The sequence below is a fragment of the Armigeres subalbatus genome, chromosome 2 (assembly GCF_024139115.2).
Source record: "Armigeres subalbatus isolate Guangzhou_Male chromosome 2, GZ_Asu_2, whole genome shotgun sequence".
In the NCBI taxonomy this organism is placed as follows: domain Eukaryota; kingdom Metazoa; phylum Arthropoda; class Insecta; order Diptera; family Culicidae; genus Armigeres; species Armigeres subalbatus.
Window position 1 is genome coordinate 176,458,464 of NC_085140.1, and position 144,179 is coordinate 176,602,642.

Consider the following 144,179-nt stretch of genomic DNA (forward strand, 5'->3'; position numbering starts at 1 on the left):
AGATAGTTAATTGGTATTCATTTTCTTGCAACCCATCCATAAATGACGAGCAATCCAAACTATCGATTTGACCTCATCAGAAAAGTATCAAAAAAGCTCTGTGGGTCATGCTCTGCAACATCGTTGATAAAATCTCTTTCAAAAATCAACCTCTCTTCAACGTATACGAATCAGTGACCATTCAGTTTATTTCTAAATCCAAATCGATAGAGGATTTGATTTGATGAAAACGTTGCGATGAGTTTCTTTCATTCCAAAACGTGCGCAATGGGAAACCATGATAAATTATAATTATAATCGACCACTGCTTACACGCTTGACGGTTTCGCTGGGTAATAGTTAAGTGCTTCATCGAGGAACAAACAAACATCACTCACTGGCTGGGGGTCCAAATAATGTTGTTCGAGGCATGCTGAACATTGCGGTGGCTTGTTCGTTTCAAGTTCCCTTTTGTTAATTACTCTTACATACGGGCTAGACCGTAAACCTTCGCAAACACTCATTTCAATGTTAACAATTCGTAATTAAAACACTTGATTTTACTACCAAATCCAACACATTTATGATTGTTTGACTCGGCTGTAAGTACTCCAATGTATGTATCATTAGCCATCCTCTCTTGTATGAAATGTAGACATACACTAAACGATTTAGAAACCGAAAGTTTGGCAATAACATTTTTATTGTTTCCACGGTGCAGTTATCTGTAGTCTCTGTAGCCTGTAAACATAGAATTGAATCTCATTCCCACTAGGCGAATCCACAAATTCGCGCAAAAGGTGGAAGGAAGAAACGAGGATAGCCGTAACAACCGTTCCATATTTGAGGGGTATTAAAAAAGGTAACTTTGGAAGTAAAATTGCTAAAGTGAACGACCCTTAGCCGAACACTGCATAAGTGTGATAAAGACATAATATTAAATGGCTCAAGATAGTTAAATGGAATTCATTTTCTTTCAACGCATCCATAAATGACCTCATCGGAAAAGTATCAAAAAAGCTCTGTGGGTCATGTGCTACAACTTCGTTGATAAAATCTCTTTCAAATATCAACTCCTGTTACTTCTTGCTGATTCAACTTCCAGGGATGGGACACATCCGCGAGACAAATAAATTGGATCTGTTAAAAATCGTATCCTTACCACCCTTACCATGCTTTATTATTCTTGGGCTTTTGGATTGCATTCTTAACTTCCTTCAAGGTGGTGGCTGGTTTCCATCGTTCGCTGAACTGATGCAGTCGTCTCCCACGGTGCCTTAATATTCACTGCATGTGCTCTCAGCACCATATAAAAATTCCTCAAAGTGCTGCCTCCACTTTTCGATTACCACACGTTCGTCAGTCAAGATGCTTCCATCCTTATCATTGTACATCTCGGCTCGCGGCTCGAAGCCTTTGCGAGATGCGTTAAGCTTCTGATAGAACTTGCGTGTTTCTTGTTAACGACGCAGCTGTTCCATCTGTTCACACTCCGCTTCTTCAAGGCGGCGTTGCTTCTCCTGAAACAGGTGGATCTGCTGTCTCCGTTTCCATATGTAGCGTTCCAAGGTCTGCCGGGTTCCATGCTGCCGCTCCACCGGTCGAAATTTAGGTATGGTAAAAGTCAAGTAATATCTGAGCACTGGTCAAACCTGTAAGAGGGGTCGTGGTGACCCTTCCAAAATTTCACAAGCTTCTGCGCCAGACGTCTTAAAGTCGTCGGTCAGGAATTACGGATCGAGGTGGCCAGCAAACTTAACCCTTTTGTTACCGAAAAAGAAACACCCTTACGTTACCGACAGGGTACACGGGTACCCACGGACTTTAAATGATCATAACATTGTCAGTTTTCCGTGGCTTTTCCGTTTGAAATATTTTTGTTCCCAGGAAAACGGTGGGAAATCTCCAAGCAACATTGCGAGTGAGAAGAAGTCGGAAATCTCGACACACAGGCCACCCTAATCCACTTGGTACTCGATATTGAGAACCGGTCTTTGAAGTGAAACCAAACGTACGGTGATCGCCCGAATGCTAGAATAATCCGCAGTGGTGAACGTACGGTTGATCCCTGATTTGGTAGCCGCACCCTTCGTTCCAACTATCCGTGCTAGGATTAAACAACCCGATTTCGCACGTGTCATCTCGTCCCGCCCAGTTGGCACGTGGGCGTTCACTTCGATTGCCGACAGCGATTCATCCGCACCAAGAACCCAGTATCAGCAAGGAGGAGAACGGCCGCAACGAAAAACCCAGCAAATCGGGTTTGATTCGTTGGCGCTAGAGAGAGAAATTGAGGTAGTGTTGAGAGTATTCGATTGGACATTCGAGTGATCCACCGAACCTGCCCTGAGCTTCATTCTCGGTAGTTAGTCGGGCGCAAAACACCAAACTGGCAATCTGGTAGTCTATCCAGATTGGCGCGTAAGCCGGTTTCGGTATAGGAAACTGGATTTGTTCTAAAACGCACCTTACACAGCCTTATTGTTTTTTAGCTCTTTAATAGCTTTTCTAACCTCATCTAGTGTAGGCGACTCCACAGCTTGTCCACCGTCGATAATATTTATTCTGTTCACCGATGCACTGCCACTTCCACTATTCAACAAAGTCTTGAAGTGTTGCTTTCACCTGGCAGCCACTTCGGTTTTATCTGTCAGCAAATTCCTTTGTTGGTCGTTGCACATGACGGGAGATGGCGCTGTTTTTCTCCGCACGCCATTGACCATAAAACCTCTGCATATCATTTTGCTCCATTTTTTTCTGCGCCTCGCAAATCACTTCTTCTTCATATTCTTACTTCTTCCTGGGGTGAATTCGTTTTTCAACCGCTCTTGCTTCCTTGTACCGATCTTTATTCGATCGGGTAATCGACACTAACATCCGGCTTCTGGCAACGTTCTTCTCGTCTGTCACTCTCTGACACTCCACATCGAACCAACCCGTCCTGGGTCGCCTCTGTGCAGTGCCTACCACTTCTCGTGCTATTGTGCTCACCGCTCAATGGATCGACTCCCATAGATCGTTGATGTTGTCGCTAACGTTGATTGCACTTATACGTTCGTCGAGCTTCTGGTGGTACTCAGCCGATACCCCTTCCGCCGACAATCGCTGGATATTGTAACGCATCGTTCGCTGTGATCTTTCGTTCGATGACAACCGTGATCGAATTTTACTGACAACGAGGTAGTGATCAGAGTCAATGTTCGAAACCTCCGAATGTCCGCACATCGATAACATCCGAGAAATGGCACCCATCCACCAGAATATGGTCTATCTGGTTGCAAGTTTTACCATTTGGGTGTCTCCAGATGTTCTTTCGTGCAAAGTAGGTGCTACTGATGGCCATCCCTCTGGCAGCAGCAAAATTTACTAGACGTAGGCCGTTGTCATTGGTAGCGGAGTGAAGGCTCTCCCTACCGATTATGGGACGGAAAAAGTACTCTCTACCAACCTGAGCGTTAGCGTCTCCGATAACAATTTTCACGTCATGCTTTGGGCACTCTCCATAGGCTTTATCAAGACATTCATAAAACGTGTCCTTCACGTCGTCGGATTTATCGTTTGTCGGTGCGTAAACGTTGATTAGGCTGTAATTGAAGAATTTGCCCCGTATCCTCAACACACAGATTCGTTCGCTAATGGGTTTCCACCGCATCACTCGCTTCATCTTCTTGCCCATCACTACGAAACTAACTCCATGCTCTGCTTTTTTGCCGCTGTGATAGATGTTATATTTGAATGCAGCATTGGTCGTGGGGTGCACGGCTCAGAATTCACGTTCTCCGGATCTGGGCCATCGGACTTCTTGCATACGGCCAACGCCACGTTCACTCCAACCTTCTGCAGTTCGCGAGTCAGAATGTTCACTCGTCCAGAGGTGGCATTGCGCATCTCGATTCGAACGTAATTCTATCGAGTCGAACATGTTTGCCATTACGGCTATAATAACGACTCATCGTTCGAGTATGCTCGAGGAGGTACTATAATAACGAGATGTTTTGACATTATGGTAAAACGATAGCACACTGAAAAACGACTCAAGTCGAATGAAAAACACTCGTCACCTTTATAGCTTTCGAATGTTGTTCGAGGGTCATTTCTTAATGAAAGTTTTTCATTATATTTGTTATCATTTCACTATGGGAAGAGAATGAATGTTTACTTATTGTATCTTGAAGGAAAGAATGTCATAAGTGGGAGCGGGCCATTTGGCATAAAGTCATTTGGCATAACGCCATTTGGCATAAGGTCATTTGGCATAAAGGCCATTTGGCATAACGGTCATTTGGCATAATGGACATTTGGCATAATTTTTCTTTGCGTTCGCTAAATGGTGAATAAGTGGTGCGGGAAACACCCGGAATAGTAAATATAACACCCGTCGATAACAATATTAAAAAGACATTATCATCTCGTGGGAAGAATGCTTTTGCAATGCAATGCGCATGCCCAGATTAGAGCAATGGTGGATGTAATCCCTTTTTAAAAGTAGGCGTGTGGCCGGATAATGGCAATGGAGGATATGATACCTTATTTAAAAGTAGGCGCTTTCCCGGATAATCACAATAGGGCACTGCACGGACTGCTTTGTCTCTTTCTCACTGCAAAGAAATTAGAAAACAACAAGGCCAGTAAACGTCAAAATTTATGAGGAACGAAAGAGAAAGAGATGTTTCCGTGCAGTGCCCTATAGTGGATGTGATTTCTTCTTTAAAAAAAGGCATTTGTCCGGATTGAGGCAATGACGGATCCCAACCCGAGCAGCACAAGTCAAACAAAAGTGGTTGCAGTAACTTGATTGTGACTAAATCTGGTCACATACGAGTTGCAGTAACCTATGTGCAATATGTGTGCTGCTAGGGAAGTAACCAAAAGTTCCTTTAAGAGTACGTTTTGCGCTTAATCAGCTTCACTGAGCTGCTTAAGCGACAAACGAACTCTTAAAAGAACTTTAGGTTACTTGGGATGTGATCCCTTCTTTAAAAGTAGGTGCTTGCCTGGATTATGACAATTGTGGATGTGATTCCTTCTTTAGAAAAGGCGCTTGCCCGGATTGAGGCAATGGTGGATGTGATCCCTTCTTTAAAAGTAGGCGCTTGCCCGGATTATGCCAATGATGGATGTAAAGAAGAAGGCGCTTGCCCGGATTGAGGCAATGGTGGATGCGATCCCTTCTTTAAAAATGGGCGCTCGCACGGATTATGACAATGAAGGATTTGATTCGTTCTTTAGAAGTAGGCGCTTGCCTGGATTGAAGCAATGGTGGATGTAATCCCTTCTTTAAAAGTAGGCGCTTGCCCGGATTATAACAATTGTGGATGTGATTCCTTCTTTAAAAGAAGGCGCTTGCCCGGATTGAGGCAATGGTGGATGCGATCCCTTCTTTAAAAATGGGCGCTCGCACGGATTATGACAATGAAGGATTTGATTCGTTCTTTAAAAGTAGGCGCTTGCCTGGATTGAAGCAATGTTGGATGTAATCTCTTCTTTAAAAGTAGGTGTGTGGCCCGAATTGTGGCAATGTGATACCTTCTTTAAAAGTAGGCCTTGCCCGGATTATGGCAATGGTGGATGTGACACCATCTTTATAAAAACGCGCTTGCCGAGAACAAATCAATGGTAGATGTGTTCTCTTCTCCGAGTAGCACAATTCAGATTGATTTGGTTGCAGTAACTCATATGTCAGTACCAAATTTTCAAAATGACTTATCCGCATTTGTAAAAAAAGATTGAAACGTCGATTTGACGAATATGATATCACTTCCACGCAAATCCGCACCATCAACACGTAGGTGAAGGCTTCGGCTACCTGTTCATGGTGTTGGTTTGCGTGGGAGTGCTATCAGATTCGTCAAATCGACGTTTGAATTTTTGTTTACAAAAGCAGATAAGTCGTTTTGAAAATTTGGTACTGATGTGACTTGATTGGTTCAAGTAACTCGTCTACGACAAGTGTATTGCTTGAGTTGTTAAAGTTATGCGCTTGCCCGGATTAAGGCAATGGTGGATTTGATCCGGTCCCAAGGCGCATGCCCGGATTGAAGCAATGGTGGATGTAGTCCCTACTTCAAAAGTAGGCATGTGCAGCAACCGAAAAGCAGTACAGCATAGTACGATTACGGCCGGAGAAGCCACCATCGCCTCAAAACGAGAAGTAAAGCACCTCGGGGTAATGATCGACGACCGGCTCAATTTCAATAGCCACGTTGATTATGCTTGCGAGAAGGCAACTAAAGCGATCACAGCTTTGACCAGAATCATGTCAAACAGTTCCGCGATTAGTAGCAGTAAGAGAAGACTCCTGGCCAGCGTATCTACGTCAATTCTCAGATACGGAGCTCCTGTCTGGGCGGCTGGTGAAATCACGAGAAGGAACCTTACTCGGCTCAAAAGCACCTATAGGCTGATGGCCATGAGAGTGGCAAGTGCATACCGTACCATATCGATGGATGCGGTCTGTGCCATAGTAGGAATGACCCCCATAAACATCCTATTGGAGGAGGACTGTGAGTGCTACAGACTGCGAGGAACGGTTGGTGCTCGCATGATTGCGAGAGCCGATTCGATGAGGAAGTGGCAGCTGGCTTGGGACAGTAGTTCGAAAGGAAGGTGGACATATCGGCTCATTCCGAACCTGTCGCTGTGGGTGGACAGAAAACACGGGGAAGTGAACTTCTTCCTGACACAATTCTTGTCGGGCCATGGATGTTTTCGGAAGTATCTGCACAGATTCGGACACGCAGAGTCCCCCCTTTGCCCGGCCTGCCCGAACTGCGAGGAGACACCGGAGCACGTGTTCTTCGACTGTCCTCGATTCAGGACAGAGCGAAGTGTGCTCTCAGTAGGCAGCGCTAGTAATATAAACCCCGAGAACATCGTGCAAGAAATGAGAATACGTGGAACGAAATAGGAAGAGTGGTAACGCAGATCATGAAATCGCTGCAGCGAAAATGGCGTGAAGACCAGAGGGTGTCTGGAAGCGATCATAATCGGTCGGTCGGTCACGGGGAAGCTTCCGTCGTCGGGGAACTTCCTGTCGGTGTAGGATAGATCCGCCGCCGGGGACTATCTGAGTAAATCGCGATCCAGTTGGGAGCTTAATGGCTCAAGAATACAGAAGATTAATATCGAAGAGTTTCCGCCGCCGGGGAGCCTCTAGTCGGAGTAGGCTAGATCCATCGTCGGGGACTAGGCCGAGTAGAACGTGACGCGTTGGTAGAACTGGTTTCGGGTCGTCGGAGCACCATTGAACCGGACGCTATGCTCCACCCGGAATCTCTGGATCGACTTCGGCACTCGGACCGGTCACTCGCTGAAGTAAGAAAGGCCCGTCCTGCGCTGATCTGGAAAACACCAGAAATGTTAAAAGTGGTAAAAACAAGTCTTAAACAGAAGCGAGTCGTCGGTTCCGAGGGAAATTCCAACGTCGGGGAACTCCTGTCGGAGTAGGATAGATCTGCCGCCGGGGATCATCCGAGTAGCCCGCGATTTAGCTGGGAGCTAAATGGCTCAACGAAAAAGTGCAGCAAAAAGTCAAGGAAACTATGCTGGGAGCCGAACGGCTCAATGTTAACAAAAGTTCCGTTCGGGAGAGTTTCCGCTACCGGGAAGCTTCTAGTCGGAGTAGGCTAGATCCACCGCCGGGGACTATGCTGAGCAGTTCGTGACGCGTCGAATAATCGGTTTTGGGTAGTCGAAGCGCCAGTGAACCGGACGTTATGCTCCACCCAGAATCTCTGGACCGACTTTGGCACCCAACCGGTTTCCCGTTGAAGTGAGAAAGTGCCTCGGACTATCTAGGTGAGACATTAGTGTTGGACACCCAATAAACTTCCACGGGTCGTCGGTTTTCGGGGAAGCTCTCGCCGCCGGGGGACTTCCCGTCGGAGTAGGATAGATTCGCCGCCGGGGACTATCTGAGTAGGATGCGAGCACGTCGAGAGCTAAATGGCTCAAAGATACAGTGGTGCTGAATGGCATGAGGAAGAGAGACAGTGAGCGTCAAAGATTAAGAGACGCGCAAACCGAATAAAAATGCTTCGATGAGAAAATGTAGCGAACTAGCTGTGCTAGCTAGAGGCTGAACACGTGAAGTGCATGAGCACAGCCCCCCTCCGAAGTATTGACATCCAGTAAGTCCCGTGGGGAACAGGGCATGTGAAGAGAGGGTAACTCAAGTAACCTTCTGTTACTTGGGTGGGTTTAGTGGGTTCGGCGGGCCGGCCTTCTGTCGACCGCGCCAACCCCACTCCCTGAGTGATAATTTCAGGTGTCTGTAAGCAGATTTGCCTTCATCCCTCTATAAAAAAAAAAAAAAAAAAAAAAAAAACACACACACACACACACACACACACACACACACACACACATACTTTTCGCAGGGACGGTCGAGAATCAGCCATTGACGTTACTTTTTGCAGCCCAGGGTTGACAGCCGGCATGAACTGGAGAATGTGTGAAGGGTTCCCCTATAGTGACCACTAAGCAGTCAGGTATACTATAGGCCCACACATCGTAAACCGGCAATGTGGAAGAGGCCCACAAGAGCGAAAGTGGCAGACAAAATTGTTCAGCAAAGAACTCTTTGTCGAAGCACTCCAAAGGGAAAATCCGGCCTTGATTCTTAGTCCACAGGATCTAACGGATATGATGGTACGCGCATGCGATACCACGATGCCACGGAAAGTGGAGCCGAAGCATAGAGGTAGACTAAACTATTGGTACTCCCCGTGCTAAATGCCTTAAGGCAAGGAGAAGAATGCAAAGAGCAAGAAACGTTGACGTTAGAGAAGAGCGTAAAATAATTTTCAGAGCCGCTAAAGCCGCTTTGAAGAAAGATATATACTTGCGCAAAAAGAGTGCTTCAAGGAGCTTTGCCAAGAAGCAAATGCAGATCCATGGGAGGTGCATATAAAGCCGCTATGGCAAGAGTTAGAGGTCCAGTACTGCCTTCCGAAATGTGTCCAAAAACTGGAAGCTATCGTCGAGGGTTATTCCCACAACACGACCCAACTGTCTGGCCTCCAACGCCAGACTACCAAGAAGATGAAGTAAGGATATCGATTACTAACGAGGAGCTTTTGGCGGTTGCCCAAACGTTGAAGACGAAGAAAGCATGTGGTCCAGATGGGATTCCCAATGTAGCGCTGAAAGCAGCAATAGCAGCGAACCCCACCATATTCAGGACGTCGTTACAGAAATGCTTGGATGATGGAATATTTCCACCGCAGTGGAAGAGACAAAAGCTTATATTGCTTCCAAAACCCTGGGAGATCCAAGTTCTTACAGGCCTATTTGCCTGCTGGACACCATCGGAAAGCTTTTGGAGCGAGTTATTCTCAACAGGCTGTCCACCTTCACGGAGTGCGAACAAGGGCTATCGAATATGCAATTTGGATTCAGAAAAGGCAGGTCGACGGTCGATGCCATTAAAGTCGTCGTTGACACAGCTGAAGAAGCAAGAACAACGAAGAGACGAGGAAAACGTTATTGCGCCATCGTCACAATCGACGTAAGAAACGCTTTCAATAGTGCAAGTTGGGTAGCAATTGCTAAATCGCTACACGAATTGAAGGTACCTGACTATCTGTGCAGAATGCTTAAAAGTTATTTCGAAAACCGGACACTTATCTACGATACCAGTGAAGGCCAAAAGTGGAAATCGGTTACATCAGGTGTTCCACAGGGGTCCATACTTGGTCCGACGCTCTGGAACGCTATGTATGATGGGGTTTTGAAGCTAGCTCTTCCCAGCGGAGTAAGGATCGTCGGGTTTGCTGACGACATTGAGCTGCTTGTAAAGGGCGAGTCACAGGATGAGATAGAAATCCTTGCAACAGCAGCCGTTGCAACAGTGGAAAGATGGATGCTTGAGAAGAAGCTGGCAATAGCCCATAGCAAAACCGAAATGGTGTTAATAAGCAACTGCAAAACAGTAAAGCAGGTTTGTATCACAGTCGGAGAGTGCACTATTGATTCGAAGCGATCGGTGAAACTCTTAGGTGTAATTATCGACGATAGGCTTAGTTTTAATAGTCATGTGGAATATGCTTGCGAGAAGGCATCAAATGTCATCAAGTTACTCTCAAGGATCATGCCGAACAATTCAGCTATAACCAGTAGTAAGAGACAGCTGCTTGCAAGTGTGTCCACGTCCATCCTGCGATACGCGAGCCCTGTCTGGATAACAGCGTTGAAGACGCAGAGGAACAGACTTCGATTAAGCAGTACGTACAGACTAATGGCCATGAGGGTCACGAGTGCTTATCGAACAATATCGTCGGAAGCTGCATGCGTGATAGCAGGTATGATTCCAATTGTTCTGTTACTAGAGGAGGATAGCGAATGCTTTGTAGATCGAGGCGTCAGAGGTGTTCGAAATAGAAAAGAACTGAAGCGCTACGTAGATGGCCACAGCAGTGGGATGATGTACAGAACGGTAGGTGGATCCATCGCCTCATTCCGAATCTATCAATATGGTTATATAGGACTCATGGTGAAGTCAACTTTCACATGACTCAGTTTCTATCTGGGCATGGGTGCTACAGAAAGTATCACCATAGGTTCGGCCATACAATGTCGTCGTTATGCCCAGAGTGTATAGGCAGTGAGGAAACACCCGAACATGTATTCTTTCAGTGTCCAAGGTTCGAGATAATTCGAAACGAAACGTTCGCCTTCAGTGGTCCGGACACAAATCCAGACAACATTGTCGAGAGAATGTGCGCAGATGCAAATGTGTGGAACGCCGTTCAACGTGCAATGACACAGATCATGTCAGCTCTGCAACGGAAATGGAGAGAAGATCAGCGATCGGAAAACGAATAATAATAAGAAAGTTTGGCAATACATCGGTAAGACATGACCAGAACAAAAGGCCAAAGTACGGAGCGGTGCTAGATGCACAACCAGCCTCCCCAATGAAGTAATATCGTACGGTGGTTCCAGGGGGAGATAATGCGGATGACGAAAGAAGGGTTTAGTGGGTAGTGGAATCGAGTATCACAAAACAACGTAAAGATTACAACGCAAAAGGCTATGGTGTACTCCCCAGAGTTTATTTCACGTTTTTTTCTCTGGTCCGACCCCCGCACTCCATCAAAACCGGTAATTGAGATCCACAGAGCCTAACTCCCAATTGGCGGATTACCGCAGGGATAGGTGAAAGTTTCCAGCGTTTTTGCTAGGAAGTGTCAAAACTCTATGAAAAAAATAAAACACACACACACACACCTTCTATAAAAAGTTTGTTTTTGGAGCGATCATATAGCCTTTACGTATACTTAGTATACGAGAAAGGCAAAACGCGCAAGAGATGACCCAAGTACATTTAACTAAAACACATTGAAACATCAAAGTAATTTATTATCGAATCCTTCTTCAGATTTAAATTATTTAACTCAACATTGGATCTTTGGCATAAACTCGAATAAACATAAAACTTATAATTTGTGTCGTAACAATACATCAATTTCCAAACCATTTTGCAACAGCTCAATAAATAATATTGCTTTTTATAGTCATTGAGCACAATTTGCTTGTTTATAAATTAACTGCCAATTCATGTCCTGAAGGGTGCCTTTTCAACAGGCAACATGCTACACGCAGATGAAATTATCTCTTATTCTCTCTGTTTACTCGCATTCGCCATGCGCTAAAGGATGTCTCTCGAGCGGGCGGCATACTGAACACGGAGACAGCTATCTCTTATTCTCTCTGTTTACATTTCATTTGACAGAACATACTCGATTAAGCTAGTACAGCACCATTCGAAATCTTGTACTGCGACTGAATGAAGTCGAACGAAATACATAATGCCGCACTTTTTTCGAAACGAATGCAAAAACGTACGAATCGACTGATTCGATTCGAGATGCGCAAAGTCACCCCAGGTTTATTTAGGGTCCTGACATTCCAGGTACCGATTTTCCAATCATAGTCCTTATTTCGTTGCCGGGTCGGTTGTCAAAAATAACGTTCTCTTTTTCTTCTATCTCCATTTTTCCTGGTATTTGAGAGGCTTTAGGAAGCTATTTTACCGGGGTCGCGTTACCTACATCGCGCATGGTGGGGCTGCCACCTTAGGTATAGCTGACGCGATACAGCATTTCGTTAATCAGCCGCTGGGTACCAGGCAGACGCTGTTTGAGCCGCACCTCCTGGTGAACAGACGCTCGAGACGTACCTTCTCACTCTAGCTTATGTCAGAAGGACAACAGTGCCCAGGCCTCACTACCAGCTAAGTATACAACCCTTAGCTGGCGGTCTTTTGTTATCGGATGACCCGTGGAAGCATGAGATAGGAACTTGATGCTAACCCACCATTTTGCAGCCCATTTATTATTATACACAAACGGAAAAGCAACGCGTGCCTTACGTATTTTCTCGAAAACTGATTCGTTATCTTAACTTCAGATCTTAACTACTTCGCGATGACTAAAACACGTACTGTACAACGCTTGCTCGATGGCTACTCTCTTACTGGAGAAACGCGACTGGACAAGAAACAAATTTTCACTTTCTCTAGAGTGTTAATTTTTTTTCATGTGATTTTCAGCCATTAAAAATGTCAATTGTAGCACATGTACCTATTTGATTCTTTTTGCAATTTGCTTGATTCTGATCAATCTCCAAGTAACAGTAAGCTAAGATATTCCGGACCCATAAAACCAAGTTAAATTTATCAAATATACAAGCAATAGACTCTATCTTTCTTCGGTGCACCTATATTACTCCTTTGTAGGAGTTTGCATCGAATTCAGGACGATATTAGCTAAATAGTGTGATATCTAAGAGCATCAATCTTCATTTCTAATAGAAAGCTAGGCAAGGGGCAACCAACTCTAAACTTTGCGATGGTTTTACTCTTTGTCACGCTTTGTCAGCAGGAACAACCAATTTAAAACATTACTTGGAATCACAAAAGACCATGTTGACGCCTTGGAAAAATCTGAAGTTTATAAAATATCATGCCCTCAGTGTGACAAAATGTACATAGGACAGACGAAACGTACATTAGACACGAGGTTCAAAGAACATTTGGCAGAAGTCACAAAAGCAATCAAAGACACAGCAGTGAATAACGAATTTGACCGCCCCTCTAGTGTCCATTGCCAAAATCATATTGATTTTATGAACTGAAATTGTCTTATATAATCCACCTAAAATTGTTTCGAAAATGTTTAATGTTCTTTACAAGAAACACGTTCACTCGTAAAATTACTCATAAAAACACATAAAAACAAGTATTCTGCATAAAACAGTCTAACTCACTGGCGAAGAAGATGAATAATTTCGCACATTAGCTATGCAGCAAAACCCAACACTTAACATATCATAACTTCCGATTCAATGACCTAGGTGTGAGCTGCAAAGGGAAAAGTAAGTAATTAAGGCATCACGCATGGGCAAGGTCCTTATCGCACTGCTCGTAAGAAAGTATAGTTCAATGCTCGGCTTAATCCTATTGCTGGCAGTCGATACTGCGGATTGTGGAACGCACTCCCATCGTCGCTGTGATGGTCATCGACCACAGAAAGTGCAGAAGATGATCGTGATCAATTTCTCCTTTCTGACGACCTCCTCTGCTGCCAAGCTGGTAAACGGCTTTGAACCGTTTTCCAGAGACCTCTAATCATCACTGCGTACACGAGTTCACACCGTTGGCGTGGTTGCGGTGCGGTAATCCCCCCGACGATAAACGGGGTGCAATTTTCGCGTTCGATTTTGTCATTTTACAGTTTCCAGCTGAACGGGTACAGGTTTTCCGCTCCCTGGAAATGCACAAACTGGTCCGGACCGTTGCGGACAGCTTTCTTTCCGATTTAACTGCAGTGACCAAAGCTGTTTACGCATTATGTGATAGAGCTTTAAAAAGAGTTACGTTTTCATAACACGTAACAGAGAATACTGGTTTTTACATGCGTTTAATTTCATGGAGTATCGAACATCTCAATTTGCGTCATCGATTATTCGAGCCCAACGACTAAACGAGGATGGAATGTCTGAATAATAATTAAAAGCGCCTATAAGGATCTGTTGAGAGCACGCAATATGATATTGAGTTGGTTCGAGAACCCTGGTACATCCGTAACATGTATGATTTTTTTTATATTTGTTAATATTATAAGAAAAATGACCGTTCAACAGCAGACAGTTTCTGTACAAGAACTTTCATCTACTCAGCGACAGCGATTGAGTGAAATTGTATTGCCTTCAATTTTTTCAAAGAAATTATACTCAATTTAAGATATTGTTGAGATGATGATAGGGACACGGCAGGTATTTTCGTCTGTTCGTCATAGTCTAGAAAACCAATAAAAAAGACGCTTTTTTGTAAAACTCATACGTATCAAATCGTAAGCTCAGGAGAAACGTTCTACTATAGTGGAGTTCTAGCAAATATACGTTGCTTTCGTTGGTTTTAGCCCCTACGACGAAGGACGGAAATACCTGCCGTGTCCCTATTATTCAAAATTTTGAGTTGTCCCACTTTATTATGAAAAATTAAAAAAATTCATAAGGAAAAAGTAGACGTAGTTGGAAGTACGACTTAAATGATTACTCTGTGATTGAACAGATCTGATTGGGATTTATATGTTCAAAAACGGCGTTAGCCACCTTCTTGCAACACAATTGGAAACAAGTTGGAAACACGGAAGGTAGGCGTATTCTGATGTTTATCAATCAGCTCACCTCTGCGTCTCCGCAAAAACCACTGGAAAGAATATATATTTGTCGATTGGCATCAACCCGGGAGCAACTTGACATCCATAGTACTATATTGTAATTGTTTCTCGAAAATACGGTCCGTGTGGTATTGTCGAACTTGTGATTAATGGAATACTTTAATCAAAGTGGAAATAGTAAAAGAACCGAAGAGTGAAGAATCTGTTTGGTGGAGAGTTTTGTTTGTGTCACCTAGCCGAAACTTTCTCTGCGTTTCTCACGAATTCTTCCGTACATTTTGAATTATTTTGAAACGTGTCAACAAACAGTTATTGTGACTAATTTTTGTTAAAATCAAGGTGGGTCCTAAGTTTGATTTGGTCGCACTGTGTGAAAATTATGCCACGATAATGTGTAAATTTTGGTTATTTCTGGCAACGCAACTTACGACAGCGACGTTGACACCGAACCAACAAATCCTCCTGACCAGACACCGTAATCATGAAAGCACCCAGTAGTCTAATAAGATAACTTTTCCGTATTCGTTAAGGTGAAATGAATAAATGATAGTGCCATTAAAGTCAATAGTTTACTAATTTGTAAATCGTATGTGGAATAAACCGTGCATCGTGACTGAACAAACAAATTAAAAAGCAGGGAAAACCTTTTGCAAGCTAAGAACCGCCTGTTTGGGTGGTAATACCCTGTTAGAGAAGCATAAGTAGCACCTTTGGAGGCATCCAAATTCCGTTAGGAAGTACTGAAAAAGAATCGCAACGTAAGGGTAAGCACCATCACAAGGTTTATTAACATTAATATTGCTGCTATTACTGGGTAATTTAGTTGAATTTGTTTGAGCATTTTTTTTCATAAAAGAACGAGTGGTTTTCTAATTCAAAATTTGCTTTATATTGTTTTGCATATTTTTCAAATTTTAAAAGTAGTTTCAGCAATTTTTTAAATTGTTTCTCGTTTTTTTTTAATAATAAAATGTTTACAATGAAGAAAAAACAGGATTAGAACAGGAGATATGTATCTAATGAGCCAAAAGTAATCTACAATGCGAGTAAACACTGTGAATAGACCGTCGTTTATCATTCTTTTGTCATTTCCCCCGGGGCACCCGAAACAGATTCCATACTACTGTATGGTGTAAGATGACCCTACTCGGTGCAAGTACTACCAATAGACATTTCATACCACTAATGAGGTTAGTCCATTGCACCCGGAATGCGCCGTTTACAAATCCAAAAGGTTGCGCACACACCAAACGCCGCTACTCACAAGACGATAGATCAATTGACGCTAATCTCCGTCCCGTTGAGGAGGCGTTTCAAATTTTCCGTACCATTAGAGCATGTCTCTAACTTTAAAGCTGTCCGGCATTTTTCTTCATCTCGTATGATTCTGTTTCACAAGATGTTCGGCGTACCTACCGCCATTCTGATGCAGCTTCCCCTGTATCGGTGCAATGTGCATATGCTCATTGGGTGCAATTATTTTTTCTTCAAAACGATCCATATTTTCTTTGTAGCTTTAGCATGGAACCGCTGAAACACTTGCGCGCATGCAAACAGAAAACGGAGCACCATTTGATCTATCCAGCCACCGACTGCTGACAGAGTAGAGAGCACATATAAATACGTGATCTAGAAAATAAAAGCATGGGATTATTATGGGTTATGGTAATCGATTATGTAACGCCGTAATTCTTGTGAGCACCTTCTTGGTCGGAAAGTTTGCTCAAGAGCCGATAGTTAGAGCGATGCTTATGACAAAGCTCTTGTTTCGATGGGCTTCTCCGGGGGCGCCAAATCAGTTAGCTCTGAGCGACTTCTTGCAAAATTGACGTTCGGACACGGCAGATTGGTATGCATAAGCTTGCAACTCACCACCGGATCATGCCGAAAGAACTTGCGGATCGTTGTGAACTAATGAAACAGATGGGTGATGAAAATGTTGTAAAAGAAAAAGATGAAACGAGTAACAGGTGGAAATCGGTTTTGGGCATCTGCGATCATCGGCATCCATTATCTCTTAGCTGATGTTCAGTCAATATCAAGAGCGATGATTGCAGTTCTTTCGGCCTGACCTTTAATGGAAGTAAGTGACGAAATACATGACTCAATGTGCTATTGGTGTAAGGAAAAGTAATTAAACAAATCTTATAGACGAAATCGGCATATTCAATTAAAAACTAAGAAGAATCATTTGATTGGATTGGATTTGGATTGGATTTGGATTGGATTTGGATTGGATTTGGATTGGATTTGGATTGGATTTGGATTGGATTTGGATTGGATTTGGATTGGATTTGGCTTGGATTTGGCTTGGATTTGGCTTGGATTTGGCTTGGATTTGGCTTGGATTTGGATTGGATTTGGATTGGATTTGGATTGGATTTGGATTGGATTTGGATTGGATTTGGATTGGATTTGGATTGGATTGGTTGGTTTGGATTGATTTGGTTGATTTGATTGGTTTGATTTGGATTGGATTGGTTTGATTGATTTGGATTGATTTGGATTGGTTTGGATTGGTTTGGATTGGTTTGATTGGTTTGGATTGGTTTGGATTGGTTTGGATTGATTGGATTGGTTTGGATTGATTTGATTGGATTTGGATTGATTTGATTGATTGGATTGGTTTGGATTGGATTTGATTGGATTGATTTGATTGGATTTGGACTGATTTGGATTGATTTGGATTGATTTGGATTGGATTTGACTTGATTTGGATTGGATTTGGACCTGACTGACTGGACTGGATTTGACTGGATCTGGACCGACCTGGACTGGATCTGGACTGATTGACCTGGATCGACCTGACCTGACTGGACTTGATTGATTTGACTGGATCTGGATCTGACTGATTGACTGGATCTGGACTGATCTGGACTGGATCTGGACTGGATCTGACTGATCTGGACTGACCTGATTGATTTGGACTGATCTTGGACTGGATTTGACTGATTTGACTGATTTGGATTGGATCTGGACTGACCTGATTGGATCTGATTGATCTTGATTGGATCTGGACTGGATCTGGACTGGATCTGGACTGGATTTGGACTGATTTGGATTGATTTGACTGGATCTGGACTGACCTGATTTGGATTGACTGGATCTGATCGATTGGATCTGGACTGACCTGGACTGGATTTGATTGATTTGGACTGATTTGACTGGATTTGGACTGATCTGGACTGACTTGACCGACCTGACTGGATCTGGACTGACCTGGACTGATTTGGATTGATCTGGACTGGATTTGAGACTGGATCTGGACTGATCTGGATTGATTTGGACTGGATCTGGACTGGATCTGACTGATTTGGATTGGATTTGGACTGGACTGGATCGACTGGATCTGGATTGGATTTGACTGACTTGATCGGATTGGACTGATCTGACTGGACTGGATCTGACCTGACTGACCGATTTGGACTGATCTGACCGATCTGGACTGATCTTGACTGACTGATCTGGACTGGATCTGGACTGGATCTGGACTGACTGACTGGATTTGGACTGACTTGACTGATCTGGATTGGATCTGGATCGACCTGGACTGATCTGGACTGGATCTGGACTGATTTGACCGATTTGGATTGATCTGGACTGACCTGACTGACCTGGACTGACCTGACCTGGACTGATCTGACCGATCTGGACTGGATCTGACTGATCTGGACTGACTTGGACTGACCTGGACTGGATTTGACCGACCTGACTGGATCGATTTGGACTGATTGGACTGACCTGGACTGGATCTGACTGATCTGGACTGGATTTGGACTGATTTGACTGGATCGGACTGGATCTGGACTGGATCTGGACTGGATTTGACTGACCTGGACTGGATTTGGACTGGATTTGGACTGGATTTGGACTGATTTGACTGGATCTGACTGATTTGGATTGATCTTGACTGGATTGACCTGACCGGATTGATTTGGACTGGATTTGACTGATTTGACTGGATTTGACTGATTTGGATTGGATTTGACTGGATTTGGATTGATTTGACTGATTTGGATTGATTTGACTGGATTGGATTGACTGATTTGGACTGGATTTGACTGACCTGACTGACTGGATTTGACCTGGACTGACCTGACTGGATCTGGATCGATTTGACTTGATCGATTGATTTGGATTGATTTGGATTGATCTGGACTGACCTGACTGGATCTGATTGGATCTGGATTGACCTGACTGATTTGGACTGGATTTGACTGATTTGGATTGGACTGGATCTGGACTGACCTGATCGATTTGGACTGGATTTGATTGATTTGACTGGATTTGACTGATTTGACTGACTCCTGACTGACCTGACCGATCTGGACTGACCTGACTGGATTGACCTGGACTGGATTGGACTGATCTGGATTTGGATCTGACTGGATCTGGACTGATCTGGATTGATTTGACTGGATCTGACTGGATTTGGACTGATCTGACCGATCGACTGGATCTGGACTGATCTGGACTGACTTGACTGATCTGGATTTGGATCTGGACTGACCTGGACTGATTTGGACCGATCTGACTGACTCTGGACTGGATTTGACTGGATCTGGACTGACTTGACTGGATCTGACTGATCTGACTGACCTGACTGGATCTGGACTGGACTTGATCGACTGACTTGACTGATCTGGACTGATCTGATCGATTTGACTGGATCTGGACTGACCTGACTGGATCTGGACTGGATCTGGACTGATCTGGACTGGATCTGATCGATCTGGATCGATCTGACCGATCTGACTGGATCTGACCGACTGGACTTGACCGGACTGACTGGATCGACTGACTGGATCGATCTGACTGGATTTGGATCGATTTGGACTGATTTGGACTGATTTGACTGATTTGACTGGATCTGACCGACTTGACTGATCTGGACTGGATCTGGATCGACCTGGACTGATCTGACTGGATTGACTGGATCTGGATTGACTGATCTGACCGACTGGATCGACTGGACTGATTTGGACCGACTTGACTGATCTGACTGACTGGATTGATTTGGATTGACTGGACTGGATTTGACTGACTTGACTGGATTTGACTGATTTGGACTGGATTTGACTGACTTGACTGATCTGGACTGATTTGACTGGATCTGGACTGACCTGACCGATTTGATTGGATTTGGATCTGATTTGACTGATTTGGATTGATTTGGATTGGATTTGGATTGGATTTGATTGATTTGGATTGATTTGGATTGGATTTGATTGATTTGGATTGATTTGATTGGATTTGATTGATTTGGATTGGATTTGATTGATTTGGATTGGATTTGATTGATTTGGATTTGGATTGATTTGATTGGTTGGATTGATTTGGTTGGATTGATTTGATTGGATTTGGATTGGTTTGACTGGATTTGGATTGGATTTGATTGATTTGGATTGATTTGATTGATCGATTGACTGGATTGGTTTGGATTGATTTGGATTGGTTTGGATTGATTTGGATTGGATTTGATTGATTTGGATTGGATTTGGATTGATTTGGATTGGATTTGGATTGGATTTGGATTGATTTGGATTGGATTTGATTGGATTTGATTGGATTGATTGGTTTGGTTGATTTGGATTGGTTTGGATTGGTTTGGAATTGGTTTGGATTGATTTGGATTGGATTTGATTGATTTGGATTGATTTGGATTGGTTTGGATTGGTTTGATTGGTTTGGATTGGATTTGGATTGATTTGGATTGGTTTGGATTGGTTTGGATTGGTTTGGATTGGTTTGATTGGTTTGGATTGGTTTGATTGGATTTGGTTGATTTGGATTGATTTGGATTGGATTTGATTGGTTTGGATTGGTTTGATTGGTTTGGATTGGTTTGGATTGGATTTGGATTGGATTTGGATTGGATTTGGATTGGATTTGGATTGGATTTGGATTGGATTTGGATTGGATTTGGATTGGATTTGGATTGGATTTGGATTGGATTTGGATTGGATATGGATTGGATTTGGATTGGATTTGGATTGGATTTGGATTGGATTTGGCTTGGATTGGGCTAGATTTGGCGTCAAAAAAGATGTTCATTGTCTCTTTCTTCAGTAGTAGTTTCGGTAGTAGTAGTTTCTTCAGTAGTAGTTTCAGTAGTTTCGGACAGACAGACGGTTTAGACAGACAGAAATTCATTTTTATGTACATAGATAACTTTCAAAAAGCGAAACGAGCGAAGTCTCGCTAATAAAGACAAAAAAAACTTTCAAAAGTTTTCAAGAGTGACCACAAAAGTAAATTTAAAAAAATGGCCGTTTTAAATAAAATTTTCAATAATTTTTGTTTTTTTTTTATTATATCAATGAAATCAAATCAAATTCTTCAATTACAGTTGGCTTGGGCTATCTTTCCATTTTTATACATTCCTAAGTCAGCAAAATATGAACTGGTCTCTACGTCAGGATGTTTGTCTCGCCCTTATACCCCTTTTTGTTTTTACAACCTGTTTTTACTCTTCAACCTAACAACCTCTCCACTATATGAGTAAAGTGGTTGTTAGTTGCATATATTGTAAAATAGAAATTCATATAATATCAACCAGAACAGAAAGCGGTTAATCAATTAACCAATGACTGAGGTATAGGGTTTTTATTAAAAACTAGACCAAACACTTTTATAAGTACACGCAATGTTATTGAGAGAGGATACACCAACAAGGTATGGTACAAATATCGAGGGTTTCAACTTACTGATCTTCTGTTCTAACACATATGGACCAAATATGAATATGATGCCATGATCTGCCGGAGATTGCACTGCATCTCGTTTTTGTTTTGTTTTTGCGCAACAAAACTGCAATCCCCCGAATCCAATTCACGAATCAAACCGTTACCGTGAGAAATGACATCCGTCCACTGCACTGGTGCACCACGCGGTGGACTTAAAAATCTGTTTTCCAAGGTGGAAAACAAAGTTTCGCTTTCTTCGACTTGGCGCAGCACTAGCCGGCCATCTGCCCGTCCGACTGTTGTGGCTGATGGTTGGGTCGGTTGACAGCGCGCTTGGCGGCCGGCAGCCCAGCGACGATGGTTCGTGTGCCGCAAAGACTCTCTTACTGGTGCGCGGGAGAGGCCAAGTCCCATCCGCGCGTGCACGCCACGGTTCCCAGCCAACGAAACCCCCAGAAAACACCTTTATAAAAGCGTGGAAATTTTATGGTTTATACATCATTCAGTGCTAGTCCTCGGTGCGGTGCAGATTTAGTTTGAACTAACGATTTTTGGTGCGAGTTTTCGTATTTACCGGGAACAGAAGCCGTGCGGTGTTTGGAATAAGTGCAATATGGCCTTCAAGGTAAACTTCTGCGGAATCGAACCGTGGCGGATTTGGTGGTTTTTGTGGAAGGATATAAAAAGGTGTTCTGAGAGTGGAAATTGAAAAACAAAAAATCAAAAGGACATTTTTTGGAAAGGATTACAACGATGGAAAATATGATAAACATTGCATTGGGACAGTGAGTTGCAGTGAAAATGGCATACAGTTAACAAATGAGTGTTGCTGTGTAGATAGTGGAACACTATTTAAGCACGACCGTTTATGATTCAATAAGGTGTCATTGAAACCCACGCAAATCAGAATGGTATTCTGTTGGAACATTCAAGAATCTTCTGATAATTTGTGAAACGCTACAGCTGCAGCAGTGAACAAATGAGCTCCAGTTAATCATACGAACAAACGCGTTAGTTACCATTTTGGAAACGCAAAGTTAATATCCAATCATGTCTAGGTTAAATGGAAATTGTAACTTGGAAGTAGAACTATTCTCTAAGTGTCTTTTCCAATGTTTTCAAATCAATTTCGTTTATACAATCCAATCAAGCTACTTAAAGTTCCGGTACAGCCAAGGCCAATATTTGCTATTGGTATGATCTCTGTCGCCAGGAAAGACGAAGCTTGTATCAGTTTCAACTTTTATAAGCTTTGGTCCTACTGGATCGTCTACCGTTCCAATAATCTACCTTGAGCCGTCCTTGTGTTATTGCTAAGTTTAAATCTGCTCCGTGTTAATTATAAATTAAAATAAGAATACAAACGGAAATGCCTGCCGTAGTCCAACGAAGAGCAGATGTTTCCACATTTGATGGAACATCACAATTTACTATAGTATATTGAAAGGAGTGGGTCTTACGGAATCATAAAATATTTGATGACCGAAATTCAGCGTTATAGCTTCCCAAAGGGTGAGGCTGTATTCAAACATAGAAAAACGTTCGTGTTTAAAATGCTGATAAACGTTATACATCCGTTTCATCTTACTGGGTAACATGTTAAAAAATTTCCCCTTGTAGATTTTTCATAATTCCAGCCACCTAGGTATTTAAAATGTCAATAAGAAATGATAGTGTTTGCAGTGATATCTGAGTACCACTGTGATAGAAAAATGACAATGTTACTAATACGGCCATCGATACAACAGAAATATCTGTAGTAATGGTAATACTAAGCAACTCTATTTAGTTAGCCCTCTTCTTGACAGCATTTGCTTAGATTTTGTATATATTTGAAAAAAGTAGAGAGTACACTCATGTCTAACTGAATGTTACTCACCCAAAACTATTCGAAAGTTCCAGTGAAAATGTCCGTTATTTGAAGATATTACTGCAATTGATTTCGCCCTCGTTACACAAAAATCATGAAGTTTGACATGTTGCAAATCGTGCTCCCGGCTTGATCAGGAAGTGGGAATTGTCTGAAACCATGGCAAATTTGAAAACGATTACCATTGTTCCAAAAACTTTATGAATTTTGTGATTGATTGTAGAAGACCGGACTAAATTCTGAAGCAAAACTGCTGTGAACCATCATTTTGAAAAATTGATTAAGCCTATACTCAATCACCATAGTAGAGCTGGCTATAACTCAATTAAAGATGATGATCGTCAGTGTCGCTTATAACACTTCTCCGGATGATGCGGAGCTTGTGGAGGGCCACTTAGAGGTCATTCGGGGTGAACAAACATTCAATACAACAGAATTTTCTCATCTATTGCTACTACTACAATTGGTGTAGAAGTAGTCACAGCTTTCTGGGAATAATCACAAAAATGGATCGCATCTCCTGAGGTTCGGAAGTGCCACAAAGTGCTCACAGCGGGTTTCTCAGTGGAGCTTGCATTAACTTTCCTGACACATTGAGGTTAGAAAATATGATGGAAATTTCGGCAGCGCTGTTTTCATTCAAAATGGTCGTGTTTAAGGATCAATTCCTAGATATCTACCTAAGTAACATTTTTAGTTTTATAACCCTCTAGAAAACCATTATTTGCTCTACCAGCATATTTGCATTATTTGCTATGAAGCCAGCATAAAACTCAATTATTATTGGGGTAGTGACTAGATAAAGGATGTATTAGGCATCCCAGCCTAAAATGACCTAAATTTTCAATTAATGATAGTGATTCATATGCATGTGTACCAAAAAGGTACGTTTCAAATGGAAATAATTATATAGCCACCACTTTTCTATAATGGGGCTCCAGTCCATACAAGTGGAGTGGCTTTATAATTCTTTCCAACTGAAACGTGATTTTTCGGTAGACATGCATGTAAATACAGTCCCCTCTCCATATCTCGATATTGAAGGGACCATAGAGATATGAAGAGATCGACGAATGGAAGGAATATTGAGAAGGGTTCTAGATAAAAAAAACCCAGATTAATCCACCTAGCAGTGATGATGCCTTTCTCGTGCATTATAAAATATATTGAAAAAATCACTTTAAAAAGGTCAAAAAAGCTCTTTGGGTGAATAGATCACATTTTTTCGATCATTTTTAATATTTTTGCCTTGCCACCATTCAAAAACAATTGTTTTTGATTTTTTCCAAGGGGGGCCTGTGGGAAAAAACAATGATTTTTCAATAATTCCGAAAAGCAATGATCGGGCCCATTTTCAATAGCAAACAATTCCCTGTCGAATGCAACTTGTTGCGAGTAAATCGGATAATTCTAAGTTCTAAAACGTGTGTCTACAAAATTTGTACACATACACATACATACAAAAAAAAACAGACGTCACCTCAGGTTGTCGAGCTGAGTAGATCGGTATATAACACTATGGGTCTCCGGGCCTTCTATCAAAAGTTTTTTTGGAGCAATCATATAGCCTTTCGGTACAACTTTGTTGTACGAGAAAGGAAAAAATGCATATGTTACAAATATGCGATCGTGGGTAAATAGTACAATAATTAGCGCAGCGGCACGTTTTAAAAAATACACAGCGCGTCTACAATTGTTTTAGGACCGATTCCCACGTAGTGTTTTTTCACCAATGTAATATTAAAGTTCAATAAAACTAGTTGTATGTCATACATTGATTTTGCATGCCTTTGTGTAATAATTGTACAAGTACATTTGTGAAAATTAACAACACAATTCACATAAATATCAATGGAAAAAAGCCGCATAATATGGAAATAATGAGGTGTATGAAAACGAACGTTATGTCACCCAAATGCCCAAACTACACCATCATTCCACCCAAACCACCCAACCCAATAAGCAGTTAGCCTCAATGACACGCCTCTTCTTTCCTTCCAAAGCAGGAAAAAAATGGCAGCAAACGTAACGAGCGCACGAGAAAGCATGTACGAATGCGTTTTTTATTTCCAACGATGAAATTTTTACAACTGTGTTGATGTGAGCGGATAAAGTCATCGGCTTCGGTCTCTATAGCGCGTGTGTTAGTTTTCGTGTTCCACATTTGAAGCTTTGGAAAGCTTTGCTTGAGAGGTTAGCATCATCAATAAAGCACGAAAGAAGCAACACAAACTTTAATGCTGTCAGTATACACGGTGCGAAATTTATTCATTGAATGTGGAAATGCTACACACTTAATTTGTTTTACTCAATATTGTGCGGTTACTTGCTGTGTTTTTTTTTACTTTATTAAACTGTTTTTAATCTACAAATTATATTCAACACCATACTTGCTAAATGGACACGGTCGGTTAAAGTGGCTGGTCCTTATTGCCTGATTTTCTCAAAATTGCACGCGGCGAACCTTTCATGAAAGGTACCGCCGCGCTTTCTGCACCGTTTACTTGATTCTTATGGATGAATAGCATTGCGGTGTATCGTTTGTCGCGGCCGTACCTTTCGACAGTCATTCGCCGCGTGAAGTTTTGTGCAAGTACCCATTTGGGAACATTACAAACGCCGCGCAGTGTATCATATCCAGAAAATCTGACAATAAAGTGTTCGTGAAAGTAGTCGTTAGATTATTCGCTGTTGGTTTGAGCGAGACAGAGTATATGACAAAAAATCAACCAGCAACTTGCGGTGTTTGGTTCGAAATGAACGTTTGTCAGCAATGGAATAATCCATCTAGATTTTCTACTAGATGGCTTTTGCTGTACTATAAATCTCGCATAACTTTTCAAAGGGCCTAAGTAACATTTTTTAATGAATTAATTTGAGTACTGCAATCAACAGAACAACATGAAAACTATTGATTGCAGTATTCAAATTAATTCATGAAAAAAATGTTACTTAGGTGCTTTTGAAAAGTTAAGCGAGAATTCATGAAAAAATGTTACTTAGGTCCTTTTGACAAGTTATGCGAGAAATGTAATAGAAATGCATGAAGCCAAATAGGACTTTTTGTGAACTTGCAAGTGTTCTTATTGTTAAGTTGACTTTTTGTCAATTTATTGGTCAATACTTAAAAGGTGCTGTAAAAAGAAAAGTGCATACTTAGGTTTTCCAAATCTGATGCAGACTATCTTTTGAAAAGGGTCAAACTTGTTTTTACTGATTTTTTCAAATGGATATAATCGATAAACGACGCTTCCTACAAAAAAGTGTTGTATGGGTGACTGTCGCAAAATTATTCAAACTTTCTAATAAAACTTTTTGAAAAACTCTAAATAGAACCCTACACTAAAAAAATCAATTTAGAAAAATAAAAGTCAATTTGCAAAAAAACGCTCTATTTGATTTGGAAGAAATTTTGTCTCAAGATAGGTGATTATATTCCCTACCAACCGTCCATACATCGCAAGCCGGGCACTTTTAAGGGAAAAAAGTTTTTCTAACAAAAACTTTTTCTTGACGGAATTGATTTTTTCAGTGTCTTTAAGGGGTGGATTTAACATATGTATACATATATACTCATATTAATTATTCCTGTACAGTCAGGCAGAGTACAATGTTTTGGTCGTAACTGGTCGCAACTAAAGAAGCTAATAATGGAATATAATATTTTTTTGAAGATATAAACCCCTTTTTAACATTACTCTTAATTTAAAAACAAACTATATTTAGTGACTAAATTAGACAATGTATCATAAAAATAGATTTCTCGCTTAACTTTTCAAAAGGTCCTAAGTAACATTTTTTTCATGAATTATTTTGAATACAGCAATCAATAGCTTTCATGTTGTTCTATTGATTGCGCTATTCAAATTAATTCATGAAAAAAATGTTACTTAGGTCCTTTTGAAAAGTTAAGCGAGATTTGCTTGGGGTTCTATAACGATGGCTTTCATTGGTTTAGTTTCAGATGAAAATACACTGAAAATAATTCCGACAAGAAAAAGTTTTTGTTAGAAAAACTTTTTTTCCTTAAGAGTGCCCAGCTTGCGATGTATGGACGGTTGGTAGGGAACATAATCACCTATCTTGAGACAAAATTTCATTTAAATAAAAAAGAGCATTTTTTCGCAAATCGACTTTAAAATTTTTAAACTGATTTTTTCAGTGTAGGGCTCAATTTGGATTGTTTCCGATATTTTCACTAGAAATTTTGACTGATTTTGCGATGGTCACCCATACAACACTTTTTTGTGGGATGCGTCGTTTTTCTATTATATCCATTTGAAAATATTAGCAAAAAAATTTCAGCTCTTTTCAAAGGATAGTCTAGATTAAATTTGGAAAAACATTTTTGTTTTCATTTCGGATCATCTGGTGATTTTTCATTTCTCATTTTTCATTTCTTACTTCTTACTTTTCACTCCTCACTTCGCACTTCTCACGTCTCACTTTTCACTTCTCACTGCTCACATCGGCCCATAGGGAAAAGAAATGGCAGAAATGACACTTCACTTTTAAAAAGAACATATGTCACCTTTTTTCATGAATTAATTTGTGTACCGCAATCAAAAGCTATCATATTGGTCTGTTGATCGCAATATTAAAATTCATTCATGAAAATATGTTTCTTAGGTCATTTTGAAAAAATAAACGAGAATTTTCAGTGTATACATGAAATCTTAAAATAGGTACTTTTAACTCATTAATGGGTTTCTATGTTTCTTTGTGAAGTTTTTCTTCCGTGTAAGCTGTGTATTCTATGCTGTCAGTGTGCCGGTTTCGAATAAATTGTGTCTTGGGAGAGCATAACCTAGAAAATCGATAGCTTATTTGTTACGAAATAATGATGTCTCATAACTCTTTGAATATTTACTATTTTTGAGAAGTGCCATCATTATGAAACTCAATAGTGAACAAGAAGAAAACATTCCCCATCGAATGCAACTTGTTGTAGCAAAATCGATTCAGGTTTAGTACTAGAAAAATTGGCTAATGTTTCAATGTGCACACACATACGCACACACACACACACGGACACACACACGGACAGACAGACATTTGCTCAGTTTGTCGAGCTGAATCGAATGGTATATAACACTATGGGTCTACAAGCGCTCTATAAAAAGTACGTTTTGGGAGTGAAATGAAAGCCTTTCTGGTACAACTTTGTTGTACGAGAAAGGCAAAAAAATCGTTGCTATGAAAAACGAGCCCTCCTTAGCCGTGCGGTATGACGCGCGGCCACAAAGCAAGACCATGCTGAGGGTGGCTGGGTTCGACTCCCGGTTCCGGTCTAGACAATTTTCGGATTGGAAATTGTCTCGACTTCCCTTGGCATTAAAGTATCTTCGTGTTAGCCTCATGATATATGAATGCAAAAATGGTAACTTGGCTTAGAAACCCCGCAGTGAATAACTGTGGAAGCGCTTAATGAACACTAAGCTGCGAGACGGTTCTGTCCCAGCGTGGGGATGTAATGCCAATTAAGAAGAAGAAGATGAAAAACGACAACAACTGTTATTGATGTGTTTGGTTTTGTCCTAAGATGGTTGAGGAGGCTAAATTGAATTTTTCGACATAAGGAGAGTGAATCCTTAATAAAATATGATCAGAACAGATAGAGATAGAGAGATATCGAGATAAGGTAAGCGTACCAGTTTTGTCCACCTTGGTGCCTTATTTGGTCAACCCTGAAAAGTTCATAATTTTCAAAAAATATGGATCAGTTTAAACAGCGAAGAAGCATGACGGATATATCTCCTGTTAGAGCAAATCAAACCCTCGAAAATTGCTTCATTTTACTGGTACAATTTTCCTAGGGTGGTTATCGAGATGGAGAAAGCCCAATGTATAAAGATTGAAGGGACTGAGGAAACCATCGCCATTGGAAGAGATATAGAGGTATAGAATATCGAGATGAAGAGATTCGACTGTAACAATCATGTACGGAAAAATTAGGTTATGCTAGGCAAATTTAATCGCTAGAAATCGAAATAATAATCCTCCCACATTACCATTTTGCACAAAAAACAGCACCGACGTTATAATTACTTACGGGGGTTTACGAGTTTTGGAGTGATGCTAAACATTTGGGGGTGGTGCAATATTCGAAGCAGGTATTGAAATCCTTTTTTAGCTTTGCCATACTTTTGATTTGGTGTAAAAGAAGCTGTTGGTGCACAATCTTGGCTATTTCGATATGGCGACCGAGATAGGCTGAATCAGCTAAGGCTGAACACCCAGACACGATATGCTCGATCGCCTTCCTACTGAATTGCACTTCCTTGTACATTACAATGTACAATTATACGTGTACAATTGTACACGATTCATATACTTGTTCTAGGAAGAGCCAACGAGATTCGTTTGGATGTATTGATCGAAACCAAATAAACCAACTTAATGCAATGAGCTGTATTAACAAGTATGACATTCTCTGATCGGTTTGAATGCGAGAATTGTTTTGGGTGTAGTGTCTGTATATCGGTGACGCCTCTTCCTCCTACTATACTTGGCGATGGACGATTTTGGATGGCGCATGCGATGCTTAGTGAACGCCACTCGTGCTGCTCGTTCTAACGCCTCCAAGTTAGTCTTGGTCCACTTCACCACCCCGAAACTGTAGGTCAACAAGGGCACGGCAAACGTGTTTATCGCCTTCACTTTGTTTCCGGCCGATAAGAAGCTTTTCAAAATACCGTTGACACGATGCGATGCAAGAACTTTTCCTGCAGCCCCTTCTTGACCATCGTGTGGCGAATTCATTTTAGTTGCAGGAAACCTAGGAACTTGTACGTTTCGCCTTCAACCATGTTTCGAATCTCTTCCTGTTCGTTGACGCGGAAACTGTCGGCATCCACCAGGTAACCCCGGCGTAGATGTATGGATCGACATTTATCGATTCCAAACTCCATCCGGATGTCGTTGCTGAATACAAGCTGCAGAATTTGGTGCTCCACAGATTCCGCAAACAGCTTCAAATCGTCCATAAAAACCCCTTTTAATTCAACGAGTAGTGATGCTGCCCTCCTCGCATTTAGTTAAGACACCAATCTTATGTGATAAAATATGCGTCACTCTTGAAGTGTCATTTTACTTACGAGCCTACCTTGTTGTCTGTATACCGTGCGCGCCAGATAGTCGCCTGAGAAAAACATACCTCCAGAAAAAAGCTACTTCGATACTTTTTTTAAAATTTGGCACCCACGAGGTGCATTCCGGCGGTGAATGCTTGGATAGCACGTGCTATTTGTACTGCGGAGAAATTTTTCACATCTATGAGAACCTTGGAAAATGATCAGGAAATTTGTCATTTTGTTGCAAGGCACAATACATATTTCCTTTAAAAAACTCTAATAAAGTTGTCAGTACCCAGTATGCATTTCATTAAAAAAAAAAACAGTTTAATACTGTTTCCATAGAAACATTTTCATTGGACGTTTCTTACAGTAAACAAAAACAACTCCCTCAGATAGATGCAGGATCAAGGAATGTAATTGTCGCTAAAAAATACAAAAAACAAGCGACAAAAGAGACTAGCGATAACTTTTTGTCCCCATCTGCAGAGGATAAAGACATTGTTGCGTTCCATTTTATTTGCAACAAACATGGAGAGGTAATTGTTGTGAACTTTTCAAACTGCGTTAACTTGTATATTTCAGAAGTAAAACGCAAATCATGTCAACAAATGGTGAAGTTTATGTCTAATCTATGATAACTGATACTAATTTAACCAAAAACATCATCGGAAACCGACTACTTCTCAAAATGCGTGGCAGGCGATCATTGTCCTATTCTGTTGCAGTTTGGGACAAACGCTTATTGCGAGTTGAGTTTGTCCCAACATTTACAAGAGAGGATAATGTTGTTGTCTTTGGCAATGTTGTTTTTTTACATTCCTTGTGCAGGATGCATTTCTTTTTTCAAAAAGAAATATTTACAATTCGATAGAAGTTTTTCTTTTTCTACTTCTTATTAGCATTACATCCCCCACTGTGACATTGCCACCTCGCTGCTAAGTGTTCATTCAGCACTTCCACAGTTATAAACCGCGAGGTTTCTAAACCAAGTTACCATTTTTGCATTCGTATTTCATGAGGTTAACACGATAACACTTTTATGCCCAGGGAAGTCGAGACAATTTCCAAACCGAAAATTGCCTAGACCGGCACCGGGAATCAAACCCAGCCACCCTCAGCATGGTCTTGCTTCATAGCCGCGCATCTTACCGCTAGGCTAAGGAGTAGGATTAAATTAAAAAAAAGCACATGAAATGTTTGTTCAAAGGAATGGAACATAAAAATGAACAGTCGGCGAAGAGCTTTGGTTCTATAGTTCAAGTTGCGCCCACAAGTTGATCCACAAATATGAAAATTCTCCCAAATGTTTTTATATGAATACGCCAAAAAGATTAAAAAAAACTGATTCTCCATCTATTTTGATGAACCCTGGAAAAAAAAAATCAAACGAAATTCTTGTAGGAATTTCCAGAGGAATTTAGAAATTTCTTCAGGAATTCATTTGGACATTCCTTTAGAAATTCTTTCAGGAATTTTACCTGTAAAACCATTTTCTGCGAATTTCTCCCGGATTATTTTGTGAAATTCCTCCAACGATTACTTTGAAATTCCTTCATGAATATCTTCAGGGAATCCTTCAAAAATCTACCTGCAATTATTTTGAAATTTCCTCCAGATATTATTTCGGAAGTTCCTCCTAAATTCATATGGAAATTTCAGGAAGGAATAAGAACATTTCTATGAAAGTCCCTCTACTGCCGTGAATCGCAAGTCATTCCCTTCTCTATACGGAGGCCATATACAGATTGGACTGACCTGCGATTCATGACAGCTTAGTATTTAACTCTTCCGAAAATTCCTTTATAAATTCCATTTGATTTCCCGGAAATTCCCGGGGCTCTGATATCTTAGCTGTAACGATTTCATTTTTACCTCACCCAACAATTAAACATTACAGCCGATGCCATCTCAAAATTTAGAAGAAATCTCAATCATATTGATTATATTTATATTTAAAAAAAGTGGTGATAAAAAACACCTTTTAGCTGGCAGCTCTTAGGGAACAACGGACCGCGCGTCGACGAATCAGCATTCTAGTATGAACCGTGCATGGAGTCGCGTAGTACATTGAAGGTTAGTCTCACAAAGACGTTTTGTCTCGCCGAAATGTTAGATGTTTCATCAAAATGTGGAAAATTTCAACTTTCCTATCTATTATTTTAACACTGTTTCCGTCTAGTTTGGTTACGGCCATCTCAAACACGGTAAATATGAGCACCCAAAAAGCGGATACCAGATTTTCTAACAATTTTGTATTAGAACTTGACAAAATCTGTGTAAGAACAGGCTATATGAGAAATTGCTAGATTCTATTACAAATATTGTATAAGACTAAAATTATGCAAGCTTTTCGTACAATATCTGTATAATAAGCATACATGTTTTTGTAAAAAAAAATCTAACAATTTTGCATATGTTTAGTTTTTACATAGATTTTGACAGATTCTTATGCAGAATTGTAAGAAAATTTTATATCCGCCTATCTTATTTCCATTTTTAAGGCAAAGCTGCTGAAAAACTGCATTTAGAAAAAAATGTGGTAGAATTAAATGGAAAGGTGGAGATTGATTCTCGGATTCTGATGGCTTTTCCGCAAGCTTGATCTTCAAGTGGTCTTGTTGTGTAGGGGTTATCACGCCTACCTAGAGAGTAGGAGGTTAAGAGTTTGAATTCCTCCAAGACACGTGGATTCTATTTCGCTAATTTTATGTCACATTTTAACACAGTTCTGAATATGAACCATATAGAAACTGTATAATATTTTGGCACATTCAATTTCGGAAGATTTTAATACAACCATTGCATTGATATTTTATAATTTTGTTTTTGTATTATAATACAGTATCTGTATTTTTTTGTATAAAAACCTTACAGAATTCTATATGCCAAAACATAAAAAAATTGTAGTTTGTGTAACTAGTTGCAAAAAGATGATTTTTGCATCACGAGTAGATAAATACTATGAGTGCTGAAAAAAAAAACATCTTTTTCCAACGAGTTGCACACGCTATTTTATGAAATGACGAAAAATGGGGTTGAATATAATAAATCTGTACCAAAATTTTAAAGTCTGATTTACTTAACATGATCATTCTTGCCAATAAATAATGTTGCTGCAGAGAACAAACAGATTCTATGTTATCATGCCACATTGCATAGCTCGACAAGCCTTGAAGCGATAGATGAACTTGTCTTCGGAAAATTCTGATGTTATGTCCATCAAACTACTTCATTTATTACACGCAGAGAATATACTATTTGAACACTATCCCAAGCTAATTCAGCAAAATGTACTCATGTAACTACTGTTTCGATATTGGTTTTTCATTATAGCACCCAAATGAGTGTTATAATGAATTTTTTGCAATTCCTTATCATAATATCTGATTTACAGTTCTTCTTTGAGTGATAAAACGGCCTACTTTTCCATACCAACGAAATGGATGCTTTAATGAACATTATGCAACTCAAATGGGTTGCATAATATTCATTATAACACTCATTTGGGTGCTATAATGAAAAACCAACATCAGAACAGTAGTTACATGACTATATATTGCTGAATTAGCTTGGGTAAGTGTTCAAAAAGTGTATTCTCTGCGTCGCGTAATAAATTAAATAGTTTGAGGGACATGACATCCAAAATTTCCAAAGTCAAGTACATCTATCGCTTTACGGCTTATCGAACTATGCTATGTGGCACGGAAACATGGAATCTGATTGTTCTCTGCAGCAACATAATTTATTGGCAGAAACGATTATTCGGAGTACATTAGACTATAATTTTGGTACAGATTTATCACATTAAAGTCCATTTTTCGTCATTGCAAAAAATAGCGTGTGTAACTCGTTGCAAAATTCGATTTTTTCAGCACTCGTAGTATTTATCCAACTCGGCAAGCCTCGTTGGATAAACGTACAACTCGTGCTGAAAAAATCATCTTTTTGCACCTTGTTGCACAAACTACTATTATGCAACCCATTTAAGTTGCATAAAATTCATTAAAGCACCCATTTCGTTGGTACAGTCAAACCTCCATGAGTCGATGTTCTATGACTCGATATCGGCTCATGGAAGTAAATTATGCCATATTAAAAAATATTTTCTGGGTTACTGTGATGGTCCCTTCAAACGGCTTTCCAAAGATTTGCTATTCCTCATCTCAATATTTCCATCAGTCGATGGTCCCTTCAATATCGACTCATGGAGGTTTGACTGTATGGAAAAGTAGGCCGTTTTATCACTCAGAGACGAACTGTAAACCAGGTATTATGATCAGGAAATGCAAAAAAATATTTTAAAATTTGTTTTGGCTGTTACTACTGCATGTCGAGTTCTTGCAAAAAATATTAACGGAGTTTGGCTATATCGGTAGGACACATCAAGAACAATAAACACCCTATTGAGCTTAGCTATTGCTGAACCTTCAAGTATCGTAGACTCCCGACCATTAGTTTAGGTTCACCGTATGAAAAAATATGTCAAAGTTTTTACACATATTTCTTTAGCCGTATGGCCGATTTTTGACCTTCATGGCTTATTCGAAAGATAATGAGTAGATCTAGAGCTTGAGATTCGAGACGAGCCAGCCTTGGGCTGAAAGTCTCGGCAATAAAGAATAAAAAAAAGCTTGAGATTGATCGAATAAATTTCTAATGGAGATCCACACAATCCACATAATTTTTTAAACATAAATTCTACTTTCAAAGAAGAGATCACTTGAATCATTACTTTATTCTGGGGAAGTGGTTTCTTCGGAAGAATACATCAAATCCACCATTATTGCGTTACTCCGGAAAAAGGCCTTATTCTAAAAAATGGATCACATCTATAGATGAATACCGATATACCTTGGATAGCTTAAATGTCTAGCTTCAAATATTTGTCAAAGACAGATCCATTACTTTTCTCGAAACCCCATGACATCTCAATATGCTGTTGGAAAATTTTCTAGCTATCTTGACCACTTCTATTAAAATTGTAACTGAATCATTTGTTTGAGAAACTTCATGTATCCATTTTATACAATTCCGAGAAAACAACAAAAAAAGTTTTTGGACAAATTAGAACCTAATATTTCGATTTCTTCGATACAGCTCAATATATTCTGGCAAAACTCAAAACCCTGAATAACTTCCAGTTTGAAAACTGCAAGCAACTTCATAATGCTCTTCAAAGAGCGTGTACATATGTAGTTTATCAAACAAACGAAACAAATTTCATACATCTACGAATAAAAAATCAGAAGGGTTATATACAAGATACGACCGCCCGACGTAAACTACATAAAACAGATCATAAGATAATTATTTTGGTTAGAGCCTAAGAGGGATTGAAATTTTGACTTTTGCGCTTATCTTTGCTTGAACGATAACATTTGCTGTTTTGATGAACCTCCTAAATTTTCAACTGAATTGGTTATAATTTAACTGAGTACGAGCAGTTTGAAGTTTGTATGGAAATTACTATAGAAATCGCCTCGTCTATTTTTTTTTTGAGACAATATAACTCACGAATAGGATGACCGATTTGCGAGATTTCCTTACTAATCGATTCGTATTGGGATCAGCTGTGTTTCTATATGTAAAAGGTTAGTAAATTTTAAAGGAAAAGTTGGGAAAATTGTCATAATACAATATTAGGGCGAGTTTGGAGAAAACCTAATGCGATCGCTCGAAAAATTATCTAGAGTACGGCGTCGCAATCAACGCAGAAAATGACATTAAACGTAAAAACCCGAGCAACGCAGGGTACGTTCTGCTGGTAAGGTATAAAAAGAAACATAATCCGGATAGTTAGAGTTTTTTGTTGTTAAATGGCTTATGTGTCCGGAACTTGAGGAGCGCCCCCTAAATATAATCAACCCGAAGACATCGCAGAATATTTCTAAATCTGTAAGACGGTTGTTGTTGCGAACCGATCGGATTTTCGTAAGCAAAGTTATAAAGAAAATAAAAATGCTCATGGCTACAAAGCAAGACCATGCTGAGGGTGGCTGGGTTCGATTCCCGGTGCCGGTCTAGGCAATTTTCGGATTGGAAATTGTCTCGACTTCCCTGGGCATAAAAGTATCATCGTGCTAGCCTCATGATATACGAATGCAAAAATGGTAACCTAGCTTAGAAACCTCGCAGTTAATAACTGCGGAAGGGCTTAATGAACACTAAACTGCGAGGTGGCTCTGTCCCAGTGTAGGGATGTAATGCCAATAAGAAGAAAAAGAAGAAAAATGCTCATTATTGATATGTGATTCTTTTACGTGCTCAATTAAATTTTCCACGATTTAGTATTTCCTTAATAATTTTTCTTGCAAGCAGCAAATTGTTTCGCAAAGACGATTCATTTACTTGCTAAATTTTCTATGTTGTCAACGTTCTCATATATTTTTAGATATTAATGAGCAACGTTGCAAAACGGTTTTCAAAAAAAAATACTGTTTGCATAGTAATTCTCATACAAATTTCAAACCGCGCGTGCGTGCTTAGTCAAATTACAACCAATGGGATGTTGGATATATGGGGTCGGAAGGTAGCGAGGTTCGTTTTGGTAAACGTTTTGCCGCGTGTAATGTGTAGTTTTTCCGTAAATCATGTTCGATCGCACACCAATCCATTTATGTTTCGATCAAAATTGACGTAACTCACTATATGAAAATGGTTGGATATGACAATTTAAAATTTTCATTTAAAAACCCCAAATTTATTATTCCGCAGTGGAGATGATGCCTTTCTCCGAATGTTATTCGACTTGGAGTGATTAATACATCTCATAGTCAATTGCCTATTAAATGGCGATTAAATGCTTTTGAAGTGTTATTTTAAGGGGTGCTGCCTAAATAGTAAGATAACCTTGTATAAAATTGATTATCAATTTTAATAATTACATGAACATGTCCAGCATCTGTAGCACTTTTTCATAAACATTACTTTTTTTGCTCCGACCGTGGTCATTGCTCTGGTTCTATTGTAGCCTACTTTTTGTGCGAATCACCGCACAAAAGTAGAGCGCAAGAACCAACCGCAGCCGGCGGTCGTAACGAAACTCTGAAATTTTACTGGGTTGGTAAAGAATTAGAATTTTCAATGTTTTTACTTTGATAATCAATAGATCCAATGGGCTTAAAAAATTGCTGGAGAGTTTCCGATTCGATTGATAATAAAATCTCGAAAATCCATTGAAAGATAAAGGAGCTATTAACGTTTGAAATCTTACATGATTTCGTGACGGTCTCGAATTTGAAAATTTTCATTTGTCACCCTGTATCCGAGTCTTCCCCTTAGACGTAGTTTACGTCAAAAAATCGTATTTTTTGTCATAATACGTATTTTTGGACGGAGAAAATTTTATTTTGGCCAAAAATGTTACAAACGGTCAAATTATTATCAACTCTTCTAAGAGCCTACGGCATTTTTGGGTGATCTTGGAGCCAAATTGAGTTATTATCATTTCTGAAAAAAAAAACTCTCGGCCATATCATTTTTGTGATAGTTTCACCTTATGAAGTAACGTATTATTTCTTTACAATCAGTATCATTGCGAGCTCTTCTTAGCTGCGTATACGCCAAGATACCCATATTTTAAAAGCAACCATGATGGAAATTATCAATGCAAAATGCACATCATGTGCATAATAATATGTTTACGTTTCAGCACGTGATCTCAAACGGTCAGCAACCTCAAATTACATGGCTCACCATCTCCCAATGAATTCGTTTATGAAATACATTATCATAATACCTGTGTGAACTTGCTTGAGCCACTCAACCATCGCATCTTATCGTCTATAACGATGAAAAGAAAGCGAATCAAACGACGCGACAATCAAAAATTTACGCCCATTCACTCCTCCAACATTAAATGCCGGGTTTTTCAATTGTCGGAAACATTAAACCCCGCAGCTCGCGGCATTGAACTGCGACGAACCGTGAACATCTCGTAATCCGCGCGAGCCATCGACCATCGCTCCGCTCCACCAAATCCGTTCACCACCCGTTTTATTGCACAATTTCGTCCGCTTTTTTTCAGATCTCCTCAGATCAGACCCACTAACACGGTTCATTTTGTGTTGTTTTGTTTTGGTTTCGTTTTTCTTGGGTTCGATCGATACGATCGGAACGTGCAGTATGTAGTGTTTGCCTCCTGTCTGGTGGCTTTCGCCGCTGCCTATCCGGGCGGTTATGAAGACTACTACGGTGGAGCAGAACAGGAAGTGGAACACGACCAGCATCAGTATGGACAGATCGCGCGAATTTCGCTGGGAGACGGCGGTCACGGACACCACGAGTATGCGCACCACGAGGATGAGCACGTTGATTATTATGTGAGTATTAATAGGAGTTTTGTGAAAATTGAATTAATTTTTCTAATCAGTTACGACGGGAAGGTAGGCATTTTTTACTCCCCATTCAATAACATTGCATGACAAATCTTACCATGAACGGAAAGGGGTAGAAAAACTATGAATACCCAAACATCGTGAATGCGATCATAATGGAGGCTACATTCCCAGCCAGTAATATTTTTGCCGTTGCAAAGGGATTTAAATCAATTGTTAAAGAATATTTTGGAAAATCATATGAATTTTACTCAAACAGTCATTTTTGTTTCTTGAGCAAAAATTTTTGTTTCTTGAGCGTTTCTGCATCTGTATTATGAATAATTTGAGCACATGTTTTCATATTTAATCCATTTTAACCAATAAACACTCAAGAGATGGTTAAAACATATAACGAAAAGATCGTTCTGCGCCTTTAAAACGCGTTCGATAGGGCACTAATTATTTTATTTCGACCGCATTTATAAGGCAGAACAAAAAACGCGGATGATTGTTCTACGCTTCTAAAACATGGTCGATCGCACACTCATTATGTTCTTTTAGTCAGAACAAAATATTGCGGATCTTCAGATCGTTCTGCACTTCCAAAACGCGTTTGATCGCACTTTAAATGGTGTTTTTAGGCGAAACGAGATTATTGCCTACATTCATCTATTATTAAAAATGAGTAAAATTCCTTAAATACGGGAACTATATAGAAAAGAGTTCAAAAAACCCACACTAATTCACCTAGTAGTGATGGTGCCTTTCTCGTGCGTTAAAATAGTATTTTGGATATAAATTCAGAGTCCATAGTCCAATCTGGCCAATTTTCAATGGACCGAATTTTGCGTCGAATGCAATCTGTTGCGTAGAAATCGGTTGAGCTTAACTGTGAGCTTAACTTATTACGCACTTTTTATGAGAAAAAGTATTTTGGCCATAACTTCTGATCCGGCCAATTTTCAATAAGAAATAATGGGGCAGCAATCTGTTTCGAAAAAATCGGTTGATGATTTCAAGCTTGTGAGTAACTTGCAGAAACCTCATGGGACATTATTACACCAATATGTGCAAAATGCAACATTCCCAGAACATCTCCAAACCATTCTTGAGTTCAGACCTCGGAAATCTACAAGACCAACAGAGTGATTCCTAGGCTGCTGACACATAACATATGTGTAACTCGGGTAGCAAAAGTTGTACCCTTATAACAGATTGAATGTGTTATACGGAACATCGAAACGTCAAAAGATATGGTATAACAGTATTGAATTAGCAAGGGGTCGCGTGATTTTTACTATTTATCTGATTATTATTCACACCAAAATTAGTCAAACATTTTTTTAGATTACAACGTCATGGTGGAATAAAATTGAATAGTACTAAACCCGTCTTATGACAGGTAAAGACATTCCACGAAAAAGGCTTATTGTTTTACTGTTTTGTAACCCAATTCTTCCATATTGATGGTTTAAATTGCTGATGTTAATGTAAATAATATCTCTAAATAATAAAAAATAATTCGTATCCGCATAACTCGAAAACGGCTGGATGGATTTCCTTCATTCCTTCAGCAGATTCGTTGTCGTTTCCGACGGGCTTGTATGATATATGCGAAAACAATAAGATTCATGTGAAAATTTCGCATGGGTAGTTCACAACGCGCACTTTCGCCTACTATGCAGTAGAACGTCTGCCGGGTCGACTAGTTGGTGATAAAATTGACCGATCTTGAGGAAAGACAGCTCGTTTTGTATTCGTTGATCTTGATGTCACCGTTAACCGGTCACCGTTAATCATCAAAGTAACCAGTAATGCAAGCCCACTAGACACTGAGGAAGAAGAGGAAGACGCACATAGTAAAGAAACTCTCTATTATTGAGATAAAATCTTTCTTTCTGTATAACCTTGCGAAAAATGTCAAATAAAAGAATCGAACTTCGTTGCCTCAAATAGAACATAGACCATTGGTTCATTGAATATAAAAATGATTACAGTGAAATCTCCATGAGTCAATGTTCTATGACTCGATGTCGGCTCATGTAAGAAAATTATGCCATATAAAAACAATATTTTCTGGGTTACTGTGATGGTCCCTCCAAAGAGCTTTCCAAGGATTTTCATTTCCACATCTCGATATTTCCATGAATCGACTGTTCCTTTCAATATCGACTCATGAAGGTCAGTCACAATCATTATAAAATTATATGATTATTATGAAATTGATTATGAACATAATTACACGATTAATCTTTTGAAGCTTTGTAATTAACTATGAAATATTTTGAACATGAAACTTCAATTTATCGTACTACAGTAACACCAATCTTTTGAATAAAGTATTACAATATTGGTTCACAATATCAGTGTTTTTCTGTTTGAACAATAAATGTAATCAATATATCCCCTTATCGAAACAAATTTGGAAACGTTATTACCAGAATATTATCAAGCAATTTGCCAAGTTATTCAAATTAACCTAATGTTTAGTTAAAGCGTATTAAGTAAATTAGTGTTGAAACATCCTCAAAATGGTCAGAAACATCGTTAATATAGTTCATTATTATTCCAAGCTAAAAACACCTCGCGACCCCGTCCTGGAGTTTGCATTCGTATACTTGGTTAATGATTTAGGTTAGAGGATATACATATATTCAACACTGCAGTCTTTACGGAATTAAAGTATTAACAAGAATGACATCTAGTCAATAATAAAACTTTAGTTTTGAAACTGTTCAGTTTTTTTTTTCAGTTCATTTCGCAACTCATTTTTGCAACTTGTAAACCAACATTGGTGTATCCCTCGCCATCCTTTTGAAAAAACCGAAAACTGCATATTCACAGATTAGTTTCTAATGTAGAACAGTTTTAAACGACATCTTAATTAACACTTTTTGAAAAAACTTTTTTTTTCTTCAATTCATACACAAACTTATTGAACCGGTTTTAGGATCATTTCATTTGCGATACTAGTAATCGGTAGAAAAAAGATATTGTTATAAAATCGCCTGAAAATAACTGTTTTAGATAAAGAAAATGTCGATATTGATTTTATATCTTGTCCATTGTTGTGAGAAGCGCAGGAGAGATTTGTTTTCGGATATTATCTCCAATTTCTGGATAATGTTTAAAATATATGCATGCTAAAATTGAATTTCTCCACATAGGGTAACGGCTGTATTTTGGACCAGGCTCATATTTTGGACCACCTAGCTGAATTTTGTATTTATTTCACACAAAACTAAATAAAACATGCAACTTTTAAATTTTATTGCAAAAGAAACTATCCATAAGGTATCTCCTACATTTGTTTCTTATAAAATATAGCCATTGTTAAGAATATTTTCACGTATTTACCCATTCCGGCTAGATTAGACCAAAACCAAGACGAAATTGTAAAATGGAATCCACCTTTAAAAAGCTGTAAGTTTATTTGTACATAGATTTAAAACATGTGAATGATGTTGTTGACCTATTAGAACCTAATTGAAGCAGTTTCCGATCTGGGGCAAAAATTCCAAGTTTAAAAACAGTATTCTGAGGCATGTCCAAAATAGGTCCATTTTTCATTGAACTGAACATATTTTCAACATATCTTCTTTTTAAGTTCTAGATCTCTTAAACTTTTGCTTTTTTGCTACCAGAGGTGAGCCAGCTAAGAGCTGAAAGCCTCCTAAATGAAAACAATAATAATAAAACTTTTGTTTTTACCAATCATTCATTTCTCTAGTATCAAACCATTCATAAATTACCGTTCATACCGAATTTATAAATTACCGTTCATTGATGTAAGTCCTTGAAAAATGACTATTAAACCAACATGTAACTGTTTTCATTATTTCCATACCAAAATAGTTAAGAAAGCTCCATGACAAAAACCAATCTTTGCTAGAGCTGAGCTGCTTGCCAATGGAACAGAGTTCCGTGTTCTACGATTATGTTTTGTTTGAAAAAAGAATGCGCAAGGAGCAAGGACGAACCCAGCAACCCACTACTATCAAGGGCGCAAATGGAACAGATCGGTAAACTAAATAAAAATATGGCAGGGTAAGAGTGACCAGGTGCATACATCACGACCATGGACCGCACGTTTGTTTTGCTTTGAAGATGCTGTACCGAATGGTATTGAAATTGATTAGTTTCTATACCCTTAGCTATTGGTATTGTTCTAAGCTTTTGAGTGCTTATAAAAATGTATTGCTTAAAAAAGACTTTAAGGATGAAACGTAAAAAATGCTGGGGATCACTAATTTAATCTAATAGTAACATAACTTTGCAAGCAATTCAAAATTATTCGAGTGGTCCAAAATATGTTAAATAGGTGGTCCAAAATAAAAACAGGTGGTCCAAAATTAAATCTTACATACTTTCAGAATTTATGATATTTTGGTTCTTTCGTAGGGATTTACAAACATTTTTACCTACAAATCCTGCCTAGCATTCACCACTTTTTAGTTGCGTAGGGAATTGATCAAGAATTATTACAAAATCTAACTTTTATTAGAAAAATTGTTCGTCCATCTCCTAAAGTGGTCCAAAATACCTCCCTTACCCTATCGCTTGTCTATCCTGACCTTTGTACTCTTTAATTGGGAAAGTTTTTTGATCACCGTACATGACTCAATCATTATTGATTTATTGGCATTTATCGGTGAGTACAACATCTAAACCTCAAAGTAAGAGGGAGCGCAACAATGCCTGTCTTGGTAAGAGTAGTCACCATGCTACTACCCAAGCCGTTCCTGGGTGGACGTTAGGCAGAATAACAGCGATTTCAACAATGCTGTTCTCACAACTGGCCCTCTACTAAAATTTCAATTTCTGTTCGCTTCATACTCGTCGCTCGCTTGTGACACCTATCCATACTGTTCTTCATTGTTGCGCTCCCTCTTACTTTGAGCTTTAGATGTTGTACTCACCGATAAATGCCAATAAATCAATAATGATTGACTTTGTACTCTTTGAAACAAAGTGTTCTAATTTTCTGATCATATGGTATTTGTTTACATTTGAGAATGACAGAACGATGTTCCCGACGCTCGTTATAACAGTTTTGGCTCACCGAAAGGGGGTCAACTTTTTGATGGGGATTTTCTTCTAAGATCCACTTATGTTATGTGCTGCTGAGCTTTTGTGTCAGCTGAAGAAACCCCATAGTACATCAGTACACCAGTATATAAAATTACAACATTCTTAGAATATCTATGGTATTCCAAACCATTCTCGAGCTCAGATTTCCGAGGTCTACAAGACCAACAGAGTGATTTAGAAGTTCCCGGGCTTGTGTGTTAGTTGGAGAAACACCATGGGACATCATCACACCACCATATCTACGGTATTCCAAACCATGCTTCAGTTCAGATATTGGAGGTCTACAACACCAACAGAATGATTGGTTTATTATATCATCATTATATAAAATTTTATAAAAATCACAGTATTGCCAGTACAATTACGGAGCTCTATAATTCTATAATAGAGTGATGCATTCCTTGTAAGTTAGAATTGCTCCAATGGACAGCATTAAACTGCACGTGCGTACGAAAAACGTGTTATTATGATTTAAAACATCGCATAAACATTTTTTTCGTTCCTTTTATCGTCTACAGGGTTATAGAATAATGCTTGGTCCATGGAACCACGGCGTCCCTTGGTGACTGGCTGTACATGTGAAATATCGCTACTCCATAATTGATCAGAACGTTGACACTCTCATACTTACTTGCTTTATACTTATTATACATATTATATATTTTATACATATTACAGCACTGCAATCAAGTTTTGAGCTTGAGGTCCTATATGATGTCGTACGATGTAGGATATGTCTATCATTTCTATAAATATGCATTGAGATCGACAATATAATTGGTTTCTGCACGAAAGTGTTTGTTACTACGACTAACATTCATACGCAAGAGTAAAGTAACTCACGTATGAATAATTTCCTTGAATTTCACTTCAAACGATTTTCACCATACTTATCCCAAAATGTAACATTTTGCTAAAATAAATCTATCTCTTCGTTCCTCTGCAACCATTTGGTGTGTTTCAGTGAGATTATCAACAAAAGGCGCTTCAGTAAAATTTTAAATATGCGATAAACATTTGGGATGGGCGCAAAGTTGAGAAAATGTAAATTTGTAAAAACAGAATCCAGTGTAATCAAATTCGAATAAATTGTTAAGTTTCTCAATAATAAGCTTCTTTATCGGAAAAAATATTTGGTAGACATAGGTATTAGAAACTGGTGTCTGTTTTTTTTAATGTTCCTATTTTTGATAAAATTTGTGTTATGCCATTCACAAAGTTCGTCACATCCTTACTGGAATGGGGGGGGGGGGTGTCTTAGCAGCGCGATGATTAATTCAAAAATACTTTATGGATCTTCTCTAAATGTACTTCGCCATGCAATGTTTTTGGCGGTAAAATCATGCTAGATCATCGTAGATTTTGTTGCTGATCGATTTTAATATTGAGATCCATACTCATGAATAGTTTGGTTTGTGGTAGATGTTCCAGGAATTCTGTTATTTGTCTATAATGATGTTACGGAGTCCCGTGGAGATATTCCATTTTATAAAAATAGTGGGAAATCGAAAATCTTCATGTTGATCAATTTGAATGTTGAGATCTTATGTCATGAAGAGTTTGGAGTGTCGTGAATGTTCAACGAATTCTGTAATGTGTTTATAATAGTTTGATGAAGTCCCGTGGTAGAGGTGAATCGGCCAAGGGCTGAAAGCCTCTTTAATAAAGAAGAGAAAAAAGTCCCGTGGAGCTATTTCTACTCATAAAAATAGTGAAGACATCGAAGATCTTCATGTTGATACATATATTTGAATATTAGGATCTGCGCTCAAAGACGAACGTCGAACAATTTCAGTAGTGTGACTATAATGACGTAACGAACGTGCCTATAATGACGTAATAATGACGTGGAGATATTTCAACTATCGACATCGGGACATCGAAGATCTCCATGTTGACAATTTTGAACATTTTGGGAAATTACTCATTCTAGAACTATGGGAAATTCTTCTCTCCACTTCAAATATTTTGGATACCGTAGTCCGGGGGAACAATGATCATTTTTTTAAATTGCTTTGTAAATATTTCCCCCGTAAGTGATATCATAGCTTTTTCATATTTTTAAAACGAGTAGCGCTACATGTAGAACGTATAAGGTTGTTGTTCTGGATAATTTTAAACTTGTTTTAAAAATGCTTTTTGTCGAGTTTTTTTTTATTTTTCAATTTGGGGTAACTTTGATCAATCATTTATCTATTGAGAAAGCATATGCAAACGCCTCACGGTAGGCATCTATAGTTGGAATATCTTACGCTGAAGCGATGTGCATCGATTGTTTCATGAAAGACATCATCAACGCTAGTGGAATTATCTGGTTTTTCAACAATATATATCAAAATTTCGAAACAAAAATTATGGAAGAAAATAGGATTGCTTAGCTCATAAATACAGGTACGAGCTTATTTTTTTTGTTACTTATACATGTTTTGAGTGTTTTTTTGGCAGCTTGCTGTGAGTTAAAAAAATAATGTTGATTTTATTGTTCAAATTTTGGCGAAAAATAAATGCAAATTCATCCGAAGATCATATCATTCAGCAGCAAATTTAGTCAAGATTAAGATAGCTAACTCACAATGAGTAATTGTGATAACAGGAAATAATATTTTACTCATTTCTTGAAGATTACGGTACTTCCTTTCTCCCGGATTATGGTACTTTTTTTTTCTTGAATTTTAAGGACTGCCGGGAATTCCTTTTTCAGGAACTCTGGGAAATTCATGAAGAATTTAGGGTTATTTCTTCTCCAGGAATTCTGAAGAATTCCTTTCCAAGTGGTTTGTGAATTTATTATTTCACGAATCATGAGCAATTTTCCTCCAAGAATGTTAGGGAATTACGGCCCTTTTTAGATATTCTATTATTTTTAATTCCGTTGAGTGATATTCTGAATCTGCAAAGAAAACTAATCCAAATCTTTTTTTTTTGTGTCTTTATTAAGGAGACTTTCAGCCCGAGGCTGGCTCGTCTTCGAAACCCAAATCTTAATATATCAGTATTGATTTGCTTCCAGAAAGACTAGAAAATTACACCAACTGCCATTCTATGAATGTTAGTGTAATTCTCAGATTTATTTTTTTATTGTTTAAAAAACTGTTACCAAATTCTGAGAAATTCTTGCTTCATGAATTCTGTGAAACTTATATTCTCAATTGTGCGCCGCCTTTGAGCTCCATTCATAAAATATCGCTCCACCAAAATATGTTCCCACCAGATTTTCACCCAAACGGCGGTGATTTTCTAGCAATTCTGTATAAGAATCTACCAAAACCTGTATAAGAACTGTATAAGTTCTTATACAGGTTTTGGTAGATTCTTATACAGGATTGTTGGAAAATCTAACAACCGCCGTTTGGTTGTACATACATACATTTATGTCGTCTCAACTGCAAGAAATTAATTCTAGAGATGTGAGAATGAGTGCAAGAACGATGTTTTGGATTGTGTTTTAGCTCATTTCCATGCAGTTGGACGTGTGAGCATTTGTTTAAGTACGTTGGAAAATCTGCACGGTAGTATATTCTTCTGGGACCTCCTTAGCCGTGCGGTACGACGCGCGGCTACGAAACAAAACCATGCTGAGGGTGGCTGGGTTCGATTCCCGGTGCCGGTCTAGGCAATTTTCGGATTGGAAAATTGTCTCGACTTCCCTGGGCATAAAAGTATCATCGTGCTAGCCTCATGATATACGAATGCAAAAATGGTAACCTGGCTTAGAAACCTCGCAGTTAATAACTGTGGAAGTGCTTAATTAACACTAAGCTGCGAGGCGGCTCTGTCCCAGTGTGGGGATGTAATGCCAATAAGAAGAAGAAGAAGAAGTATATTCTTCGATAAAATAGCAATACTCCAAAAGCTTTTGATTTTTCCATGTTCATGAATTCTGAAAAAAAAAATCTGAGGACTTACCCCTTCAGGAATTCTGGAGAATTCTTCCTCAAAAAATTCTAGAGATCCCCAGCGTCCTACCTTTCTGGTATCCCTTTTCTCTAATTATGCTTCCCCAGACATAAAAAAAAATCTCCAAAAATTCTGGATTATTCCTCCTTCAGGCTTCTTCAAGAATTTTACCGAAACTGTATAATTCCGCCTCAAAGAAATCCTCCTACATGAATTTTCGGGAATGCTCTTTCAAGAAATTTGGAGAATTGCTCCTCCAGGTGTTCAGAACAATTTCTCTGGCACGCATTTTGGGGAATCGCTCCCTCAGAAGTTCACAGGAATTCGTCCTTCAGGAATGTGTAGGAATTCCTAGGAAACCGTTCGCCTCAGGCTGGTTATTCTGAACAAATCCTCTATCGAAGAACTCTGGGAAATCCTTTCCTGAGTCATGGGAACATCTTCCCTACGAATTCTTGGAAATGTCCTGTCCATGTTTCTAGACAAACCTCTTCTACTGAATTTCTTAGGAGTTCCTTCTTCTGAAATTTAAATGAAATTCTTATTCAAGAGTTGTAGGGAGTTGCTTCTTTCATTTTTTAGATATTCACTTTCCAGGAATTCCTCATATAAGAATTTATTCATCCATGTGTTCTTAGGAATGAATGAGACATTTTCCAGATTTTTTTAATGAGAATTTTCGTAGAATTCTAAGCCTATTCACGAGTTTGCATTCATTTTTCATAAAACTAACTTGATGATGCTCAGATGCATAGGGAAGTCCAAAACATGTTACACCGTGCCATGTTGTTAAGAAAAATATTTTAAACTTTTTAGTGGAATGTCTTCACTTGTCATAAGACGAGTTTGTATAATTTCATTTAATTCCACCACTTAATTGTACCTTGACAGATACGTATTTCGACCTCAACAGTAAGGTCGTCCTCAGTGTCTCGTACTTGACTCGACTTCCGTGCCATGATTGAATCCAATCACTTACAGCAATACCTTGCTTCGTAACCACGCAGTATAAGGAAGGCGTAATGGAGGTTTTTTGACAAATCGTTGTAAGAATCTATCTAATGAGGAATTTCTGGAAAAATCTCTAAAGAAAACATAGTAAAGAAATTTTTGAATAAATTCACGAAAAAACGTTGCTGAATCTTCTCATGGAATTCCTGGATAAACTAATGGGGATTGTTTTTGAAGAAATTCCTGATGGAGTTCTGCAGAATGCCTGGAACAATTATACAGGATTTCAGGAAAACTTCTCCAAGGATTTCGCAGGAACGCAATAAACATTATGGAGGAATTTTCAGAATTTTCCAGAATTTACAGAAAATATGATCAGAATACCCAGAATAGTACTTCAAGCCCTGTAGAAATTTTACAAATTCACGTAGGATTCCTGAATAATTTAATGAGAATTTACTTTAATTAACCTAAAACCTAAATTTTCAAACGATCATTTGGAAAAAACTAAATATAGGACGTGTTAGCTTCAATCCAAACTGAGTCAACTTAAAAAAGAATTAATTAAAATAAAAGTTATTGTTGTTTATTGGAAATTTCTAAAGTGAACTCTTTCTTAGCACATTAAAGAGTGACTGCGTTCCCAATATTAATGGTTCCCAATTGAGTTCCCAATTAAACCGAGAGATCCGAATAAAGCCAAATATTATTTTTGTTCATGTATTCCGCGATAAGTACTCGAGAAATGCAAGCATTTTAAAACAAGTATGCTTTAGCAAAAGGTTTGAGTGATAATTTTGATCTGCACCGATCCAAGCCACCGCCGCCGTAAGAAAATAGCTTTGACGTAGGATTACGTCCTTCGGGGAGATAGGTCATTCTGTAGATTCAAATCTCATTCGGAGATGGCTTTTCAGTCTTGACAAAATCAAAACACTGTTATTAATTCTTGTCCTAACAGTGCTTTGATTTTGTCAAGACTGAAAAGCCATCTCCGAATCATTAAACTACAGTCGAAATTAATAGTGATCCAAATCTCAAACCGTCACGAAAAGTGGTCAGGAAGTATGGGCTAATAAATCAGCCGTCTTACAACCGATTTTTTTTATAGATTTGAGAAATTTGCTGAAGGGTTGGATCGAAAAAAAAAATATTGAGTGGATATAGAAAAAACCCAGATTAATCCACCTAGCAGTGATGATGCCTTTCTCGTGCATTATAAAATATATTGAAAAAATCACATTAGAAAGGTCAAAAAAGCTCTTTGGGGGAATAGATCACATTTTTTCGATCATTTTTAATATTTTTGCCTTGCCACCATTCAAAAAAAATTGTTCTTTGAATTTTCAAGGGGGACCTTTGGGGAAAAACAATGTTTTTCAATAATTCCGAAAAGCAATGATCGGGCCCATTTCCAATAGCAAACAATTCCCCGTCGAATGCAACTTGTTGCGAGTAAATCGGATAATTCTAAGTTCTAAAAAGTGTGCCTACAAAATTTGTACACATACCCACATATACACACACAAACAGAAATCACCTCAGTGTGTCGAGCTGAGTCGATCGGTATATAACACTATGGGTCTCCGGGCCTTCTATTAGAAGTTTTTTTTTGAGCAATCCTATACAGCCTTTCGGTGAAACTTTGTTGTACGAGAAAGACAAAAAATGCATATGTTACAAATATGCGATCGTGCGGTAGTACAATGATTAGCGATAGTAAATACAATGATTAGCGCAACGGCGCGTTTTGAAAAATACATATGGATTAAAATTCGATATTGTCAGATTTTTTGGATATAATACACTGCGCGGCGTTTGTAATGTTTCAAAATGGGTACTTGCACAAAACTTCACGCGGCGAATGACTGTCGAAAGGTACGGCCGCGCCAAACGATACACCGCAATGCTATTCACCCATAAGAATCAAGTAAACGGGGTGCAGAAAGCGCGGCGGTACCTTTCCTGGAGGGTACGCCGCGTGCAATTTTGAAAAAATCAGGCAATATGTTTCCAACTTTCCTGATTCCCACGTAGTGTTTTTTCACCAATGTAATATTAAAGTTCAATCATACTACATAGTTGTATGTCATACATTGATTTTGCATCCCTTTGTGTAATAATTGTACAAGTACATTTGTGAAAATGAAACCAACAATTCACATAAATATAAATGAAAAAAAAGCCGCATAATATGGAAATAAGGAGGTGTATGAAAACGAACGTTATATTCAAATCACCCATATGCCCAAACTACACCATCATTCCACCCAAACCAAAAAGCAGTTAGCCTTAATGACACGCCTCTTCTTTCCTTCCAAAGCATGAAACAAAATGGCAGCAAACGCAACGAGCGCACGAGAAAGCATGTACGTAGGTATGCGATTTTTATTTCCAACGACGAAACTTTTACAGCTGTGTTGAGGCGGATGAAGTCATCGGCTTCGGGTCTCTAGCGCGTGTGTGTTTTCGTCCATTAGTTTTCGTGTTCCACATTTGAAGCTTTGGAAAACTTTGCTTGAGAGGTTAGCATCATCAATAAAGCACGAAAGAAGCAACACAAACATTCATGCTGTCAGTTATATACACGGTGCGAAATTTATTCACCGCATGCAGAAATGCTACACCCTTAATTTGTTTTACTCAATATTGTGCGGTTACTTGCTAAGTTTTTTTTAAACTTTATTAAGTGTTATTTTAATCTCCAGATTATGTTCAACACCGTACTTGCTAAATGGACACAGTCGGTTAAAGTAGCTGTTCCTTAAATAGTTCGTTAAAGTAGTCGCTAGATTATTCGCTGTTGGTTTGAGCGAGACAGAGTATATGTCAAAAAAAATTAACCAGCAATCTGCGGTGTATTGTTCGAAATGAACGTTTATCAGCAATGGACTTTCTGCTGTACTATAGATCTCGCATAATTTATCAAAAGGACCTAAGTAACATTTTTTCATGAATTAATTTGAGTACTGCAATCAACAGAACAACATGAAAGCTATTGCGATTCTTTTCTAAAATTAGCATACTGGCTCACCAGTTACGCGCCGGGTCCCATGCGCCGAGTTGTGCGCCATGCAAAAAGTAAATAAACCAATGTCAAATAGATGTGAGCTTTCGGTAAGCTTTTCCACATTCGCTTGTAAGGTATGTAGCATATTGTCGTCCCTTTACGAAAAGATATTTTTAAGTGAAATTGTTCGAGGTTTAGTAGTTTTTTGCTTTTCTTTCGCCTGTGTTGCATTCGGGATATTGTTTAAGTGGATATACGTAGTGCAATTATGTTTAATTTGTGATGTAATATTCCACACTTAAATTGAGTAAAGTACCATAATATGACACAATACCTTAGCGGCGCACAACTAAGCGAGGCAGAGGTGAATGAGCAAAATGCTATAATATCTCGAGAATCACAATATTGATTGCAGTATTCAAATTAATTCATGAAAAAAATGTTACTTACGTCCTTTTGAAAAGTTAAGCGAGAATTCATGGAAAAATTTTACTTAGGTCCTTTTGAAAAGTTATGCGGGAAATGTAATAAAATGCGTAAAGCCAAAATAGAACTTTTTGGGAACTTGCAAGTGTTCTGATTGTTTAAGCTGACTTTTTGTAAATTTATTGGTCAATATTTAAGAAGTGCAGTTAAAAGAAAAGTGCATACTTAGTTTATTCAAATTTGATTCAGACTATATTTTGCAAAGGGTCAAACTTGTTTTTACTGATTTTTTCAAATGGATATAATCGAAAAACGACCCTTCCTACAAAAAAGTGTTGTATGGGTGACTATCGCAAAATCAGTCAAACTTTCTAATAAATCTTTTTGAAAAACTCAAAATTGAACCCTACACTAAAAAAAATCGATTTAAAAAATTAAAAGTCGATTTGCAAAAAAACGCCCTTTTCGATTTGGACGAAATTTTGTCTCAAGATAGGTGATTATGTTCCCTACCAACCGTCCATACATCGCAAGCTGGGCACTTTGAAGGGAAAAAAAATGTCTAACAAAAACTTTTTCTTGACGGAATTGATTTTTTCAGTGTCTTTAAGGGGTGGATTTAACATATGTATACATAATATACTCATATTAAGTATTCCTGTACAGTCAGGCAGAGTACAATGTTTTGGTCGTAACTGGTCGTAACTAAAGAAGCTAATAATGGAATATAATATTTTTTTTTGAAGATATAAACCCCTTCTTAATATTACTCTTAATTTAAAAACAAACTATATTTAGTGACTAAATTAGACAATGTATCATCAAAATAGATTTGCTTGGGGTTCTATAACGATGGCTTTCATTGGTTTAATTTCAGATGAAAATACACTGAAAATAATTCCGACAAGAAAAAGTTTTGTTAGAAAAACTTTTTTCCTTAAGAGTGCCCAGCTTGCGATGTATGGACGGTTGGTAGGGAACATAATCACCTATCTTGAGACAAAATTTCATTTAAATAAAAAAGGGCGTTTTTTCGCAAATCGACTTTAAAATTTTTAAACTGATTTTTTTCAGTGTAGTGCTCAATTTGGATTGTTTCCGATATTTTCACTAGAAAGTTTGACTGATTTTGCGATGGTCACCCATACAACACTTTTTTGTGGGATGCGTCGTTTTTCTATTATATCCATTTGAAAATATTAGCAAAAAACTTTCAGCTCATTTCTAGATTAAATTTGGAAAAACATTTTTGTTTTCATTTCGGATCATCTGGTGATTTTTCATTTCTCATTTTTCATTTCTTACTTCTTACTTTTCACTCCTCACTTCGCACTTCTCACGTCTCACTTTTCACTTCTCACTGCTCACATCGGCCCATAGGGGAAAGAAATGGCAGAAATGACACTTAACTTTTAAAAAGAACATATGTCACCTTTTATTCATGAATTAATTTGTGTACTGCAATCAAAAGCTATCATATTGGTCTGTTGATCGCAATATTAAAATTCATTCATGAAAATATGTTTCTTAGGTCATTTTGAAAAAATAAACGAGAATTTTCAGTGTATACATGAAATCTTAAAATAGGTACTTTATAACTCATTAATGGGTTTCTATGTTTCTTTGTGAAGTTTTTTCTTCCGTGTAAGCTGTGTATTCTATGCTGTCAGTGTGCCGGTTTCGAATAAATTGTGTCTTGGGAGAACATAACCTAGAAAATCGATAGCTTATTTGTTACGAAATAATGATGTCTCATAACTCTTTGAATATTTACTATTTTTTGAGAAGTGCCATCATTATGAAACTCAATAGTGAACAAGAAGAAAACATTCCCCATCGAATGCAACTTGTTGTAGCAAAATCGATTCAGGTTTAGTACTAGAAAAATTGGCTAATGTTTCAATGTGCACACACATACGCACACACACACACGGACACACACACGGACAGACAGACATTTGCTCAGTTTGTCGAGCTGAATCGAATGGTATATAATACTATGGGTCTACAAGCGCTCTATAAAAAGTACGTTTTGGAAGTGAAATGAAAGCCTTTCTGGTACAACTTTGTTGTACGAGAAAGGCAAAAATGTCTTAAAATTCACCACATGTTTTTCTACTGAAAATTCTAAAAGCCCAAATCTGATATTAAAAGATGTACAATGCTGAAATTCAAGTTGATTGGTCATCATACGTTAGCTAACCATCAACCATTCTTTCCCTCCTCATGCGCATTATTATTTTTTTTTTTTTTTTTTTTTAAACTAATTTTATTTGCTAATTATCTAATACATGCATTCATCTCTTAGACTAGGTGTTCCGTGTTTTCTTAACACTATCATCCTTATTTGCTATGTTACGCTTTTAGTTATTATTAATACATTTCAATTGCCTCTGGCAGTTAGAATTTTTTCCTCTGGTTGAATTGAACCATGTAGGAATTACAATGTTTTCTACTTAAACTAAACTTAACCTATTTTATACTAAGGGTACAAAGAGTTAATCGTTACAATAGAAGATTGCAACGATTTTTGTCTAAAATTGGAAATTATTTTGTTGGACATTTGTTGCAATGTCTCAATATTAGAAATTCTATGAAGTTCATTGGTACTATACCACGGAGGCAACTTCAGAATCATTTTCAAAATTTTATTTTGAATCCTCTGGAGTGCCTTCTTTCTGGTATTGCAGCAACTAGCCCATATTGGCACAGCATACAACATGGCAGGTCTAAAATTTGTTTGTAAATCAAAAGTTTGTTCTTAAGACAAAGTTTTGATTTTCTGTTTATAAGTGGATATAGGCACTTAATAAATTTGTTACATTTGGCTTGAAGGCCTTCAATGTGATTTTTAAAAGTTAATTTTGATCTAGCAGAAGTCCTAAATATTTAGCTTCGCTAGACCAATTAATTGGAACCCCATTCATAGTGACAATATGTCTGCTAGAAGGTTTCAAATAAGAAGCTCTCGGCTTATGTGGGAAAATTATAAGCTGAGTTTTGGAAGCATTCGGGGAAATTTTCCATTTTTGCAAGTAAGTGGAGAAAATATCCAAACTTTTTTGCAATCTACTACAAATGACACGAAGGCTTCGCTTTTTGGCTGAAAGGCCCGTGTCATCTGCAAACAAAGATTTTTGACACCCTGGTGGTAAATCAGGTAAGTCAGAAGTAAAAATGTTATACAATATGGGCCCCAGTATGCTGCCTTGGGGGACACCAGCCCTTACAGGTAATCTATCAGATTTAGTATTCTGATAGTTTACCTGCAGTGAGCGATCTGATAAATAATTTTGGATCAGTTTAATGATGTACAGAGGAAAATTAAAATTCATCAATTTTACAATCAAACCTTCATGCCAAACACTGTCAAATGCTTTCTCTATATCAAGAAGAGCAACTCCAGTCGAATATCCTTCAGATTTGTTGAGCCGAATTAAGTTCGTAACTTTTAATAACTGATGAGTGGTTGAATGCCCATGGCGAAAACCAAATTGCTCATCAGCAAAAATAGAATTGTCATTAATATGAACCATCATTCTATTTAAAATAATCTTTTCAAACAGTTTGCTTATTGAAGAAAGCAAACTGATTGGGCGATAACTAGAAGCCTCAGCTGGATTTTTGTCCGGCTTCAAAATTGGAACAACTTTGGCGTTTTTCCATTTATCTGGAAAGTATGCCAATTGAAAACATTTGTTAAATAAATTAACCAAAAAGGATAAAGAGCTCTCAGGAAGTTTTTTGATAAGTATGTAGAAAATACCATCACCACCCGGGGCTTTCATATTTTTAAATTTTCTAGTAATAGATCTCACTTCATCCAAATTGGTTCCCAACGAAGGGTCAAAAACATTCTCTTGATTAAGAATGTCTTCGAAGCTTCGTGTAACCTGATCCTCAATTGGACTAGTGAGACCTAGACTAAAATTATGGGCACTCTCGAACTGCTGAGCAAGTTTTTGAGCCTTTTCGCCATTTGTTAATAAAATTTTATTTCCCTCTTTAAGTGCTGGAATTGTCTTTTGAGGTTTTTTAAGAATTTTTGTTAATTTCCAAAAGGGTTTCGAACTGGGGTCCAACTTCGAGACATTATTCTCAAAGTTGGTATTTCTCAGAATAGCGAAACGTTTTTTAATTTCATTTTGCAAATCTCGCCAAATAACTTTCAACGCGGGATCGCGAGTTCTTTGGTATTGCCTTCGCCTCACATTTTTAAGACGGATCAGTAGCTGAAGATCGTCGTCAATAATAATGGAGTTGAATTTAACTTCACATTTCGGAATTGCAATGCCTTTGGCTTCGACAATTAAATTTGTCAAAGATACGAGAGCATTATCAATATCACTTTTGGTATCGAGAGGAATATCAACATCAAAATTCCTGTCGATATACGTTTTATATAAATCCCAATCAGCTCTATGATAATTAAAAGTAGAGCTGATTGGATTATAAATGGCTTCTTGTGAGATTTCAAATGTCACAGGAAGGTGATCAGAGTCAAAGTCAGCATGAGTTACCAATTGGCCACACAGCTGACTTGAATCCGTTAAAACTAAATCAATTGTAGAAGGATTTCGACTGGAAGAAAAACAAGTTGGTCCATTGGGATATTGAATAGTATAATATCCCGCAGAACAATCTTCAAATAAAATTTTACCATTGGAATTGCCTCATGCGCATTATAGTTTCCCTAACTCGTGCTCTTGAAACATACTGGGAAAAGCACGTAATTACCAAAATGACCGATTTGTGGCATTGTTGTATAATCACCTTAAGGCACATTTTTGTTGTTAGCCTTTCCTTCAGAAAAAAAAACAAGTCAAACTATAATGTCGTTTACCATGCAAGGGAATCATAGAAGTGTGGACTAGATCTAAAATAATTAAATTTTTAAATGTATGTTCGCTTATTAAGATTAATATAGGGACAGAAACCCTACCAGCATTAAAAAATTAAAATAATATGTTTTTCGTGTTGACAAAACCGATTAGAATTTTGTAGATAAAATATGATAAATAAAACAAGCTGAATTCTATCAAACTGGACGAACGGAAAAAAATTGTTACGTTTTTGAGTATGACAAATAAAATCAAATTTATATATCTATGTTAAAATTAAATATTTTTCTATTGAATATGTATGTTAAACCAATCATCGTTTTTCTACATATTTCCAGGCCCCACCAAAGTACGCCTTCAAGTACGGAGTGAACGACTTCCATACCGGTGACGTTAAGAGCCAGCACGAAACCCGCGACGGCGATGTCGTCAAGGGTCAGTACTCCCTGGTGGAACCGGACGGTTCGGTGCGCACCGTTGACTACACTGCCGACAAGCACAGCGGGTTCAACGCCGTCGTGCACAAGACTGCTCCGGTTGCCCACCACCACGGTGGCGATCACTACTAAGACAGGTCCTAACGTCGAACTGTGTAGGCTGTAGGCTGCGACTTTTTGCCTTTTCTTACCAAAAAATAGTCACCACGGGAAGTATTCCTCGGGCGCCATGATACGGATACTCTCTAACAATCTACCGTCGGATCAACCTTTAAAGCCCAGTCCGCCTTCAAAATTGCTCGATTCCGCCGGATCGTGTAACGCCTTTGACGATCTGCGTTCGTTGTTTTGAACTGTGATACCCCCTGTTGTTATTTGTTATTTTGTTAAACGTTATTTTGGCACATCGAGGTTTCCGCTCCATGCTTCATAGTGGCATTGCAACCGCCGATAGACGCATACGAATGGAAACGATAAAATTTGAATAAAGTAGCTACTTAACGAACGGAAAATTCAAAGGCGTAAAACGATCGGGGAAAGCCGATAACATTTTTTCCACGTATGGCGTTATGTAAATAAATAATTACCCGCTACCAGCCCAGTTCGGGAAACGCCAGTTGAAAACCAGTCCCAATAACGTAAACCAACATCGTTTTTCCTGGTAAGAGCGATAGTTTCTTAAAATGGACTCCATTACGAGAAACTCGCTTCCTCGATTGAGATATAACCGGGTGATAAACGATGCCTGCACTAAGAACTGGTCCCAACTCCATTAAACCAACGTGGACAAACAGGAAACATCAAAATGGAAATCTATCAACGTTACATCGCCAGCATTTCCCACCGCCAACAAGAGATGTTTCACAGGTGATGCAATGATTCTTCCTGACCAGCCGTCGCCGCAGCAGCAATTTTTTGCTGCCCTTGTTATCGTGCAGTTGGTGGAACGTGCAGAAATGCGGACTGACTTCTTTCTTTCCATTCCAACTATGTACTGTCTTCAAACTAAAGAGACTGATCATGCTTTTCCAACAACGTGATTACTTTCGCTTACTTAGCTCCATCCATCTCCGTTCCGTTTCAGTTTCATCGGTAGCAGAAAGCAAAAACTTGTTACTTTGTATTTATGTTGATATATATTTTTTACATTAGACGTCGGAACATATTTCTTTTTGTCTGTTAATTGATAGGCTAATATCGTTATGCTATAACTAGTTAAGTAAGAATAATAGAGGAGAGCAAACGTGTGAAGTAAATGTTGCGAGAAAATAAAGATGAAATAAAAAATACTAAAACAGATGAATAGCTGCGTTTTCATTTATGTTATTGAATTGGTTTAACTTAAGCAATAGGTTCACTGTTTCAACTGATTCACACTTTGATTATTGTGCAGTATTCATTAAATTAACCAAATAATTTCATGTCGAAACTTTTTGTTGAAAATTTTGCTTGTTTGAATAACGTCCCACATACGCAAACGAAGTTTGAAGGGGGGGACATTAGTCTTTTCAGTTTGTCCGATCTGTTGTGGTCCAGGCTTGCTACCAGGCTCGTAAACTGAGCACTTTCATGTGGTGATTCGTTAATAATAGTAAGTACCACGAATTAACGATCACTTTGGCACTCTTAGGGACCTAATAGGTCAAATTAGACTTTCCAATACGAATTTCACCTTGCTTTAACGTCTGTACTCTTCGGTGTTCTCGGTAGGAAAGAGATCAGATCCTCTCTAGTCTCCGTTTACCCTATAGCCTATCCATTCTTGCCCTGTAGTTTTTACCATCCCTTTTTGGCGATAATTGCTCAACTCGCGACAACTTTTCGGCTAATATCCATGCAGCAGTTTTATGTGGGTTTCTGTTTTACAAATTTTGTTTTTATTTTATTTTAGCTCTTCGTTTTTAAATATTTCTTTCATTTACTCGTATGTGCATGCTAATATTTTAATTCTTAGGCTTTAGATTACATAGGGAAAAAGACGGCTTTGGCAGGTTTTGTTCTATTATTGGCAGGGGGGTTTTCGTCGATCAAATTGTATGAAATTTGGCCACAACATTCTTTGATATGCAAAGAATGTTTAGGCGCCAAATTTGAGCATAATCAGTCATAAAAAACCCCTGACAATAATAGAACAAAAGCTGCCAAAGCCGTCATTCCCCCTACATATATATTTTACATTGCTATACATAATAAATAAGTTTCAAAACATAGTTAATGTTACTTTTTAATCGGCAGTCTACTTAGGGACATTTTGCGTGAACGGTAACACATTTTACTTCATATTAGGAAAGGATAATTAACATTTAATTTATGTTTATTGAACATATATAATGGAATGCTTGAAGATTACGTAACTCAGAAAGAGGAAGGAGGCCCTAGAAATGTGAACTTTCATACGGAAAAACATTGTTTTTATATACAAAAACTACAGAGGTAACAATACCAGGTTTCGCGTGACATAAACAAAATAATTTTCCTTAAAGAAAGACCAATAATAACGTAAAGCAAAATTTTGCCATTTCATCACTCTTTCCTCATATCTTACACTTATTGTATGAATCCCCTAAATGTATGGATCGCCATACGTCTCGCCAACCTCTCTTAGCTAAGTATTGCGTAATTTATGAATGTTTCTGTTGATCAAATGAAATAATCATTTGAAATGAAATTGTGTATTCGGACCATGTTTAGGTGTAAAACAATTTCTAACACCAAATGACTTCAGCTTATCCTTAAAAAAACAAATTGTGGTTATTTTCGACTTCTTTTTGTCTTTCTCGTACAACAACGTTGTACCGAAAGGCTATCATTTCACTCCGAAAACGTACTTTTTATAGAGGCCTCGGAGACCCATAGTGTTATATAGGAGAAATGTTCCGATCTCCATCTCACTGTACATATATTCACCTCATCGCTAAACAAAGAAATGCGGCACCAAATTCGTCGCTTCTTTTTGTCAACATGCGTGCTCACTGCTGAAAAAAATCACAAAAATAATAAACAAACCAAATTCCTTTCCATTGCTTTGTTTTTGATGGAATGGAAAAAGGAGCTATGAGATGAAGTGGCGAACCGTTCCCCTACCAATCGACTTAGTTTGATGAGCTGAGAAAATGTCTTTCTGTCCGTGTGTGTATGTGTGTGCACAAAAGCTAAGAAAAACATTAGACAACTTTTCATATAGTAATTCTAAGCCGATTTCTAGCAACAAGTTGCACTCGACAGGGGACAAAGCCTTGTTGAATTTGATAACGATGGACCATTGTGTTTAAAAGTTATTAAGAAAATTGTGCATCGAAGTATATAAGTGCCATATAAGGTTGGTGTCTGTGTTGGCTAAACACGAGAAAGGCAGTATCACTACTCGGTGAATTAAGTTGGGTTTTTTCTTTGTTGTGGAACTTTGCCCTTTGGAGGTGGTCTTATCAAAGTCTTATTACCTTATTTTTGGTCTTATTTCAGCCGGAGATACGAGTTTGGCATCAGATGACAATAGTTGGTCAGAATACCGGTCAAACTGATGCAGTGCTGCTAGTTTGTCTTTTTTTATAACTTCAAAAAATCGAAAACGTACTTTTACCCACGCGCACTCTTCTTCCACTCTACCCTACAAAATTGGAGACCGTCACGAAATCATGTAAGATTTCAAACGTTAATACCGCCTTTATATTTTAATCAATTTTTAGGATTTATATAGCAATCAATTCGCAAACTTTCCACCAATTTGCTAAATGTATTAAAACTATTGATACTCAACGTCAAACTATTGAAAGTTTAAATTATTTCAAGCACGTTAAACATTTCAGAAGCAAACAATTCAGTTCATGCATCCCCTACACGGACATCAGATTGGTGTAAAGTACGCACCCTTTGGCCCATCGCTTCATTTTCTCCGTGCATAAAAAGAGCCGTGTCCTGCAGTCAGAAAGCGGCCCGAGTAACATCGGCTCGGAGGCGGAAGAAAATTGTTCGCCTCGGTGTCTGTGGCATCATTTACGGTCTAGATTTTACGTAGCAACGAATTACCGGAAGGCGGTCGAATGGTACAATTAAAATTAATCGGATCTTTGTCAGGACCACCTATATACGCAGCAGAGAATTTATTTTACCGAAAATTTCAACAAAGTGAACGTGAAAATTCATCGCATAATGGCGCCCGTCGACGGTGGCTGCAGGACTCAGTAGAAACAGCACTCAAGAAAAATCGTTGCTCGCATTACTAACAGAATTGCAAAGGCACACAATTTAAAAAATCAGTCCTTTGTCAGGACCATCACTATACAAAGAAGAGGTTTTGATTTGCCGTATTTGAATTTGATGCTTGAAATATTATAATTTTTTACTGTTGAACGGCTACAGGCCATAGCGCGGCCATTTTTTTTGCGGCAACCACCGCTGATAAACAGCTACTGGGACCGCAACCGACGCCATAATTGCCACTTTCAATTTGAGAAAATTTATCTCCATTTCACTCTTTTTCGTTTCAAATAAGGGTTTTGATAAGAACCGATTTACGCTTCTTGTGAGAAACGTCCACGCGCTCAGTCAAAGCAGCCATTAACGACGCAGCGGAGAACAACGTCGGGTATGTGGGACGAAGTCGACGGAACGATTCGACGAAGAATGTAGACATATTCTGGTGGAGAAGGGTGCAGCGCGGGCGGTCGCGCTGCAGCAAGGTACCCGGCAGAACGTGGAACGTTATAGACGGAAGCGGATACAACAGACCTGCCTTTTTCAGGAGAAGAAACGCCGCCTGGAAGAAGCGGAGTGCGAGCAGATGGAACAGTTGTGCCGTCCTAAAGAAACACGCAAGTTCTATCAGAAGCTCAAAGGCTTCGTGCCGCGAGCCGAAATGTGCAGAGATAAGGATGGTAGCATCTTGATGGACGAACGTGTGGTGATCGAAAGGTGGAAGCAGCATTACAATGGCGCTGTGAGTACAGGCAGTGAAAGTCGAGACAGTGAAGGAGATGTCTACGTTATTTCACCTCGAGGGAAGTTAAGGATACCATCCAACAGCTAAAGACCAATAAAGCAACAGGTAAGGATGGTATCAGAACTGAGCTCATCAATATGGGTTCCGAAAAGCTGGCAACTTGCCTGCACAAACTGATAGTCAGAATCTGGGAAACTGAACAGCTACCGGAGGAGTGAAGGAAGGGGTTATATGTCACATCTGCAAGAAAGGCGACAAGTTGGAGTGTGAGAATTTTCGAACGATCACCATCCTTAATGCCGCCTACAAAGTGAAATCCCAGATTATCTTCCGACGTCTGCCACCATTAGTGAAAGAGGTCGTGGGAAGTTATCAAGCCGCGTATAGGCCGCGTAGAGCTATGGAAAATTATGGACGAGAACAACTTCCCTGGGAAGCTTACCAGACTGAACAAATCAACGGTGGATGGTGTGCAAAACTGTGTGAAGATTTCGGGCGAACACTCCAGTTCGTTTGAATCGCGCCGGGAACTAAGACATGGTGATGGACTTCCCGGATAAAAAATACAATAGAGTTGCAATAAAATATCATAAAAATACAATAGATTTTATTGATGAGCATTAAATTCTGTTGTTTTTATACAATACCAATTAAAGTGCCATTTTGTTATTCAAATAGACGTACAATAAATTCTGTTGTCAGTGAAATTTCGGCAATAGAATTACAATAAATTCAATTGTAATGGCAAAAATTTGTTCGAGAAAAAATCGATTTTTTTATTGTAAAGATACATAACAACCCCTATTTTCTATTGTAAAACTACCATTTACAATAGACTTTATGGTGGAAAACAAAATACGCTTCAATGTAATTCTATTGTGAGCCACAATAGTGTTTAATGTAATTACTATTAATTTCAGCGTACTGTCACAATAATTTCTATTGTAATTCTTTTAGAAATTTTTATTAGGGTTTCGTGCCTGTTGTCCAACATTGCGCTAGAAGGTGTCATGTGGAGAGCCGGGTGTAACAGCCGGGGTACGATTTTCAACATATCTAGTCAATTTATTTGATTCGCGGATGACATGGACATTCTTGGCCGAAAATTTGCATCAGAACTGTATACCCGAGCAAAGTCTGAAAACATAACGAGAGCATATAGAAAACACATTTTGAATTCGACATCAAATTGAAATCATAATTTGTTTTCAAATATGAATCATCATGATTGATTACATATTTTGATCTCATTTTGCTGTAGATTTCTAAATTGTATGATCTGACATCAAACTGTGTACTTATTTTGTTATCGGAACCAATATCAAATTTAGTTTTCGATTTGCTTTCATCGATAGCAGGAATAGTTTTCGATTTGATGTCACAGTAAGATTTTTCTGCTATACATTTTGTTATTTTAACCGTTAAAACGACCAAAAAGACATCAAATTGAGTAATCATATTCGGCGATTTCACAACATCAAAACGAGTTATCGTTTTGCTCTCAAGCTTTGCTCGGGTACCCGCCTGAAACGTAAAGCAACAAAAGTCTGGTGGTGAATGCGTTAAAGACAAAGTACATGATAGTGGGCGGAACCAAGCACGACAGGGCCCATCTTGGAAGAAGTGTTACGATAGATGGGGATACCTTCGAGGTGGTCAAGGAATTCGTTTACCTTGAAACCTTCCTAACGGCTAATAACAATGTTAGTCGTGAAATACGAAGGCGCATCAGCTGTGTAAGTAGGGTCTACTACGGGCTCCAGAAGAAACTGCGATCAAAAAAGATTCACCACGTCATGTACAAGACGCTGATAAGACCGGTAGTCCTCTACGGACATGAAACATGGACAATGCTCGAGGAGGACTTGCAAGCACTCGGAGTATTCGAGAGACGGGTGCTTAGGACCATCTTTGGCGGTGTGTGGCGGCGAAGAATGAACCACGAGCTTGCCCAGCTCTACGGCGAACCCAGTATCCAGAAGGTAGCTAAAGCCGGAAGGGTACGATGGGCAGGGCATGTTGCAAGAATGCCGGACAGCAACCCTGCAAAGATGGTGTTCGCTTCCGATCCGGCTGGTACGAGGCGACGTGGAGCGCAGAGAGCGAGGTGGGCAGAATGGAGGGATGGAGATATTCGGCCTCGAACCGTGTATTGTGGCGTCAAATTGTTGATTCAGTGTTATCTGTTTAGATGTAAACTAAATAAATAAAAATAAATGACTCGCGCTAGGGAAAGCAGCTTTCTTATATCCAATAAAGAAAATTCAGCGGAAAATGTTAGTTTTATGTGCAATTATGCATCTTTACAATTAGTAAAGCACTCGACTAGAAGGTCATACGTCATATCAAAATTATATCAACATATGTTATTATGTTATACTAAATTTCTACAACAAAATGTGTTATGTGAAACATGGTGCAAGAAGTTGTTAAAATATGTAAATTTCTATCAAATTTCTATAAACATAACATATTCTGTTAGAAATTTTTAACAGAATCAGATACAAAATATATTGTTTACTGTGCAGTTGGAAATTTTTACAAGTCGTGATAGGTCTCCAGATTGTGATCAACAATCAATTTTTGTTTTTGTCTGAACAAGACTATTTTTCAAGAACATGAAACTAACAGCATTACAAATTAGGCAACCTTTTCAAACTATATCAGCGTTGTGATATCTATTGGGAGACATTGTTATGAACTTATTGGTATTCCGCTGAAAATATCCTACACGCTAACAATATATTATTTTTCATGTGAATCGAACCTGTTTCATCAATTCGTATTTTCACTACCCATTCACGTGAAAGTCGCAAACAATAAATATAAATTGACACCACTACAAAATACTGTCCATTATTACGTGTTTTGAAGATTGTTCTATATGGCAACGATAGGTGAAGGAAATGACGCCAAGAGAAAATATCGATTGAATGTGAGCCGTGAAAGAAAATCGCGAAAGTCTTAGAATCAATAATTCAATTATTATTGACTTGGTCTCAATAGCGTAATGATACTAATTTTAAATCAAATAAACATAAAGGTAAGTTTACGTCTGAATTTTATACAAAATTGGTTGAAATTTTGCACTTTTTCAGATTAACATGAATTTCGAAATCAGAAATGAAGGCTTCCGCTGTGCACACCAAAAAATTATGAATATTACAGGTGACGTATTTCAATAAAATGATACAAAACCACATTACATAAATTGAATCGTATATTTTCCATTGTCAGATGATTTAAAATTGCATGTCACGGAACCTAGACACAGCACCCGCGACGCACCTAACAAACAAGGAGTCGATGACTTGATGCAGTGAAATACTTGTTCAGTGCAAATCGTGGAACCTGTTTTACTTCGATCACCCCTCTTTCAAGAAACGAAGATAGCTGAGTGGTAACATATTGGGCTCTCATTCGGCGGGGTTATGTTCGATTCTCGTTCTAATCTTTTTGTCAATAAAGTTGTGATTTAAAATTAAAGTATCACCTCGTCAAAAGTGACGCTCGTATATGTCAGCGTCACAGCCCCTAAATTACATGAATATTTTTAGGTGTGCAGATACATATTGTTGCCTCAACTGTGAGGCCTAAGCTCGTCTTAGACAGTTGTTATTCAAAATTTGTTTAAGGATGCCCATTTCTTATACAGGTTTTGGTAGGTTCCTATACAGAATGAATTATTGGCAGTGGCTGATTTTCTACCCGCCGCAGCCACATCCAGGCGCTATCGTAAATGCACAAAATAGCCAGCAAGAGTTAACCGCCAGAAATTTGTATGGCGAAAGACATCTAACGCTGGTTTTCTCAAAATTAGGAACTTTTCATGAAAAACTATTTGGTACCGGTTATGAGAGATGGTGTCCGCTACTACGCCTACCAAATATTTTTTCGATTAAAGTGCTTAATTTGGAGAAATCGAACCTTAGATGCCTTTCGCCATACTGATTTCAGAAAGTTAACTCCTAGTGTGCCGCTGTAAGCACGCTCAAAGCAGGCGATTCATTGTTAGAAAATCTAACTGTCGCTGGTTGGGTGTAAATAACTCACGAGCATTAGGTGGCCGCCAAAGTAAACGCGACGTGCGATGCGGCTCAAGTAAAAGAATAACAATGAATTATTGGCAGTGGCTGATTTTCTACTCGCCGCTGTTACATCCATGCGCTATCGTATATGCGCAAAATAACCAGCATGAGTTAACCGCAAGAAATATGTATGGCCAAAGACATCTAACGCGGGTTTTCTCGAAAAAGGGGAACTTTATTGGGAAAAATATTTGGTAGGGGGAATGACGGCTTTGGCAGGTTTTGTTCTTTTATTGTCAGGGGGGTTTTTATGACTGATTATGCTCAAATTTGGCCTAAACAGCCTTTGCATATCAAAGAATATTGGCACCAATTTTCATAAAATTTGGTCGACAAAAACCCCCCTGACAATAATAGAACAAAACCTGCCAAAGCCGTCTTTTTCCCTATCAGTTATGTGGAAAGATTTCCGCTACTACGCTTACCAAATACTTTCTCGATTAAGGTGTTTAATTTCGAGAAAATCGACTTTAGATGCATTTCGCCATACTGATTTCCGAAAGTTAACTCCTGGTGACTCAAAGTAGGCGATTCATTATTAGCAATGAACAACTGTCAAATTGCACTGTCGCGTTACGTCGCATCGCAGCGTCGCGTTTACTCTGGCTTCACTCTTACCCAAAATGTCCATTCCTAGCAGCACACATGTTCCACATTAGAATGGCCCTAGGATAGGATGTGACAACTCAATTGAGACTGCCTTGTTGTTTTTTAGTCGGTTGCTCTGACGAGGTCGTCAGTGCATCCAAAGTAATTTGGTAAATTTTTTTTTCTAAATTTCATGTATCGAAACTTGATGTTTTTCTTTCCGTTCCATCCATTATTTATGCAAGAGTAGCGAAAGACTAGAAGAGAGAAGTGAGATCGTAAATGACAGAAAGTTGAAACGTAATGCTTAAAATCAACAGTTTTAAACCTTTTCAACCCTTGAGAATAATTAATATGGCGTTTGCAGTTCAATATAAATTCATTTTTTACCAAAAAACTGAAACTCAAACATTTACGTATTTTGCTTAACATCAACTTTACAAACCCGCAACACGGCCAAACTAACAACATGCTTCCCTGGGTGATGCGGATAGAGCCGCTTTTCTGCTCTCAAGCGAGTAGCGGGATATTTTGAAATCAATCCCATAAGCAAAATTATTTTGCAGTTACTCGGCTGTCAAACATTTCCCGCTCTTCGAATTTCTCTTTCCATGCTGCACGAAGGCGCACAAATGCGGGAGACTCTACATGAACTTACGATGGTATGCATATATTCCTGCTCCAATCAGCTGCTGAATCTCGAGAAATTCCGTAACGAGTGCTTTTTAGTTGCGTTCCTACTAATTATCCACTCGAAATATAATGTGAATAGATTTGTTACAAAAAATGCAAAACTCAGACTAAGTTTATTTTTATATTTTTCCCCAAATAATAACAATACTTTTCAATATAAGATTTAAAACGAACATAACCACAATCTTCAATGTTTGGCTCCGGCACAATAGAAAATTTTGGCTTCAGTTTGACAACCAAATCGATTCTATCCGCACCACCCAGATGCTTCCCTACGAAAAACGCGCCGCCACCAATCGAAGGAATCGATTGTCATTTTCAACCAATCAGCAACCGGTACGATTGTGGCAGAAAATCGATACGATTTTTACTAACTACTTGGCACATCCTACCCTAGGAATGGCCCAGCCTTGTATGGGGAGAAAACAGTTGTCGAATACTACGGGGCACCCCCAGGATTGTGCCTTTGGATAGGAAAATCAATTTCTGAAAATTTCAGCTCAATCGCTTGTTGCATAAGCTGGCGCATTTGATTTGAAGTTAATATGGGGGTTTCAGCCAAAATGCATACAAAAATGCACCTGGGTCACTCTTGTTCAGGAAATTGCTTCGGTATGCCCATTGAGCTCAGAATTGCAACAAAGGCGGTTGACATGTTAAAGATAAATTCCACAACACCCAACCGGCGGTTGTTAGATTTTCTAACAATTCTGTATAAGAATCTAACAAAACCTGTATAAGAACTGGGCATATGCGAAATTGTTAGATTCTTGTGCGAAAAATGTAAGCTATCAAACAAATATTGTTAGAAAAGCTTACAAAATTGTTAGATTCTTATACAATACTTGTATAAGAATCTAACATTTTCGCATATGCCCAGTTCTTATACAGGTTTTGGTAGATTCTTATACAGAATTGTTAGAAAATCTAACATCCGCTGGTTGGGTGCAGATTATTATACGATGATCAAATGACTTTTTATAAGGTTTCGTATGATTTATTAGGAGTTGGGCTGTGCACTTTGGAATTCATTGATTGTCATGAAAAACGTGCTCATGTTATCAAAGGTGGCTTATATACATATGTGCTGTGGCGCGCGTTCCTCTGCATATGTTTGAGTGCGCGCGAAACCACACATCGCAGGCATCTTTGATGGCATGCGTATGTTTTTCATGGCAATCAATGAATTCCAAAGTGCACATCCTAACCCCTAACATATCGGCTGAAAACTATAGAAAAGTTCATTTAAAGCTATGTCCATTTAGAATCCGGAATAATAAAATTATCTGTATCTCGGTAACGGATTGACGTTCAAATAAGGTTAATACATCAAAACAAAGGTAATTTACTGTACTTCAAGAAAACAATTATGATACAAATCATTTCTTTTTGTTTCTAGTGAAAATTCGCACCTTCTTCTTTATTCCTCTCATCAAAAGTTGCACACCTCCGAACTCAACTTCCTTGGCACATTTGTTCCACATTTTGGTCATCCGAGTCGCGTCCCAAGCTGTTTTTCCACTTTTCTTAAGCTTTCGTTTCATTACTGCCCAAAATGTCTCGATGGGCCGGAGCTGTGGGCAGTTGCGTGGATATATTTTATCGATGAATTCTTCTTCATTATCGCGGTACCACTGGATGACTTCCCGACTGTAGTGGCAACTCGCCAAATCTGGCCAAAACTTCACGGGAACTTTATGGGCTTTATGAAAGGTAGACCGCGGTAAAGCCTAGCATATTATTAGCTTTGTGGATGATTGTGTTATAGTGATCAATAAGAGTTAGTTTCGAATCTAGAATCACTCCCAAATCCCTAATTCTTTTGTGTCTTTCTACAGTATTGTTCCCTAGTACAATTTGTGTATTTGGTGTTATTCTTTTTCTGCTGAATGATATTATGTTGCATTTCTTAACATTTAGTTGCAATAGGCTTTTTCTGCACCATGTATAGAGCATGTGTATTTCATTCTGGAATATAATTATGTCGTCTTCATTTTTGTCCATAAATAGCTTTATGTCATCGGCATAAATTAAAATCTTTATATTTTTGAGAATGAAGGTAATGTCATTTACATATAATATAAATAAAAGAGGGCCAAGATGGAGCATTGTGGAACTCCTGAAGTGACTTGAATGGAATTGGATTTCTTTCCGTTAAATTTTATTATTTGTTGCCGGTCTGTGAGATAAGATTCAAGCCATCTAAGGAGTCCTGGCTCAATTTTTTGCAATTTGAAGAGTAACATTGGAGTGTCAATGCGATCAGACGCCTTGCTAAAGTCAGTGTATAGAGCTTCCACGTAGTTACCATTATCCATTGCATTAAGAGAATAGTCAATGAATTCTATTAAATTTGTAGCGGTAGAGCGACCTTTGAAAAATCCATGCTGCTTATTCGTAATTCTGTTTTTAAGTTGTGAAAATAATTTTTCATTGATAATGGATTCAAAAAGTTTGGGAATGCAAGAGATAATGGCTATTCCACGGTAATTACGAATGTCAGATTTTTTGCCTGACTTGAAGATAGGCACAAAATAGGAGCTTTTCCATACCCTGGGAAAATTTCCGGATTCCAATGACAAACTGAAGAGCCAAAACAAAGGTGCAGTCAGCCTTTAGCCAGACTCTTCATAAATATCGGTGGAATACCGTCAAGACCAGGGCCTTTAGATGCATCTAAGTTTTTTAAAGCGTTTAGAATATCGTTCACCATGATCTGATTAACACCGATATTCCTAGCGAATTCTGGGATAGGCGCAAAAAAAATCTAGGTCGCGATCTTGTTCCGAAAAGGTGGTGTATATTTCCTGGAAGAAATCTCCAAAAAGATTACAGATATCTTCCGAGCAATTACCGGCGCGTTCATTTAAATACATGGTTGACGGAAAATTGTCTGATTTTAATTTTGATTTTACGTAATTGAAGAAGTTCTTTGGACATGACTTTATTTCGTTTTCTGTTGTCATGTTGTGTTCTTCAAATGCTACATCAATTGCTAATTTTAATTGAACGCAGATGTCTAAATATTTTTTCCAAATTTTCATTCGTCTTGTCTAGCTTGTAAGTTTTATGTTATTTTTGTTTGCGATTCTTAAATTTTTTTATTTGCCTATTGTACCAAATTGGATATTTCGAATTTTGAATTTCCGCTCCGTCGTTTTCTTCTTTTTGAGACATCGTCAATAATAATATCAAAAATATGTTATAAAAGACATCAACGGAAGATTCAATATAACCTTCATTCTCTAAAATTCGCTTAATTAGTTAAATCTAAAAAGTTAAATCTACTTAGCTTATGTCTTATGTTGTCATAGTTTGCTTTATTGTATTCAAGGACTTCTTGAAAGTCACAGTCGCTGGGTTTTTTATATTCATGAACGAACACAGAGTATTCGATTGCCGTGTGGAATGTTTCGTTTTTCCATAAGGGATTCAATGATTTAGTCACACAGAAATCTTCTTGAATATTGGTTAGTAGGAGATCAAGGTAACAGTTCTGTTGATTTTTAATGTGATTGATTTGGTTAAGTCCTAGGCTAGCAGTTCTGTCAAATATAAACATAAGTGTTTCATTTTCCCCAGCGGCTGGAAGTAGAATTTGTTCGTTCTCTGAATCCGGAATAAAATGCGTTGGTTAAAGTCTCCGTAAATATGTACTTTGACTTCAGTTGGAAGTCCCGATAAAATTTCTTCTGCAGTTTTTTAAAAGCTTTCATAAGATGTTGTTTGCACATGTTCCGGTGGGAAATACACAGAGGAGAAAACATGGGTTTCTCCTGCAATGTTAGATTTCACCCAAACATGCTCAAAGTTCTTATATTTTTTGGTAGTTATTTATTTATTTATTAGTACACCATCTTCGACCATGTCGCACAGATTGCTTCCTTAATAGCTAAATATTCTAATTCTCTAATCCTAGCACTAAACACATTTTTGGACAGAATAAAATCGAACTTGTTACAAACATCGTTAAAAGAACGCAAACACAAATCAAAACAATTATTGTAGCCAAAGTTTGTTCTGTGAAAATGGATCACAAATAAAGGCGAGTTTCGCAATCTGCGTGAGGGAACATTCCAACGTACGAGCTCCAATAGCTCGGGACAATCCAGATTCCCTGTCAGGAGGTCGAAGATAAACAATCTCTGCATTTTTAGGCGCCTAGCGGAAAGCGTTTCTAAGTCGATCAGCTTTCAACGACGTGGATAGCTCGGGAGGTTAAATGGGTCGTTCCAAGGTAGCTGTCTTAAAGCAAACCTTATGAAAGTTTTCTGAATTCTTTCGAGTGCCAGCGTATGGACAAGGTAACATGGAAACCAAACTGATGAAGCGTATTCTAAAATGCTCCGTACCAATGAGCAGAACAATGTTTTTATACAGTAAACATCGCTGATGTCGGCAGCATGACGACGGGTGAATCCCAGCACAGTGTATGCTTTAGATGTTATGATGCTGATGTGTTCGTTAAATCTCAACTTCGCATCAATGGTTACTCCTAGGTCACAAATAAAGCTGGCGCTGCAGGATAGCGTTGGCGGAACGTGTGAAAGTTATAACCTTGCATTTTTTACTGTTTACGCGCATGCCGTTGTCGCCACACCAAACAAGCAAACGATTAATGTCGTCCTGAATAACAGCACAATCAGCACGAGATGCAATTACGCGGAAAAACTCCAGGTCGTCAGCATATGAAATCTTGCTTGATGAAATCACTAAACCGAGGTCGTTAACGTAGATGACAAATATTAGAGAACCGAGGACGCTGCCTTGAGGTACTCCAGATGTCATTGAAAAGATATTGGAGCGCCTGCAGTTCACCGTCACAAAAGCCTTGCGACCAGATAGGTAAGAGTGCAGCCTTTCCGTGATCCACGTTGGAGTAGTATGTGATTCAGTTTGTCGATAATAATATCATGGGGTACAGTGTCGAAAGCTTTTGCAAAATCGACATATATGGAATCAACTTGTCGCTTGGCTTCAAGCTCTCGAGATATGGTTGACACGTAACACATCAAATTTGTTGTTGTTGAGCGGTTTTTCATAAATCCATGCTGGCAGCTCAAGATAATCGGTGCAGCGGCTCTATACAATCGTGCGTGGATCAGCTTTTCGAAAACCTTGCTTAAACAGCAGAGGATGGATATTCCCCGATAGTTAGTGACGCAATTTCGGTTTCCAGATTTATGAATCGGTATTATGGACGCGGTTTTCCTAGCAAATGGAAACACTCTGTCTTGGAGCGAGCGGTTGAACACTGCAGCAATTGGGGTTGCTAACGTAACGGCGCAATTCTTAAAAAAATGCAGGAGGAAGATGGTCTGTTCCTGGACCTTTAGATGAGTGAAGATTATTCAGAGCTGCTCGAATTTCATCAGGAGAAAACTGAAAGCATGGTAAGCTTATGTTGTAGGAAGGTATTTGACCAAAACAATTCTGGCGACGGACAGGAGGATTCTGAATCAAAATTGCTAGAGATTGCGATTAGAACTCCACCTCCATACTTTGTTTTAGATTCTAAGAAATCGCGATCGTCCCTGAATACATTAAAGCTGCTTCCAAAAAGTTCTTCACTATTCACGCTTTCATCCCAGCTGGTTTCAGTTGCCAAAATAACCGAGAAGGAATAGACATGCAATGCGTTCTAAATGCAATTTGTTGTGCTTACTGGGATTTTACCTGGATTTTTTCCTAGCCCATTTCCCACAGGCAGGGTTGCCACATATACAGACTATTCTGTATTTTACAGATTTTTGGGATAGAGCGGTAACCAAGAATCTGTATGTACAGATATACAGATTTTTAGCAACATTACAGATTTTACAGATTTATTGAAGAGAACAGTACTGAAAATTATAATACAAATTATGTAAATAATTTGCTATTAGTAAATAACTGTTTTCAATAAGATTTGAGGTTTATAAAATTAAATTCTTCGCCAAACTGATCTTTTTACGATCCATTAGCATATTAGCAAAATTTTAATTTGAAACTCTGTATTTTGGCTCTTTTGGCTCTGTAAATTGGCTCTGGTAGGTTTTACTTTTTATTAACAGTTTATGAAAATCAACGATATTGAAACCATATTATGCTCCATAAAATGTTCGGATTATATTTGAATAAAGTGATCTCAGAAAAAGCTCAAGCAATAATAAAAAAAATCAGATCTAGCATTTATTCACATATCCAGAAACGGTAGTTCTGCTTAGTAAATTTTGTGTGACTGAAAGGTTGGTCCACTAAAGTGGCAACAATAGTAAAGACGGACCTTCGACAGATTTCATTCACAAATTATCAAATTTACATAATTTTTAAAACAAAGTTTGCTCAAAAACCATTTTAATTGGGCTTAGATGGATACAGATGTTCAAAACAGATTTTTTGACTTGAGATACAGACACAGAGAAACAGACGTCTCACTCAACACATGTTATGTCGTTCACCGTTTTAACGGTTGATTCATTTTTTTGTAGGTGGTCAATCGGCCACCGATGGCGCTTCCATCGTTTTTGCTTGTGGTTGACGTTTGCGCACTACCGCCATCTGGTTGCCGCTTGACCAAACACAGTGATTTTAGCATTGGGCACCAATGTTTTCGTGACGATAATATTAATTGCATTTTGTTCTAAGTGAGACGTCTGTTTCTCTGTGATACAGATATGAAGATTTCCTAAAGAAAAAATACGGATTTAAATGTGGCAACCCTGCCCACAGGTCCGATTCTTTTCATATCTTCCACATTTGTATCACTGTAATTCACGCATTGCACGTTCGTTATTTATATGATTTTATTCAAATTTTAATGAAAAATATTTTACATTAGGAACCAAAAATGCAAATCGGCACCAACATTTCAAAAGGGCGTAACTGCTTTTGTAAACAAAAGCTTCTCACGTCGCTGGTGGGTTAGTTTGAGCCCACCCACGCAATTCAATACCTCTGATGGAAGCATCGAATCCTCTCCTTTCATTTAATGGTGCTGGATTGCGTGGGTGAGCACAAATAAGCCCACCAGAGACGTAAGAAGCTCTTGTTTACAAAATCAGTTTCGCCCTTTTGAAATGTTGGTGCCGAAATGTGTAAATTTGTACAAACGTTTATTTTTTTTGCGAATGGGTCTCTGTTGTAGTATTTGTAGTACATAAACAAAAATTCTTCAGAAATAGTTATCCATTCAACTGTTCTCCTAAAATATCAAAAAAAAAAAGACATTTTAGCGTACAAGAAGGACATCCGGTTTTTAATGAAAAAGGAGAACATGTCCTCCTTTAGAACAGCATATGATCGCCTGGAAAAAAAGATATTTTAGTAACTCGGTTCCCTTTGTTCTGCTGTCCAAAACATGTGTGGTACTGTGGTAGATCCCCTATCCTCGCCAGCAAAAGATGTTACGGACAGCGACAATCTTTATCTTATAACTAAAGAAAGTAGCTTTTCATGAAACCAACGTATACGCAGTACCTCTTTTCATAAGGGTTGAACCGACAAAATATTTAAGTTACTATACTTAACCGTGTAGTATTAAGCATGATCAACTGTGGTCGTGATGAGTATCACGCGACGCCTAAATGAAGACTTTTTAACTGAAACGGACATCGCTGGTCTAAAATATTTGTCAAGGCACATGAGCAAGTCATAAAAATGCGCCAGGCGAAAACGGCGAAAACCAGGGGGGGAGTAAGCCTGTCATCCACGAACAAATCAAGCCTACCTAAGATGTATTATCCGGGCCACGCCGCTTGGGAAAGGCGGGTCACCCTGGGCCACCCCGCTTGGCAAGTGTAACATTTTTCGAACTGGAATCTTGTAGGATATTGGTTAACCTACACTACTGCTGACTAACGTAAAAAATGTGGGATTGTTTATTTACATTTGCTTCATACTACATGCAGAGGAGGCGCGATGCACCGCATATTACCCCCCTGGCGAAAACACCGAAGGTGTTAGTATGGTCCCTTATCCTTTTTCTCTAATGTGCCCGGTTGGTGTTGGTGGGGGTGGGGGTTTATTTCGTGTGTTTGTTCAAAAAGCTAAGAAAAACATTACACAACTTTTCATATACCGAATCGAGTTGCAATCGATAAGGGGTAGGGAGTAAAGCCATGTTGATGATTATTGTCTATCCGAAATAAATTTATACCGCTTTTTTTACCGAAGTTGGATTTTTCTCCAGATACAGGCAACTTTCTCAACTTCGGAAGTAGTGCGCAGGATTCGCCTAAAGAAGCGCTAAACAACGCATCAATTAGTTTGACAAATAAAACTTCGGAAGAAAGTTCGGTTCGGAAGTCCCGACTTCCGAATTCTAACTTGGTGCTACGCCGACAATATTGAATTTCATAACGATCGGCATTGCATTTAAAAGTTTTTCTATGTTATGTTGATCATTGCATTTATAGAAACAATGGGATATTTTTAAACAGTTTTCCACAATGCCAATTATTGAAAAATGTTATTGGAGTTTAGTTTGCCGTTGCATATAGAGGAACTGTTCCGTTTTCCATCTCACTGTACATATATTCATCTCATCGTAAAACAAATAAATACAGCACCAATCTCGTCGCTTCTTTTTGCACGCGTGCTCACTGGTGAAAAAAATCACAAAAATGAGAAACAAACCAAATTCCTTTTGATAATATGTCTGTACATCTCCTTCTTTTCCACCATCATTTATGTTCACGCTATTCGTCGTATTTCTGTTTGGTTTAGTTCTATATGGAACGCTTCCTTCTCTTTGTTGGGTGTCCCTTCCTGTAGGCAGTGCACGAAATTAACAAAATAAGTTACCGCCCAGAATAAAAGTTAATTATAACAACACACCACTGCCATTAAGCAGATTTCAATCATTTGATTTAAATGTTAGACCTTGGTGCGTCAAAAAAAAAAAATAGCTAGTCATCATTCCAGGCCCTTTAACAACAGCAAATCCACGAAAGTAAGCGAGCGCGGTAGCGTTTTCACTATTTCATAACATATCTCAAACGACTTAATTGTTTTTTAATGAACGTAGGGACCACGACTGTAAGCAGCTCGGCAATCAGTTTAGTCAAGGTCACCGGGCAGGGTGTATTCCGCACGTGTGTCTTTAATCTATTTCAAACAAGATTTATAATAAAAAGGTTACACGTGGGTTAGGAAAGGTACAATACCGCGAGGCTGATTTGCTTTCGAATAGAATGTTGATATAGGTCATGTGCTGACCATGGACACAGCTTGGTTCATGGGACGAGGATGATGATCAGCTTGAAACTCGTCGTGAATGCCAATTGCGACTCAGTTATTAGATCAGGGCACTTGTTCAGACAAGGAGTGAAACACGTCTAGATAGCAGCTAACAGCAGCTTCTTAGCTGAAATTATATTTTAGATGTTCATTTTTATAGTTCATAGTTTAATTTAGAAATCTTACATTTTCGTTTTCTTCTTCTCCGACTGTGTCCAAACTAACCCTTTGTTTCTGTTTTCTTTGCGTGTCCTAGGTTAAGTTATATATAGTTAACAAATTGTTCGTACATGGTCTTAGTTCATACTCACTACTTAGAATATGGTTAAACAGCCAAATTTCACGTAGTTTAACACCTTTCGATCCCGTACTATTAGCGTAAGTATCTGTAAGCTTTCGATTCTACACATTTCTTCGCATGTTATTTTAAGCTAGAGCATTTACCTTAGTTTCCCAATTATCGGCTAAACTTGATTTCATTAGAATATTTCAATTGATAGAAACTAATTTAGGTAGGAATTTTAACTAATTATAATAGTAATTTAGGTTTAGAAACTATATTTCTCTAGGTAGACCAACTAATAATTGCACTGTGTCTTCTTGCCACGTTGAAGGTATGCTGCATTTGACAGTTGAAGCTTCAATGTCATGTTGCCTGTCATTTCTCGCGTTGATGTCTATGCTACTTTGATAGGTACGGGCGGTACTGAACTCACTCAGTTTCGTGCCCAGAGGTTCCGCAACTTCCCCCACCCGTGTAGTTCCGGACCGTCCAGATGTCCGAAGGTCCAGGGGAGCCAATTTCACCGCTGGACGACGCACCAGGCCATTCCTCGTTTGTACTTCCGCTCGTCGCACTTGTCCATCTGCTGCCTTCGTAACGTCAACGACACGTCCTTTTATCCAGCCATTTCGTTTTCCCTCGCCCACTACAAGCACGAGGTTCCCCGGTTCTAATGGCTTGACTGGATCGAACCACTTGGTGCGCCTGGCTATGGTTGGTAGGTATTCGCGAATCCAGCGGATCCAGAAGTGGTTGACCAGGCATTGCGCTAAACGCCAGCTGTCACGTAAAGCATTCCCTTCTATGCCCATGGGTATTGCTGGCTGGGTTATGCCTTTTGTGCCAAACAACAGGAAATGGTTTGGAGTTAGAGATTCCTGTTCCGTTGACTCCAGAGGTATATATGTGAGTGGTCTGGAGTTAACTATAGCTTCTGCTTCTATCGCTACTGTCTCGAAGACTTCATCGCTAGGACGGTGAGGATGTCCAGCAATATCGAACATAGCCGCCTTGATGGAACGCACCATGCGTTCCCATGAGCCACCCATGTGTGGCGCCAACGGCGGGTTGAAATTCCAGCTTGTATTGGTGTTGGTGAATGTTACCGCACAGTCCTCATGGATATTCTGGATCTGTTTCGCAAGAAGATTGCTCGCCCCTAAGAAGTTTGTTCCGTTGTCGCTATAGAACGTCTCCGGAGAGCCACGACGAGCCACAAATCGTCTTATGGCCATTACGCATGACTGGGTAGAGAGACTGTGAACTATCTCCAGGTGTACAGCGCGCACTGTGAGGCATGTGAATAACGCTACCCACCGTTTGACCAAGCATCTTCCTTGTTTAATCAGTATCGGTCCGAAATAATCAACCCCAGTGTGCGTAAATGGTCTGATCATTCCTGTTACACGAGTTTCCGGTAGAGCAGCCATCATAGGAGGATGAGGTACAGCTTTCTTAACACGACAGGTTAAACACTGCTTTGATACCCGGCGGATCAGAACTCGTAGTCCTGGCACGTAGAACCGTTGACGCATCTCATTACATACGGTTTCTCCATTCCCATGCTGGTATCGTCGATGATAGCTTTCTGCCAGAAGGTAAACAGCAGGATGCTTTCTGGGTAGCAGGATCGGATACTTCGTATCGTAGGACACAGTTGGCTGTGCAGCGATTCTGCTGTTCATCCGGACAACGCCGGACTCATCTATGAAGGCTGATAGCCGATACAGAGGACTGGACTTAGGGATCGTTATTGACTTTGAAGGTTCTGATAAGTTACGCCGTAGAATTGCGCACTCGTCTGGATACGATTCAGCTTGTACCTGTCGCCATATCAAGATTTCTGCTTCCACAAGCTCTTTTTTCACTAGGAAGGCCGTTTGTAAGGGATCGCAACACTGAGTCCATCAATCTTGTTCCGAGCATCGCTGCTTGAAGCTCCAGGCGAGGTACGGAAAGTGGTTTCAGTGGAGCAACTTTCGTTTTCGCTGCTACCAGGGCACACTTGGGTTTACCGTTATTCCCGTACCGAAGGTACAGAACTGCCGCACAAGCCACTTCGCTCGCATCCACGAATAAATGGGCCTCGACATCTTTCAAATCGGAGCTGTTCACCCCTTTGAAGAAACAGCGGGGCACAGCAACCTTGTCTAGCCGCTGCATGTATTCACACCAAGCTAACCATTTCTCCAGCAGTTCTTCCGAGATGGGCTCATCCCAATCCGTTCCGCTTCTCCAGATATGCTGCATGAGAATTTTGCCGTGTACTACGAAGTGGGCAATCAGTCCTAGTGGATCGAACAAAGACATTACAGTGCGTAGGACTTGTCGTTTAGTAGGTGTTTTTGTGCTTTTAATCAATTCCTTTATTTCATCCTTCAAATTGCTCAGATCGAAGGTGAAGACGTCCTCAGTAGGTCTCCAAATCAAACCAAGCACGCGCTCTGATCCCAGCGATTTCTCCAGATTCATGCACACTCCATTTGGTGCTTTCGACCCGCCGGTATTGATCATAACTTCTGCTGAGTTGGAGCAGAAACTACGAATTTCGAAGCCAGCTTGGGAATGAATATGTTTCACCTCGTTGATCAACGCAATGGCTTCCGCTTCTGTGTCTACGCTGTCCAGGAAATCGTCCACGTAATGGTTGTCCGTGATGGCCTTCGCTGCCCGGGGGAAGGTGCCAGCGAACTCTTGGGCATTTTTATTCTTAACAAACTGCGCTAAACTTGGTGAGCAAGTTGCACCGAAGGTGGCAACATCCATTACGAAGATCTGTGGTGCCGATTCTGGATGCTGTCGGAATATGAATCGTTGAGATTGCTTGTCTTCTTCCCGTATGCGGATCTGGTGGAACATCTCCCTAATGTCCCCTACAATGGCGATGTTCTTCTGTCGAAAACGTAGTAGCACGGACATCAGAGCCACCAGAAGATCCGGGCCTTTTAGCAGCATATCATTGAACGATATCCCTCCAACCTGTGCTCTAGCATCCCATATGAGTCGCAGTTTGTCCGGCTTCTTCGGATTCTGCACCACGCCTAGGGGTAGGTACCAAACCTTGCTTGAATCTGTGGCTTGTAGCTCCTCTGGCGTAATACGATGAGCATATCCCTTCCTCTCATACTCTGCAACCTGATCCTTCACTTTAGCTTCGAGAACCGGCTCCTTACTCAGTCGTTTCTCCAACGCTTTTAGCCTTCGTAGTGCCATTGGGTAACTGTCAGGGAAGCGAAAGTGGTCGTACTTCCATAATAGTCCCGTTTCAAAGCCGCCCTCTACGCGCCGTGTTGTACTTTCCATTATTTGCCGTGCACGTTTGTCTTCCGCTGCTTCTGGTACCACGGTTACGCTTGATTCTTCAACTGTGAAGAATTGTTGCATCCACTGATGCAGTTCACGATTCCTTGTCTGCGCGGCCACATGTAGGTTCAATGGTTCTACTGTGGCACCATTATCGGAGTTCTTCCCGAAGATGCACCAACCGAGGCGTGTTTTCATCGCAACTGGTTCATTATCTCCTCCTTCACGTACTCGTTGACTAGTAAGGAGCTGGACGTGTTCTATACCGATGATGATCCCTGGAGATGCATCGGTATAGCTGCGTATCGGTAGACCTTTCAAGTGATGGTATACGCGTCTTAGATCTTCGTAGTCCATCGTCTGAGTGGGTAAACGCAACTGTTGCACTGTCCTAACGTTGTTTAGCTTGAACTTCTTCTCCGCTCCTTCGATCACAAGGCTGATTCGTTGCGAAGTTTTCTCCTCCCTCGAGATGTTGCCCGTCCAACTCAAGCAAAAGCTGTCAGTTTGTCCCATGATACCTAGTGCTGATGCGATGCTGGACTCCAGAAGCGTGGAAGAGGATCCGTCGTCCAGAAATGCATAAGTACTAATCTGCTGACCATTGCCGTGAATGATTACCGGCAGATACCGGAACAAAGAAAACTCCTTCGCACAGTGGAGATTTTGATGTACTACGTTCAGCGGGTTCCCTTTCGAACTAGTCGTTCCTATTTCCGTCACAGGCAACGATGTACTTTTCGATGAATGTAGTAGACTGTGATGATGTATTCTGCACCCATCTATCCCGCACTCTTTCTTTGTGCGGCATGGCCATTTTCGATGGGGAACCAGACAACTCCTACACAAATTCTTCTGCTTCACTGCTTTCCATCTACCGTCGACATCAAGTGACTTGAATTGCTTGCAATGAGCGATTTCATGGTTTGCCTTGGCACAATACACACATACTTTCAGTATCGGCTCGTCTGACGTTGAATTCCTTTCGGCGAATTGCGGTTTACACTCCGGTCGGTCCTCTGTGTGTATAAACAGTTTCGGCTTATCTTTTCCCGCTTTCTGGGATTTCGAATTCACACTAAGTGTATCCAGGGGAAGCGTTACATCAGAGGCCATTATAACTAGCTCCGACATAAACGCGCTGAAGGTGGTCAAATTAGTATATGCGCCTCTGCTCTTGTAGTAAGCCCATTGCATTTTGAGTTGGGATGGCAATTTTTCTACAAGTTCGTGGAGCAGTGTTGGGTTCCACAAATGATCACTGAGATTAGCGATAGACATATGGTCCACAACATTTTGTACCGCTAGACCGAAAGTGATCTGCGATTGAAGATTGTCCGTTTTCGGGGAGGGAACTGCACGCAACTTTTGAAGGAGTGAATGCATTAGGATTTCTGGTCGACCATAGAGTCTCCGTAGAGTCTCGATCACGAATGGCACCGACTGGGGCATCAGCAATCTGCTCTTAACTGTTTCCAACGCATTCCCCTTCAAACAACGCTGTAGTCTTGCCAAGTTCTCTGCATCGCTGTATCCGCAAGCTTCGGTCGAGTTAAGGAACGAACTGTAGAATAACGGCCAGTCCTGAGGATCCCCAGAAAAGATTGGCAACTCCTTTGGCATTACTTGTCTGGCAGCTAATTGTTCACCGGATGGACCACTTCGAGCTGGCGCGGCTGCATGTTGTTGTTGCTGCATTCCGATCGGGGGAACACTTGGATGGATAGATGCTGCCGGAACATATGGTACTGAAACGATGTTATGTGCGGGTTGTGTCAATACAGCAGTTCGAACTGCACCGGCACTGTTATTTGCTGACATTGTCCCACCTATAGTTGCACTAGGAAAGCTATTATTCACCCACGTTGTTTGACAACCAAAACTCGGTATTCGTGCACTCTCAAGCGGTGTCGATAAAGTTTGATTCTGAGGTGCAGACGGGTATCCTCCGATCCCGCAGCCCTGAGGAACACTGTACGCCAATGCCGGTCCCCCATAGTGGGAAATTCCCACCCTCTCCGCCGGTGTTATACTAAGGACATTGTGCGCTGGAATTATTCCGGCGTGTGTTTGATTCAGTGTAGATACCGGAGCATAAATGGAACTAGAAATACGGCTAGGAACAGTTGGGCACCCATTGTTTAGGGAAGAAAACTCTGCCATACTAACACCCAACCTTTCACCAAACACTGGCCTACTACTAGAGACTATTGCTGATGTACTATCACCCTGTCTCCCTGCACTGTTTCCCATCACCGGAATAGTACCGGTAGCCACCGCCGTTAATTGATTATTATTGGATATATTGGAATTGTCGACGACCGACGGTGGAGCGCTTCTATTTATTTTCGACTGTGCTACCTCAGTTTCGGTCGTTAGGCGAGCGTTGATCCCAATCGATGAATTACATCTAGTCACTATCGGTTTACTTACCCGCGGTATCTGGGTATTAGCAAATGTAATTTCAGTATGTGATACGAAACTACTGGTCGATTTAATTGGAATTGTTGTCGGAGGAAGTTCAGTTGAACGGCACCGTACACTACCTGTTGGTGTGGAAGTAGATGCTGGATGCGATTCCACTACTGCAGGGATACATGATGCTATCCTATCCGTCGTAGACTGTTGAGCTGCTTCTGTAGTTACGATCAATGGTAAAGCGCTGCTAGGTGGCACTACTGTCCTTTGTTGGTTTGCGCCGACTTCCTGCTCGCTAAGCCACGATTGCACCTTGTGACGACTCGCTCGACTGCTCAGTCTCGATTTCCGGCTGGCACTGTCCTCTGCACCATCAGCTTCCGTGAGGAGTAGATCGTATTTTTGTTTGATGAACCGCTCCTCTTCATCTGCTATTTGCCTACGTGCGGCCGCCTGTGCGGCTTCCTCCTCTCTAATTCGACGCAGCCTTAAAGCTTTTGTTCCTCCATCATTTTCAGACTGAGTTCCATGCGGGACGAGCGCCTGCTCGCCGTTGAACTTCCGGCTGACAAATGGGACTGGGAAGCTGTATCCTCCTCGCGAGAACGACATCTATTACACTTCCAGCTGCGATTCTGGTCAGCGATAGAATCGGTTACATTCGCACATCCATAGTGCACCCAGGTCTCGCAGGTGTCACATCCGACGAGGTTATCCGCGGTGTCCGGTTGGTCACACCTATTACAGTGTTTTGCGACACTGCTATCCATTTTCGATCCGACTAGGGTCGCCAGAAAATCTAAGAAGATTGTTCGGACAAGGAGTGAAACACGTCTAGATAGCAGCTAACAGCAGCTTCTTAGCTGAAATTATATTTTAGATGTTCATTTTTTATAGTTCATAGTTTAATTTAGAAATCTTACATTTTCGTTTTCTTCTTCTCCGACTGTGTCCAAACTAACCCTTTGTTTCTGTTTTCTTTGCGTGTCCTAGGTTAAGTTATATATAGTTAACAAATTGTTCGTACATGGTCTTAGTTCATACTCACTACTTAGAATATGGTTAAACAGCCAAATTTCACGTAGTTTAACACCTTTCGATCCCGTATTATTAGCGTAATTATCTGTAAGCTTTCGATTCTACACATTTCTTCGCATGTTATTTTAAGCTAGAGCATTTACCTTAGTTTCCCAATTATCGGCTAAACTTGATTTCATTAGAATATTTCAATTGACAGAAACTAATTTAGGTAGAAATTTTAACTAATTATAATAGTAATTTAGGTTTAGAAACTATATTTCTCTAGGTAGACCAACTAATAATTGCACTGTGTCTTCTTGCCACGTTGAAGGTATGCTGCATTTGACAGTTGAAGCTTCAATGTCATGTTGCCTGTCATTTCTCGCGTTGATGTCTATGCTACTTTGATAGGTACGGGCGGTACTGAACTCACTCAGTTTCGTGCCCAGAGGTTCCGCAACAGCACTTTATTAGGAGATTATGGCGTTGTGCGGTCAGTTAAGCTTTGTGAAATATAGTTTGAATCCGCTCAAAGGGCAATTCATTGTTTTTGTAAGTGTTGCTATAGTTTACTCATCGAAGGCTAATCTTAACATTGCCAACCATTATGTTATTTATACCTATTTATTTTGCTGTTTCATCTGATCATATCATAGATTATATGTAGCTAATTACTTTTTACTCATTTCCGAGAATATAAATAAAAGTTATAAAACGGCTAATTCTGACACAATTTTTCCTTTCTCGTACACTAAGTGTACCAAAAGGGTATATGGGTTGCATTCGACGATTCCTGTATTGATTTTTTCTATTGAAAATTGGCTAAGAAGTTAGGGCCAAAATACATGTATTAATATAGCAGTGTAGTGTGAACATTTTATCCACATTCCTCTAGTTTAATATCCTAATCAACAAATTGGATAAGTGAACTGGAAACCGTAGTGCTGCCGATCGAGCGATTAGCATACAATCATACGTAGTCGGAGTCTGCCGCGATAAAAAAAAACACGACCAAACAAAGGCGGTTGCGAAAGCAAGGTGCAATAAAAGAATATTGGATTAGCGCCGGAATAGCATTTCTTGAGACCGTTTATGATCGCATTCTTCGCTTGGTCCTGGCTCGTAGCAGCATTCGAGCTGAACGGGTTGACAGACCGTACTCGTACTTGTGAGGTATGCGGTCGATCAAACGAGATGCCTGCACGGAACCACGCTACATCGCTTAGGGTCGCGGATAATAAGCGCGCATGTTGGCATATGTACGTGCGTGCTGTCACCGTAATATGAATCCACTGACTGCAGCCACCACAACCTATAACTACGGCGACCGACTCCGGAGGATAATCGAGGTGAAGGCGAGGTTAAGACCACGGCTCATGAGCTGCTTCGGTACAGCAGTAAACCAGGTACCACATCCATTCATTGATTTACGTTTCACTGAATTTGTGGAATGTTAACGACGTGCAGCGTGCACGTTTCTGGAGGTAAATCCAAATTATGGCACGTTGACATTGGACATGAACGCTTATCGTTCGGAACGATGTAATAAGAGCAAGGTTTACGGAATTGTGTTAGGTACTTGGAATGGAGCATTAAGCTGCTAGATGAGGGCTTTGTACCTCAATCCGTTTTGACCATTTAAAAATATTCTTTGATACTTGTTACACATGCTTCGTATTACAGACCAGCTACCTAGATTTCTGTTCCTAGCCAAACCAAACAGTCCATCCTCTAATACTATTCGATTTCGTTATACTCAGAAAAACTCAAAGGTGCAGCCCAATCGGGTTGTACGCAAAGGTGACGTTGAACTACGTAGCTGTATGTAATGTACAGGTTTTCTGTTCGATGAGACCAAAGCAAGCGTGTTTCAAGCCAAGGGTGAATCTGTTTTCGCTGTTTATCCTGCACTCCTGTGATTGTGTGAGATTTTAGACTAACATTTAAAAAGGATGATAAAAATATGTTTTTCAAATAAACGAGGACGAATAACACTCTCAAGCGATCACATATCCAAATTATCAATTAATAAAAACTCGCTAGAGAGTAAGAATCGTTCGATAATTGTATCTTGATTCGAAGCATTATTGGTGAATGCTACTTTTGAACTTTTTTCCCTACATAACACCAAAACTCAATGCCAAACATTCGATTGAGCTTCATTGTTTACATTAAATTGGTATTAGATTAGTTTGGTTTACATTAAAATAATAACTTTGTGTTGCAAGATTTGAAAAGTTATCGCCGATAACAACTCGCCTACTTTTCACACCTGCGAAGTTATCAAATGATAATTCCAAAAATCTGGCTGATAATGTACCGCTGCGCTGCCTTGGCCGCTGCTTGACAGTTTGAGAGTTTATTGATAATAATTATCATTCCTTCACGTGAGGAGTCGGACTTTGCATTAACTCCAGCCGACACCAAGAGCCGAAGAAAGATTACCAGAACGCATTTACTGCAGCAGCGAAAAATATTCCGAGCCTCTCTACTGGCATCAATAGACGTAAGCGAGCAGCTGTCGTCAAACGCCCCCATGCTTTACAGAGAAAACGCGCGTGTAAGTTAGCAGAACTCGAGTTAACTCGAGTTAAAAGTCCTGTAAGTTGCATTAATTTGACGTCTATGCCGTCTATGCCGTCTAACGTCTATACATACTAATGCAATGGCAGGCAAGGAAAGCTTTTAATCAATAACTAAAGGAATACTAATAGATTACTAAGTTGAAAAGCAGGCCAAGTTCCAGTTGGAATGTAGTGCTATGGAAGAAGAAGCTTGCAATGCACTTATGAGATTGACTGATTCACCGAAACCAATTCCTAAACTGTTAGCAAGTTTCAATACTAAATATTATCATACGTATATATTGTAATACACTGGAGTCATTTTTTATGCGGATGATATGGGCCACGTGAATTAAAACAAAGTTAAACCCCGCAAAAAATCCAAAGTATGTCTGAATGAACCGCAGAAATCCTGAAATTCGAGTGAAAAAAAATCGCATAAAAAGCGATTCGTATAGAAAACAACCGCATAAAAAACGACTTCAGTGTACATCGGGAATGAAGCGTTGACTCTTACTTGATCGAATGGTCCAAGAAAATTGAAAATCCATCAAGAAATGGCTGAGATAAAGTCTATCATATTCTCGTGACGTTTTTCGATTTTTTGCAATTTTAAAGTGTACCCCAATATAGAAAAGACAGACGTAGTATTGAAAGACTTTGATTTCGAATCTTTTCAAAGGCTAGTAGTTTATACCGTTTTGACTTAAATACAGAACAAAAAAACAAAACAGAAAAGAACTTATAAACAGAATAAAAGAGAAAAAAGTTTGAAAATGTAAAATTATTGGATATTTTTGATGATTTCGGTTTTAGTAAGAACCTTCAGAAAACCGTCTAAGACGAATTAAGTACTGTCCATTTAATTCCACTAGTTAATTTTCGTTATCTTTGCAGATACGTATTTCGACCACAACTGTGTGGTCGTCTTCAGTGTCTTGTACTTGACTCGACTCGACTCGAGAAGTCGAGTCAAGTACAAGACACTGAAGACGACCACACAGTTGTGGTCGAAATACGTATCTGCAAAGATAACGAAAATTAACTAGTGGAATTAAATGGACAGTACTTAATTCGTCTTAGACGGTTTAATACATTCCACTAAAAGAGCTTAATATATTTTTCTGAAGAACCTTCAGGTTTTTGCGATTCCGGAAAACATTTGTTAGAATGGCTTGTTTTTGATCATCCTTCTCGGTGCCGAAAGAGTTGAATTTCTGGCTTAGTGCAATTGCTCTCTCTGCTGAATCGTTGACAACATTAAGAGTTGCTCATATTTCTTATGCCTCCTTAAATTATTTATATTTTGAACAACGGTCACGCAAGAAATCTGGATTAATTCCAAGGATAAAAAAAAGTTAATAGATCGTGGCGATACACAATTTTGAAGTTCATGTGCGCTTCTTTTATTTTGATACTACTTTCCATCCATGTGATTCAGTATCCGTTCCGCCATTTTCAACTTCATTGGATCATGCACGTTTTTGTCAAACAATGCGAGACATATATTTTCTTCTCCCAGATACTCTTGGTGCCTTCAAAACTTATGTACCGTTACTTGCTTAATCTTTGAATCCTCGTATGATTTAAGTCGTTTAATAAAATCGTGAAATCGTGTCTGGGTGCCGAAATTGCGTCCGGAGCAGTGAACCATGCTTCCAAATAAACGGTTAGTATATAAATTTGTTGAGTGCCTTCAATTAAAATTTTGTCAAATTAAATTGCTTGCGGAATAAATAAATCTGAACAACAACTGCTTGGATTTTTTATAGGTGGCATGTGATCCCGACCAGTTAGTCATAACAAAATTTTATCACAATTATATTAATATGTGTTACAAATAACAAAACTTGCAATAATTTTGTTATAAATTATTTGTCAAAAATGGAGGAAAGAAAGTTTTTACGATCGTCATAACATGATTAAAACATAATGTGTTATGTTTATTTTAACCTTAAAAAAATTGCCTACCTTATTGGTAGAAAAGAATTGGAAATAAAACGAAGGTATCACTTTCCGTATAACTTGAACCTACATTCAAAGCTGAACCAGCTGGACAAAGTTAATTGCCTACATTATGGATAATCATGATCTTTTTAATAACACAATTTGTTATAGTAAAATATATTTTGACCACTTTTTATGTAACACATTGAGTTATATTATTGTTCAATTAATAACATATTTAGTAATATTTTTGTTAAAAGCTAGAAGAGATTTTGTTACAATTTTTGTTATTTTAACTTCTAATGGTTCTTCTTCTTCTTCTTCTTCTTATTGGCATTACATCCCCACACTGGGACAGAGCCGCCTCGCAGCTTAGTGTTCATTAAGCACTTCCACAGTTATTAACTGCGAGGTTTCTAAGCCAAGTTACCATTTTTGCATTCGTATATCATGAGGCTAACACGATGATACTTTTATGCCCAGGGAAGTCGAGATAATTTCCAATCCGAAAATTGTCTAGACCGGCTCCGGGAATCGAACCCAGCCACCCTCAGCATGGTCTTGCTTTGTAGCCGCGCGTCTTACCGCACGGCTAAGGAGGGCCCCTTCTAATGGTATATGTTTTATAACAACCGCTGTTGAGGCATTCCACGGGGGCATGTCAGTCGATCCTGAGCGACCATTTCGAAAATATTTGAAACTCTGCACAGTTTTTCAATTTCATCTAAATCGTCATTTTTCGATATCAAATCTTCATATTGAGTCACGACTAACTTTTCAAAAGGGTGTATGTGAAAATGGTTCAAAAATATTTAAAAAGCTGCACAGCAAAAACGGAATGTTCGATTGTTATGATTTTTTCAGCAAATTTAGACAACTAAATGGTGATTCTTAAGAAAATGTGCACAGTAAAAAAAAATTTTTTTTGCCTTTAAAAATATCATTTTTGTCACAAAAACTCAAATATCTCAAAACCCTATCTTTTTTCGAAAGTATTGATAGTGTCATAATTTTCATTGCACGTGACTGGCGAAAAATTCTTTTAATAGTGTTGAAACCTGTTGATAATAACGTTGATAGAAACATATCAGAAATGTTATTTTTAAGACAAAAGCTGCAAAATCAAAGATTTATATACACGTGTACGTCTATAGTTTACCTGCAAAAATATACCTCTTAGAGAATAGACTTTATGATCGGGAGGAAACGGGTATCTTCAACAACAACAAATGCATGATAGATACATGCCATGACAATGCTCACGAAAAAGCAAAAAATTACTACTACTAAGGTTGTTAAAAATCTTATAGTAATTTTTTCTTCAGTCAAGCAAATGACACCAAACTAGTCAGTAAAAACTTAAAAGTGATTTTGTTTATTGAAATATTACGAACAACATGAGTAGCCGCTTTCTCAACTGTTGTAGGCCGTTTGATGGAAAAAGTGTTCAAAAGAGTTACGAAATCTCACCGAAAGCACCATAGATAAACTGAAAGCGACTGGTTATGCTCCAATGTCCACATTGAATACAAATTTACGCATTTGCACGTCCTGCCGTCTAAACGTTGACAAAAGAGCAATCTGTATATCATCGGTTGAGCAGAGCGCAGGAAGTTCGAAAACGACAGCAACTGAGGAATTGCCAGATGTATCGACAACAACTGAGGAATTACCAGAAGTATTAAGTGCTGAGAGCCTTGCCACCGTACCATCAGCGAAATCTGTTTCAACAAATCAATCGGAAGATGAGTGTATCCAAAAGGTCAACATCGAACGCTTTAACGAGGGCATAGCTGGGATAAAAGTGACTCCGATTAAATGGAGTAAGATGGACTACGTTTATTACCCGGAGAAAAAATACCGTGAAATAAACGAAGCTGTACGAAGAAACCTCTTTAAATTAGGACCTGATGATGTGGAAAATACAGACTACGATGAGGTAATTATAAATATGAAGGAAAGGTTCTCGAATGCAGCCACGACAAGGAAAGAAAAATTATTGATTTTGTCGATGCTGCCAAGTTCGTGGTCTATTCAGGATGCCATTGATGAGTTCAAAACCAATAGAAATACAGTAAAAGAGGCAAAACAATTGAAGAATAACTGTCTTTCAACCAAAAATACTAGGTCTAGTACTGCATTAACAGATGAGACAAAAGAAATAGTAGTTCAATATTTTGAAGATGATGAAGTAAGTCGAGCTATGCCTGGTCAAAAAGATTATGTATCAGTAAAAAAGATGGAAAGCGTCAAGCAATCCAAAACGATTAATGATGACGACTTTGAAAGAAGCGTACACACGCTTCAAGGAAATTCACGATAATATTAAAATAGGTTTTCCTCATTTGCAAGCCTTCGGCCAAGGCAATGTAAGCTTCTTTCCAATTCAGGAACACATAATGTGTGTGTGCACAACCCATGAGAATATTAATCTTATTTTACATAGTTTGAAAAGAATCAATTTAACAAAGGATATTAAAATGTTAACTGGTAGTCTTTTGTGTGAAAATACAACATCAAATTGCTATCTACGATCTTGTTCGGATTGTCCAGATTCTTCATCATTGGAAAATACTTTATTCGCTGAGTTTGAAGAAAAATATATTGATCAGTTATCATTTGAGCAATGGGTGACCACGGATAGGTGTGACATAGAAACTATTGTAAAACCTGTAGATGAGTTTGTGTCATATTTTTGCTTGAAATTAGAAAGTTTAATCCCTCACGATTTCATTAAAACAGAACAATCCAGCTTTTTAAAAATACGAAAAATACATTACAAAATGGTGAATTTTTAGTCATTTGTGATTTTTCTGAAAATTACAGCTTTGTATTGCAAGATGAAGTGCAGTCCCATCACTGGAACGTACAACAAGCTACAATTCATCCATTCGTTATTTATTTTAATGGAAGTACGCAAATTGAACACTTAAGTTTTATTATAATTTCCGAAGATTTAAGACACGATTCAGTATCCGTAAACTTGTTCATTGAAAAATGATTAACTTTTACGCGTTGATAAGCATAAAGAAGTCAAAAAGATATATTTCATGTCTGATGGAGCAGCGTCGCAGTACAAAAATCGTAAGAATTTTTCGAGCCTATGTCAATTTAAATCAATGTACGGAATTGATGCAGAATGGCATTTTTTGGTACGTCACATGGTAAAGGTCCTTGTGATGCTATTGGAGGAACAATAAAGCGCATGGCCACAAGAGCAAGTTTAGCCAAAGAACGTGAGCATCCAATTAAAACTGCGAAAGAACTTTTTGATTGGGCAAATCGTAGAAAAGAAAGAGATTTAACCAAATTATCATTTTGTTTTACTACTACTGAAGAGTACGAAATAAAGGCTTCAGAGCTCAGCGAGCAATTTAATAACGCGAAAACGATCCAAGGAACCCAAAAATTTCACTGTTTCATTCCATTGTCGGAAAATAAAATTAAAGCAAAACTATACTCAAACTGTGCTGATAATAATTCAAAAGTGTTCGATATTTTAAAAATTTGAATAAAAATAAATAAAAATAAGTATTAATAAACTGTTTTCATGATATCATAACCCATACCAAAATTCAAACCCAAAACTCTTAGAGTTTCTATAACAACATTGTGTAACTGCCACATTCAATTTAATACTTAGGATAATATTAATTCATTTTTATTTATTTATACATATAATATTTATACATATAATATACATAATATCGATGAATACATAAATATGGAATATCATACAAACAACTTGTTTAACTCACGCAAGGCCCTTAACAATAAAATCAGCATCAAACTGCGATTCTTGAGAAAAAAAATACACGGAAATTTTTTTTTGTTTACTATATGTGAAAATTGTGAAATGTTTGAAATGTCATAACTTTTTTGTTTATTAGTTTACCATCACCAAATTTTTATGGTAGATAGCTAATATAATGGACCGTTTTACGTTACGAAAAAAGATAGGGTTTTGAGATATTTGAGTTTTTGTGACAAAAATGATATTTTCAAAGGCAAAAAATTTTTTTTTTATTGTGCACATTTTCTTAAGAATCACCATTTAGTTGTCTAACTTTGCTGAAAAAATCATAACACTCGAACATTCCGTTTTTGCTGTGCAGCTTTTTAAATATTTTTGAACCATTTTCACATACACCCTTTTGAAAAGTTAGTCGTGACTCAATATGAAGATTTGATATCGAAAAATGACGATTTAGATGAAATTGAAAAACTGTGCAAAGTTTCAACTCAATAGAAAATCATGAATTAAAAATTTTCTTAAATTTTGATGCTGTTGCTTGGAATCGCTCTGTTATAAAAAACAGCTGTAACAGAATAACAAATTCTGATAAAAATCTGTTACTATCTACTGGTCGGGATGTGACGTGAGGCAATCAAAATGCTGCGATGGGGGCGCATGATATCTTACTCTACAATACTATCTAGGCATTTCTGCTCTTTCCATGGCAAAAGCTCCGCTTTAAATAAATATTTAGGAGTAATAGCGCTTTTGTTATTTTATATTGAAAATACCAGGCATGATGGATTAATTATTTCTCGTCCTATACATGTTTGATCTACTGGATGGAACTGTATCAGCGTCCAGTCCTAGCCCTACTGCCGTAGCTGTCAATATTGCCGCCGCTGTTGTATCGGTAACCATTGTTCGATCCAAAAGATTTAGTACTGCCGGATTCCAAGGATTCATCTTCAGCTTTTCAGGGCTAGGCCTGTTGTAGTCGCTATCAGTATCTTAATCATTTTTGGTACTTAACGATACATTTTCCTTTGTGTTTTTCTTGTCTATTTAAAAATAAAATTAATCCCTATGTCTAAATTATAAATTGTAACACAAACTTTTATTCTGTGAGCAAAATTCCATTTGCTCACCATTTTTTAGCAGTCTGGTTTCTCTTTGTTAAACCTGTTTCCGGACAATGTTATCAAGGTGTTACTTTTAATTTTTGAATGAACAAATATTAACCTGGATCGTTTTCAATGATCTCAAAATATATTTTAAAATAAATACCTTCAAATGGTAACGGATGATTACTCTCAGCTGTTCTTGAATTACTGGACACGTCGAAAATCTTGTCCAATTGTTCAAGCCATTCTCGTTGACGTTGACGATTCCATCCTTCTTTCTATTTGCCATCAATATGCGCCAGGAAACGAAAAGTTTCTTAATTTATGAAGAAATTTAGCATTTTTTCGAAAACATTTTCTGGCACAAGTTTCCCGGAAGGGACCAACATTCCAAACAAAATCGGCCATGTCTAATTGAAGTTCTGACAGTTGGCAATTAATTTTGCATCAGATTACTAAGATAGATAACTGCTTGTTTTTGAACCTGCTAGTTACATACATGTGGCATTTTCCCATTTTGTGATCGTTTTAATGCTTCAAATTATTTCAATGAATGGAACAAAAATATAATTACAAGCAAAAATTCTCGCTACAAAAAGAAAAGTTAATCTGGAATCGAACTTTGGATCGCTTGATTTGCGCCCGGAAGACGTACCACGTAGACCATTTTAGGGTCTGATGATTGTACAGTAGAATGCAAAAAGGTGATGTCGAAATATGTGGCAACCATGTTTTTTGTTCTGCGGATTGGTGGTAATTACCTCATTTGAAGACCATGCTGAGGGTGGCTGGGTTCGATTCCCGGTGCCGGTTTAGACAATTTTCGGAAATTATCTCGACTTCCCTGGACAGAAAAGTATGATCATGTTAGCCTCATGATATGCGAATGCAAAAATGCTACTTGGCTTAGAAACCTCGCAGTTTATAACTGTGGAAGTGCTGAATAAACACTAAGCAGCGAGACGGCAATGTCCCAGTGGGGAATGTAATGCCAAGAAGAAGAAGAAGAAGAAGAAGATGATGAAAAATCGATATTTTTACATCGAAGCATTAGCTCTAGACAAAAGTGATGTATAGACGGAAAATTCGTTACACCCAAGAGAAAAAGTGAAGTTGTTTGTATTATTGGTATTATTTAAGCCTGGTGGTTTTTCATAGGTAATGATTGGAAAATATTAAGATCTTGGCTATTTTTTTTTTTAAGAAACCTAACCTAAAACACACAAAATAAATGTTCTAAACACCTTAGTATTATCTTCAAAGTGCTAGATAATAGTCTAAACTATATATTAGTGACTAATTCATTCAAATTAACTGATCAATATTGCCCTTTTAGCAGACATTTATTCGCAAAGGTGTGAAAAAGCAGTAATTTCATTTGATGCACTTCTTAATATTGATGGATTTGGCTTAAATTTGGTCCAGATACTCCAGTTCAACTCCTCATTAAGATAAGGGGGTGGTCTCGCAGACACTACAACAATGGGCAGCCCTTGGACATAGTGCCTGCTGGTCATTGTTGTAGTACACCCAGTTATTTTTTACACGGGTGGGTATTAGTCGGTTAGGACCTTTGGCGTTAATGAAACTATGAGTTAACCCCATGAAAAAAATCACAAAAAATCAAAGAAAATTCAGGTGGAATGTGAAAGATCAGGTTAACCTGGAAATTAAAGATTACCTACACGATTGGTTGTTTAGTGTAACTTGAATGCAACTGATCTGGTCACATATAAGTTACAGCAATCTGAAAACGCAATATTTTTACATTTGTTCAACTTTCCAATGAAATGTTTTATCATTTCTAGACCAACATTTGAAAAGGGCGTTACAGCCAAAATTTATTCCTTCTGATTCTTCGACTACATATATAGCTCTATATGTATACGAAGCATCAGAAGGAATAAATTTTGGCTTTTACACCCTTTTCAAATTCAGTTGGTCCGTTCATGGATTCTGGCTACCGTTAGAGGTCAGCGCCGATCCGAAAATCTTCGGCGGCAACGTTTGTCATAATTTTGGTCGGCGATGGCTTGGCGATTTTTTTTATTACGTTCATAACGTAAAGTTTTTTTTCCAGGATATTTTAAGATATTAACGGGAGAATCCTTTTAATTTCCCCGGAAAATCTATTGAGCTGTCCTATTGAGATTCTTCCAAGTTTTTCGTATTTTCAACAGGAATTACTCTAAAGTTTTCACGGGAATTTCTTTGAAATTTTCACGGGAAATTGTTTAGGAATTTGCCTATGCCACCGGGCATGCATGCTTCGAATTTAACAGAATTTCCTTGTGTTTTTTAAAGTTTCACAAAAACTGTTTCCAAGGGAATTTCAACTGGATTTTTACGAAATTTCTTTGGATTTCTACGTGAAATTCCTTATGTTGTCTATTGGTAATTCTTCGGAAATTCTACGAGAAAATTTTCAAGAGACGAAGGGTCGTTTGGTTGAAAGTCATTTGACCGAATACCACATGGCCGAATAATACGTTAAGCCGAAAGCTATCTAGCCAAATTCCATTTGTCCGATACGGTTGTTATGTGGAAAATGCTTTGCCAGTACGACCAAACTAGTCATGTGGCCGAAAAAGCCGTATGCCCTAATAAGTCGTTTGGTCGAATAGGCCTTGTCATCGAAAATACCATTTGATCGAAACGGTAGTTTAGCAGTAAGGGCAATTTGGCCGAAAATGTTATTCGGCTGATCGGATTATACGGCGAAAAACGTCGACACGTTCAGCCAAACGCCATTTTCGAACAAATGAGCTGTCGGAGTAAACGTCGTTTTCGGCCAAGTTATCAGTTTGGCCGTATGATCTTCACCCGTACGTCGCTTTCAGGCAAATTACATTTTTGGCCAAACCGTTTTCGACCTTATGTCACTCGTCCGGCCAAGCAGCATTGTCGGTCAGACGATTTTCGGCAGCTCGGGCAAACAACACCATATGTTCATTTCGGCCAAATGGCCCTTTTCTATCAAACGAACATCTAGGCCTTTTTGGCTAAAAGACCTATTCGATTAGACGACTTTTCAGTCAAATTACCTGTTCGGCTGAACGACATTATCGGCCACATGTCTATTTCGGTCAAATTATTTTCTGCCAGTCGAGTTTCGGATTAATGACATATTCGGCCAAACAATAAATGGCTTTTCCCCTTCAAAACATTTGATTTCAATGTGAAATTCTTTGATTTCAACAGGAAATCCTTACGCGGGTAATTCTTCGAGAAACCCAAAATATTTTTTTTTTATAATTTACCCGGGAAATTTCTGGAATTTGCATTGTTAGTGGCGTCAGTCGTCTAAGCGTATTTGCAAGCCTGTCTGATCCTGATCCTGTCTTTCTTTCTTTTAAATTCTACGAAAAGATCTTCCTAATTTTTAAGAAAATTTACTCAGAATTCCCGACTAGAAGATCATATCAAAATTATATCATCCTATGTTATTATGTTACACAAAATTTTTATAACAAAATTTGTTAGAAACATGGTGCAGGATGTTGTTAAAATATCTAAATTTCTATCAAAAACTACACTACTGGAAACAAAAAACTATCAAATTTTGTTACAATTTTATCATAAAAATAACATATTTTGTTAGAAATTTATAACAGAATCAGATACAAAATATATTGTTTCTGTGCAGTTGGAATTTGTACAGGTCGTGATAGGTCTACAGATTGTGATCAACAATCATAGTTTTTTGTTTTTGTTTGAACAAGAATATTTTTCGAGCACATGAAATTAACAACATTACAAATAAGGCAACCTTTTCAAATTACATCAGCATTGTGATATATATGGCTGGGAGACTTTGCTACATCTATTTTAACACGTACGTCCCCAACCCCCATTTTACGACAAAACTCAAAATTCAAAACAATGCAGCTCAACCAATTTCTAACGGATTTTCAAGCAATCTTCTGGAATCGATCACAAAATTCCTATAGTTTTAGGAACCGAGGTCAATTTTTGTGGAATGGCCATGGTTCCGGAGATATTCCGGGGAGTACTGGGGTTACCTCCCTCCCGGAAGAAATGGTCACTTGCAAATCGGCCTCGAAATCCATCGTGCGACATGTCAAACTTCATGATTTCGCAAAACAAGTACACTCTGGTGTACATTTCGGCGATTTTCGATCGAATTGGCCACCCTCCGGGTACTTCCAGGGCCTGGTTCCCTTGAGGAAGTGGCCAATATCCGTTCAATCTTGGAACCGGTCTTGCGACATGTCAAACTTCATGATTTTGCAAAACAAGTACACTGGACTACACTTCGGCGACTTTCGATCGAATTGGTCACCCTCCGGGTGCTTCAAGGGCCTGGTTCCCTTGGGGAAGTGGCCAATATTCGTCCAATCTTGGAACCCATCTTGCAACATGTCAAACTTCATGATTTTGCAAAACAAGTACAATGGAGTAAATTTCGGCGATTTTCGATCGAATTGGCAACCCTCCGGGTACTTCTAGGGCCTGGTTCCCTTGGGGAAGTGGCCAGTATTCGCCAAATCTTGGAACCCATCTTGCGGCATGTCAAATATCGTGATTTTGCAAAACAAGTACACTGGAGTACACTTCGGCGACTTTCGATCGAATTGGTCACCCTTCGGGTGCTTCCAGGGCCTGGTTCCCTTGGGGAAGTGGCCAATATCCGTTCAATCTCGGAACCCATCTTGCGGCATGTCAAACTTCATGATTTTGCAAAACAGGTACACTGGAGTACATTTCGGCGATTTTCGATCGAATTGGCCACCCTCCGGGTACTTCCAGGGCCTGGTTCCCTTGAGGAAGTGGCCAATATCCGTTCAATCTTGGAACCGGTCTTGCGACATGTCAAACTTCATGATTTTGCAAAACAAGTACACTGGACTACACTTCGGCGACTTTCGATCGAATTGGTCACCCTCCGGGTGCTTCAAGGGCCTGGTTCCCTTGGGGAAGTGGCCAATATTCGTCCAATCTTGGAACCCATCTTGCGACATGTCAAACTTCATGATTTTGCAAAACAAGTACAATGGAGTAAATTTCGGCGATTTTCGATCGAATTGGCCACCCTCCGGGTACTTCTAGGGCCTGGTTCCCTTGGGGAAGTGGCCAGTATTCGTCAAATCTTGGAACCCATCTTGCGGCATGTCAAATATCGTGATTTTGCAAAACAAGTACACTGGAGTACACTTCGGCGACTTTCGATCGAATCGGTCACCCTTCGGGTGCTTCCAGGGCCTGGTTCCCTTGGGGAAGTGGCCAATATCCGTTCAATCTTGGAACCCATCTTGCGGCATGTCAAACTTCATGATTTTGCAAAACAAGTACACTGGAGTACATTTCGGCGATTTTCGATCGAATTGGCCACCCTCCGGGTACTTCCAGGGCCTGGTTCCCTTGAGGAAGTGGCCAATATCCGTTCAATCTTGGAACCGGTCTTGCGACATGTCAAACTTCATGATTTTGCAAAACAAGTACACTGGAGTACATTTCGGCGATTTTCGATCGAATTAGCCACCCTCCGGGTGCTTCCAGGGCCTGGTTCCCTTGGGGAAGTGGCCAATATCCGTTCAATCTTGGAACCCATCTTGCGGCATGTCAAACTTCATGATTTTGCAAAACAGGTACACTGGAGTACATTTCGGCGATTTTCGATCGAATTGGCCACCCTCCGGGTACTTCCAGGGCCTGGTTCCCTTGGGGAAGTGGCCAATTTTATTGGAATCCATCTTGCGACATGTCAAACTTCATGATTTTGCAAAACAAGTACAATGGAGTAAATTTCGGCGATTTTCGATCGAATTGGCCACCCTCCGGGTACTTCCAGGGCCTGGTTCCCTAGAGGAAGTGGCCAATATCCATTCAATCTTGGAACCGATCTTGCGACATGTCAAACTTCATGATTTTGCAAAACAAGTACAATGGAGTAAATTTCGGCGATTTTCGATCGAATTGGCCACCCTCCGGGTACTTCCAGGGCCTGGTTCCCTTGGGGAAGTGGCCAATTTTCGTTCAATCTTGAAATCCATCTTGCGACATGTCAAACTTCATGATTTTGCAAAACAAGTACAATGGAGTAAATTTCGGCGATTTTCGATCGAATTGGTCACCCTCCGGGTACTTCCAGGGCCTGGTTCCCTTGGGAAAGTGGCCAATATTCGTCCAATCTTGGAACCCATCTTGCGACATGTCAAACTTCATGATTTTGCAAAACAAGTACAATGGAGTAAATTTCGGCGATTTTCGATCGAATTGGCCACCCTCCGGGTACTTCTAGGGCCTGGTTCCCTTGGGGAAGTGGCCAGTATTCGCCAAATCTTGGAACCCATCTTGCGGCATGTCAAATTTCGTGATTTTGCAAAACAAGTACAATGGAGTAAACTTCGGCGATTTTCGATCGAATTGGCCACCTCCGGGTACTTCCAGGGCCTGGTTCCCTTGGGGAAGTGGCCAATTTTATTGGAATCCATCTTGCGACATGTCAAACTTCATGATTTTGCAAAACGAGTACAATGGAATAAATTTCGGCGATTTTCGATCGAATTGGCCACCCTCCGGGTACTTCCAGGGCCTGGTTCCCTTGGGGAAGTGGCCAGTATTCGCCAAATCTTGGAACCCATCTTGCGGCATGTCAAATATCGTGATTTTGCAAAACAAGTACACTGGAGTACATTTCGGCGATTTTCGATCGAATTGGCCACCCTCCGGGTACTTCCAGGGCCTGGTTCCCTAGAGGAAGTGGCCAATATCCGTTCAATATTGGAACCCATCTTGCGGCATGTCAAACTTTATGGTTTTGCAAAACAAGCACACTGGAGTACATTTCAGCGACATTCGATCGAATTGGCCACCCTCCGGGTACTTCCAGGCCCTGGTTCCCTTGGGGAAGTGGCCAATTTTATTGGAATCCATCTTGCGACATGTCAAACTTCATGATTTTGCAAAACAAGTACACTGGAGTAAATTTCGGCGATTTTCGATCGAATTGGCCACCCTCCGGGTACTTCCAGGGCCTGGTTCCCTTGGGAAAGTGGCCAATTTTCGTTCAATCTTGAAATCCATCTTGCGACATGTCAAACTTCATGATTTTGCAAAACAAGTACAATGGAGTAAATTTCGGCGATTTTCGATCGAATTGGTCACCCTCCGGGTACTTCCAGGGCCTGGTTCCCTTGGGGAAGTGGTCAATATTCGTCCAATCTTGGAACCCATCTTGCGACATGTCAAACTTCATGATTTTGCAAAACAAGTACAATGGAGTAAATTTCGGCGATTTTCGATCGAATTGGCCACCCTCCGGGTACTTCTAGGGCCTGGTTCCCTTGGGGAAGTGGCCAGTATTCGCCAAATCTTGGAACCCATCTTGCGGCATGTCAAATATCGTGATTTTGCAAAACAAGTACACTGGAGTACACTTCGGCGACTTTCGATGGAATTGGTCACCCTTCGGGTGCTTCCAGGGCCTGGTTCCCTTGGGGAAGTGGCCAATATCCGTCCAATCTCGGAACCCATCTTGCGGCATGTCAAACTTCATGATTTTGCAAAACAGGTACACTGGAGTACATTTCGGCGATTTTCGATCGAATTGGCCACCCTCCGGGTACTTCCAGGGCCTGGTTCCCTTGGGGAAGTGGCCAAATCTTGGAACCCATCTTGCGGCATGTCAAATATCGTGATTTTGCAAAACAAGTACACTGGAGTACACTTCGGCGACTTTCGATGGAATTGGTCACCCTTCGGGTGCTTCCAGGGCCTGGTTCCCTTGGGGAAGTGGCCAATATCCGTTCAATCTCGGAACCCATCTTGCGGCATGTCAAATATCGTGATTTTGCAAAACAAGTACACTGGAGTACACTTCGGCGACTTTCGATGGAATTGGTCACCCTTCGGGTGCTTCCAGGGCCTGGTTCCCTTGGGGAAGTGGCCAATATCCGTTCAATCTCGGAACCCATCTTGCGACATGTCAAACTTCATGATTTTGCAAAACAAGTACAATGGAGTAAATTTCGGCGATTTTCGATCGAATTGGCCACCCTCCGGGTACTTCTAGGGCCTGGTTCCCTTGGGGAAGTGGCCAGTATTCGCCAAATCTTGGAACCCATCTTGCGGCATGTCAAATTTTCTTGATTTTGCAAAACAAGTACACTGGAGTACACTTCGGCGACTTTCGATCGAATTGGTCACCCTTCGGGTGCTTCCAGGGCCTGGTTCCCTTGGGGAAGTGGCCAATATCCGTCCAATCTCGGAACCCATCTTGTGGCATGTCAAACTTCATGATTTTGCAAAACAGGTACACTGGAGTACATTTCGGCGATTTTCGATCGAATTGGCCACCCTCCGGGTACTTCCAGGGCCTGGTTCCCTAGAGGAAGTGGCCAATATCCGTTCAATCTTGGAACCGATCTTGCGACATGTCAAACTTCATGATTTTGCAAAAAAAGTACAATGGAGTAAACTTCAGCGATTTTCGATCGAATTGGCCACCCTCCGGGTACTTCCAGGGCCTGGTTCCCTTGGGGAAGTGGCCAATTTTATTGGAATCCATCTTGCGACATGTCAAACTTCATGATTTTGCAAAACAAGTACAATGGAGTAAATTTCGGCGATTTTCGATCGAATTGGCCACCTCCGGGTACTTCCAGGGCCTGGTTCCCTTGGGGAAGTGGCCAATTTTATTGGAATCCATCTTGCGACATGTCAAACTTCATGATTTTGCAAAACGAGTACAATGGAGTAAATTTCGGCGATTTTCGATCGAATTGGCCACCCTCCGGGTACTTCCAGGGCCTGGTTCCCTTGGGGAAGTAGCCAATTTTCGTTCAATCTTGGAATCCATCTTGCGACATGTCAAACTTCATGATTTTGCAAAACAAGTACAATGGAGTAAACTTCGGCGATTTTCGATCGAATTGGCCACCCTCCGGGTACTTCCAGGGCCTGGTTCCCTTGGGGAAGTGGCCAATTTTATTGGAATCCATCTTGCGACATGTCAAACTTCATGATTTTGCAAAACGAGTACAATGGAATAAATTTCGGCGATTTTCGATCGAATTGGCCACCCTCCGGGTACTTCCAGGGCCTGGTTCCCTTGGGGAAGTGGCCAGTATTCGCCAAATCTTTGAACCCATCTTGCGGCATGTCAAATATCGTGATTTTGCAAAACGAGTACAATGGAATAAATTTCGGCGATTTTCGATCGAATTGGCCACCCTCCGGGTACTTCCAGGGCCTGGTTCCCTTGGGGAAGTAGCCAATTTTCGAATTGGCCACCCTCCGGGTACTTCCAGGGCCTGGTTCCCTTGGGGAAGTGGCCAATTTTCGTTCAATCCTGGAATCCATTTTGCGACATGTCAAACTTCATGATTTTGCAAAACAAGTACACTGGAGTAAATTTCGGCGATTTTCGATTGAATTGGCCACCCTCCGGGTACTTCCAGGGCCTGGTTCCCTTGGGGAAGTGGCCAATATTCGTCCAATCTTGGAACCCATCTTGCGACATGTCAAATTTCGTGATTTTGCAAAACAAGTACATTGGAGTACACTTCGGCGACTTTCGAACGAATTGGTCACCCTCCGGGTACTTCCAGGGCCTGGTTCCCTAGAGGAAGTCCGTTCTCCGTTCCAAATCCGGAAGTCCAAAATCCGTTCAATCTTGGAACTGATCTTGCGACATGTCAAACTTCATGATTTTGCAAAACAAGTACAATGGAGTAAACTTCGGCGATTTTCGATCGAATTGGCCACCTCCGGGTACTTCCAGGGCCTGGTTCCCTTGGGGAAGTGGCCAATTTTATTGGAATCCATCTTGCGACATGTCAAACTTCATGATTTTGCAAAACGAGTACAATGGAGTAAATTTCGGCGATTTTCGATCGAATTGGCCACCCTCCGGGTACTTCCAGGGCCTGGTTCCCTTGGGGAAGTAGCCAATTTTCGTTCAATCTTGGAATCCATCTTGCGACATGTCAAACTTCATGATTTTGCAAAACAAGTACAATGGAGTAAACTTCGGCGATTTTCGATCGAATTGGCCACCCTCCGGGTACTTCCAGGGCCTGGTTCCCTTGGGGAAGTGGCCAATTTTATTGGAATCCATCTTGCGACATGTCAAACTTCATGATTTTGCAAAACAAGTACAATGGAGTAAATTTCGGCGATTTTCGATCGAATTGGCCACCCTCCGGGTACTTCCAGGGCCTGGTTCCCTTGGGGAAGTGGCCAATTTTCGTTCAATCTTGGAATCCATCTTGCGACATGTCAAACTTCATGATTTTGCAAAACAAGTACAATGGAGTAAATTTCGGCGATTTTCGATCGAATTGGCCACCCTCCGGGTACTTCCAGGGCCTGGTTCCCTTGGGGAAGTGGCCAATATTCGTCCAATCTTGGAACCCATCTTGCGACATGTCAAACTTCGTGATTTTGCAAAACAAGTACACTGGAGTACACTTCGGCGATTTTCGATCGAATTAGCTACCCTCCGGGTGCTTCCAGGACCTGATTCCCTTGGGGAAGTGGCCAATATCTGTCCAATCTTGGAACCCATCTTGCGGCATGTCAAACTTTATGATTTTGCAAAATAAGCACACTGGAGTACATTTCGGCGATTTTCGATTGAATTGGCCACTCTTTGGGTACTTCCAGGGCATGGTTCCCTTGGGGAAGTGGCCAATATTCGTCCAATCTTGGAACCCATATTGCGACATGTCAAACTCCATGATTTTGCAAAACAAGTAAACTGGAATCCATTTCGGTAGTTTTCGATCGGATTGGCCACCTTCCGGGTACTTCCATGCGCTGATTGATATTTTACCGGCGGTGGCCTGATAGATCATTTGCAGCCAGCGGCGGCGGCGTGGCGGCATCACGCCTTTGGTGATTGGCGGCGGCGTGGCTCGGCGTGAACCAGTTTCAAGCGCCAAAATTTCTTCAGAAGTATCTCCAGGAATTCTTCCAGAAGTTCCTTTACAAGTTTTTTCAAAAGATCGTCAAGAAATTCCTTTGGACATTGCAATTTCCTCCAGAAATTCCTCCGGAAGTTCCTCCAGGAATTCCTCCGGAAGTTCCTCCAGTAATTCCTCTAGAAGTTCCTACATTTATTCCTCCGGAAGTTCCCCCAGTAATTCCTCCGGAAGTTCCTTCAGGAATTCCTGCCGAAGTTACTCCGGGAATTCTTCCGGACGTTTCTTCAGGATTTATCCAATATGCTCCACCAGGAATTCCCCCGGAAATTCCTCCAGGAATTCATCCGGAAAATCCTCCAGAAATTCCTGGAATTCTAGGTGGTCAATTCCAGTTTCCAGAGGAATTCCTGGAGAAACTACCGGAAGAATTCTCGGAGGATCCTCCGGAACTCCTGGAGGAGCTTCCAGATGAATTCCTAGAAGAGCTTCCGGAGGAATTCCTGAAGGAACTTCCAGACGAAATCCAAGAGGAGTTTCTGGAGTAACTTCCCAGAGGCACTTACGGAGGAATGTCCAAAGGAATTTCTTGACGATCTTTTGTAAAAAACTAGTGGAGGAACTTCTGGAAGAATTCCTTGATGAACTTCTGAAGAAATTTTGGCGCTTGAGCTGGTTTACGCCGATCCACTCCACCGCTGATCACTAACGGCGTGACGCCGCCGCCGCTGCCTGAAAATGATCTATCACGCCACCGCCGGTAAAATATCAATCAGCGCACAGGTCTACCTGGAACTACCCGTAAGGTGGCCAAATCGATCGAAAATCACCGGAATGGACTTCAGTAAACTTGTTTTGCAAAAACATGAAGTTTGACATGTCGCAAGATGGGTTCCAAGATTGAACGGATATTGGCCACTTCCCCAAGGGAACCAAGCCCTGGAAGCACCCGAGGGTGGCCAATTCGATCAAATGTCGACGAAATGTATTCCAGTGTACTTGTTTTGCAAAATCATGAAGTTTGATATGTCGCAAGATGGGTTCCAAGATTGGACGGATATTGGCCACTTCCCCAAGGGAACCATGCCCTGGAAGCACCCGGGGGGGGGGGCCAATTCGATCGTAAGTCGTTGTAATGTACTCCAGTGTACTTGTTTTGCAAAATCATGAAGTTTGACATGTCGCACAATGGATTTCGAAGTCGATCTGCCAGTGACCATTTTTTCCGGGAGGGAGGTAACCCCAGTACTCCCCGGAATATCTCCGGAACCATGGCCATAGCAAAAAAATTGACCTCGGTTCCTAAAACTATAGGAATTTTGTGATCGATTCCAGAAGATTGCTTGGAAATCCGTTAGAAATTGGCTGAGCAGCGTGGTTTTGAATTTTGAGTTTTGTCGTAAAATTGGGGTTGGGGACGTACGTGTTAATTGCCTACTGTTGGGCAATTGTGTGTTAAGCATTTTTCAAATCATATTATGATATAATCCTGTTACAACATTTGAAAGATAATGGCTACTGAGAACAAAATTGTATCAAAATAAGTTATAAATATCACAATATGTTAAAATTTAGTTCAATTTTTGTTATGCTCTTCTAGTCGGGTTTCAACGGTAGTGTTTTTGAGATTTCGAAGGATATTCTTCAGTATTTTCAATAAAAGTTCTTAGTTTTTACGAAAAGCTTTTTTGATTTTTGAACGAAAAAATGTAAAGAATTTTCAAGAAAAATAGCCTTTTTACGAGAAATCCTCTGGAGTTTCAAAGGGATTGCCATAAACTGTCGGCGGCGACGGCGCACACCTCTAACCACCGTGTGGTCCTCCGGGAAATCTGGAACCATTTTCACCGGGTTATTGTCCGACATTCTGAGCATGACATTGTGTATGGATCACCTTGACCACCGAGTGATTCTTTAGAAAATGAAAATATTTATTTCATAATTAAACACAAGGATTTTTTGTTGTTACTGTGCGTACACCAGTTCCAGCGTTTGAATCTATACATGGACCACCGATGGCGAAATAACCATTTTTTCATATAAACCTCGAGGCTGTTCATAAATTACGAATCACGCTGGAAGAAGAGGCAGCCGGTCAGACCGTGCGTTACGATTCATGCAAACCAATTAAACCTTCCATACAAAAAGCGTTGGAGTTTTCGAAAGGAAAGTGCTGCGTACCATCTAAGGTGGGGTGCAGATGGCGGACGGTACATGGAGGAGGCGAATGAACCACGAGTTGCATCAGCTGTTGGGAGAACCATCCATCGTTCACACCGCGAAAATCGGACGTCTGCGGTGGGCCGGGCACGTAGCCAGAATGTCGGACAGTAACCTGGTGAAAATCGCTCTCGACAACGATCCGACGGGCACAAGAAGGCGAGGTGCGCGCGGGCAAGGTGGATCGATCAGGTGGAAGATGACTTGCGGACCCTCCGTAGACTGCGTGGCTGGCGACGTGTAGCCATGGACCGAGCCGAATGGAGAAGACTCTTATATACCGCACAGGCCACTTCGGCCTTAGTCTGAATAAATGAAATGAATAAAAAGCGTTACGGGGGGGAGGATGGAGGTTCAAAATCGTCAAATTTAGCGTTACGTAATTTGTGAACGAACCCATTCCGGATATTCCGGAGGACCATTTGGTAGCATGAGTCACAATGTCAATGCTGTACTCAGAATGTACATACGAATGCTTAAAAAATATCGGTGCTTTGAATTGAAATTCATAAATTGGCCATTTTTATGAATGTTCTTCATTTCCGTTCCCTTAGGGTTCTTCCACAAAATTCTTAACGCTGAATTTGATAATTTTGATACCCCACTCTCCCTCTCGTAACCCTTTTTTATGGATTTTTTTTTGAACGAACCGTAACACGGGAAAGCGAGAAAGGCACTATCATTACTAGGTGTCTTGCACATATTAGATACGTTACGGATACACACTGAAATATATATTTCTATTTTTGTAAGATGGGTAAAAATATTACTCCGGATAATCGAGCCATTTTCTCCAGATAACCGAGCCCGGGATAATCGAGCCTCCGGATAATCGAGTCCGGCCTGTAATCGTTCCACTTTTCAGGTTATCTCATTAAGAAACAAAAATTCCACTAACTTTTTTCATATGGGCGTAATTTATTTTATCCTTGGAGTTAGGAACGGCGATTGTTCTCTTGAAACTATTTTAGTAAATTAATGTGCCCAACAGAAATAATAATCTCCGATTTATCTGGTAGTAACATTAGTTGAAGGAAATATGCCCCATCTTCTTGTTATTGGCATTACATCCCACACTGGGGCAGAGCCGCCTCGCATCTTAGTGTTCATTAAGCACTTCCACAGTTATTAACTGCGAGGTTTCTAAGCCAGGTTACCATTTTTGCATTCGTATATCATGAGGCTAGCACGATGATACTTTTATGCCCAGAGAAGTCGAGACAATTTCCAATTAAAAAATTGCCTAGACCGGCACCGGGAATCGAACCCAGCCACCCTCAGAATGGTCTTGCTTTGTAGCCGCGCGTCTTACCGCACGGCTAAGGAGCACCCCATGTTCCATAAAGAGTACAATTATGCCTATTTGAAAAAAGTTCATCGGTTTTAAAGAAGCTGCGAATAAAACAGAATATAATTGAAAGTTTGTAGTTATTCAGATTTCGGATTAAGCCAGTCAATTATTTTTCAGCGATTTATAGTTTGTTTTATTATCCTAATTAATATCATCATCAGTGTTTCATCTCTGTACAAATTCGTTTCTTCACATTTAGGTTAAGTCACTTATCGTCGTCACAAAAGGAGCATTAAATCATCCCAATCGATTGTGTACATATGAGTATTGTTCGAGCTAGTGTTGCTGTGGGCGTACGTTTGCATCTTCGATCCGGTTGAATCGGCGGCAGCCAAGTCCAAACGGGGAAATCTAGTGGAAGTTGAAGATGCACGTCGCAATAATTTCCATTTTCCTAATCGGTAGGTGGGTGCACCTTCGTGTCTGGATTGTGGAAGCGGGAATTCAGATAAGCGATGACAGCGAAAAGTACAATCACGTTTCAGAACCGGTGGCAGCGTTAGGTCTTTCCGTTCGATCGCCCATCTTTCTTCCGCCGTTTCATACTATATACATACAATCCAAGAGATAGAGTTTTGTGTCGTTGTCCATTGTTTCGAAGCTGCAGTCGCCCGTAAAGGTGCTATCCCGGTCGGGTAGATGAGGGGGCGTTGAAGATGTGCGGGAGATAGTGTCAGGGATCAGAGGAAATAAATAATATTTGGCAGTATGTCCGTGGAGGGTAGCAGCTGTAGAGGCGACTGCTCATTGAGATATGAGGATTTGACTATGGCGAAGTTTAGTAGTGGAGAGCGGCGTGAGCTGGGGCGTAAGCGTGTCCGTAGACAGCTGGGGCGTGAGCAGCGTACACAGCTGGGGAATGAGCGTAGGCAACTGGGGCAGCGTGCGAGTAGACGGCTGGGGCAGCAACGGTCTTGACGACAGCTGGAGCTGGGGCGTAGGCGACTGGGGCAGCATGCGAGTAGACAGCTGGAGCGGCATGGGAGTACACAGCTGGAGCGGCATGGGAGTAGACAGCTGGAGCAGCATGCGAGTAGACGGCTGGGGCAGCGACGGTCTTAACGACGGCTGGGGCGCTGTAGGCAACTGGAGCAGCAACGGTCTTGACGACAGCTGGAGCGGCATGGACCTGTTTGATAATGGAGAATGTGTGATTAGTCGTGGCTCGGAAGTATGAGGGTCATTGAGCTGTCTTACCGATGGGCCAGACTTGGAGACGACAGCGTTGAATCCGTTGACATCATCGGCGGTGTAGTCGACAGTGCGGACGGAACCATCGGGTTCGACCAGGGAGTACTGTCCCTTCACAACATCTCCATCACGGCTCTCGACCTGGGACTTAACATCGCCGGTCAGACCATCATGGACTCCATAGTTGAAGGAGTACTGTGGGTGAGACTGCAAAAAAAGAAATAAGGAAATCAAGTTCAACAAGTGAGCAACAACTTGAGTCAGTTACGATGGAGGCATTCCGTTATGTATGGCCTACGGGCTGACAACAAACTTGACCTTTACATTCTTCGAAATAAAGCAATTTTATGGCTCTGAACACGGTGCGCGAGGGTTGGGTACGAGCTCACTCACGGAGATTTATTGCGCGCCGACTGAAAATGCGCCATGCTTGCTTGTTCGGTTATTCAAAGAGAAGCAGAGCAAAACAAAATCCGAAGAAAAGTTACTCAGATCAGGTATGCCAGCCCCATGAAGAGGAAGGCAGCACATGCATTCAGTTGAAACAGTAAATTATCAGATCACCACTGACGTGAGAAGGATTAGTGAAAAAGAAGGGATATAACAAGTTATTGATATCGCAATCACATGCGTGTCCAGTAATGTGAATCATAAACATTGAATTTTCAAATTGATGACAGTTTTTTATGGAGCCCTGCTACAAGCCTCGTATCCTCCCCTTCCGTCATTGATCTCTAGCAGCGTCAATGAAGATCGAAAGAGGAAAATCGATAACAAGCGGTAGTAATTACGAGATTATGATCAATTAAACGACATCGTCGCAACATGCGGTGTTGGCACGTTAAAAATTTGCTCACATCCACGAGGTTCATCGTTTCACCCCTGCTCAGCTCTATCGTTCGATCGGAACGGTTCGCAACATTTCAGTGTTTAGCTTGAAGAGACTTTGCCGTCGTCGTCGTCGTCGCTGCAGTGTGGGAAAATATGGAAATTGAGACGTCACTGCGCTGTGCATCGCATGTCGCTCGTGCATCCCTTCTCGCGCGCGCCCTAATGGGTGTCTAATTGGGGAGAGGTTGAGCTGAAGGCGACAGCTAGTTGAAACTGTCGCTAATTAGAACCATAAATAGCTGTTCTAGCGGTGTGGCTAGGAGAATCACTAAATATGCATCGTTTGATCTTCACATTCATGAAGGGAAGGTTGCCTGCGGCGTGAGTGATCGATTGATGCGTGCCGCTAGAAACGAAAAACAACAGTCTCATTGCAAAAAAGAATGCGATCAAGGTCGAATCATTCATCATAAATTTTAGCAAGCCGAACGAGTACACTGGACGACGCACTACAGTGGCCTTTCCTTGGATCTCCGAATGAGAAGCGGAGGAGTTAATGCAATGACAAATGGAGTGCATTTCTCAAGCAGCGGTGGTGGTTGGATGACGGATCGTCGACATTGCTCGATCTTGTAGTAAAGGCGTTCGTCAGGTTTGGTGATGACGATGCTCATCGCCACAAGGAAGCGTGTGCGTTGTATGTGTCGCAAGGTTCGCTTACTCGAGAATGCGGACGGCGAAGGTAGAGTGCGAGATTGATTAATGAGTTTTAAATGAGGTAGGCGATGGTTTATTAAATAGTTAACTTTGGATCGCTGCAGTGGAAGAACATAACATGTCTAATAACTGTAGCATTATTTATGCAATTATTTGGGAAAATTGTTTGTATTATTCCTTGTCTTACATTATTGAGACAACAAATGGTCAGACTAAGTTAAATCATAAACAACAGAGCCGCCTCGCAGCTTAGTGTTCATTAAGCACTTCCACAGTTATTAACTGCGAGGTTTCTAAGCCAAGTTATCATTTTTGCATTCGTATATCTTGAGGCTAACACGATGATACTTTTATGCCCATTTCCAATCCGAAAATTGTCTAGACCGGCAACGGGAATCGAACCCAGCCACCCTCAGCATGGTCTTGCTTTGTAGCCGCGCGTCTTACCGCACGGCTAAGGAGGGACCCAAAAATCATATAAATAGTTGGATTAAAAGTCAGTATCTCCAATTGAACTTCGAGAAACTATATCTTACAATAGTGGGATCTTTTCTATTCAATTATAAATCAGTACACCAAAAAGATCCGTAGGTCAAATTGTACATCACCAAAACGAACACTTATTTCACCGAGAGAAAAAAATATTCAAACAGCATCAAAAACAGAACAGTTTTCATGAACTGTGAGAAATTTCCATACACTCAAAATAAGCTATTTTTAAATTTGTGATTGCGGCAAAAATACAATTTCCCAATTTTTTGTCGTAGCGATTTTTTCATGAAAGATTTTATACTTTCTGCGATCCAAGCGAATCGTATAAATAAGGACAATCTAATTTTCAATATCCAAGCTTCGACATTAGATAATAAAGTATCAGACGATTTGATGTAAAACAAATCGATCCCACCACATTAAAAAAACATTTTTCATTGAAGCGATTTAAAAAAAATGTAAGTTTATCTTTTGATTCCACCAATTAGTGATTCATTTTTACAGTCTTTTTTTCATTCTTACGTTTCGTATAGAACAGATTGTAGAACCCGTTATTCTCTATAGGATTCTCTTCTAATTTGAATGCTGCCATTATGCATAGAACAGATGAACTGTTGAAATGTACCTTTAAGGGATAAATGAGGATTCCCAGTATAATTTTTCTAAATTAAAAATTAACTGAAAATCAAACCATGAAAAAAAGTTTTCAACTTGTAGAAAAAAAAGTTATGTAAAACTCCGGTGTAAATATGTACAATTGAGTGGAAGAATTTGTTTTGAAAAATGTCTTGGAGGTAACCAATTTCCTCCGATGGGACTCGAACCCATGACCCTTAGAACTGAGGGTCATGGGATCGAGTCTCATCGAAGGAAGTTATTTCCTTCAATACATTTAAAATTCTTCCACATAATGTACATATTTACATTTGAGTTTTTCATACTAAATTAATGACCATGTTGGGTGGCTAATACCCAAAAAATAGGAAATTAACTTTGATTGCACGTATTAAAAAAGTCGTTGAAAAATAATTGAGTTCTAAACGGCTCAAGAAGCCTGTTGAAAAATATCGAAATATGGTATTTCTCATTATTAATTAGTCATGTGCTTAAAGGCCTCCAAATAATGCCAATAGTTGGACATAATACTCAAATTTGTCTCCATTATAACTATACTCAATACAGATTAAAATTTATTGTGATTTTATTTGTATTTTCATGCACATATTTGGAGCATGCAAATAAACGAAATATTCAATCGATCTTACTTTTCGTTCAAACCGAATTAAATTTAAACCGTGCTTGCTTGTAAAATTCAGTCAAATTTAATTGAATATTAAATGTTAATTCATTGGTTGGGATTAGCTGCAATTTTACACGAAGTTAAATTTTCAAAATTATTTGCTGTGAACATCATATTCAATGAATTTCGCGTCAAAGTATTATTTAAAATCTCGAATCTATAATCTGCGTAGAATTATCTCACTTTCAACGCTTTAGCTCTTCAATACTTACATAGTAATCTCCCTTGTATTCAGTGGCCAATGGAACGAGTCCAGCGGCGGCGACTCCGAGGAAAGCCAGGCAGACGACGGTCTAGGAATAACAAAACATCACGAATCAGTAAAATATAAAACATTTCACATGCTAAGCATAACTCCATAGTGAACGATCCTATTTGAAAGCACTGGATTTTCAGATCACTTCAACGGTGAACAGTTGTGCGCTGAGCACTTTAAGCACATTTCACTTATCCTGCTGCAGTCCCAACTGATCACTTGAAGGATCCAAATCCCACCGCTCCAAACAACCGATCGACACTTGGATTTCACAAATCACCTCCACAAATTAGACAAACTTACTTTGCAGAAAGCCATTTTTAGTGATTTAGTTTGTTTTGTTTTGCAATTGCAACTAACGCTCGACGACGAGTTCTGAACTGTGAATGATATCGGTCTGATTGCGCCCGGGTGCTTTTATACCACACTCCACCCCGTTGTTGGTTGGGACCGGAGATAGATCTTGGAGCAGATCGCCAGCATTTTTTCCCTGCCTTTCAAACTTTTCTCGATTCTCGACGTCTCACAGTCCCGAGAATCTACCACACCCCCGCCTCCGTGCATTCACCGGCACCCGCACATATGTACACGGGCAGCGCACCGTTCGTTCTCGTGTGGGTTGGAACCCTTTTCCCTGAGCCGTCGACTGTCGAGCGCTGGATCCTTCTCTCTATCTCTCTCCCGCTCTCAGAACGAACGATCAAATGCGACGATCAACTAAATGGGTAATAAAACAAATCAATGCGTCACTAAACCATAACTGCCGGCAGCCTACCGTACTTCCAAGCAACCCGCGCGCGGAGATTGAGCCTGCTCTTGTTTCGAAGTTTCGCCTGCAGCGTCCTGGAGCGCGCGGTGCGGCGGCGACGATTTTCAGCGGCAGTGACTAACGAGCTGTGAAGTGAGAGATCTCGAGAGCGAAAACCCGCCGAACCAGACGATTAGAACCCCTGCACTTGGTTTGGCCTACCTGTACTCGTTTCTATCGGCACCATAGTAGTTTGGGCATTTGGCTTATTGTCGTCTTGTTGACCGTCTAGCGCGTGTCGTTGGCACACGACATTCACAGAACCGGAGAGTCGTTGATCACGTAGATCCAAATGCCGAAAAGGGGCTGTCAGACCGCTCTGTTGTTGTCGGTAGGTTCAGATCGATCATAAACGTGCACGCTGGCTCAGTATGATGCGGACAAGTTGCGAGGAAAAAAGTGATCCGCATTCTCTGGCGTGCTTCCGAGCATACGCTGACCCACTGCTTGCCGACCGGATACTTGGCGGGAATCTTTTGCATGTTGATCGTGTGGTTTGTGTTACGGATCTCAAAATTCTAGCCATGGCTATGTCAGCTATGTCAGATTTTTCGAGTTATTTAAAATATTTTTGGAGGATGTGCAAAAAGTGCTCAATTCGGAATTCGGGCCTGTCGGCTTCTGTGGGATTTGAAGATAGATCAATCGGTTCTCTTGATATATTCAGATAATCGTGGAATTCGTTATATTAAAATAATTTATATCTGTGTGTGTACGCAAGTGTGAAAAAAACTTACTCATTCAGTACCCATTGTTTTATGTTGCAAATTATTCTAAAATACTTATTCTAAATTATTAGCTGCTGTGTCAATAGAGGTAATAAACCATAGAGGAAGATTGTTGTGCGGTTCCGTTTGATCTCGTTCCCAAAAACCTCCTTTTGCCAAATTTTGTTTCATTTGTTTGGTTAGTTTTTGAGTTATGTAGATTTGTATTTCATTTGTAGAACGGGGAGGAATCTTGAACTAACATAGAATATGGCTTGTCTCTAAAAACCTCCACTTGCCAAATTTGGCTCCATTCGCTTAATTAGTTCTCGAGTTATGCAGAAATTTATGTTTCATTCCCATTGGCGTAAATAAGGTGGGGCTAGCGAGGTCTTAGCTCTTCCTAGAAAAAAATTATCCCCCTGAGGATTTAAAAAGTAGTTAGTAGCAGTTAGTTAGTAGTGATATCAATTTTCAACATATAGCAGAATGAATTACTGAAAAAGTTTGAAGACAAAAGAGTTATCCCCCATATTCACCCTATCATAACGAAATGAGTGGAAGACAAATGAGCTAGTTTCTCTCTTCTGGGAAAGATGTCTGTGTGGCAGTGAAATCGCGCTTGGTGTTAATTATAAAAAAGCAATATCTAATTGATTTGAAAGCATCAAAGTAAGCTTGATATGAACAACAAAGGAAAGCCATCAAAATATCAATCAAAACAATCTTGGTACTTCGCTGGCGCCATGTGGTCAACCATCACGGACTGGAGTGACAGTTTATCAGCAGACTTCCGCTTGCCTAGTAGCATGATAATCTCCACAATTCCCATCAGCATTCGAGAAGGATTCTCATCAGAATCCGAGAAGAATTTCCATCAGAATCCGAGAAAAATTATCATTGAATCTTTAAAGAATTCCTTTCATAATCATCGAAGGCACCCAACCGGAATTTGGTATCGTTGAGGGATACCCTTAAGAATCTGCGGAGTACATCCTTCATAATCCATGGAGGATTTGCTTCAGAATTTTTCGTTAATTTGCTTTGAAATTCCTCCGGAGTCGTTCGAAGATTTGTTTCGGAATCATTTGGAGATTTGCTTCGGAGTTCCTTGACGATTTCTTTCAGAATACTTCGACCAGGGTTTGAATCCCAAAGAGAATGAGAAAATCTCTCACTTAACATGTCTGTATATACTCTCGATAGGTAGCATTAAGGGTATGCGATAACACACTTTTTCCTAACGAAACGAAACGAAATTTAAAATGTATGTGTTGATTCGGATCGAAACGAAACGAAATATAGATTTCTTTCGAGAATTCGAAACGATACGAAATCAAGGTTCATTTAATTCGAAATTTTTCGAAACGAAACGAAATTTTAATTTTTTTTCCGCGGAATTTTTATTATATTGGTTTTGTACGCAATTCTGATTTCACTTTTTCGAAGTCGAATAACTGTTTTGCGACCAAAAGAGTTATAATAACAGAAGAGGCAATCTGTAATAAATCGCCACATTCTCGCCGCATATACCATTATTGGCGATAAGGCAATACCCCAACATTTGTGCCGCTTTCAAAGGAATTCATCGTGGAGCGTGTGCTCCCGAACCTGATCAATTTTATATCAGATTTATATCAGTGTACTTGGGCTCACTGGTGACTGCCGAAAATGATACCAGCAGAGAAATTCGGAGACGCATAGTGGCTGGAAATCGTACATACTTTGGACTCCGCAAGACGCTCCGATCGAATAGAGTTCGCCGCCGTACAAACTGACAATCTACAAAACGCTCATTAGACCGGTAGTCCTCTACGGACAAGAGACCTGGACGATGCTCGTGGAGGACCAACGCGCACTCGGAATTTTCGAAAGGAAAGTGCTGCGTACCATCTATGGTGGGGTGCAGATGGCGGACGGTACGTGGAGGAGGCGAATGAACCACGAGTTGCATCAGCTGTTGGGGGAACCATCCATCGTTCACACCGCGAAAATCGGACGACAGCGGTGAACCGGGCACGTAGCCAGAATGTCGGACAATAACCCGGTGAAAATGGTTCTCGACAACGATCCGACGGGCATAAGAAGGCGAGGTGCGCAGCGGGCAAGGTGGATCGATCAGGTGGAAGATGACTTGCGGACCCTCCGTAGACTGCGTGGTTGGCAACGTGTAGCCATGGACCGAGCCGAATGGAGAAGACTCTCATATACTGCCACTTCGGCCTTAGTCTGAATAAATAATAATAAAATAATTATATCAGTAAGTATATAAAAATTAAGAAATTGTGAGATTTTTCATATACGGATTCAAATTTCGTTTAAAACCTTAGTTCACTTAAGAATTAGCGTGGTTTTACAGTATTGACTTAGTCAAAATTAGAAAATGAATGTCTAGATTTTTTTTATTCAGTGAGATACTCAATTATGTATCCTCATCTGCCAGGCTTATAAGCAGATAGAGAATTGATATTACTGGATCAACATTTGAAAAGGACGTATCAGCCAAAATTTATTCCTTCTTATTCTTTGTCTACATATATGGCATACATTTGCTCACTGGAAGAATCCTGTGCACCGTTCTAAAATTCACAAACATATGTATTTCAGATTGAATTTCACAGACCCATAGTCTTATATACAATCAGCTCGACAAACTAAGCTATTGTCTGTGTGTCCTTGGCATATGAGAATAGCTGTTATGGTCAGTATGAGCTAAAAGCAATCATAAGTACTTAAAGAACTTTCAGAAATTTTAACGATCTTTCAAACCGTTCTGTATTTTTTTTTGCAAATAACATGCGAAGATCTCGAAATGCCCACAAATCTGCAATGTTCCTTACATATTGTACAAATAGTCAAAGAAGAGCTTATTAGCTTGATTAATTATACTACACATCGTAGTTGCTAATCATGATTGGCCGAGAAAAAACAAATATGCACAGCTCATTAATTAAATAATATTCTTGGGATACCAAAAAGTTATTTTTATTGTATACTAGCAGACCCGACGAACTTTGTTTCGCCTTAAATTGATTTATTCTCTGCATAGTTCTCGTGTTGTGTAGAAATTTCTGTTTCATTTGTATGGGAGCCCCCCTTTCCAAAGGAGGGTCTCGAAACATCTTAAGAACATTCCCTGGTCCCAAAAACCTCTGCATACAAATTTTCACGCCGATCGGTTCAGTAGTTTCGGAGTCTATAAGGTTCAGACAGACAGAAATTCATTTTTATGTATATAGAAGAAGAAGATTGCTTCGGAGGATAAACCACAGAGAGATCTGCTTCTTGTCACTTTTGTTTAGGGGGGGGTCGACGGGGAGAGTCCTCTCTTGCGACATTCGCCCTTATTCCGGATGGAGCTTGAATTGAGCATTGTATAGCCACCCACGATTTGTACAATCACATATGCTATGCTATGCTATGCTATGCTTCGAAGCAGACATTAGTTTTATCACTTCGCGTTCTCCCACACTAGCTAGCGGGATTAGCATCAACACGATCGATTGCACACTGGTTAAACAAATGTCTGCTACGCGAGGTAGATTTTTTTTTCACTTCGCGTTCTCCTGGACTAGCTGCCGTCTCATGACCAGCAGCAACACGATCGATTCCGCATTCATATTGTGCAAATAGTAAAACAAATATCATAAAATTTAAATTTGAATCATGGAAAACACTGAAGACGTTTTATAGAAGAAAACTACATACGTCTTTGTCGACTAAGAATGGAATTATGTAGTAAGCGTTAATAGAAAAATTTGTATAACCAAAAGTTTTGAAAACAACTTTACGATTTTGTTTAGCGGCGCAGCCAAAATTTTTGATAATATAAAGTATGGTTTAAGTTTAAATTTGCTTCGAAATTTCGCGGAATTCCGTTAAATTTCGTTAGAAGCTAGTTTTTTCTAGCGAAATTTTTGTAATTTTACAAAACGAAACGAAATCAAGAAATCAGATTTCGCCATGCTCAAATTCCGCGGAATTTCGTTTCGAACCACCTGAAACGAAATTTTTCGAAATACCGCATATGCTTAGGTAGCATACCGTGAGAGACGTTTTTCAGTGGCTATTACGATAATGATCTGATTCCGGGGGCTACAACCCATGTTAAATTTCTTTTGTAAAGCTCCAATTGCGGGGGCCACCGGTTCTGATGATGCATTGTTCATTGACATAAAATGAGCGAGAACATCGCGTTTTATCAAATCCCCTCGGTGGGGTCCGCCTATCCGAATAAGTTTTTTTTTCAACTTGTATACTGCCGTCTAAGGGTATGCGATAACACAATTTTTCCTAACGAAACGAAACGAAACGAAATTAAAAATATCTATGATGATTCGGATCGAAACGAAACGAAATATAGATTTACTTTCGAGACTTCGAAACGATACGAAATCAAGATCCATTTAATTCGAAATTTTACGAAACGAAACGAGATTTAATTTTTTTTCCGCGGAATTTTTATTAAATACGCAAATCTGATTTTACTTTTTCGAAGTCAAATAACAGTTTTGTAACCAATAGAGTAATATTTAATAATAGAAGAAGCAGTCGGGATTTGAATCTAGAACATGAACAAAAATGGCGGTGGGGTTCGGTCACTTTAGCCATCCCGAGTAGCACACATGTTGCAAGTTAGTTACTGCAACTGATATTTGACCGAATTTGATCACATTTAAATTGCTGCAACCAAATCTGTTCGGAAGGTGCTACTTGGGATACCATCACATTACTGCATATAGGTATTTGATTGTTTGTTCCATAAAAGCTACTCTTTTTGCAATTGGTTCTGGCACGAAAAGGAAGAAAAGAGTGAGAAAACGAGCAAATCAACTTTACGTGGCACTGGTAGTGAGGAAGAAATGGTTATCTCTCATCAGACCTTTTTTCCTTTCCCGCAACATGATTTGTTGGAGAAAATCAACGTGAGGGAGCAATCTCTGTTCGTGAGAATTAGTGAGAACTACAATCCCTGTCATTTATATATCCATCTGTCAGGCCTATACGAAGTAACTTATTTCTAAAATGCACAAAGATATGTATTTCAAATTGTATTTCACAAATGTGATCGCAAAATTTTTACGGCAGCAGTTTGTCAGGTATGATGAAATAATTTTCCCTTTTGTAATGTTTTACGTTTTTATTGTTGTTAATTAATTATTCGTAAACTGAAAATATTATAAGAATAGAATAATAACTTTAAATAAAAGCTAGTGTTGATAAAATCGAGCTATCTCTGTGCTCAACTCGCGTACATGGAACATGTTATAAAAGCTCTGCTTTTATAGCATGGCGCTAAATTTAAAATAAGCGGTTTAAATTCGCCATGCTTCTCGGCGCCATGCAAATCATTTGGCGCGATTTTCAAATAATGCATTCTCCTGAAGAATAGTTACAGAGTAGTCTTTTAAAATACTTGAATAGGGCTCAAATTTGAAAAGAGGCACAGTTTCTTGGCGTAGCTATTTCATCCGCTCGATCATTTCGCTAGAAGATCGGCTGGAAAGCAGAAGTACGCGATTAGAGATACTTACGTTTTGAGAATATCTTGTGTGATTTGAAGTACAATTTAAAGGTAACATTAGTGAGTGAGTTTATAAAAATGATAAGTGGTGTTAAACGTTTTGTGTTTCTTTCTTTGTTTAGTGGACTGAGGTCCGTTGTATCGCAAATTCTGCTTGAATTTTTATTAAATCTACTGCTACGAAAAAAGGTAATTATACTCAATTATGTGAGCGATTTAACTTAATACTAAAATAAATTCGTGTTGGACGCAGCGCGCTGCGCTTTTTTCGTACGGCTGGAAATTTCCGTCGTCTTGTGGCGACCGTCCAAGGTCCCGTCGTGGTGCGAGCCACGAATTCCGTTCGAGATCATCGAGACCCGTGTGTACCGTGAAGGCCCGCCTCAAGTAGGTAGTTAAACGGAGTGTGTGAAGTCGTTCAAACCATCGTAGCGAAGAATCTCCCATCGGTCGTCCATTGCCGAAGGTAAGGTCCCTCTCCGTCAATTACTGTGGACCGGAGCCGTCCGAGAGCGCATGTCGTCCATTGCACGCAGTGAACCCGATCCGAACCGAAAGATAGAGGTTTCGCCGATCCCCGCTCGGTGGAACGGAAAGGTACGCGAAGCCGGGTCGCTTTGGGTACGTGTGCCTCTATCCGTAAGTGAGGATCGCCCCGGGGACATTATCGGCATTTTTACGCCGCCATTGCTCTCGCGGAACAAAACGGAAGCTTCCGTTCCAGCCGCCACTACCTCCGCATCTCTAGTTCGGCCATAACACACACGCGGGTCATCTTTACGTTGCGCGCCAAATCGCAGCGTGGACATTCCGGTGGCAGCCATCGCATCACCGCCGTCGTCGAGGTTTTCTCGAGCCAGAAGCTGCCAGATTCGTCGAGGTTCGTCGGGCCCCATCGATCATCAAAAACCTGCGCAGGTACGTGTTAGAGCTTAGTTACATGGCCATGTTTGCTCTTATGTTTCCATTTCCGTTGAAAACGTCCAGCACGAATAAAATATTCTAGAAGTAAAGTGATGGTGATTTAGTTTAATTACGTTTAACGTCAGTCTCATAAATAAACGACTCACTAATTTCGGGAGCCAAAAACGTTTTTTCTTGGTTGTATGGAAACTTTTTGCGGTCCCTAAGGTCTTGCGGTGAATGAATGGGAGGAGATTTAGCTTGCGCTTGAGAGATTTTGCCAATTTCGCTTGATAACCGTTCTAGAGTTTTCCCTGAGCCAAATAGTCTCAAAAGGTCGGGCAATTAAAACGTGACCGGTGGTCTCTCGTTGAGAGTGGCGCTAAAGCCGCCGATTAATTAAACTCGGTAAACGTGCACGGTTATATTGCCGCCCAACACAACATTAAATTTAAACGTTGCATTTGGTTTTTTCTTTCATGATTGAAAAAATAAAATATTAGATCGTTTGGTGAAAACATATAGCTTTTTTATGGCCTATTTTAGGTGATTTGGTTTACACTTTTCGTTTTAATTATAATATTGCATTGAATTTTGATTGTAGTTCCTAAGTTTTGAATTTTATTGAATATTTTTTAGAATAAGCTAAATTACACTGAATTTTGAAATTATTTGCTTTTTTTATTTTGTCTATGTTAAGCTATATCGTATTGAATTAAAAATTTCTTTGAATTACCCTATATATTATTATTGAATTGCATATTTACTATCATTCGTTCATCATCGTCTTTAAAATTATTATTCTCTAGCAAGCTATTTGTTTCGGGAATTTTATATAGTTGGTTTACAAGTCAGTTACAATGGCTGCGCAATACATTAGACCAACTGTGGATCATTTGGTGGAGGCGGAGGTGGATTATGAGTTACGTTTACGGAAACAAACAGTGGATCGTAGAGAAAGTTTAGAGGACAAAAAAGATTACTTAGAAGATTATTTTTTGAAGATAAGAAGCATAGAATCGTTTACGAAGGCTTATACAAGTATTCGGATGAAATTAAGAGTGTCGCTGGGACGGTGGAAGAGTTAGTAGATAATATGAGGAAGAAATTCGATCGGGTGTTGTTATCGAGACTGCGACACTATTTAATCCGCGTAGCTTCTGCCTCAGTAGAGGACGAAGAAGAGGCTTTAATAAAGAAAGAAGCCTGTGAGCAGATTGAAAAGGTATTTATCGAGTTAGGGCAGCCAGTTCGCGAAGAAAGTAAAGAAAATAAGGATAACCTAGAAGCAGAAAGAAAGGATTCAGATAATAGTACATGGAGAAATCCAGATCCAAACTCAGCGATCAACGCAAGAGACAAAGCAGAAGGTGGGGAAAATGCGAAAGATAATGGAGCGAAAGGAGAAGAAGAGAATAAAGATCCAAAATACCGTTCAATTGATCCGGATGTGTTTAGCAAGACACCCCGGAGATCGAGTAAAGCTTCCTATGAATCTTTAAAGTTGGAGAATTTGAAATTAGAATGTTTGTTAGGGAATTGCAAATGCGGAAATTGTGAAGGTACAGGGGCGTTGAAGAAGTTTTCCAAAGGGGTCGGTGATCAGAAGCATACTTTTAAAGATCAAGAAAGTAACAGTGAGGATAGAGAGGAAAAGTATGGAAGGGAAAGTAAAAACTACGGTGATTATCCAGGTCAGAAGGACGGGAATAAAAGTCGGTTGAGAAACAACAATTTTGAAGAGGAAGAGAATGAAATGAAATACAACTATGAAAGGGATGAAGTGGAGAAGAAAGCGTTAGCAGAAAGAAGAAGATTCGAAGATAGTACGAGAATAAACAACAAGATACATCGCGATAGAGCATTGAGTCCGTTGGATAACAATAGATTCGATAGGGTTAAGAAAGAGACGAAGAATAGGGAAACTTTCGCGTTTGACTCCAGACAGTGGCGTTCAGATTACCCACAGGGTAATAGAAGTGACAGGCATGTCAAAGACAGAATACCTGAGAGGAAGCGAGAATCGCGTTACGAAAGGGTCAACTCATTTGACGAGATGAGTTCAGGAGAAGAGATTAGGAGAAGACACATCGGAAATAAAGAGAGAAGCCAAGGGAAGCGTTATGAAAGTCAGAGAAGCAGAAAAGATTATGGTGAAAATCGCAGAGGAGATACATATCGTGACTCATACCGCCAGAAACGAGATCATGCGAGTGAGATAGAAAGCGATTGTAGTCCCGAATACGACCATAGAAGGGAAATGAGGCGCCGTGAAAGGGAGCGAAATGGTCAAAGGCATAGGAGATACTCGTCTTCATCGAGCAGTTCATCCCATAGTAGAAGAAGTCATTATAAGAAGTCACGAGTCGAGAATTGGAATTTATCGTTTTCAGGAGACAACAGGGCACTTCAAGTTGAAGATTTTTTGAATAAAATAAGGAAACTGGCACGACATGAAAGGGTATCAGACAAGGAGTTGCTAAGAAACATTCATCATCGGCTTAAAGGGGAGGCATACGATTGGTGGTTCACCCGGAGGATAAATTTACACGCTGGGAGAAGTTTGAAGATGAAATCCGTTTTCGATATGGAAACCCAAATCGCGATAGAGGAATTAAAGCCCAGATTCGCGAACTCAAACAGCGGAAAGGGGAAACATTTGTCGCTTATGTAACGGAGGTCGAGAAACTGAACCAATGCTTGCAACGTCCTTTCTCGTCCTCGACGCTTTTCGAACTCATCTGGGAAAATATGAGGCCTCATTATCGTTCAAGATTGTCGGTAATGGAGATTTATGACTTGGAACACCTCATTAAAATAAACCACAAAATAGATGCGAGTGATCCAAACTTCTACAGACCTACGAATTTGGGAAGAAACGACATCAATCACATCGAGGCTGGTGATTCATATGGCGAATATTCCGAAGACGAAGGAGCTCCCGTTCGAACTATCCAAAAAACCCAGCGGATGAATCGACAACAAGAAGCAGTCGGGTGCGTACAGAATCCAACACCAGGAAATCGGCAGGTAGACCGACGGCCGACAGTACCTAACTTCTGCTGCTGGAACTGCCAGAAGACCGGACACGCCTGGAGAGACTGTCAGGAACGCAAGATATTATTTTGCTACGCTTGTGGCAAGGTAGGGAGGACAACGAGGACGTGTGAAAACAATCACTCTAGGTTTGGTTCGACGAATGACCAAACCCGAATGAGGTCGACAAACTAGATGCGGAATGCTTGCAGGGGAATCCTAACATCTCGCTAGTAGAACCGATTCCCTATCAAGGAGACAACAAGAGGATCAATAACATCTCAATTTTAGAAATTCGCGTAAACCCTACTTCATGTCCGCATATCAAGGTTAAAGTTTTAGGCACAGAAGTAATTGCATTATTGGACTCTGGAGCTGCAGTCAGTGTCATGAGTTCTATAAATCTTCTAGAAGCCCATGGACTGACCATACTAAAATCGAATATAAAAATATGTACTGCTGATGACACGAAGCATACCTGCTTGGGTTATGTTAATGTGCCATACACTCTTGGGAACGACACCAAAGTCATTCCAACGCTGATTGTTCCAGAAATCCGGAAACCTCTTATACTCGGCATGGATTTCTGGCGGGCATTTGGGATTAAACCCATGCTGTCTACGAATGATAGGATTCAAGATTTGGAATTGTCGTGGACATCTAACCAAGCAGAGAATCAAGTGTACCATTTACGTTTGGAGCGAGAACCAATCATCGAGCAACCTCTGATTGAGTTTTCGGTGCAGTTAACAGAACCACTGGAACCGGTAGTCTTCACAGCTAAACCAGAAGAAGACGATTCTTTGGACATTCCCACCTTGGATCTACCTGAGGATCCGACGAGGTGTATTGAAACGATGGAGACAGAGCACATTCTTACCGTGGAGGAACGGCAGAAGTTGATGCAAGTTGTAAAACAGTTCGATTGTACTAGTTCAGGTCGTTTAGGAAAAACGAATCTAATTGAACATGAAATCGAACTCATAGCAGAAGGAAAGATGCGAGATTTGCCCATGTACCGCTATTCTCCTAAAATTTGGGAAAAGATTGAAGAGGAGTTGGAACGTTGGCAAAGTTTACAGGTAATTGAAGAATGCTCCTCGGAATACGCGAGTCCACTAGTACCCGTCAGGAAGGCCAACGGAAAGATACGAGTCTGTCTCGACTTCAGAAGGATAAATTCGGTAACTAAAAAGGATGCTTATTCGATGAGGAATATGGCTGAAATATTTCACCGCCTCCAAAAGGCGAAATACTTCAGAATTGTTGACTTAAAGGACGCGTACTTTCAGATACCGTTGAAAGAGTCGTCAAGGAACTTCACAGCATTCCGCACTCCAAAAGGGCTTTTTAGATTTAAAGTTGTACCATTTGGGTTGAAGAACGCGCCCTTTACCATGAATAGATTGATGAATCTTGCGATTGGCTTTGATTTGGAACCATTCGTTTTGTATATTTGGACGATATTATAATCGCCACCGAGTCGTTAGAAGATCACTTTAGACTTTTGGAAGAAGTGGCAAAACGATTAAAAAAGGCAGGGTTGACCATCTCTGTTGAGAAGAGTCGTTTCTGCCGAAAAAAGGTGAAATATCTCGGTTATATACTCACAGAGAACGGCTTGTCGATTGATAGTACTAAACTGGAACCAATACTTAATTATCCAAGACCAAAATCAGTGAGAGATGTAAGAAGGCTATTGGGACTAATGGGGTTTTATCAGAAATTTATACCTCAATACAGTCACTTATCAACACCCATTACGGATCTGCTCAGAAAAGCGAAAAAATTTAAATGGACGGTCGAAGCAGAACAAGCACTGAATGATTTAAAGTCAGTGCTAACATCAGCTCCCGTTCTTGCAAATCCAGATTATACTCGGCCTTTTATAATCGAGACCGATGCTTCCCAGTTCGCTGTAGGAGCTGCTTTATTGCAGGAATATGTAGACGGGCGACGTATTATAGGATACTACAGCAAAAAACTCTCAAATATTCAAAGGAAATACTCCGCGACTGAGAAGGAATGTCTGGCAGTTTTAATGGCAATAGAGAACTTCAGGCACTATATAGAAGGTTCAGCGTTCACTGTGGTTACAGATTGCAAGAGCATCACCTGGTTGTTCTCGATTTCAGCTTCCAACGCCAACTCAAGGTTGCTTCGCTGGGCACTCAAATTGCAGTCATATGACTTCGTATTGCAGTATAGAAAAGGGAAGGATAACATACTAGCTGATTGCCTGTCACGCATAAACTCCGTTACATTAGACGATAATTACTCCGAACTGGTAAGAAAATACAGAAATCCCCTGAAGAATTCAAAAACTTCAAAATTGTAGGAACAAATATATATATAAATATGTAGCGGAGGGTCAAAGATACTCGGATAAACGATACGAATGGAAACTTTACCCTGCAGCGTCAGAAAGACTCTCTAGAGTTCAGTCCGTACACGACTCAGCTCACTTCGGGTATGAGAAAACGCTGAAAGCCGTTAAAGCAAAATATTTTTGGCCTAAAATGGCCTTAGAGGTAAAACAGTACTGTAAGGACTGCTTACCTTACAAAACAGCCAAGGGAATAAATGTAAACCCAACGCCTAAAATGGGGTCTCAGAAAAAGTTCTGTGAATACCCGTGGCAGTTCTTGACCCTTGATTATGTTGGCCCTTTCCCTTCGTCGGGTAAAGGAAGGTGTACGTGTCTGTTGGTTGTCACAGACGTTTTTACAAAGTTCGTCATGGTTCAGCCTTTCAGACAGGCTACCGCCGCATCCCTAGTTCAGTTTCTGGAGCAGGCTATTTTCCTCCTATTTGGTGTACCGGAGATCATACTTTCCGATAATGGCACACAGTTCACTTCAAAGGAATTCGCAACACTGTTAACACGTTTCGGAATAAAACACTGGCTTACCCCATATTATCACCCCCAAGTGAACAATACGGAGAGAGTCAACAAAGTGGTTACAACAGCGATAAGAGCCACTTTAAAAGGAAAGCACACTCATTGGACTGACAATTTGCAGAATATAGCATGTGCAATACGAAACGCAGTCCACGACTCAACCAAATATACACCATACTTTCTCACTTTTGGTCGCGACATGGTATCAAACGGAATGGAGTACGAAAAATTTAGGAATACTGGTGTGACATCTAAGGATGACCTAAATGATGATGAGCGGAAGAAATTGTATGAGGAGGTACGCGAGAACCTAGCTAAAGCCTACGAAAAACAATCGAAGTATTATAACTTGAGGTCGAATCAAAACGCCCCTACTTATCAGATTGGTGAAAAAGTGTTGAAAAAATGCACGATCCAATCAGACAGAGCCAAAGATTATTGTGCTAAGCTAGCGCCTAAGTACACTGAAGCGTATGTAAACAAAGTGATGGGAGATAGTTATGAACTGATCGATAAGAACAATAACATTATAGGAATATTCCACGCAAACTTTTTAAAGAAATTCTAGAGAACCGATTGAAAAGCTATGACATTGTCCACCAAGGAAATGTACCAGTAATTAAAGGAAAAACGTCGAGGTAAAACGAAATCCTAGTAATAATAAAACTAGGGTATATATTGGCATAGTGTTAGTATAGAATATACAAGAAGCTAAACTTGTCGACTCAATATGTACTTAAAATTAGATTATTAGTCAATGTTTTTTTTCCTCACCAAGAGATAGCTGTGTAACTAGTAGATGAAGTTATGGCGTAACCTTTGGTATAAAGCCTGCGTAAGCTTTTATAGTATGCTCCATTTTAATCCTATCGTCCTTCGCAGAAATGTCGGAATTATTCTAAAGCTTCGTTCTCCACGTTCCTCCATTTTGGAAAATGTTGATGAGCTAATTTCGTATAAACCTGAAAAAAAAATAAAACGAAAAAAGATTAGAATCCGCGATTAGTCAAAATAAGGCGATGGAACGATACTTCCTCGTTTGTTTCTGATGAGGGAAATCCCGCCAGTTGTGTAGAAGTCCGTACCAGAGAGAATTTCAATAAGTCGGTAGAGAACACCCCTGCATCGCCATTTTGAAGAGTCCGGTCCAGCGCATGGTTTGGAAGTCCATAATCGTCCCTTTCGATCCTAATTAATGAAATTTACGTTTTATTGGTTGCCTAGCAACAAGATAGTTTAGGAATTACCTTAGTGAATTAGTTTCCATTAGTTTGTACGTCGGTGATAGTTGAATCCTTTTTTTTAGCTCGTCCGCGTTTTTGATCCATGTCGTGTTCGGTCCGCTGCGATTACGTTTTGACGTTTATCGAGGCGGCATAGTATTTTTCACATTCAGAGCACCCGCGAGTGACAGTTCGCTAAGGTGTCAAAGTAGTTCATGCGATGTTATAGGTCTGTTCGATATTACTTGCATACAAGTTTGTTTAGAATTCTACGTTATCGTCAAATTTTGAATTTGATGGTGGAGTTCGTATTGTGGACCTGATAGGAGTACGTTAAGCAGTTCAAATGCAATTTTTGGTCGAAACAAGATTTTGATAGTGCATTTGTCTGCACCTCGTTAAGGTAGGAGTACGTTTATGCAATTCAAGTGTAATTTTTTTTGGTCGAAACAAGATTTTGATAATACATTTGGTTGTAGTTCGTGAAGTAAGGAGTACGTTTAAGCAGTTTCAAGTGCAGATTGGGTCAGAACAAGATTTTGATAATGCATTTGGCTGCAGTTCGTTAAGTGGTCATTTATATTTTTCGGACGGGAAACGGTTCCGTTGGTTTGATCACGGTTTTTTTTAGTTTTGTTGAGGAAATATTGAACAGGATTTAATACGTTGATGAACGAATGACCTTAGCAATTGTTCCCATTTTTCACATTTTTTTTGTGGTTTACATAGTTTTGCAACGTTTTAGTTTTATTTGTAGAGTTATGAAAATTTGATCAACAAGTTGATCAAATTTTCATAAGAATGTTTGGGGTGATGTAACGTTTTACGTTTTTATTGTTGTTAATTAATTATTCGTAAACTGAAAATATTATAAGAATAGAATAATAACTTTAAATAAAAGCTAGTGTTGATAAAATCGAGCTATCTCTGTGCTCAACTCGCGTACATGGAACATGTTATAAAAGCTCTGCTTTTATAGCATGGCGCTAAATTTAAAATAAGCGGTTTAAATTCGCCATGCTTCTCGGCGCCATGCAAATCATTTGGCGCGATTTTCAAATAATGCATTCTCCTGAAGAATAGTTACAGAGTAGTCTTTTAAAATACTTGAATAGGGCTCAAATTTGAAAAGAGGCACAGTTTCTTGGCGTAGCTATTTCATCCGCTCGATCATTTCGCTAGAAGATCGGCTGGAAAGCAGAAGTACGCGATTAGAGATACTTACGTTTTGAGAATATCTTGTGTGATTTGAAGTACAATTTAAAGGTAACATTAGTGAGTGAGTTTAAAAAATGATAAGTGGTGTTAAACGTTTTGTGTTTCTTTCTTTGTTTAGTGGACTGAGGTCCGTTGTATCGCAAATTCTGCTTGAATTTTTTATTAAATCTACTGCTACGAAAAAAGGTAATTATACTCAATTATGTGAGCGATTTAACTTAATACTAAAATAAATTCGTGTTGGACGCAGCGCGCTGCGCTTTTTTCGTACGGCTGGAAATTTCCGTCGTCTTGTGGCGACCGTCCAAGGTCCCGTCGTGGTGCGAGCCACGAATTCCGTTCGAGATCATCGAGACCCGTGTGTACCGTGAAGGCCCGCCTCAAGTAGGTAGTTAAACGGGTGTGTGAAGTCGTTCAAACCATCGTAGCGAAGAATCTCCCATCGGTCGTCCATTGCCGAAGGTAAGGTCCCTCTCCGTCATTTTCTGTGGACCGGAGCCATCCGAGAGCGCGTGTCGTCCATTGCACGCAGTGAACCCGATCCGAACCGAAAGATAGAGGTTTCGCCGATCCCCGCTCGGTGGAACGGAAAGGTACGCGAAGCCGGGTCGCTTTGGGTACGTGTGCCTCTATCCGTAAGTGAGGATCGCCCCGGGGACATTATCAGCATTTTTACGCCGCCATTGCTCTCGCGGAACAAAACGGAAGCTTCCGTTCCAGCCGCCACTACCTCCGCATCTCTAGTTCGGCCATAACACACACGCGGGTCATCTATACGTTGCGCGCCAAATCGCAGCGTGGACATTCCGATGGCAGCCATCGCATCACCGCCGTCGTCGAGGTTTTCTCGAGCCAGAAGCTGCCAGATTCGTCGAGGTTCGTCGGGCCCCATCGATCATCAAAAACCTGCGCAGGTACGTGTTAGAGCTTAGTTACATGGCCATGTTTGCTCTTATGTTTCCATTTCCGTTGAAAAACGTCCAGCACGAATAAAATATTCTAGAAGTAAAGTGATGGTGATTTAGTTTAATTACGTTTAACGTCAGTCTCATAAATAAACGACTCACTAATTTCGGGAGCCAAAAACGTTTTTTCTTGGTTGTATGGAAACTTTTTGCGGTCCCTAAGGTCTTGCGGTGAATGAATGGGAGGAGATTTAGCTTGCGCTTGAGAGATTTTGCCAATTTCGCTTGATAACCGTTCTAGAGTTTTCCCTGAGCCAAATAGTCTCAAAAGGTCGGGCAATTAAAACGTGACCGGTGGTCTCTCGTTGAGAGTGGCGCTAAAGCCGCCGATTAATTAAACTCGGTAAACGTGCACGGTTATATATTTTTTTTTTTTTTTTTTTTTTTTACTTCTAGAATATTTGATGCCCCACGCCCCACGTTGGGCGCCAATATAACCGCGCACGTTTACCGAGTTTAACGTAATTAAACTAAATCACCATCACTTTACTTCTAGAATATTTTATTCGTGCTGGACGTTTTTCAACGGAAATGGAAACATAAGAGCAAACATGGCCATGTAACTAAGCTCTAACACGTACCTGCGCAAGTTTTTGATGATCGATGGGGCCCGACGAACCTCGACGAATCTGGCAGCTTCTGGCTCGAGAAAACCTCGACGACGGCGGTGATGCGATGGCTGCCACCGGAATGTCCACGCTGCGATTTGGCGCGCAACGTAAAGATGACCCGCGTGTGTGTTATGGCCGAACTAGAGATGCGGAGGTAGTGGCGGCTGGAACGGAAGCTTCCGTTTTGTTCCGCGAGAGCAATGGCGGCGTAAAATGCCGATTACGTCCCGGAGCGATCCTCACTTACGGATAGAGGCACACGTACCCAAAGCGACCCGGCTTCGCGTACCTTTCCGTTCCACCGAGCGGGGATCGGCGAAACCTCTATCTTTCGGTTCGGATCGGGTTCACTGCGTGCAATGGACGACACGCGCTCTCGGATGGCTCCGGTCCACAGAAAATGACGGAGAGGGACCTTACCTTCGGCAATGGACGACCGATGGGAGATTCTTCGCTACGATGGTTTGAACGACTTCACACACTCCGTTTAACTACCTACTTGAGGCGGGCCTTCACGGTACACACGGGTCTCGATGATCTCGAACGGAATTCGTGGCTCGCACCACGACGGGACCTTGGACGGTCGCCACAAGACGACGGAAATTTCCAGCCGTACGAAAAAAGCGCAGCGCGCTGCGTCCAACACGAATTTATTTTAGTATTAAGTTAAATCGCTCACATAATTGAGTATAATTACCTTTTTTCGTAGCAGTAGATTTAATAAAAAATTCAAGCAGAATTCGCGATACAACGGACCTCAGTCCACTAAACAAAGAAAGAAACACAAAACGTTTAACACCACTTATCATTTTTATAAACTTACTCACTAATATTACCTTTAAATTGTACTTCAAATCACACAAGATATTCTCAAAACGTAAGTATCTCTAATCGCGTACTTCTGCTTTCCAGCCGATCTTCTAGCGAAATGATCGAGCGGATGAAATAGCTACGCCAAGAAACTGTGCCTCTTTTCAAATTTGAGCCCTATTCAAGTATTTTAAAAGACTACTCTGTAACTATTCTTCAGGAGAATGCATTATTTGAAAATCGCGCCAAATGATTTGCATGGCGCCGAGAAGCATGGCGAATTTAAACCGCTTATTTTAAATTTAGCGCCATGCTATAAAAGCAGAGCTTTTATAACATGTTCCATGTACGCGAGTTGAGCACAGAGATAGCTCGATTTTATCAACACTAGCTTTTATTTAAAGTTATTATTCTATTCTTATAATATTTTCAGTTTACGAATAATTAATTAACAACAATAAAAACGTAAAACGTTACACTTTCTTATACATAAAGTTGTACCAAAAGGCTATTATTTTCTTCCAAATTCAAACTTTTCATAGCAGGCTTGGAGATCCATAGTCTTATATGCAGGGTTCATAATGCTCACTCAATCTCAGGAGCACATGATTTTCCCTCACGAAAGTTTTCGGGGAGAAATCGCTTTTCGGGAAAGAAAAACAGCCTGGAGAGTGATAACAATTTTTCGCTCACTTTGATTGCCGCTAAACGTTGGTTTGCTCTTTTTCTTTCATATTCGAGTCTTTTCGTGGCATCATCAATGCAAATGGTAGTAGCTTATGTGGAACAAATAACTTAACGCTTTCATACAGATATCGTGGTGGTGTGGCTAAAGTAAGCGCATCCCCACAGCTATTATTGTTACTCTTCTGGGTTCGAATCCCGGCGCGGCCATACAATTTTGTAATTGTGCTGCGATAATTCTCGCGAAAAGTGAGTGAGAGGTGAAAGTAATGAAACGAAAAAGGATTTTCATCTAATAGGCAGGATTTTCGTTCATCTTCCAATGCTAATTCTAGAGAAAAGATTGATGGGTGAAAGATGATCCTCAACATAAACAACGAAACAAGATTTTCCCTTGGCCCGAAAAACGCTTGCTTTGGTCTCATTGAAACGAAAAGTCGAATCCCTGCTTATATGCAATCAGCTCGACCAACTGAGCTATTGTCTATTTGTCCTTGTAAATGTGTTTATGCATATGAGACATGCGAAACATTTTTGCCAAATTTCCATCATCAACCGACTTCAATTAAGTGCAAGAAACAGCTGTTATGGTCAGAATGAGCTGAGAGCATTCATGAGTAAGGAACTTTCAGCAATTTTATTGATTTTTCAACTAGTTCTGATTTTTTTTTGTAAATTCCATGCGAAAATCTTGAAATGCCTGCGACTCTACGATGTTCTATACATATTGTGCAAATAAACAAAGAACAGCTTAGCTTTATCAAATGTACACATCATAGTTACTAATCATGATTGGCCTAGAAACAACAAATCTGCATATTTCACCAAATGACATTTCCCGTCAAATTATTTTATTCGCTCAATCAAATCTTTGGCTTATTTAAGATCAACTTTCCCTTAGAACCCATATTTTTTGACGGCTCTAAGTATTTTTAAAATTTAAAACTAAAATAAAAAAGTGTTTTTTTTAAGATTGGCCGATTTTGAACGAAAATCGGGTGAATTTTTCAGGACGGTTCACACGTGCAGCACTTTTTTGGTTTTTGTTTTCGATTTTAAAAATAGTTAAAGGCTTAAAAAAATATGGGTTCTTTGGGAAAATTGATTTTAAATAATTTTTAGCTTATCGACTGAGACAATAAAACGATATACAATTTTTGACGGGAAAGGTCAATTGTATCCAGCTTTTTATTATAGCCACATATGATTATCATAGTTGATTTTGACATATGCCGTGTACAGATTTTATGGTATTTGCAATCCTAGCAACCTTAGGAGACTTTCTGAACAAATTGACACGTCAAATTTTTCGTATTGTTTTGATGTCCAATTATCGATTTATTATTTCTTCACGATATTTTACTTTCTAATACTTTTTAAACATCTTAAATGGAAATGCAAAACAGAAGATAAACTATTGTACCTCTCAAGTTTTCTTGAAATTTCAATTTTCATCTACATATTCCATTGTTTCTCATTCCGGATTATGGTTGACGATGTTTGTTTTATACAGACTTTCATATAGTTGAGCGTTCACAATAGCAGCTTAAATGCAAGTTTGCATTTTCGGCAGCCAGACAGCTGATAAAATTAATTTACTGTCCTGTATATGGGTGGCTTTGGTCGATGGATTGTCTATTGAGCATTAATCAAGGATGGATAAATTTAGGTCAAGTTCCGAAAAATAGTCTAACGGAATAAAATTTTTATACAGAAGGGAAAAAAATAATTGCAAACTTATGAACTAATTGGGTTGCGCATAGTTTTCTTTATGGTCCTGATAGAAATGATGAGAAGAGTGAAAAGAAAAAAAGATTGCAGTTAGGAGTACAGGAGCTAGCCTCTTGAAGGCATCTTTCGATTTTTTGAGCGTCAGCGTCAGCGTCCTTGACCACAGAGTATAGGGAAACTGGTAGTAAAATAAATTGAACACCTAAACAACAATGGTGTCATCTTTCTAATGCACAATTTTACAATTTTAGAATAGATTCCCAAGCTGGAATACGGAAGTCTCATCAGTACTGGTAATTCACAGCTGGTCGTAAAGCCATTCTTCCAAACAAGTACTATTGCGCTCCTTGCGATCAGTATCTCACAATTGATGAGATGTAACCTTCATCTGGCCCACCTACAATATTGAAATAGATGTAAAATGTGAATTAAAATAAAAGGTAGATAATAAATTTATCATGACTCGTTTTTGCTGGAATCAAGTTGAAATGCATCAGAAAATAAACAAGATGAAAATTTTTGACACATAAAACTTTTTCACTTGTTTCCCAGGCAACTATGATTGCTATATAAAAATTGTACACGGCACGGTATACAGAAAACAAGGTAGGCTCGTTAGAAAAATGACACTTCGAATGTGACGTATATTTTATCGCCACATGTTGGAGTACAAAAGTAAGCATGCTGCGACCGTATAGAATCGTCTCGGTCCGGCTTGTGCGAAGATAGCAGTGACGTCCCATGTTTACATTCAAGCTGAATGTTTACATACGTGATGAGCCTGTCTAGTGTTTTGTATGCCGTGGTACACGGCATATGTCAAAATTTAATTACCATAGTAGATTTATGGCAAGCGTAAAAAGCTGGATAATTCCTTGGGATAAAAAAATATTCTCATTGTACTAGTTTCACGACCAATAACGATGCCTTTCACGTTCTCACAGTCGATTTAGGATTAGGAGAGGAAAATTTGTGTGACACTCATTGTTATAAGAGACCGAAGAATGCTCTGCATCTCCATGAGCGCCACGGGAAAGGAATCATTGGTTAGTAAAAAAGGTAATTCCTGTGAAGCCACCTTGGTAAGCGACTAGATATTGATTGTAAACGAAATTATTTTGAAAACATGAAGACGAAAACCGTGTTTCAAATCAATCCAAATATTTCGATAATTCAATATTCGAATGTTATGTGGAATATCTTCAATACTATGAATTTTTTATTCTTACTTGTTCATTCAAATTGTTGTTTGAAATGTTGCATTTTGTTTTCCTAACGGCCTTCTTAACTCTTAAGCGGTGATTACCCATGCGCTTAATCCCGGTTTGAGGCCTAGGCGAAGGTGAAGAAATCGACCTTTTATAAGAAAAGATTCCTTAAGTTGGTATGAACTAGCCATGCCTAAGAAGTAAAATATCAATAAATAATACCAAAAATAGACATAACATGCTTAGGTAATTCAATACCCAACAAATAATAATTTGTGATGCGTTTGGTATTTTAATAACAGAGTATGAGAATTATTCAGACGGGTTCTCATTTGCATTCAAGGAAAAATACTCAATAAACGGGCCGAAACGTCGGACAACCCGTCACACAGTGGTGCGTTTGGCGAAAATCGTGAACTTTTTTTTTACCACTTCAGGGTGTTATTTTTTGACATCGGTGTCTTCGGGAATAAATTTTACAAAAATATGGCGCATCGAATGACAAAAAGTTGTTGTACCAATGTTTGCCACAAGTGGCGCTACAAAATGTACCTTCTTTAATAAACGATTTTTAAATATGGTGTCTTTGGCAAAGTTCACGTAAAAAAATTTAATGTTATTTATTATTAATATTTCTAATACTTTTTTGCCGAAGCAGGCGCTTAATGATATGTATAAGAAAATATCTCTACATCGCATTAGTCACATACATTCCGAAACTTATACTTTTCATTAACTTATGAATGTTATTAGCGTTTTGGTATGGGATCATTCATTAGGTGGCATAATGAAGAGTATAAGTATTTTCGAATGGTTTTTTGCCAAAACATATAAGGTTATTTTTTTACGTGTTGTAGTGTAATTTATTATGAATTTTATTATTTTTTTATTATTATTGCTGAAGACACCAAGTGTCCATCTATCATCGTTTTTGAAATACGGACCCTAAAAACACAGTATTTAAAAATATTTTCGAAACTAACATTTTCAGGTCAATACAATCTTCTACAAAAATGTAAATATAATCAAAATAGACCAGGAAGATACCAGGGATGGGCAAGGAAATCTCCACAGGATTAAAAATATCTGGTCTGTAGTTTCATATGCTTATAAGTATGTCTGTCTCCGCCTGCATCCAAACAAGTATTTCTAATTTCCATAAATCGATATTTTCAACTGATATTATTATACAATAGTTGAGATTTCACTACACTGCATACCACGCTGTTGAATGTTAATGTCAAAAGAAATGCAGCGTGAAGCTTTTTTTCTATTCTCTTCGCCCGTTGTTGGGGGGCATGGAGTGCGATCCTCTCGTTTAATAAACAATGTGCACTCGCTTGGCTGTGGATATACAACAGTAAAGCACATGTGGAGATTGGACAAATCAAGCATCCGAAAGATATTCAATTTGCAAAAATGATGGCTTTTCCGCAAACGTGACTTTTAAGTGGTCTTGTTGTGTAGGGGTTATCACGCCTATCTAGAGAGTAGGAGGTTGAAGGTTCGAGTCCCTCCATGACACATGGATTCTTTTTCGCAAATTTCATATCAATTTGTCCATTTCGGAACATGTGCTGTGCATATGCACAGCCAAGATATTTAACAAAATTACCTAAGCATGTTATGTCTATTTTTGGTATTATTTATTGGTATTTTATCTCTTAGGCATGGCTAGTTCATACCAACTTAAGCGTTCATAGTAAAATGTGTATAACGTAAAGTTTTGAAAACAGCTTTATGATTTAGTTCAGCGGCGCAGCCAAAATTTTTGATAATATGAAGTATGGTTTAAGTTTAAATTTGTTTCGAAATTCCGCGGAATTCCGTTAAATTTCGTTAAACACTAGTTTTTTTAAGCGAAACTTTTGTAATTTTACGAAACGAAACGAAATCAAAAATTGAATTTCGCCATGCTCAAATTCCGCGAAATTCCGCGGAATTTCGTTTCGAACCACCTCAAACGAAATTTTTCGAAATACCGCATATGTTTACTGCCGTCATACGCATATTTGTCCCATGTTTGCAGGGATTCCCTATATACATGGTACAGTTATGTGTATAACGGCAGTATACAAGTGCAATAGTTTTGTTTTCATGGTTTGTTATGATTCGAAGAGGTTTTTGCCTCTCTTTTATCGTTGTTCGTTATCTATTGAACATTCCTGTTGGGATCCCTTTGAGATCGGCTGGGATCGCTTTTATAATCCCTGGAGGTTCCCTTCGGTATTCTTGGAGGATTCCCGTCGGTTCAGTATACAAATTTTCACGCCGATCGGTTCAGTAGTTTCGGAGTCTGTAAGGTTCAGACAGGGGGCAGCAGGGACTATGTCCAAGGGCTTGACGATCCCTCCCCAGGCCATCTGCGAGTTGTGGCGCCTGCCTAGGATGTGGTGGGGTTTGACAGTGGGCCCTGTTAAACCTCTATAAAAAGCTGCATGTATCCGCAAGTAGGCTCCGCCAAAGCGACTGTGTGCCGCTCAAAGCGCACAAGCCCAAGTCCTGGTGTTAGGTGGGATGCTAAACAGCCCTGACACGACGGCCCTCCGATTGCGCAGGCCCAATAAGCCGCCTTTAAAAACAACTATTACGAACGACATAGAAGATAATACGACTCGATACAATCGGCAACGACCTAGGCGACGAATAAAGGATCACGATTGGAAGCTTGGAACATGGAACTGCAAGTCTCTAGGCTTCGCAGGTTGCGACAGAATTACATCCCCGCAACTTCGATGTCGTAGCGCTGCAGGAAATCTGCTGGACAGGACAGAAAGTGTGGAAAAGCGGGCATCGAGCGGCTACCTTCTACCAAAGCTGTGGCACCACCAACGCGCTGGGAACCGGCTTCATAGTGCTGGGAAAGATGCACCAACGCGTGATTGGGTGGCAGCCAATCAACGCAAGGATGTGCAAGCTGAGGATAAAAGGCCGTTTCTTCAACTATAGCATCATCAAAGTGCACTGCCCACACGAAGGGAGATCCGACGACGAGAAAGAAGCATTCTATGCGCAGCTGGAGCAGACATACGATGGATGCCCACTGCGGGACGTCAAAATCGTCATCGGTGACATGAACGCTCAGGTAGGAAGGGAGGAAATGTATAGACCGGTCATCGGACCGGATAGTCTGCATACCGTATCGAACGACAACGGCCAACGATGCATAAACTTTGCAGCCTCCCGCGGAATGGTAGTCCGAAGCACTTTCTTCTCCCGCAAGAATATCCACAAGGCCACATGGAAATCACCTAATCAAGTAACGGAAAACCAAATCGACCACGTTCTAATCGACGGTAAATTCTTCTCCGACATCACGAACGTACGCACTTACCGCAGTGCGAATATTGAATCCGACCACTACCTCGTCGCAGTATGTCTGCGCTCAAAGCTCTCGACGGTGATCAACACGCGTCGGAGTCGTCCGCCGCGGCTTAACATTGGGCGGCTACAAGACGGTAGACTAGCCCAAGACTACGCACAGCAGCTGGAAGTGGCACTCCCAACGGAGGAGCAGCTAGGCGCAGCATCTCTTGAAGATGGCTGGAGAGATATTCGATCCGCCATTGGAAGCACCGCAACCGCTGCACTAGGCACGGTGGCTCCGGATCAGAGAAACGACTGGTATGACGGCGAATGTGAGCAGTTAGTTGAGGAGAAGAATGCAGCATGGGCGAGATTGCTGCAATACCGCACGAGGGCGAACGAGGCACGATATAAACAGGCGCGGAACAGACAAAACTCGATTTTCCGGAGGAAAAAGCGCCAGCAGGAAGATCGAGACCGTGAAGAAACGGAGGAACTGTACCGCGCTAATAACGCACGAAAGTTCTATGAGAAGTTGAACCGTTCACGTAAGAGCCACGTGCCACAGCCCGATATGTGTAAGGACATAAACGGGAACCTTCTTACGAACGAGCGTGAGGTGATCCAAAGGTGGCGGCAGCACTACGAAGAGCACCTGAATGGCGATATGGCAGACAACGGTGGCGGTATGGTAATGAACCTAGGAGCACGCGCGCAGGACATGCGACTTCCGGCTCCGAATCTCCAGGAAATCCAGGAGGAGATCGGCCGGCTGAAAAACAACAAAGCCCCTGGAGTTGACCAACTACCAGGAGAGCTGTTTAAACACGGTGGTGAAGCACTGGCTAGAGCGCTGCACTGGGTGATTACCAAGGTTTGGGAGGATGAGGTTCTGCCGCAGGAATGGTTGGGAGGTGTCGTGTGTCCCATCTACAAAATAAGCTGGATTGTAGCAACTACCGCGCAATCACATTGCTGAACGCCGCCTACAAAGTACTCTCCCAAATTTTATGCCGTCGACTAACACCAATTGCAAGAGAGTTCGTGGGGCAGTACCAGGCGGGATTTATGGGTGAACGCTCTACCACAGACCAGGTGTTCGCCATACGTCAGGTATTGCAGAAATGCCGCGAATACAACGTACCCACACATCATCTTTTATCGACTTCAAAGCCGCATATGATACAATCGATCGGGACCAGCTATGGCAGCTAATGCACGAAAACGGATTTCCGGATAAACTGATACGGTTGATCAAGGCGACGATGGATCGGGTGATGTGCGTAGTTCGAGTTTCAGGGGCATTCTCGAGTCCCTTCGAAACGCGTAGAGGGTTACGGCAAGGTGATGGTCTTTCGTGTCTGCTATTCAACATCGCTTTGGAGGGAGTAATACGAAGGGCAGGGATTGACACGAGTGGTACGATTTTCACGATGTCCGTCCAGTTATTTGGTTTCGCCGACGACATTGATATCATGGCACGTAACTTTGAGAGGATGGAGGAAGCCTACATCAGACTGAAAAGCGAAGCTAAACGGATTGGACTAGTCATCAACACGTCGAAGACGAAGTACATGATAGGAAGAGGCTAGGGGCCCTCCTTAGCCGTGCGGTAAGACGCGCGGCTACAAAGCAAGACCATGCTGAGGGTGGCTGGGTTCGATTCCCGGTTCCGGTCTAGACAATTTTCGGATTGGAAATTGTCTCGACTTCCCTGGGCATAAAAGTATCATCGTGCTAGCCTCATGATATACGAATGCAAAAATGGTAACCTGGCTAAGAAACCTCGTAGTTAAAAACTGTGGAAGTGCTTGATGAACACTAAGCTGCGAGGCGGCTCTGTCCCAGTGTGGAGATGTAATGCCAAGAAGAAGAAGAAGAAGAAGAAGGAAGAGGCTCAAGAGAGGTCAATGTGAGCCACCCACCACGAGTTTCTATCGGTGGTGACGAAATCGAGGTGGTAGAAGAATTCGTGTCTTGGGCTCACTGGTGACCGCCGATAACGATACCAGCAGAGAAATTCGGAGACGCATAGTGGCTGGAAATCGTACGTACTTTGGACTCCGCAAGACGCTTCGATCGAATAGAGTTCGCCGTCGTACCAAACTGACTATCTACAAAACGCTTATAAGACCGGTGTTGCGTACCATCTATGGTGGGTTGCAGATGGCGGACGGTACGTGGAGGAGGCGAATGAACCACGAGTTGCATCAGCTGTTGGGAGAACCATCCATCGTTCACACCGCGAAAATCGGAAGACTGCTGTGGGCCGGGCACGTAGCCAGAATGTCGGACAGTAATCCGGTGAAAATGGTTCTCGACAACGATCCGATGGGAACAAGAAGGCGAGGTGCACAGCGGGCAAGGTGGATCGATCAGGTGGAGGACGACTTGCGGACCCTCCGCAGACTGCGTGGTTGGCGAAGTGCAGCCATGAACCGAGCTGAATGGAGAAGTCTTTTATGCGCAGCACAGGCCACTCCGGCCTTAGTCTGATGATAAATAAAAGGTTCAGACAAACAGAAATTCATTTTTATGTATATGGAAGAAGAAGATGACAGGAACAAAATGCTGGTATTATTGTTGTTGTGCTGGCTATTAAATCAACCAAAATGATAAAAAGTTCAGTTATCAAAATGCTAGATTCATCTTTGCTCGGGACAAGAGTCACATGTTCCAGCTTATTGTACTTGAGAGTACAGAGCCCATGAGATTTTAGATATTTGACTGATGTCAAAGAGAATCGCTCGGCCGCGACAGTCGTATTATCTTCCATGTGGTTCGTAGTGATTGCTCTTAAAGGCTTTTAATTTTGTGACAAAAATAATTTTGAAAATTTTAGTCGTTCTTTTTATTTTTGTAAATAATTCCGCAAACAACAATGATTTTCATGAATAACTTTCACCGCCTGTGGTTTATAATGAATAGAGGTGTATGCGGGTCCAAAAATCGGCTTCGGTGGCGTTTGTCAGAATTTTGGTCGGCGGTAGCGGCGTGAATCGGCGTGACGATTTTTTTAAAACGTTCTCAATTTTTTTTTCATTGTTTCGGGATATTTACAAGACATGATGGGGAGCATCATTTACAGAAAAATTTCAGCTTTTCCACAATATTCATGGAACAACATTCAATGGTAATTTTTTACGAATTTTTCACAGGAACTTTGAAGCTCTTTGGAAACTTTTTATAATTCTCGGAGAAATTGTTCCAAATTTTGTACAGAAAATTGTTTGGAAAATTTTCGGAAAATTCCTGTTGTGTTTTTGTTCAGCATTTTGTGAAATTTACACTGAACTGAAATGAGGAAACATTTTAGATTTTTCGGAGTTTCATTCCAATTTGCAAGCGATTTTTTTGGAAAATTCTTCAGAATTTTTGAAAGTCAAATTTTTACGAAAATCTGTTCGGTATTTCAAAAGAAAATTTTTCGGAAGGAATTTCTTTGGATTTCTACGGGATGTTCTTTGTATTGTCCATAAGAAATTCTTCGATAGTTCCTACGAAAAATATTTATAAAAGGAAAGGGTTGTTTGGTCAAAGACTATTTAGCAGAAAACAATTTGGCGGAACAGCACGTTAAGCCGAAAGTCATTCAACCGAATTGCATTTGGCCGAAAAGAACGTTTGACCGAAACAGCCATATATCGAAAACGGCTTGGCCGATAATTTCATGGCCAGCGACATACGTCTGAACTGCTAATTTCGCCGAAAAAGTCGTTTTCGATTAATCTCTTGTCCAAAATGGTCGTTCGGCTGAATAGGTCGAAAATGCCATCTGGCCGAAGTGATCGTTTGTCAGAGAAGCCATTAGCCCGAAAATGTGAATTGCCACAACGGGTCATACGAACAAATGTCAATTAATGAACGAGTAATATGGTCAAAAATGTTCACCCGTTTGCTCAAATAACATTTTCGACTAGAAGGACTATTTCGGCCGATTGACATTTTCCGCCAAACGACTAGTTCGACCGAACGACATTTTCGGTCGTATTGTTCATTTCGGCTAAATGACGTTTTCGGCCAGATGGATTTCGACCTAACGGTTTATTCGACCAAATAACATATTCGACAAACATCTTTCGGCCGAATGGCTTTTCCTGTCGTTTGGTAGAAAGTCTTTTGGCAAAAAGCCATTTGTTCGAGTGCCACTTGGTCGAATAACACGTTCAGCCGAAAGTCATCTAGCCAAATTTCATTTGACCGAATTGAACGTTTGTCCAAAACGATTATTAGGTAGAACATGATATGATCGAAAATGTCATTCAGTCGAAAGAAACATTCGGCAGAACTGTGGCCAAAATAGTCGTTTAACCAATTAGGGACAATGTCATTTGGTTGATAATATCGTTGGACCAAAATGGCCGAGAAAGTCATTTGACAGAATAGATCATTTGGCCGAAAATGTCCTTTCTGCAAATCAACCATTTTGGCCAAACGGCATTTTCTGCCAAATGAGTTCAATCATCGGCTTACCATCTTTTTTGGCTAAATGACCAATTCAGCTGAACAATTTGGCCATTTCTGCCATACGACCATTTCGGCCAAAGGAGATTTTCGGTCAACTAAGCTGAATAACTGTTTTGCCTTTCTCGTATACAAAGTATACGTAAAGGCTACATGTTCACTCCAAAAACAAACTTTCCTATTGAAAATTGGTTGGATCGGACTATGGGCTCAGAAGTTCTTTCTTATGTATTTGAGGGGGTTAGAAGCGAAGGGGTGTAAGTGACATTTTGATCAAAATTGAGTTTAGTACAGCAAAAAATGCTTTGGTTTTCGAGCTTTGCGGCAATATGTTGAAATACTTTGTACGATGTTTATAAAAAATGTGAAAATTTACAGAAAATTAGTAATTTTTTGAACTTTCATACAATTTGTATGAAGCGAAAAAATATTGAAAAACTTTACATTCATTTTTCTCAAAACTAGGGTTTCTTACCCCATTCCCGGCCTAACATGCGCACGACTGCATTATTTAATTGATATTTATGACTAGGAGCAACTTTTTCTGAATTTTGTGGGTCGTGTAGTATTGCGATGGGGTTCACCTATGCTTAAAAAATAGTTATTCTTGCTAAACACCGCTTGAAAAGCTTTTATTTGATTTAAATTAACATGGTGCGGCACTCATTTCAGTCATAGGCGATTGCGTATCCGGCATACCCCAAGTCTCTTCAGCATACGCAATATTTCACTAAATCTCTCAACAGCTTACTCTTATTCTCTCTCGGGACGGTATAAAATGCAACGTAAACCAAAATATGCACGTTCCACGACAACGAGATGTATTCATAATATTTTTTATTTGGTTGAGAAGATATATGCACTCATCCAAATTCCTTCCAAATACTTGAAAAAATATTGTTTTTACTCTTTGAAATTGAGATAATTATAAATAACATAAAAGCGTCAACGTTTTATACAGTTTTCCTATTAACGATGAAGGATTATCTTCATACTAAAATAAGACTCATGGCCTTTTGGCAGCACTGTACAGCTAGAAGTTCTTGGGCCGAGGTGATTTTTTGTTCGGTTTGAGAACACATTTTTAAATGTATTCCAATATGTTTATATAAGATCTAGTGATACAAACAATTAGAAAAGATTGAAGTGCGTGAGTTTAGCATTATTGTGTGGTGATAAACAGCCTGAAGCAATGGTTGTATCGAGGACTGTGACGATTTTCAGGTAGGTGTTTATTTGATGATCTTCTTCTTCTTATTGGCATTACATCCCCACACTGGGACAGAGCCGCCTCACAGCTTAGTGTTCATTAAGCACTTCCACAGTTATTAACTGCGAGGTTTCTAAGCCAGGTTACCATTTTTGCATTCGTATATCATGAGGCTAGCACGATGATACTTTTATGCCCAGGGAAGTTGAGACAATTTCCAATCCGAAAATTGCCTAGACCGACACCGGGAATCGAACCCAGCCACCCTCAGCATGGTCTTGCTTTGTAGCCGCGCGTCTTACCGCACGGCTAAGGAGGCCCCCATTTATTTGATGATACCGTTTTGTAAAAGTGGAAAGAATCACTCCGGCTCAGTGGTGTTGCAACGAAGAGCAAAAGTTTGAAATCTACATTTTTATTTCCTCTAATTGGATCAA

General features: G+C 39.9%; 2 protein-coding genes and 1 long non-coding RNA gene across 3 annotated transcripts; 1 reads left to right on the forward strand and 2 right to left on the reverse strand.

Moving 5' to 3' along the window:
* The first annotated feature begins 21,823 nt into the window (after positions 1-21,823).
* On the forward strand, positions 21,824-58,565 carry LOC134211262 (cuticle protein 19). Its single transcript, XM_062687976.1, has 3 exons — positions 21,824-21,974; positions 38,419-38,616; positions 57,168-58,565. Exons 1-3 carry the CDS (start codon positions 21,963-21,965, stop codon positions 57,396-57,398), a joined length of 441 nt encoding a protein of 146 aa, XP_062543960.1. The 5' UTR covers positions 21,824-21,962; the 3' UTR covers positions 57,399-58,565.
* Positions 58,566-76,944: 18,379 nt separating this feature from the next.
* LOC134215540 (uncharacterized) lies at positions 76,945-77,619 on the reverse strand. The gene is made up of 3 exons (XR_009980214.1): positions 77,238-77,619; positions 77,105-77,179; positions 76,945-77,045 (listed from the first exon to the last, which is right to left on the reverse strand). It is a non-coding gene; the product is annotated as an uncharacterized LOC134215540 (long non-coding RNA).
* Positions 77,620-107,751: 30,132 nt separating this feature from the next.
* On the reverse strand, positions 107,752-112,891 carry LOC134211263 (cuticle protein 7-like). The gene is made up of 4 exons (XM_062687977.1): positions 112,736-112,891; positions 112,389-112,469; positions 108,843-109,043; positions 107,752-108,774 (listed from the first exon to the last, which is right to left on the reverse strand). The coding sequence occupies exons 1-4, from the start codon at positions 112,748-112,750 to the stop codon at positions 108,424-108,426; spliced, it is 648 nt and encodes a 215-aa protein (XP_062543961.1). The 5' UTR covers positions 112,751-112,891; the 3' UTR covers positions 107,752-108,423.
* Positions 112,892-144,179: the final 31,288 nt, after the last annotated feature.

What these genes read in the sequence shown, in the direction of transcription:
- LOC134211262 (XM_062687976.1), top strand. An exon ending in ATGAGCACGTTGATTATTAT is followed by an intron (nt 38,617 to 57,167) that starts GTGAGTATTAAT and finishes ACATATTTCCAG; the next exon opens with GCCCCACCAAAGTACGCCTT.
- LOC134211263 (XM_062687977.1), bottom strand. An exon ending in AATACAAGGGAGATTACTAT is followed by an intron (nt 109,044 to 112,388) that starts GTAAGTATTGAA and finishes CTTTTTTTGCAG; the next exon opens with TCTCACCCACAGTACTCCTT. An exon ending in TCTCCAAGTCTGGCCCATCG is followed by an intron (nt 108,775 to 108,842) that starts GTAAGACAGCTC and finishes ATTATCAAACAG; the next exon opens with GTCCATGCCGCTCCAGCTGT.